This window comes from Schistosoma haematobium, chromosome 1, assembly GCF_000699445.3.
Source record: "Schistosoma haematobium chromosome 1, whole genome shotgun sequence".
Lineage (NCBI taxonomy): Eukaryota > Metazoa > Platyhelminthes > Trematoda > Strigeidida > Schistosomatidae > Schistosoma > Schistosoma haematobium.
Genome location: NC_067196.1, coordinates 92,186,826 through 92,309,487, shown reverse-complemented (window position 1 = coordinate 92,309,487; position 122,662 = coordinate 92,186,826). Strand labels below are relative to the sequence as shown.

General features: G+C 36.8%; 4 protein-coding genes across 5 annotated transcripts; 2 read left to right on the top strand and 2 right to left on the bottom strand.

The window, feature by feature from the left end:
* Positions 1–1,344: 1,344 nt before the first annotated feature.
* Positions 1,345–54,505, top strand: GALNT1 (Polypeptide N-acetylgalactosaminyltransferase 1). The gene is made up of 10 exons (XM_035730302.2): positions 1,345–1,528; positions 7,014–7,239; positions 21,287–21,459; positions 24,045–24,314; positions 28,806–28,969; positions 30,608–30,851; positions 39,426–39,565; positions 45,531–45,773; positions 48,053–48,125; positions 50,141–54,505. The coding sequence occupies exons 1-10, from the start codon at positions 1,414–1,416 to the stop codon at positions 50,212–50,214; spliced, it is 1,722 nt and encodes a 573-aa protein (XP_035586230.2). The 5' UTR covers positions 1,345–1,413; the 3' UTR covers positions 50,215–54,505.
* A 1,437-nt stretch (positions 54,506–55,942) lies between these two features.
* Positions 55,943–64,978, bottom strand: CFDP2_11 (Craniofacial development protein 2). Its single transcript, XM_051210073.1, has 3 exons — positions 64,913–64,978; positions 62,220–62,513; positions 55,943–62,133 (listed from the first exon to the last, which is right to left on the bottom strand). The coding sequence occupies exon 3, from the start codon at positions 58,415–58,417 to the stop codon at positions 57,659–57,661; it is 759 nt and encodes a 252-aa protein (XP_051075566.1). The 5' UTR covers positions 58,418–62,133; positions 62,220–62,513; positions 64,913–64,978; the 3' UTR covers positions 55,943–57,658.
* An 11,733-nt stretch (positions 64,979–76,711) lies between these two features.
* Positions 76,712–94,646, top strand: BAG3_1 (BAG molecular chaperone regulator 3). 2 transcript variants are annotated; one of them, XM_051210071.1, is made up of 5 exons: positions 76,712–78,186; positions 78,330–78,537; positions 78,575–78,671; positions 83,683–83,943; positions 91,440–94,646. In XM_051210071.1, the coding sequence occupies exons 2-4, from the start codon at positions 78,367–78,369 to the stop codon at positions 83,877–83,879; spliced, it is 465 nt and encodes a 154-aa protein (XP_051075564.1). In that variant the 5' UTR covers positions 76,712–78,186; positions 78,330–78,366; the 3' UTR covers positions 83,880–83,943; positions 91,440–94,646. The 2 variants fall into 2 exon arrangements, with proteins under 2 accessions (XP_051075564.1, XP_051075565.1); XM_051210072.1 differs by lacking the exon at positions 91,440–94,646 and having other exon boundaries at positions 78,575–85,354.
* MS3_00010250 (uncharacterized protein) lies at positions 92,630–120,935 on the bottom strand (the record flags this gene model as incomplete). Its single annotated transcript, XM_051218609.1, has 6 exons — positions 92,630–92,857; positions 120,209–120,273; positions 120,431–120,500; positions 120,558–120,647; positions 120,684–120,828; positions 120,928–120,935. 6 exons carry the CDS (start codon positions 120,933–120,935, stop codon positions 92,630–92,632), a joined length of 606 nt encoding a protein of 201 aa, XP_051075563.1.
* Positions 120,936–122,662: the final 1,727 nt, after the last annotated feature.

Here is a 122,662-nt window from a genome sequence, read left to right as displayed (position 1 = left end):
TAAGAAAACCATTGCCAAATCCCGTACCACTTACGAACCACAGTTAGTATATGATAGCCGTACTTGTCCGAAACTATTGTTTTCGTATGTTAAGCGGCAAATGAAACGTAGTGATGGTATTCCCCGTTGCTGTTACACGAAAATTCAGAATTACTAGCTGAATCAGATTGAGCAAAAGCTGAGACTTTTTCAGATTATTTTAGCGAAGTCTTCTCTACGTTTATTGTAACAAATACTTGTCCCACTCACACCGAGATACCAACCATTGAATCTGTACAGGTGACTGAGGAAACTGTCCTTCCGTTGATAACTAACCTCAAACCTGGTAAGATACCGGGCCCTGACGGGTTACATCCACGGTTGCTGTCCTTATTGTATTGAAGGATGCTTTGATGATCCTGGATTCATGAGATTCCCATCCCATATGTATTTTTGGTACGGTAATAGTTACCGTTACACTATTGAGGGTAAACCTCTTCCATGCGTTCAAGAGCATAAGGACTTAAGAGTAGTATTGAGTCATGATTTAAAGACAACTGCGCATTGCAAAGCAGCCGCTGTCAAAGGTTTTCGTGCGTTATGGTCACTTCGCCGAGGGTTCAAATCTTTTGACGAGGACACGTTTCGAATTTTATATCCAATATATGTTGGGCCACATTTAGAGTACTGTATCCAAGCAGCTAGCCCGTGTCTGGTAAAAAATACTAACTACCTTGAGCGTGTCCAGTGTGTGGGAACGAAATTAGTGAAGGGTCTTTCTAGACTCCCTTACGATGAGCGTTGAAAACGCCTAAATCTTTTCCCCTTGTCGTATCGTAGGACACGAGGTGACCTTATACTGGCATTTCGTATCTTTAATTATGATTTGGGTATTAATATGTCTTATCTCTTTGCTCCCTCCAGCACTAATAATCTCCGAGGTCATAGCAAGAAGGTTCATAAACCACGATCTAATAAACTTAAAGTGGGATCCCGTTTTTCTCATGGAGTAGTCAATCATTGGAACGCCTTACCCGAATAAGTGGTATCAGCCCCATCAGTGAATACTTTCAAGGAAAAGCTGGGCCTTCACTGGAAAGCAATGTGTCAGGATTAACACCGGTTCACCAATCTACTATCCTTATTACTGAAGACTAAAGACTGAAGACTTAACGAAAATTGGAAAGATATTGGCCAATGAACATACAGTGCCGTAAGTATTAGTAAAACATCAAAAGAGTGAATAGTAAGTGACAAAAACTGTAGTAGAGATCATTTTTTTAGCTCTCCAAAGCCTATGAATAGTAGAAGGCCTATGTAAGTCGATCGAAAAGCTTGATTTTTTTAAACGCTCACATTTGTGAAATTTGAAGGTCAGGGTCGAGTAGGTGGCTTTTTGGAGGTGTGTTTAGTGAGTCACTTCACTGTTTGGGGATGTTGAGGGATTTAGCTTTCCCAATGAAGTCCTCTACCATCAAACTATTTATCCTGGTTTTTCTTCTCTTACTGGTACTCCAACTCATATTCTTCTACTCCTCAAGCATAGATGGTAAGTTACATGTGGTGTTAATTTATACGTTAGACTGTCTTCACAATTTCATTATATTTACTGTACTATTTTTGTTCAACTTTTTTAAGCATCTTGAAACAACGTTTGTAAGCGTCGTATCCGGGTAGTGCCCTTTATTTGCATAATAAGGAAACGACTCTTACCAATTAAATACTCTAGTACTTTGAATTTTCCCTGATAATTATTGGTTGGAATATGGTAAAGATAAAGTCTGCAGCAGTTTCCGTAGTTTTTCAGTTAATTTCACGTTCATGGAAAATGGCCTTAAGGGTTCCTTTTGCATATAGAAATTGGGTGTCAGGGAGTGACTATCTAATAGGATTTTCTTGGTAGTTCTCAATCGTTTTATCGGAAACTACGTCTAAACATGTGTCACTGAAATTCTCTACTAGGGTACACAGCACCCACAATTGTTGGTCAATTGTTCAACTATCCGCTTTACCGATATTGATGGTTAGTCTAAGCTATCTCTCCCGTTCTTACTATTGTAGAAGTTGAGAACGGTAGTTGAATATCCATTTAAAAGTACGTTATACCCCAGATATAATGTGCTTGCAAGCACATGGATTTGGAAATTCACTTCGAAATCAAGTTTTTGGAAAAGTTCACTCGTATTTAATCCTGAGAAATAATTGTAGATCAGTTCTTTTCTGTTGTGATTAAGTTTACATCCACTAAAATATAATTTTAATTAGACGGATAAATAATATTGTGCGATATTTCAACCTTGAACTATTGTCTGCCGTTCTCAATTTGGAAGGCATGTGGTTCTAAGTATCATTTAACACCCGAACAGACCCCAAGGAGAAGTCTACTTAGTTTTTGAGCCGAATAAATTTTGGAGGAACGCCGGTGCATTCATTTGACCTATATGTAGCAATATTCTTCGCTCATCTAGGATTCGAATTACTACTTTCAGTAGTCAAAAATATTTTTGTCGCAACGCTCCATATCAAAAATCATCACTCTACAACGCAAAGAAACAAGTTATGTAACAACTACCACCGAAATGAGTTTAATTGAGGAAATAAGTAAAGTCGAGATGATGCCCAAGAATTAAGGAAAGAAACATAATCAAGCTGCACTTAAAAGTGTGGATACTGAAGTCACCAGGGGAGTGTAAGACCGGTTACCGTAACTGTTGAAATGCATTGTTCTGATCTACTTTACGGCTGCGAAACGTGGTCATTAAGAGTAGAAGATGCTTGTAAACTACCAGTATTTGACTACAGCTGCCTTAGAATTATTGCTTGTGCCTTCTGAGATCACCGGGTAAGTAATAGTAAGGTTAGACACAGGGTATTACGAAATGATAGTAAATCAGTTGATGAGATTGTGAATGTTCATAGACTGAGATGGTTGGGCCACGTGTTCTTACGTATACCTGGACACCGATTACCATGACGCGCAGTGCTGACTAGTGTTGGAGACAGTTGGAAGAAATTTAGGAGCGGCCAAACTAAAACGTGGCATCAGTCCTTGAAGTCACTAACTTCTAGTCTCAGTCATGTTGATAGATGCAGACCACTTGGTTGTGGTCCGTGTGACTATCATAACCAATGGTTGGAGACTCTGAGTGACATGACACAGAATCGACCACAATGGTGTCGGTGTATATACTTGATAGGATCAAAATTACAAAGTTAAGCATCATTTGCGGCGAAATGAACAGTGGTATCACAAACTGACTGAATGTGTCCAATCACACCACGTTTAAAGCATCTAGAATTACGAAATATACATAAATCAAATGAGTGAAACTTGCCACGGGATAAACATTTGCCAAACTTGTGCTCATCTTCACCCGCTTCTCAACTCCTCAATGAACTGTTATCTGAATAACCTTGAGGATGCATTGGATTGTGATGATGTAGTCCTGATGAACCATTTTCTGAAGTTCTACTCATTTACATCATTCGAAATTTGTACATTTCACATAGTCTAGAAGTGGTTCCTTGAGAGTTGCATAAGGGAGTGAAATCTGCTTTTTTGGAAATGCCAAAGCCTTTATTAAGCTGCATTCTTCTTTTCCGATGAATGTAAGGAAATGAGCCACAATATTAACATCCTCAACATCTTCCTTGGTCATAGTCCAGATTTCGAACTTTTCCATACAATCCTCGAATGATCAAAATCTGAATGTATGTCCAAATGTTTCATCACAGGATCCTGCTCGCGATGCCAGTTTGATGGTTTAAAGTATTTAAATCATTGTACAAACTGGGAATCCCAGAAATAACGTAAATTAACGAAAAAGTAGATGAGCACGAACGAGTGTACTGTATTTGGAATTCGAAATCAGGCAGTCATCAAGTACAAGCCCTCAAATGCCCTCGTACGGCAGACAGTGGGGAGAGTCAGCTCTCCCTCTCGAAATGCTCTCATATGGCCACGCGTATACAGCCACTGTCAGGGAAGTCCTAATCAATGCCCTCTCGTGGCGTGGGTGTTGTTTATGAAATTGAGAGAAAGAAAACCGGATGTCCGGTGTTTTAACCGGGTCGGTGGACACAGAGGGTCCATCTAGGGGAGTTAGAAAACCCTGATTCCAAACCAGTGGTGCACATGCACTCCGGGATCCTGAGGAAACAAATGGCTTATGAACCTATTATTGGTCCCGGCTACCATGGGACTGCATCTCCTTACATTGCTCCACTGCCTTGTGGATCAGACCTTTATGTCAAAGGCTTGTGGTGTAGCCCCCACCAAGACTACACACAAATCAAGTGACTTGTGTAGCACATATGTATTCGGTGCCCCTTAGTACCAATATTTATGTGTTCAAAAAAATAAAGAAATAAAAAACACCAAGTGCAAAGGAATCATTAGTTCATACAAACGCCACAGTGTGACAACTTAATCCGTTGCATTTATCTGCCTGGTCCTACGTTGTAGCTGACTGAATAACTGATCGATCTAATATGAGCTTTTTAATAGCAATGATTTTGGCAAAACACAGTAATTCAGGAAACGTTTGTTTGTTAATTATTCAAAAGTATTTTGTGATGTAAAATTCATTTTCGTTAATCCAGAACATTCCGCAGCGTTTCATAATGCAAGGCCACGATAAATTAGAGTTTCTTCAGTAACTTAAAATGCACTTAGTTTGATCACGGTAATTTCTATGTCAAGACTATTAAGGAGTCCATAGGCTGTATTTTTAATGGCGCATATTTATTTGGTGCCCCCTTGTACCAATATTTATGTGTTCAAATAAATAAATAATGATCAATCGCTATGTATACCCAGCTAGAAAAGTCTGTGAATCTTTAGCTTCTTTGAATTTGTTTCCGGTCAATAATGATGTGTGACTGTCTCCATATAGTCTGTATTGAAATACCACATTATTCTAACTCTCATCTTGTCTAAAAACAAGCGTTTAGGGCTATAGGGAACAACTAAATAGCCTTGTGTCATACTCTCTTCTAAGCTTTGTAAGGTTAGGACGCAGGTATTTCTGGTTCGTTAACATTTAAAGCTAGTTTCGTCAGCATGAAGTGGTTTTAGTTGCTTCTGCACTAATGTTTATCTTTGAATGAGGTTTCAGCTTCGTTGTTAAACTATGTTAGATGGTTTCTTAATCCACTAATGTTTGTATCACTCATGTGTATATTTCTTTGAATTCTCACAATCTGGTATGTACTGGGTTTCTATCTGATTAAACAAATTTATTCAGTGCGCTGCACGTACGATCACTTGAATATATACTTTTTAGGTACTTTGGCTGAATCGGATGCCATTGTTGATAACAAATCTGGGAGGTGAAAAACAACACTTCTTGGTCACTATTACCAAGTACCTGTGTTCAACCAACAATAAGGCTGTTTTTTATTTGTACAGTGGAGCTCCCTGTGATTCATATTTTGTTCCTTTTTCATGTGTTGTACAAGAGCAGATGTTATATTCTCATTGACTAAATTTTGACGAGATAGTCTTCAAGACAGAATATCACCTTACTTAACGAATTTTCCGTACAGTAATCTCTTAAAAGTATGTAGTCTGTTTTACAAGACCAGTTATTCATTAAAAAAAGTTTCAGGTACCTGTTCCTTTGACTCTGAAATCACTTCCAAGTCAACAAAGGCTATCAACATTATTGGTCACGCTAAATTATCTAATGACCCTGAACTGATTTTGTCACTAAGTTGTCTCATGCATTGCATCAGTCAATCGGTCATATTCAGTAGAGTCTAGTATATATGTGCATTGGCCTAATTTGCTACACCATATTAGCATAGTGAGATGCAATTATCAAAACAAATGGTAAATAATAGAATTGATAGTATCAATGATCGTAAAAAATATTATTTGATAAGAGGGAATGAATCAAAAAAGAAAATATACAACATAATCCTAAAACTGCAAATCTAAAACGGACAAAGAGTGAATGCTCCTAAACCACCTCTATCAATTCTGAGTTATGTCGTCAAATGTCCCTAACTATTGGTCTTGATAATTACAAGGACCTCGAAACGATAGTCTATATCTGCAAACATGGTTTGTCGTGTAACATCTTTGTACCGATAAATCCGGAGGTATTTATAACACCACCACTAGTAATGGCTTCTGTCTTCTGGATACAATCTGACAAGCACATGCAATACCATGTCCGGAAAAATTGTGATGATGCTATCAACACATATGGATTTTGGGAGGAAAAATAATGAGCATCGGATGAGTATTTCAGTGGTTTTGTTTCGCAAAAATTGAATAACTTATAGAGCTTCATCGTTTTTTTCAAAAAAAATAACAACACATAGTTTGAATGTCGCTTCCTGTGACCTAGTATGTGGCCTTTTTTGTTGGTTAGGATTTCTCTAATTAACTTGTTCGTTTGACCTCTTTTCAATATATTGAACAAAGTTTATAGGATCTATTCGGTACATATAAACAGTAGAGAAAAAGAAAATGAAGACAGAAATGATAAGATAAATAAGAGGACGTGAGAAATAAGAGTAATAATGAAGTTACAAGACGTTCAAAATTTGAGAAATAAACAAATAGTAAATGGATATATACTGTTATGATAGGCTTTTAACCGTTTTCTCAACACCTAGATTACTTATTTCTATCATTACTTGGGGATTAGACCGAGGACGTTTCAGCTACGATAGTTGGTAATCTTCTAGAATGATTCATTAGGAAATTTCTCCTACAATCACTATCATAATTTGTGATGAGTAACGACTTTACATCTTTAACATAATCCATAAGTTAATGAAAGTAAATGTCCTTTAATTGATGAAAAATAGTTATAACTAATTACTCGACATCCCACTAAAATAAAGTCATGGTGCATAGTAAATTAATCATATAGAATTAGAAATATTTAAATATATAGTTACACAATAAAAAATCAATGTGGCGGTGTTTTTGCTTGTTATCTATCTCCAAATTATCAGGAGTAATTTTCGATTTGTAACATTGTGGTTCTTATACACTTCGTGTTTTTTTTAATTCTTAGTTGTCAATATAGTTGGTCAACTAGGTAATTCGGGATTAGCGGATAGTGGCGGTAGATTTGGCCCACGTGATCAATTGGAGACACTTGGTGATATGGGTCGTCCAGTTGTCTTACCTGAGTTTCTGAAAGCTGAATCTAAGCTCACATTTCATGTAAATGAATTCAATCTTGTTGTTAGTAATTTGATTGGTCTACGTCGTAATTTAGATGATTTTCGTCATCCTAGGTAACGTTTGATACGTAATTGTATGTATGCATCTATTATATATATTCATGTTTTAGTTTGTTTCACATGTTCAGATGCATATATATTACTGAGGATAAGTTGTTTCGTTTAATATTTAAGACAAACTAACAGAAAACTCAAAATCTAGGTTCTGTATATATATATATATATATATATATATTAGGACGGTCTGTGTGTTACTTCCTGTAACTCTAGTTATGCCACTAGATGGTGTGTATTCGCGTTGCGTTGTAAGCATAATTCTCCCTAGAATGATAAATCTCTCTGTCTAGTTTTAAACAAAGTAATATTTAAGTCTAATGGTTCCACGTATTGCACAATCAGTTAATAATATATGATTAGTAATGATTAAGACCTGGTGACTTACCTACGTTTAATCTTTTCGGTGTGTAGCACTGAAATACAAAGGATTTTTCTAGGACCGTTGAAAAAAATTAGTGAAAATCTAATGATGAACATAGACCAAAACGACTGATCTGTAAATAAGTACTGGTTTTGGTTACAATAGAAACTCAACTACGAATGTTGTTTTCTAAGTTACCTCATCTATTGTCAGTCTGAGTTAGAAGATTTATCTGTTTTGATCATTAAAGATAACCATTTGTTTTACTTTTAGCTCTCTGACAGTAAAATATAACTTTATTTATTTGAACACAAATAATGTACAGAGGGGCGCCGAATACATATGTGCCACACAAGTCACTTGATTTGTGTGTAGTCTGTGATACTGCCCGGGTGCCCAGACCGAAGCAGGCGGTTTGCTTGGGGGGACATACCACAAGCCTTTGACATAAAGGTCTGATCCACAAGGCAGTGGAGCAATGTAAGGAGATGCAGTCCCATGGTAGCCGGGACCAATAATAGGTTCATAAGCCATTTGTTTCCTCAGGATCTCGGAGTGCATGTGCACCATCGGTTTGGAGTCAGGGTTTTCTAACTCCCTAGATGGACCCTCTGTGTCCACCGACCCGGTTAAAACACCGGACATCCGGTTTTCTTTCTCTCAATTTCATAAACAACACCCCCGCCACGAGAGGGCATTGAGTAGGACTTCCCTGGCAGAAGCTATATACGCGTGGCCATATGAGAGCATTTCGAGAGGGAGAGCTGACTCTCCCCACTGTCTGCCGTACCAGGGCATTTGGGGGCAATATAACTCTCCTTAATTACTGTATAAAAAGTTCACATATTCTACTGCTTTTTATGCAATTATAAATTAAAATAGTATGTTGCCACTGGATACATTTTTGTTTCTAAATATTCTTTAAATCATAACACTTGTATTTTCAGTGAAGATTCCCTTCATTGAAAAGCAAATCATAAATTATAATCATAACATTGAATAGAAAAGTTTCAAGATGTAGTTGTTAAGTAAAAATATAAAACCTAACCTTAACCTCACGGTAAGCAAAATCAATATTTTTGTAATTTTCCTAAAAGTTAAAATGAAAAGCATTTGATCCATGAATAATAACCAGGGGGTTTTTATGTAGAAATACCTTTTATGATAGTAGAATAACAAGAAAAAGAAAAACATTTTTTGCGAGTATGCGAATAAAATGTAGCGAAGTTAAAACATAATAAGGCGAGGGACTTAACTATTATTATTATTATTATTATCAATGGCTTTATTCAATGTAACTTACTTACTTACGCCTGTTACTCCCAATGGAGCATAGGCCGCTGACCAGCATTCTCCAACCCACTCTATCCTGGGCCTTCTTTTCTAGTTCCATCCAATTCTTGTTCATTTTTCTCATGTCTATCTCCATTTCTCGGCGTAATGTGTTCTTTGGTCTTCCTCTTCTCCTTTGGCCTTGAGGATTCCATGTGAGGGCTTGTCTTGAGACGCAGTTGGGTGCTTTCCTCAATGTGTGTCCTATCCACTTCCAGTGCTTCTTCCTGATTTCTTCCTCCACTGGGATCTGGTTTGTTCTCTCCCACAGTACGTTGTTGCTAATAGTGTCCGGCCAATGGATCTGAAGTATTTTGCGTAGACAATTGTTAATAAACACCTGTATTTTCTGGATGATGGCTTTTGTAGTTCTCCAGGTTTCTGCCCCATACAGGAGAACTGTCTTGACATTTGTATTGAAAATCCTGACCTTGGTGTTGGTTGACAGTTGCTTTGAGTTCCAGATGTTCTGCAGTTGTAAATATGCTGCTCTTGCTTTGCCGATCCGCGCCTTCACATCTGCATCAGATCCACCCTGTTCATCAATGATGCTGCCCAAATATGTAAAGGTTTGTACATCTTCCAAATCTTCTCCGTCAATTGTGATTGGATTGGTGCATTCTGTGTTGTATCGGAGAATCCTGCTTTTCCCTTTGTGTATATTGAGACCTATTGCTGCTGAGGCTGCTGCTACACTGTTTGTCTTCTCCTGCATCTGTTGTTGAGTTTGGGATAGAAGGGCCAGATCGTCTGCGAAGTCTAGATCATCCAACTGCATCTTAGATGTCCATTGTATCCCGCGCTTTCCTTCAGACGTTGACGTCTTCATGATCCAGTCGATCACCAAGAGAAAGAGAAAGAGTGAGAGTAAGCAACCTTGCCTAACACCGGTCTTCACTTTGAACGACTTTGTCAACCGTCCTCCATGCACGATTTTGCAGTGTAATCCATCATATGAGTTCTGTATGATATTGACTATCTTCTGAGGCACGCCGTAGTGTCGAAGAAGTTTCCATAGTGTTGTTCTGTCCACGCTATCAAATGCCTTTTCGTAGTCAATGAAGTTGATGTAGAGTGATGAATTCCATTCAATTGATTGTTCCACAATTATCCGTAGAGTTGCGATTTGGTCTGTACACGATCTATCCTTACGGAATCCTGTCTGTTGGTCACGAAGTTGGGCGTCTACGCAGTCCTTCATCCTGTTTAACAATACCCTGTTGAAGACTTTTCCCGGTATTGAGAGAAGAGTGATGCCTCTGTAGTTATCACACTTGCTGAGATGTAAAGCCATTAACAAATTGTCACACAAGGTTTATCTGAGATTTTGTGTGGTTCGAGCTTATACAATGTAAAATAGATGTATAATGAAGGATGTAATCTATCTACTAGATACATAGTTCTCAAAAAGATACTATTTGTAAACTCTGAATTTAGTAGTGTTGCTGGTAATACCACATGGAAACTGTTTGAAGAGGTCTAGACTGTTTGTTGAGGTATATTCTTTCATACATTATAGAGGATTTCCTAACATGGCTTAGGAAAAGTACAACGTAGGTTAATTACATCTTATCTCTTATGCTTACCTTACATTGTATAAACCATACAACATCTCAGATTAACTTTGTGTGTCCGGTGAAAATTTGTTAGATCTTTCGCCTTATTATGCTTTTAACTTCGCTACGTTGCATTCTCATCCTTACGAAAATATAAATTTTTCTATTTGTTGTTCTATTGTCATAAAAGATGTTTTTAGATAACAGACATACAAGTTGTCTTTAAACTCATATCTTTATCCATAGATACGTAATTGTACAGTTTTGTAAATGAATTTGTTGTGAAGGCTCCTTTCATTGGACTATTATTTCTAATAGCGTAAAAAGGGTCTATACAAATTAGTTCCTCATTATCATCATATTATCATGAGTATTCTCTCTGTAGAACCGTTATTTAACGAATTGAATCCTCAAAAAATCTTTAAATGTTATTTGACAGTTTTTGTATTCCTTTATAAGGGCAAGTTTGATGATTTTAGAAATAAATTCTATTTGGGACTCGTCAGCTGGATGTATCTGCATCTCAGGTTTGATGTTTACTCTGGAACTCGAACACAGTTCCGTTCGCTTCAAACGCCGTCGCGTTATCCACTTCAAGTCCTAGAGCTAACACCAACTTTGAGATGCTGGTACATCCAGCTGATGAGTCTCAAGTAGGACGAAATGCGCGTTCTGGATTCCACTGCTAGCCACTGTCCACCTTTGCATATAATGCTTGTGAATTAAGACTATATCGAGGGAATACGCACAGTATGCACGTATTCCAACAAGAGACAGACTAATTGGAGTCCTGAAAATCAATGGGAAGATTCAAACAAATAATACCAAGTGAAAATAAAACTTTGATATTTATCAGATTATTTTATTTAGTTAAAGAAGTGACTCATCAATTAGTAACTGTGTTCTCACTATCTGTTTTTTTTACCGCTAACCTATCTATTGTTTACTGGTATCATATATTCTCAGTATATAGAGTTCATACGACTGTATCAATCAAACGAATTCTTTTTATTTGAAAAAAAACAACGTCGTCAGTTGACATACAGAATGGTTTTTGTATTAAACATGAACACTGAGAAGTAACTAATGTTCTGTTGTTTAGACTTGAGTGTTGATCGAATCCTCCTAACTAGCTACCTGGATGGCTGCTTTTCAACATAACTATTATATTTGATGATACTAGTTTAAATCATACAAGGATCGTCAATTGCTACATGATCGAACATCCACTTTGCTAGTAAGGTTGTCGAACAACACGAAACAGGTCCATGGGCTCCTGAAAACTGCCTTTAACCACATAACATTAATAATGTCTTAGTGCTAAATAAATATACTCCAAATAAAATTGTAACTTTGAACAATACAGTTCTCACTAGTTAGGAGATATCTTGGAGTTATTATTAGGTGCTCTAATCAGTAACTTTAATGTTTTAGCCCTTCGTTTCGTGGTTTTGACGTGTAGTTTTTATTAATGACCAGTGCATCTATGTCTATCTGTTTTCCTTTAAGTGGTAAACTTTGTATAGGATCTGAGATTATAGAGATTTGTAGCTCAGGATGATGATGTTGGTGGAGTTTCTTTCTCTGAGCTGGAAAATTTCCATCAAAAAAGGTTTTATGAACTCATTTATCAGGTCCAGTTTTGTGTAATTAGTTTTCAGATACACTTTAGTGTGAAGGCTAATAGTACTACTCAGTTGTCCAAACCAATGAAAGGTGAGGGAGAGTTCAAACCTGTGACTTTGGGGTTTAAAGTTGATCACTTTAACCAATGAGCCGCTGTTATCTTAACGTGTATAAGATATTATATAATTAGTGGATTTTTACGTTCTAAGCTTTGCAATTAGTTCAACACCAATATATATTATATAGATACTTGATTCTAGTGAGTAAATAAAAACACAAACACAAAGTTCTTGTGATTTTGAACATTTTAAGCTCACGTCGATCAATTGAAGTAATCTAACCAATTATCTTATGAAGAAGAGTTTTGTGAATTCCTAAATCGTTTAGGGGTGTTAAATAGGTTTTTGTTAAAATGACATGATATGGATATGGAAAGCTTAGTTCATCTAATATAATAAATTGAGAGGACGAAAAGCGAATGTCCGGCGCTTTAACCGGGTTGGTGGACATGGAAAGTCCACCTATGGAAGTTGGAAAACCCTGATTCCAAACCAGTGGTGCACATGGGCTCCAATATCCTGAAGGAACAAATGGCGTATGAACCAATTGTTGGTCGCCGGCAGCCATGGGACTGCATCTCCTTACATTGCTCCACTGTCTTGTGGATCAGACCTTCAGGTCGAAGGCTCCGGGTGTGGCCCCCTAAGGAAACCACCTGTTTCGGTTTGGGCACCTGGACGTATCACAGCCCTCACACAAATCAAATAAGATTTGTGTGGCGCATATGTAACTGGTGCCTCCGTGTACCAATATCTATGTGTCAAAATAAATAAAAATAAATAAGTATCCAAAATATAATTCAACAAGAACTAGTTTCTTTTTCTTATATTCAAGTTATATTGTCAGCTAAATCATGCCATTGCTGATAGAATGAATAATGGAAATTTTTTTGCGTCCATTATAATTCTCTATTTAGTATTTTTTTAACACAATAGCAAAAGATACAATGGCAAAAATGTTAGCGTTTATATCAAATTAACGTAGAAATCTTTCAGTGTTTTTACAATCCATCCACTAATTGTGATTGATTAGGAATTGACCAGTTATCTTCCTGACTTGATATTGATATAAGTATGCAGTAGCCAAGGTTCCATCCTCCTAATTCTTCTCCTTGATCAAATTTATATAAACTATTGTCAGGATCTAATTCCATCAAAGTGATTGGTTGACGCTTCTAATCTAGCCACCTTATTCACAATAAGGATGTATCTCTGTTTATCTGCTCCGAGAAAAGCTTGACTATATTTAGTGGTATCATATGATAGTTCTCGTTGATAGGGATAGTATTCACCTTCATTGCTTTTGTGTCGATAAATTCCTGATTTTAACACACAGTTTATTCTTTGGGTAATACATTAACAATAATTTGCAGGTTATTACTAGTATTGACCAAAGTCGTTGCAGTAGTGAGTGACCATTCATCAATTCTACCCTAAAGGGTATATTTTAATTATTATTGTATTTAAGTGAGACGATGCAAAACGATATTGAAATTAGCTCTTTCTTTGTCAAAGTATTCGACATGCCTCTTAAAACTCTTCTCATTTGCTAAATACAAGTTGATATACCACTTTTCTTGTGAAATATAATAATACTAACCGGTTATTCAAACTAGAAAAGGATGTCGCTTCACAATAGTGGAATTTAAAACAAGATATTTAGTGTTGTACAGATTTCTTCACTGTGTTCAGTATCTGGAAGGAAATAGGAATTATTGGTTAAAAACTTAGCGAATACATGTTTATTCACTCGTATGTTGGCTGCACTAATTTGGTATTCTGACTAGTGATAGAATCTGGCAACTCGAAATAGGTATACTCCGGATTTAAATTTGAGATCCAGCTTTAACTCTCATAGAAGTGGCCTAAGTGGCCTTTTCTAGTTGGCGTTCTATTTATCAAGGTTCTTTTTCACGGTATGGGGTCGTTGACTTTATACTCAACCCTCTCCCTTCACCCGGGCTTAAACCAGTAGTAACCATAGAAAGGCTCCAAATGGAGCTGTTTAATGAAATACCAGTAGGTTTCCTTTCATTGAATTAACAAATTCAATTGTTCGATCACTTGTATGTTGTTTTAGTAAGTTGTCAGTTTAAGAACCACATCACTGTAATTTCATTATGAATCACTTCAATACTCACACACTTAGTGTGTTCCACGTATCGGTCACACACTTATTCAGTGAAAATGACAATAGAAATACTATTTACCTACACGTGTCACTTTTCGTAGACCATAAACCGCTGACCAGGATTCTCCAACAAACTTTGTCCTGCACTCTCCTTTCCAGTCGTTTCTAAGTCCTATTCATTCTTTTGATGTCTGCCTTGAAATCTCGGTGAAGTGTGTACTCTGGTCTACCTCTTTTCCTTTCACATTCAGGATTGGAAGTTAGGGATTTCTTTATAATGGATTTTGGTGATTTCCACGATGTATGTCCTATCCACCTCCAGCGTCTTCTCCCTTGATCTGAAGCTGGTTTGTTCTCTATCATAGTGATTGTTTGCTGATGGTATCCATCCAACGAATATTGAGTATCTTGTGTAGACAACTGTCTATGAGTGCCTGTAAATTTTTGATGATGGTTGTAGTAGTTCTTGAATGTTTTGATCTGTGAAACAGAATTGTGTTAACGTGGATGTAGAAGATTCTGACTTTTTTATTGTGTGACAATTAATTATAGTCCCATGTATTCTTGAATTGTCGCAATATAGACCTTTCTCTGCCAATCTGTGCCTTTATATTTACATCAGATCCTCGTTATTTATCCATGATGCTGACCAGGTACTTGAAACTTTCCAGATCGTCCAGGACCTGTCGATCAATTGTGATTGGGTTTTTGCTCTCTGTGTTGTATGTATTTCAGGAAATTGTTTTCCTCTGAACATGTTGCGATCCACGGGATGTCTGCATCTGTATTCGTTGCTGTTTGTGAGATAGGGGAGCTAAGTCATGCACGAATTCGAAATTTTTCAGCCGTGTCCATGTTATTCATTGTATTTGGTGGTTCTTCTGACCATTCTCACCATTTTCGTTCGTTTCTCCCGATTAGTTCATTTCGTCTCATGTTATCTCCATACCAGATGATGTCCATTCCAACCTTGATGTTTAGTTTTCCCATCAGGATTATTAGGTTGTTTCCTGACCACGTCTGTGCGATTGACTGCAGCTTCTCATGAAACTCATATTTGTTGTGTTTGTTGAAATCGCTGGTGAATGCATTTCACTGGACAAAATTCATTGTGATTCTCTCCTTCTTTGTTGTATTGAAGGATCCTTTGATGATCCTGGATTCATGAGATTCCCATCCCATATGTATTTTTAGTACTTCTTTGAACAGCATGACCACAACTCCTTGTGTATGGGAAGGTTTATCTTCTTCATGACTAGTGTGCAACAGCTTCTCTCTCGAATCTTATCCTTTCTATTCAGCTTGCGTCCAATGAGTTCCACTTCTTCTGAGCATCACCAGGTTATATGTTCTCATTTTCATCGATATTTTACTAGTCCTTTCCGTCTCCCACATTGTGCGAACATCCCACGTATCCATATTTATCGTTGCTCTGTTTGTTAGAAGTGATATCGACCTCGTGACTTCCAAAGAATGTTGGTTTTCACTTCATCATGAGGCCTTATAATTCTTCTTTATGAAAAACCTTCAACTCCTAACGCAGCGTTTAAATCAGTTTCCATAGTTTGCATTTTCCTTAGCATGGTTCTCTACTACGAGATGGTATTGTTAACCTTTTGTCCGACCCTCCTGTTTTATCCGGATTCGGGACTGGCGGTGACCTCGAAAGTCTTCAGGTTAAATAATAACAATATAGAATTGTTATGATTAGTTTCGTAGGATTTCGTTCTTCATTTTTAATACAATTTGATATGTAATCACTACTATGTTATAATGATAAAGACAATAATGATGTACAACGAATACTGCAACCGGATAGTTTAGTTTTGGTTCTTTTATATAAAATTACACATTAACATTACACAGTAACTTTTATTGTCTTCTAGCATGACTTCTCTTCCGGCGTTTAGAAAAAAATTTTTTTTACTCTCGTTAGTTACATTTCAATGTTTGTAAACAAGGAATTGTTTAGTAGACAAGAAAGAGAACTGATTTGTTTTTCGCCTTATCATTGACACATTGAATTATTCATGCTTTGTTTTTGTCATTTTGCGTTTACTCACTTTTAAGGTGTAACACTGAAGTGAATGAGTAGTAGAACCTGTTCAATAATATAAGTATATATGAGATGTGACAACGATTAGTTTTTTTTTCTTTTCAACAAAATCGATAATAGTAGTCACAATTGATTGATCACTGGGTGTCGAGTCACCTAGACTGGTGGCCACATTGCAACATGATCGATAGCATTCGATCTGCACTAATAAGGACTAAAAAAGCATGACATTGATCGCTACCCAGTGATCAATCAATTATGATTACATCTCAGTCCTACAGGAGGTTAGTCACGGCTCGGATAGCTCAATGGTAACGTCTCTGACTGTGAAGCTGGGTGACACGAGATCGAATCCGCCAGGGAGCACCAGTTCGCTCAAGATTACAGGTACACCTTGCTGACGAGTGCCAAGTAGCACGAAACCCGGATCCAAGGTTTCTTGTCGACTACCTCCAACCACCATCTTATCTCAATAGTAGTAGTGTTTACCAATTTATGCCACAAGATTTTTCTATTTATCATACTTCTATCTTATTAAATTTGAATGAGTTCTGTTGTGTTCTATTTTTTCCAAAGATTATTCCTGTATAAGTTGAGGATAATCGACTATTTCTTGTTTAAGTTTATAGATGCACTCACTTAACAGTATTATTATCCAAATAATGTACAGGGTCAACTCATTTGTATTAAGTGTAATCGAGATCACGGTGGTTCACTGGTGAAACAACTCGACTTTCAATCAATAATTTACAGGTTTGAACACAGCTTCACTTATTATGGTTTAGTCAGCGTTCATACATACAGTGTGACTGAAAAGCGAATACACAAATATATATAAGGGAAATTAATATCATCTAGAAATCTCTATTTTCTAGATGGATTCTCATTTCATATTTAAATCTATGATTTGGACATGTTTCATGCATGCTTTTCAAATAACTTCTACGATAATCTTTTTACTGATCCTAGAATCAGTTGAACACAATAGGCGATCATTCATTTTGTGGTATGGTGCTGTGAAGTCAATAAATAGTAAAGATTTGTTGATATAAAAAGAGAGATCCCATTATTCACTGGCTTGGAATCTTATTTAACTCAACTAGTAGTAATGTAAAACACGACAGTAGGCAGGTGGTACGTTTATTTATTGCGAGAAGTTACAAAGTATTTTCATAATACATATACATAGCCTTCAATTGTCCATTTACATCTTCCGGTGTGTTCTGCAATCTGAACTGGCTTCCAAGTGATCTGCCAATGCTGTGCTTTCGACGCACTGAAACTTTCCACTCTGTCCGACAATTGTTACAACCTCGACACCACGTTCCACTAAACACTACTTGCAAACAATCTTGTGAGTAGCAGCCATTATAGTAGTTATTTTGGAGTCTCTTGTCTTCCAAGAAATCGGAGAGATTGTATTAAGCGGTTATGATAAATGTTTCTTTGATTACTTACTTTGTATCTTCTCGATGGTATCATTTATTGAAACCGGGTAAGTAGTAGTGAGGTTAGACACAGGGTATTACAAAATGATAGTAAATCAGTTGATGAGGTTGTGAATGTTCATAGACGGTTGAGCCACGTGTTCTTACGTATACCTGGACACCGATTACCATGAAGCGCAGTGCTGACTAGTGTTGGAGACGGTTGGAAGAAATTTAGGAGCGGCCAAACTAAAACGTGGCATCAATGCTTGAAGTTACTAACTTCTAGTCTCATTCATGTTGATAGATGCAGACCACTTGGTTGTGGTCCGTGTGACTATCATAACCAGTGGTTGGAGACTCTGAGTGACATGACACAGAATCGATCACAGTAGTGTAGGTGTATCCATATTTATCGTTGCTCTGTTTGTTAGAAGTGATATCGACCTCGTGACTTCCAAAGAATGTTGGTTTTCACTTCATCATGAGGCCTTATAATTCTTCTTTATGAAAAACCTTCAACTCCTAATGCAGCGTTTAAATGAGTTTCCATAGTTTGCATTTTCCTTAGCATGGTTCTGTACTACGAGATGGTATTGTTAACCTTTTGTCCGACCCTCCTGTTTTATCCGGATTCGGGACTGGCGGTGACCTCGAAAGTCTTCAGGTTAAACAATAACAATATAGAATTGTTATGATTAGTTTCGTAGGATTTCGTTATTCATTTTTAATACAATTTGATATGTAATCACTACTATGTTATAATGATAAAGACAATAATGGTGTACAACGAATACTGCAACCGGATACTTTAGTTTTGGTTCTTTTATATAAAATTACATTTTGCATACAAAACACAGTAACTTTTATTGTCTTCTAGCATGACTTCTCTTCCGTCGTTTAAAAAAAAATTTTTTACTCTCGTTAGTTACATTTCAGTGTTTGTAAACAAGGAATTGTTTAGTAGACAAGAAAGAGAACTGATTTATTTTTCGCCTTATCATTGACACATTGAATTATTCATGCTTTGTTTTTGTCATTTTGCATTTACTCACTTTTAAGGTGTTACACTGAAGTGAATGAGTAGTAGAACCTGTTCAATAATATAAGTATATATGAGATGTGACAACGAACAGTTTTTTTTTCTTTTCAACAAAATCGATAATAGTAGTCACAATTGATTGATCACTGGGTGTCGAGTCACCTAGACTGGTGGCCACATTGCAACATGATCGATAGCATTCGATCTGCACTAATAAGGACTAGACACGCATGACATTGATCGCCACCCAGTGATCAATCAATTATGATTACATCTCAGTCCTACAGGAGGTTAGTCACGGCTCGGATAGCTCAATGGTAACGTCTCTGACTGTGAAGCTGGGTGACACGAGATCGAATCCGCCAGGGAGCACCAGTTCGCTCAAGATTACAGGTACACCTTGCTGACGAGTGCCAAGTAGCACGAAACCCGGATCCAAGGTTTCTTGTCGACTACCTCCAACCACCATCTTATCTCAATAGTAGTAGTGTTTACCAATTTATGCCACAAGATTTTTCTATTTATCATACTTCTATCTTATTAAATCTGAATGAGTTCTGTTGTGTTCTATTTTTTTCAAAGATTATTCCTGTATAAGTTGAGGATAATCGACTATTTCTTGTTTAGGTTTATAGATGCACTCACTTAACAGTATTATTATCCAAATAATGTACATGGCCAACTCATTTGTATTAAGGTGTAGTCGAGATCACGGTGGTTCAGTGGTGAAACAACTCGACTTTCAATCAATAATTTACAGGTTTGAACACAGCTTCACTTATTATGGTTTAGTCAGCGTTCATACATACAGTGTGACTGAAAAGCGAATACACAAATATATATATAAGGAAAATTAATATCATCTAGAAATCTCTATTTTCTAGATGGATTCTCATTTCATATTTAAATCTATGATTTGGACATGTTTCATGCATGCTTTTCAAATAGCTTCTACGATAATCTTTTTACTGATCCTAGAATCAGTTGAATACAATAGGCGATCATTCATTTTGTGGTCTGGTGCTGTGAAGTCAATAAATAGTAAAGATTTGTTGATATAAAAAGAGAGATCCCATTATTCACTGGCTTGGAATCTTATTTAACTCAACTAGTAGTAATGTAAAACACGACAATAGGCAGGTGGTACGTTTATTTATTGCGAGAAGTTACAAAGTATTTTCATAATACATATACATAGCCTTCAATTGTCCATTTACATCTTCCGGTGTGTTCTGCAATCTGAACTGGCTTCCAAGTGATCTGCCAATGCTGTGCTTTCGACGCACTGAAACTTTCCACTCTGTCCGACAATTGTTACAAACTCGACACCACGTTCCACTAAACACTACTTGCAAACAATCTTGTGAGTAGCAGCCATTATAGTAGTTATTTTGGAGTCTCTTGTCTTCCAAGAAATCGGAGAGATTGTATTAAGCGGTTATGATAAATGTTTCTTTGATTACTTACTTTGTATCTTCTCGATGGTATCATTTATTGAAACCGGGTAAGTAGTAGTGAGGTTAGACACAGGGTATTACAAAATGATAGTAAATCAGTTGATGAGGTTGTGAATGTTCATAGACGGTTGAGCCACGTGTTCTTACGTATACCTGGACACCGATTACCATGAAGCGCAGTGCTGACTAGTGTTGGAGACGGTTGGAAGAAATTTAGGAGCGGCCAAACTAAAACGTGGCATCAATGCTTGAAGTTACTAACTTCTAGTCTCATTCATGTTGATAGATGCAGACCACTTGGTTGTGGTCCGTGTGACTATCATAACCAGTGGTTGCAAATTCTGTGTGACATGGCTCAGAATCGATCACAGTGGTGTAGGTTTATACGCTCTTTGTTTTCCCTTAAACTGTGAGATTAAAACTGCTTTATATCTTTCTTTCTACGAACTAATTCTTTCTTCCTGTATTATATCCATATACGCAATCCTTCTTTTGTATATTACCACCATTGAATTAACTACTTCTATGAATTTGGTGTCCGTCTTGTTGTGTTAATGAGGTATGGCAACTTGAACCGATGCATATATGTGCCTGGTCCTACGTTGTAGCTGGCTGACTAATATCACAATGAAATGTAAAACTGTAATTATCCATGTGAATTTCCAAACTTTATCACTAGCAAAGCACTGAATTGTAACTCATTTACCAAGTATTCGATTCTGCGCTATACTGTTTGTATCCGAGATAATGATATTTTTCGACTACAAAAACTGAAGAAGATGAAAAAAGGTTCGAAATTGAAATTATGTGATTAAAAGTTAAATGTATTTCAATCACTAATTCACCGATCTGCAATTGCTAAGATCAGTGGGCTTAACTTCCAGTTGTTAAGTTTAAGGTTTTGTAATATTTACATTATTAAGAGTGTTCATACGTATATACTTATATATACTGTACTTTGATATACTGTACCATTTATTTATTTTTATACTTTTAGTTGTAGGCAACCAATACCGTTGGATAAATTGATTCCATTCAAAACAAGTGTTATTATTGTATTTCATAATGAAGCTTGGTCAGCTTTATTGCGTACTGTTCATTCGGTTCTTGATCGTACACCAGTACAATTGCTTCATGAAATTATTCTTGTAGATGATGCTAGTACACAATGTAGGTATATTCCATTGTTGTATTGTAAACTAGACGAAATGCGAATTTCATAATTCATTCTTACAAGATCTTAAAAATATCCATAACATATTTTGTTATTCCTTAGTTTTTTTTTGAGTATATGTTCTTATTTATTTATTTATTTATTTGAATACATAAATACTGGTACAAGAGGGCACCAGTTACATATATACCACACAAATCTCATTTGGTATATGTGAGGGCTGTGATACTGCTCGGGTGCCCAAACCGAAACAGGTGGTTTTCTTAGGGGTTAAACCCGGAGCCTTCGACCTAAAAGTCTGATCCATAAGGCAGTGGAGCAATGTCAGAAGATGCAGTCCCATGGTAGCCGGTGACCAACAATTGATTCATACACTGTTTGTTTTCTCAGGGTCCTAGAGTCCATGTACACCGTTGGTTTGGGATCAGGGTTTTCCACCTCCCCTAGGTGGGTCCTCCATATCCACCGACCTGGTGAAAGCGCCATACATTCGCCTTTTGTCCTCTCAATTTCGTAAACAGCAGTAGTGTCACGAGAAGGCGATGAGTAGGACTTCCTTGGCAGAGGCTATATACGCGTGGCTGTGTGATAGCATTTCGAGAGGAAGAGTGGACTCTCCTTACTCTCGGCCGTACCAGGGCATTTCGGGGGCAGTATATGTTCTGGTTGTTATCCACTCGATAATAGCAATCACTGATGGATAGAGACGCTAAGTAAGATTGTTCGTAATCAGTCAAGATCGTACAGATTCTCGATGTTTAGTTTGTCCCATTAAAATTACAGCTACCACTGTTTTCACTTCTTCAGTATTTATATTATTCATCCCATCTCTTTGTGCTAAAATAATAAAGCGATTTGCGATAATATACATTTATGTTGATTAAGATTGAGGGACTTAATATGAATACATATCTACAAAAAATGAAAGACATTAGGTGAGTTTTTCATATCATTCTCAATGTACTTGTCTAATCATAATAGATGACTAAATTTGACATATTTGCCACTAATTTTCAAATTATTATCTTGCTTAATCATCGACCACCTCTCCCTTTCAAAATTGAGCCATATCATATTTGTGGTTTAATCATAATGGTGGTAGTCATATAAGTCATATCTAAAATAGATCATTACAAGATTCTATGTTGGTAATTCAAGTGTGTTTTTGCACATATCTCTTCTTCATTAAATCGATAAACTTAGAAACCTTTTCTTTTTAATTAAGAAGTACACTAATAAGTTTAATATAGACAGTACTTTTAATATGAATTTTAGTGCAAACTTAATAGTCACTGAAGCTCTATATTATCAAACCTTTAAAAATTGATTAGTAATTTCAGTAGTTGAAATCATGAGTCAGTTAAAGCTAGACCACCATGGAAAACTTGGAAGCACTGAACGGCCGTTTCGTCCTAGGTTGGGACTCCTCAGCAGTGCGTACTCACGATCCCGCCATTCGCGGGGTTCGAACCCAGGACCTATCAGTCTCACGCGCAAGCGCTCAACCATTAGACCACTGAGCTGGCATCCAACGATGTTAATGTCTAACTTCAACTAATCCAGGAAATTGCGCCACCGTCACCATCGTCTCCAGTGATCTCATATCTCACAACAGACTTGGTTGAACTTTACTGGTCACGGCTTCTCACTAGAACTCCAGGAGTGTCTCTTGAGGTCAGTCACTAGTGAGCATATGATTATTATCAGAAATGGTGAATATGCATTGCTGAGGAGTCCCATACTAGGAAGAAACGGCAGTCCAGTGCTTCCAGGTTTTCCATGGTGGTCTAGCTTCAATTGACTCATGATTTCAATTATTGAAATTACTAAAATCTCCACAAAACCCTTTCTGATATCAAGGATTAGCCTTGTTATCACTAGCTACTCCTTTCAATGTATTCTTAATAGTTCTAATCACTGGCGTAGTTGATCAGCCAACTCACTATTACGTAACTTGATTCAATTGAGAGCTATCCAATATAAACACAGTTTAGCTTCACAAACAAGTCAGAATTTCAAAAACAAAAATATGTCACATTATGAATAAGTTTTGGTGGGTAATTTCAGACGTATTCGATTTTGTTCTTCTTCGCCACATCATTTATAGTATACCTTTGTCCATCAATTAATTCGAGTTTAGAAAAGTTAAACTTTGGATCAAATGAAGTAGTTATGTTTTTGATGTGCAAAATTGCTACCTGCCTCGACTTTTTTCTCATCTTAATATGAAGCTTGTTTAAGTAGATTTATAATAAACAAAACATCTAGTCAATAGTATTAGAACAGTATTGGAAAATTTTGATAGATTTTTCTTCTCTGAGCTGTATGGTTTGGTCGTGGAATTTTCATCGTTCTTCTGAACGACATCATCAGCTCACAGGACAAAACTCCATCAAAATCATACACCTGAGCTACAAATCTTTTCAACCATATCAACCATATCTGTATATATATATATATATATATATATATATATATATATATATATATATATATATATATATATATCGTTTCGTCTTGTGTAGTTCTGCACTATCCCAGTTTGTTCATATGTATCTATGATAATTTTCATTGTATCCAGCCCATTTAGGTGATCAATTGAAAACTTATGTAAATTCACTAAATAAGCCTGTACGAATTGAACGTATGTCAAATCGAAGTGGTTTAATACGTGCTCGATTACATGGAGCGAAAATTTCCACTGGTAAAACGCTTACATTCTTAGATGCACATTGTGAAGTGACTATTGGTTGGCTAGAAACTCTACTTAGACATATTTCAGAAAATCAAGAACGTATAGTTTGCCCGATCATTGATGTTATTAGTCATGATACGTTTGAATATCTTCTTGGTAAGTTTTCTTTTTTTTCCGATCTATTTTTCTCTCAATTTACACTTTGTCTTTTACTATTCATAAAATTTTGTATTTTTATCGTTGTTGATATTTAAGGTTGGATTTGATCAATCTCTGCTGGTAAAGGAGCTGGTTAGACGGGTGTTAAGATATTTCCTTTGGTGACAAAGCTTTAGTATATTTTGAATGGTGACTAGCAGTGAAATACAAAGGACGTGTTTCGTAGTATTCAGGACTCATCAGTTAGTGAATGTATCTTCATACCAGTGTGTGAGCACTAACACTGTTTGGATGTGCATAAATATTTAATAAATAGATAAAAACCTAAATCTTGGATTTTACTACTAGTGAGTATTGCACTGATGACATTAGAATGAGAATCATTCAATTCTCTAACCAACTGTAGCTGAAAATGTCAACAAAACCCGACTTAGTACATTGATGGTTGTAAAGAGACTGTAAGGTCCTAGGTTCGGTCCTTGTATGCTATTATAAGTGTCCGCCACTGTATAGTCTCATAATCAGATAAAATTACTGTTTACTTTTCAATGAGTTTAGCTGGTCCCTTGGTGTTGTGTTCTCAAAACTATAGTGTATACGAAACGCTTATTTTCGTTCTGGAAAATAACATTAGCCCGTGCTTCTTGTAAAATCGAGCTTTCTAGTTATTCCACAACTGTTAAATCAGTTCATTCTTATGGCATTATTTGTGATTGATTGTCTTTGTGTGTTTCGTTGTCTTCGTTTTTGCTTTCATTCTTGTTGATTGTCTTTTGCTTTTTACCTTTGATCATATAATTGACTAATGCTTTTCGTACCAATTATTATATTCGACCTGTGTTAATGTTTTTTTATTGTTACTAATCGATCTAAACTTCATACTATCAGAAATTTGGTGAAATTCTTAAAATTTTAACACTTACAGTCGTAGTTGTCTGCATATATAGATATGAACGATAACAAATCATTTTACATTGCCATTAATCTTTGTTCATGTATGGCTTGATGTAACCTTGCAGCGATTTATTTTGAGGACAATGTTGCATCTATTTTCATTTGCTGTTGAGTCTTTCGATTTTTATAAATTAGAATAAAGTGATCGCGTTTGTTTACCAGCAACATCGATTCCAAACGGTTTCAGAATTCTCGATAAGACGCATCCATGATCTGTATGTGTAAAGGTTGTAGATGATTTCAAATAATGTGGTAAAGCTGATCGTGTTTTATGTTAAGCAACTTGATAATTTGTAAGTCATTTGTAAATTTACTGACTCATTTACTTGACCCTGAGCAAAACATTTTGTGTAAAGCCTATATATGAATATCAAAGCAGGTGATGGGGTTTGAAACTGAGACTAAGCGGCCCCCAAATGCCATGGTGCGGCCGAGAGTAGGAAAAGTCAGATCTCCCCCCCCAAATACTCTCACATGGCCACACGCACAGAACCACTGTCAGGGAAGTCCTGCTCACTACCTTATCACGGCACTACTGTTGTTTACGAAATTGAGAGGATGAAAAGCAAATGTCCGGCGCTTTCACCAAGTCAGTGGATATGGAGGATTCACCTAGGGGAGGTGGAAAACCCTCATTCCAAACCAACAGTGTACATGAACTCTAGGACCTTGAGGAAACAAATAGCGTATGAACCAATTGTTGGTCACCGGTTACCATGGGACTGCATCTTCTGACATTGCTCTACTGCCTTGTGAATTAGACCTTTAGGTCGACGGCTCTGGGTGTGGCCTCCTAAGGAAACCACCTGTTTCGGTTTGGGTACCCGGGCAGTATCACATCCCACATACAAATCGATAATAACTACTGGAAAAAGTAATCATGTTTTGTTTTTCATTCAGACAAACATAAGATAACATTTGGTTTTTTTTTCTTTTATACCACGTCACTCATATACTTCCCTTTATTCTCTTTTTGCGTATTTTATTTTTCAACTTATACAGCAGCTCGCCTTTGATGTAAACCCTGTCCTATCTAAACGATCTCAAGTCACTGACTGATCGAAGGTTGAATGCTACCACCGACTACGAGTACTGAACCAGTCTTCCTGAAACCACGTATATCATTCAAACTGGCCTCGTTCAACGTTCACATGCGAATGCAACAACAGATAGGGTTGATTGTCTTTAGAAAGTTTTAATATCAGTGCCTGTTGTCTGTCCGAGACTTACATTCAAGAATCTAGTGAAGTATTTCAAATTCGCTGTCTATCTGTCCCGTCGAGAAGTTTGTTTCACGTGCATTTATCCAGGGACTCTTTGGCATCTTCGTCTGGTTTTGCTGGCGTTGGTGTTGAACTAAGCTCTAGAGCTGAGGCAGCACTGATCGATTGGTTCCCCATTAACAGTTGGCTATATGCTTTTAGATTAGAAATTTCCATCAAAGTGCGAAGAAATTGGTGTGAGAAACGATACGTTTTCGTTATCTCCGCCTACACCAGTTAACTCTTCCACAGAAAGTGCATTCAACAGATATTGTATTACTAACCGGAGACTTGAATGCTTAGGTCGGGCGTCTAGGCACAGAAGAGAGTGACTCAGGTGGTCTATGGGGACTTATTGGTCGCAGGTCAAATAACGGTGACTGTCTACAACTCATTTCTAGCTAGCACTAACTATCGATACAGTCATTTCCGGTATGCTACCTGGTATGATCCATCTGCATCTCAAACCTGTATTCAGGTTAATCACATGGCAATCAGCGACCGTTGTTGTGATCGCGAACTAGATTGGCACTAACTTTTGGAGTACCTATCTGGACTCTGATCATGCCCTTGTTTGCGTTAATCTCACCTTACTTTCCAGTAGCCAAATAATTCTTCGTCCTAAAAAGATCGATGTCAGCAAATTGGTTGTAGCTTCTGTTGCAACTAAACATCAAACCGATCTAGGTTCAAGGCTAGCTACCACCCCACCGAGAAATATAGATGAGCATTGGCTGAAGTTGTTTAACACTATGAAAATGGCAAGTCGCTTGCAGCTTCGCGAAACGTCCCGCATATAAATGGTCAGTGTGTGACATGGCGTCGCAGTGTAAAAGAGAGCTATACAATTCTGGTTTCTGCTAGTCGTTCACGACTCCCTGGTTGGGGTCGTAGAGATGGCACAACACAGTGTCTTGAGACGTCATCAGAATTGGCTCAGAATAGAAGCCAGTGGCGATCCTGCTGTAACTTTCTCCATAAAAGTAGACGTAACGTATTTAACTGAAAGAATTCTTTCTGGTTGTGTTTTTACAAACTGAGCTACTTCTCCCATTATTATTATTATTATTATTATTATTATTATTATTTTTTACTCTCATACGCTAATTTCTGTTCGTTGTCGTCTTGTTTTTTTCTTATACACACTTTACATTCTCTATGTCTTCATATCCTGATTGTTATTGTGTGGCGCATAAGTATTTGGTGCCCTTATGTACTAGTATTCATATGTTCCAATAATAATAATAAGTGGTTAAAATTTAAATGCTTATTATGATTATAATGGTTAATTATCGGAAAAGTCTCGGGAACACTGTGATAATGATGTAATGTTCAGCATTCAACAGGTTTACATCTAACCTGAAGGTACGTTTTGTGCTGAGTAAGAGTAAATTTTAAAAACAGTCTGTGCAAGTGAATCTAAAAGAAAGGAGAAATAATGAACCGGTAACTTACTAACCACATACGATTCATTGTTGATAGTGGAAACAATTGATAACAATCATTAATAACAGGTATGAGGTCAAGAAAATCTGGTAATCGAAACTAGAAATTGATAGAGTAACATTTCGAACGTGTTATGATGTAAACATGGAATTGTAGTAACCATACACACATTAATGAGTGATCATCATAATTATATTGTTTGTCACATAAAGTAAACTTAAAAAAGACCCGACTTGAAATAAGATGTATGTTATGGGATTTTATTTAAATAACATAAGTTACAAACTAATAAACACTTGTAGTGTCGGCTACTATGTCAAGCCCATATAGTTTATTCTAGCTTCTGACCAGGCCAGTTTATTCATTCTTTTTGAGTCATGCTTTGACCTTGTTAACTATTCTCTTATCAACCCTGACTGTTTTCATATGTGTGTTTACATCTTATCCTACTCATCACATGTCGTTAGTTTATTTTTGTGTGACTGTAAATATCAATTAGTGCTTAATTAAATCGAGTTGATTCACATGCCTTCACCACCGCACATCATTTCGTTTCTCTTCGTTCCTTTGATCGTCTGCATAGATTAATGATTGTACAAAATACATGTACTCGATGAAACATTTGTCTAATGTATCCTAGTTTTTCTATGGTTATTTAAGATCAGTTCATGTTATAAACGATCAAACTAGGTATGAGTTTAGAGATCATATTATTTCGACTAAATAGCATCTCGTTGTTTCTGAATTTTCTTTTGTATGAAACTATATACACTATACTTATGATAAATAAACATTGTTTTTATTGATGATGTGATTGTCAATTAAGGTTCTGATCGTACATGGGGTACATTCGATTGGCAATTTAATTTCCATTGGGAAAATGTTGTAGATAGAGAAATAGAGCGTATTAATGATGAGCATAATGTCCCGTTACGAACACCTACTATGGCTGGTGGTTTATTCACCATTACTCGTGAATACTTTTATAAGGTAATAGAGTATTTTATGTATGTTCTTCTTTGATTTGTTTTTGAAATTTCGTTTAGAAAGTTGATCACGATCAGTTTGACATTTTCGCAGACAAAATGGTCCATGATTCATATCATTGGTTCCCTTCAAAAATTTCAACAAACCATGAATGATCATAATTGTATTTGTATGTCGTTGCTTTCTCTTCAGGTTCTTTGAAGTTAATTATTCTAAATTGATAACATTGTGAAAATTCCCATTTTGCCATTTGGTAAATAAAGAAGGAACGAATTGAGCGAAGAAATTTCTTTTCAATTAGTTTTTCATCATGGCTCTACACTAATATATATATATATGTTTTACAATAATCATATAATACTCATCGAGTGGATACGTTACGTAATAATTACATAATGACCTTTAAATTAACATTGAGTAATTGGAAGAAAGAGGATTATTAATATTCAAAGTAATCAAGAAGTTGCTATGTTGCGTAATATAAGAAACAAAGAAGGAATAGAATTTTACCGGATGGTCAATAGGATAGTAGTTACGTAAGAATCAAGAGATGAATGTTGAGAAGTTATAAGGCTCAAAAGCGATAGAAACAAAATTACAAAAATTTAAAATTAAAATAAAAAATGGAAGAAGCATGAAAATAGTTCTTCTGACGGAAATTTTATACATTGTGTTAATCTCTCTCTCTGAAGACAAAGATCAGGCTGAAGCTTTCGGTTTGTTATAACTTCTGCGAGTTTCAATAGTGTAGAATAAAACTGTTCATTGATAATGTTGAATGATTTCATTGGATCCACATTATGTTCCATGTTTAGAAGGTGAAATCAACAAAGTACAGTGAATTCATTGTATTATACAAATGTGATCGTTCTTATTCTGTCCATGATTGCCGGAGTTTCAATCTTATGCATGAAATTGCTAATGAAACGACATATTTCTCATGGATCTTAAATTAATGGAGCTCCAGAATATAGTATATTCTTAGAGAATACTTTTTGATGATATTATCGTTCTGACTATTAAACTAACTAGCATATAGCACAGAACCACTAAAATTCGTCTGAGTTGCATATTTATTCTCTAACTGTTGTTTCAATCCATAACTTTTACTACAATTGTGTTTTCCATCCGGGATGCCATACCATACTGTATATTGAACAAAGAGTAGACTGTTGTAGCTTACTCCAGCCTCTTGAAATGAAGTATTCAATAAAACGTACATCATATTGTACATAATTTACCTATTATATAATCGGATGTCTTTGGTACCACCCCATTAATAAACAAGGAAAACATTGCGGACAAATTCAGTCGGTATTTTGGTATTGTAGCTCAAATGACCTCTCTTTCCTAGGATAATTCCTTCTCGCTTCATTCATCTCTCATGCTGTACTGATGTTAGGTATAACAAATTATACCGATGCAAACATTCTTAGTTTTAATTTAATTCAATGATTAAGCAAGGAAGTCACATTATACACTAGGATGAGCTCTAGTTTTACTTGAGTTTGTTTAGAAGTAGAATGTGAAACTACATTTCAGGTCATCAAAACCCCGAGTACTTTATTTAATGAACCATCTAACATGTCCTTGCATAGTATTCTAGGAAAGTGTCATCTACTTCTTACTCTTCATTTCTAGATTGGTGCTTATGACGAAGATATGGAAATATGGGGTGGTGAAAATATTGAATTATCATTTCGTGTTTGGCAATGTGGCGGTGAATTACTAATCGATCCTTGTAGTCGTGTTGGACATGTATTTCGTAAATCTTCACCATATACATGGCCCGGTGGTGTTAGTCATATATTACATAAGAATTTTGTACGTACTGCACTAGTTTGGTTAGATCAGTATAGTCGATTTTATTTTATGCTGAATCCATGTAAGTAATTGGTAAACCATATCATCATCATTATGACTTCAATTACACTTATTTGCTTTTTGTTTCTCAATAAAAATGACACGTCAATCTGTCATATTTCGTCGATTATAACTCAATCCTAACTTGGCTTTTCTTCTCAAAGGATGCTTAAATTACTTATTGTTATGACATCTTATCATGTGTACCTAACCACCGCCTGCCCTAACGCTCGATGTTTGTTGGCGTCGGAATAGGTTTTTTTTTTAAAAAAAAAAAAGATAGGAGACGGCCAAATAACTTGTAACGTGTGATGATAGCTTAAGAAAAAGTGATTATATAACTTAGTCTGTTGCTTATAAGTTCATTATTGTATGATATTACAAATAAGTAAGTTATCGACTAGTCAATACTAAATGCTGCCGCTTTTCAGTGTATACAAATTTGACTATTAATCTGACTGAATAAATTTATTGACCATTTTGATGTACTTTAGGGGTCAAATAATTTCTTGTCTATATTTTTGTGTTCTTACCTGCGTCGTTTGATTCTCAGTCTTCCAGTACCAAGTCTGCTAACCACCCCACAAATGTAACACTTCATATATCTCTTTCCATTCTGTATTCTCGAACCATATTTTCAGTGTTCATTTTTTGTCATTGTTATCGTTAGTACATTACTTTAATTCATTTCCTGTTCATTCTTTTCAAGTTATCTCGATATGTTAATATGGTATGTCGACATATGTCAATACATATATGCCAGACTATACGCTTATTATGGTTGGCTCGCTCTGAATATTGTTAAGACATTAGGAGTCTAACACTATCAAGGATCGTGTTGTAAGGTATCTTCAGAACGGAACAATTCATATTCATGCTCTTAAACTTGTAAATTTGCAATTTTTAACAAGGCTCACAAGTCACACTATTGTTATTGTTGGCTATTTAAACACATAAACATTAGTACAAGGAGGAGCCAAATAGACATGCGTCACATGAATCATTGTACATGTGTGAGGGCTGGGATACTTTCTGGATGCCCGAACCGAAGCAGGTGGTTTCCTTAGGAGGCCACACCCAGAGCCTTCGACCTAAAGTTCTAATCCACATGGCAGTGAAGCAATGTCAGAAGATCCAGTCCCATGGTGACCGGTGACCAACAATTGGTTCATACGCTATTTGTTTTCTCAGGGTCCTTGAGTCCATATACACCGTTGGTTTGGAATGAGGGTTTTCCACCTCGCCTAGGTGGATCCTCCATATCCACCGACCTAGTGAAAGCGCCGGACATTTGCTTTTCGTCCTCTCAATTTCGTAAACAACAGTAGTGCCGCGATAAGGTAGTGAGCAAGAGTTCCCTGACAGTGGTTCTGTACGTGTGGCCATGTGAAAGTATCTGGGGAGATCTGACTCTCCCTACTCTTGGCCGCACCAGGGCATTCGGGGGCCATAAATCACACTTATTGTTTCTTTTTCGAAACACAAGCAGTAGATCCCCGTAGAATTTGATAAAGAGTTGTGATATCGTGTGGAATACGAAGTCTATGAATGTTATCTAGTTGAAAGCGTGTAACTAGGTTTCCTACTGGTTAACACATATCACCAAATAGCAACTTCAACCTTAAGAAATTTCATACTTCCTGTGTGTTCTGGAGTGTATCAATCGGCTTCACAGTCTGAGACGTTAGCACCCAGCCATTCGGGCTGCCATTGATTTTTTAAAACTCAACATCTCAACACAGTGCGCACTATTTCGGATCACTTAGAATAGTATCTTCATTACAACACGATAGAAAGAGTTCAATCAGCACTAAAGGATTAGACAACCATAACACTACTCATTAATCAATCAATTGTAGAAAACTGTAGATACTGAATTTATTATTGTGAGGGATAGTGAGTTTAAACAAGTTAGTATTTCTGAAATAGTATTAGATTGTAATTCTTTATTTTCTGGTTTTCAATTTTTCTTTGGTGAATTTCAGTTCGTGATAAAAATTTCTCTTCAAAGCATTAAAAATCTCCACGAATACACTTTAGTAGACATATATATGTGTTTTGTAGTCCAGACAACTATTGAAAGCCTGAAGGAACTGAATAGCTGTTTTGTCCTAATACCAGAACTCAGCAGTGCAAATCTACTACCCTACCGAGGATCGGACCTCAATTTTTTGGGCATTGGAATGATCACTTAACCCTTAGTAAACGTCCGATGATTTACATTTCCTGTTTTAGTCATCGCATGATACCATACAACCATCTAATGACATTGATAAGCAAATACCTCATATCAGACAATCAAATTCAATTGTCTCCACAACCCCGTTACACTGAACTATATTTACTCTTGGAACATTATTATGATTATATATTTTCGTTAGTAGCTAACCAGTGTATAATCGATGTTTCATGAATCTTTCTTAACTAATCAAGTATATAATTAATTTTTTAAATTATTCTATCGAGGAATTATTACATGCCAACGAACTACCTACCGAAAAATACCGACATTTATAAGTTGGTTCTTTTTTTTTTCTCAGCGATGGGTTAAATTAATTACATCTTTCTAGGGAAAGGGTGGTAGAAGAATAAGCCCACACAAGTACTTTAATTTCATGTTCGTCGAAACTATTTGAACAAGTTGTTTCCAATCGGATAAAATGTCATTTGAATGTTTGTATATATACAAGTATGGGAACATTTAAAATAGTTAAATAGGGTATATAAAAAGATTAAAAAATAATTGATGAAACAACTGTAATTTATTCATAGTTTAATCGTTTACATACTGGAGTGTACTTGAGTTGAAACTGTGGGTTATGGAAACTAGATTGAAGTAGAAAGTGTGCTACATCAATCAATCATAAAAAAATAGACCTGCGCGAAATGTACATCAAATAAAGTTGCAACACATTATCAGAGAAGCACTACTCCCTTGTAGCCCCTTTAGGATTATTGCCAGTCCGAGGTCGGAAAAAGGAGGAGGTTCAGGCGAAAGGTTAACAATACCATCTTATAGCAAAGAACCATGCTAAGGAAAATGCAAACTATGGAAACTGATTTAAACGCTGCGTTAGGAGTTGATGGTTATCCATAAAGAAGAATTATGACGCCTCATGATGAAGTGAAAACCAAAATTCTTTGGAGCTCACGAGGTCGATATCACTTCTAACAAACAGAGCAACGATAAATATGGATACATGGGATGTTCGCACAATGTGGGAGACTGAGAGGACTAGTAAAATATCGATGAAAATGAGAACATATAACCTGGTGATGCTCAGAAGAAGTGGAACTCATTGGACGCAAGCTGAATAGAAAGGATAAGATTCGAGAGAGAAGCTGTTGCACACTAGTCATGAAGAAGATAAACCTTCCCATACACAAGGAGTTGTGGTCATGCTGTTCAAAGAAGTACTAAAAATACATATGGGATGGGAATCTCATGAATCCAGGATCATCAAAGGATCCTTCAATACAACAAAGAAGGAGAGAATCACAATGAATTTTGTCCAGTGAAATGCATTCACCAGCGATTTCAACAAACACAACAAATATGAGTTTCATGAGAAGCTGCAGTCAATCGCACAGACGTGGTCAGGAAACAACCTAATAATCCTGATGGGAAAACTAAACACCAAGGTTGGAATGGACAACACCTGGTATGGAGATAACATGGGCTGACGAAAATGGTGAGAGATTTGCAAATTTGTGTGCCTTCAGCAAAATGGTTATAGATGCGACTATTCTCCCCCTACACACGCATACATAGATCTACATGGGTTTCACTTGACCACACTACACAGAACCAGATTGGTTACATTTGCGTCAATAAGAAATTAAGTAGGTCCATGGAAGACGTGGGCAAAATGATTAAAACTTACATAGCTTCAGATCACCATCTACCTGGTGGTTGCTAGGATGAAACTGAAGCTAAAGAAGGTTCAATGTAGCCTTCCTTCGGGGTCTCAACATATTCAGAGGAAAAGAAAGATGCCAAAATACAACACAGTGAGCATTAATATAATCACCCTTGATGAAGAAGTTATAGAAGCAGACGAAACTTTCACGTACCTGATCAGCATAATCGATAAACATGGAGAATCTGATGCAGATGTGGAGACAAATATTGACAGAGAAAGGGATATACATCTACAATTGTAGAGCACGTGGAAATCGAAACACCTGTCCACCAACATCATAGTCAAAATTTTCAATGCGAAAGCCAAAACATTTCGATTGTACGGAGCTAAAACGCGGACAGCAACTACAGTCATTATCGAAAATGTACAGGTATTTATTAACAGTTGCCTAATGTCATAAGCGACAACCTACTGTGACAGAAAATATATCAGCTTGTAGTTGGAGATGAAAATAGGAAAAGAACCTGGAGGCGGATAGACTATACATTGTGGAAATCATCAGACTGCATTACGAAGAAATCCCTAACTTGGAATCCTGAATGTCAAACCAAGGAACACATTGCACCGGAAATCAGAATTTAGGAACCCATATTATCTATATTCGATAACGAGCTACATTCCCATTGTGTGTGTAGAAGTACATGCTCTTCCTGGTATAAATTTGTTTGTTCAGTAGTTACAAATCCTAAATAATATGATTTCCCAATATTTACACTTCATACTTCAATGTATTATTTCTAGTCTAGTTATGTAATACCAAATTTAATGTATATGAATTTCTATGCAATGATAATGATCAACATAGACAGAAGACCACTGAGTCGGCATCTAACGGTGTTAATGTTTAACTTCAACCATTACAGTGGAGTTCAACCAGGTCTGTTTCGAGATATCAGCTCACTGAAGACAATGGTGACGGTGGCGCAATTTCGTGGATTGGTTGGAGTTAGACATGAACACCGTTGGGTGCTAACTCAATGGTTTAATAGTTAAGCGCTCGCACGCGTGACTGATAGGTCGAAGGTTCGAATCTCGCGGGGGGCGGGATCGTGGATGCGCACTGCTAAAGAGTCCCGTACTAGGACGAAACGGCCGTCCACTGCTTTCACGTTTTCCATGGTGGTCTAGCTTCAAGTGTCTCATGATTTCAACTATTGAACTTACTAAAATCTCCACAAAACCCCTTCTGATAATAGACAGAAGAGTTAAACGACAGACATTCTTTAATAAAAAAAACCCTCCAGCTTCTGATAAGTAGACTGACATTATCTTTTCTTTTTTCCTTGAACTATTGACCTAATTCCTTATCAAATCTCAATCTGATCTTTTCCAATAATGCTTGTTATGCAACCGGTTGCTTTCGTACAAGTCAAACTGAATTCAATAAGTTTAATTGAAATGTTCATGATCTAACAATTGTATAAATACTATTAAACCAGATAAAAATAGGCATCAATCTAAATTCATTACCAAGACAAGATAAAATATACGTGTATAACATGAAGAAAGAAAAAATTAACTGATATGTTACTTAATCCGTTTTTTTTTTCGATTCAACAAGTTTTAACAACATTATTCTTAACCAGGTTGTAATTTTTCATTCATTCATGCTTAAACTTGAAGAGTACTATATCATATTCAATCACGAAATAAGTTTACTTCTATTTCTATTTCATTGACTTTCAATCGGTCGAACTTTTATTTATCCTATAATTGAATTCAAGACAATCGGAGACTATCTTCACTTCATACAGTAAGTCAGTCAGAAAACAACGTAGAACATCGTACATACATACATCAGTTCGACTTGCCATACCACATTAACACACAGAAACAAATGTCAATTCAAAACCCATAGTGGTAGAGGTAGTAAAAGTATAAGTAGTGATCGGAAAGATTAGGGCTTGAAGATGCTATTCAAGGAGTATAATACAGTGAAATAAATTTGGAAAGAGAAAAAGAAAAGGGATATGAATAATCCAGACGACTAGAATTTGTGAGAACACAAAGAGTGGATGCACCTGATCCATTGCAAACGATGTTTAGTTATGTCATTCAACGTCTCTAACCATCAGTTGCTATCATCTCGAAGATCCCAACCACCTAGTCTACAATTACCAACATGGCTCACTCAGTCCACTTATCAGTGACTTCATGGATTTGTGCCATGTTTTGGTCTAGCCGCCTATAGATTACTTCAAACCTAATCCTACACCATGAAACATCGCACGTCGGGGCAGTCGAGGGTTGGTCATACGTAACACATGTCCCAGCCATCTTAACTGATGAAGTTCCATTACTTCATCAATTGATTTGTCATCCTTATCTAATACCCGTTTCCTAACAAGTGGATTACTTACTCGGTGGTGGTAGGATGATATATGAGTAATACTTCGAAGACATCTATGATCAAATACTAGTAAACTACGATTATCCTCTACTCTTTCTGGATATTCGTACTTTACTAGTATTCGATACAATAAGTATAGCTCAAAGGTTAAATATTCTTTATTTGTTTTTTTCTTGAAGTGAATTCTATTCAAATTATTCTGTTCACCAACGTTGAATTAGTTCCATTAGTTTGATCACATTGTTATATGAATGTAAATTCTAATAATACAAGAATAAATATATTTCCTTGAAAAAACTTGAACCAAGTTGCCCGGTGAAACGTTGAATTTACTTTGAATCCTTTCGCTGAGATTTTACAAATACCATATTCTTCCTCTTTAAGAGTAAATATTGTTTAAGAATTTAAGTCTATATCTATACATGTACACTCATTTTTACTATTAATATAATTGAAATGAACATTTCTTTCTTTCAATTTCATCATTTGAATATCTACTTATGTTTACTTGGTAACATAATATAATGTGGTTTATTGATGTTACTATAGATATTTATACATAAACATCTCAAAGTGCTTTATTTGTTTTCTGTATTTCCTGAAACACTTGTCTTATATATCTGTTTGCTGATTGTTACACACACACACACATTATTTATTTATTTTAACACATACGTATTGGTACAAGGAGGCACCAAATACATATGCGCTACACAAACCTCGTTTGATTTGTGTGTGGACTGTGATACTACCTGGGTGCCCAAACCGGAACAGGTGGTTTTCTTAGGAGGCCACACCCGGAGCCTTCAACCTGAAGGTCTGATCCATAAGTCAGTGGAGCAATGTAAGGAGATGCAGTCCCATGGTAGCCGGTGACTAACGATTGGTCCATACGCCATTTGTTCCTTCAGGATACTGGATCCCATGTGGAGCATTGGTTTGGAATCAGGGTTTTCCAACTCCCCTAAGTGGACTTTCCATTTCCACCAACCTGGTTAAAGCGCCAGACATTCGATTTTCGTCCTCTCAATTTCGTAAACAACACCGTCGCCACGAGAAGACAATGAGTACCAAGATATTTGGGGGCGTTACACACACATATGTTTATTTAGTTTAGTTAGAAATCAAAGGTAGAAGAAAAATAAATAAAAGAAAAAAAAATGAAAACTAGTTCAGTCGTTGGTTATAAATTCTTTAACCAAGTAAAGGACATGTGTATTACAGGTTTTGTTAAACACAAAAGCTAAGATTTTTAACTCGAATTCTTTAATATGTGATGGATAAGATCAAACCCGATTGGAAATTATTAAAAGTACACAATCAATTGCTTTTGATTTTAAAAAAACTGACTACTATCGAATAAATCTGATTAATGATAGTCTTAAACGCTCTGTAATTAGTATATTTATTAGTTAGAATGCTTTATACACCTGATAATAAATGATAAACTAGTTGTTAAATGATTAGAATATCTATTTGTAGGTTGGTCTAAGCTATACTCCATCCACTTCGTTATGGATAGTAATAGTATATTGCAGAAGTATCCCTAGTCTTCATACATAATACTTACGCCTGTTACTTCCAATGGACCATAGGTCGCCGAATAGGGAGGTTGATTATGAATACAGTGATCTTGAGTGCTGTTAGAGGTATGAGGGTGGTTATCACTTTCCAGTTGCCCACACCGTGGGAGGGTTCTTCTGGATGTACCTGAGAAGGAAATCGGATTAGAGATGGTCTTAGTGACCTGGGACCGTGACCGCAGTGCCAAAGGGACAACTGCTTGAGGCCGATCACACACGGCCATTTTATGAGTAATTTGTGTTAGCTCCGTACTTGTTTAGACGTTACGCCGGAAGCGGATATCCGTGAGGTAAGGCGAGGTGTGCATTTTTAGGGTCGACCTTTTCTAACCCCACCCCTCCTTGTGGGAAGGTAGCATCGCTGTCATGCTGGCTGTGAAGGAAACACCTTACTGCTGTCGCACCTCTGTACAGTCAGCAGTACGACTTCGCCTTCGGACCTTGGGTTTATTGCTTTTAGTCTTACCGACCTGTCTGACATGGTAAGACCTTGAGGAACGGTTGTTCCAGCAGGTGTAGCTCGGTTGCTTCATCACGATAGGCAAGCCCGACCACCACGTCAAGATAGCAACAACGGTCGTGTAGGCCGCTGATCAGCATTAAATGAGTTATAATACATATTGTACACTATTGTTGTAATAATAATCATTATATCTGTTACATTATGCAATATTCTAATTTGTTTTTATAATTGTTATACATACATATATATATATATCTTTTCACTTACACTAATAAAGCTGCTTTATCAGTTGACTATGGAGATATTTCTAAACGTAAAAAACTTCGTCAACAATTAAATTGTAAAAGTTTTCGTTGGTATTTAGAGAAAATTTATCCTGAATCATCTATTCCAATTGATGTGATAAGATTAGGTGAAGTAAGTGTTTCGTTTTTACATAATGCATAATGATAATCTTGCTATTACATCATCATGTCGATTATGCGTTTTGTCAAATTATTTGCTTGTTTATCTAAAGGATAGATGTACATATATATACACCAATGAGTTGTGTACCCTTTCATTCGGTTTGTCAATTACAACTTCCTAGTCATTCTTAGTATTCTTATTGACGTATCAATTTAGGGTCACGTATGTATATATATCAATATCTAAATCAGTTGACAGGACAACGTAACAGTTCCCCTAAATAACAAATAGACTATCGACTCCAAATTCGATTTTCGCTCTCCAATTTCATTTCAACAACCAGTTATACTTATAACGACTTTGTTTTAATTCAAATTACGGGCTGAAACATCGAATAAATATTTACATTTATTTGTTCCGTCGAATATTCGAAGAAATATTCACTGTTTTTTTTCTCAAAGTATGTTTGGTACATTGTCAATTTCTTAGTGTTCTCAATCTGTTCCTCCTATCAATTTTTAACATATTTTCTTGCTTCAAATATAAGGACAATCATAGGTGTATGGTTTTTTTTATCAGATTTACATCTTAATCACTTAGTCAGTGAATTCATAAGTTTATCATTATGTATCCGTTTTCTAAAATGCTGGAATTCGACACAGAATCTGTTCAAATCCTTATGGTTGTGAATAAAGAAAAAGCAACAATGTGTGTCCCTATCCTTCCGAGTTCTTATGAAGCCGTTTCGCTGAACAGCACATAGACGACTGTTAACGGGGATCCATTCTAATAGTGCTTGTTCTACCTTCGTACTTAGTGCTATGCCTACACCCACCAGTTCACGGGAACTAGCCATCGGGTCGCCAGATACACGGATGGTTGTATGTCGTTGACTCTCCGTTTCGACGAATTGAGGTTAAGTGTGTGATAACCACACTAGGATCTTGTATACGTGTTTCAAAGTCACAGCATACATTAGTCGTACGAGATTCTAGGGTTTTAGCCAACGAGGTCTGCTGGCCGATTGGACACAGGGTGCGTATGTTGAAGACTCTAATAGGTCGTTTGAAGCGAGGTTTTTAGTAGACCTGGGACAATGTTTCGCACACTTGAGATTATGAATTTGTTTTTTGTTTTTTGTGTTATTCTGGTAATGACTTAGACTGAATACAAATATTATCTCTACTTATTAGCCTTATATATACAAATATCCATGTGAAGTAGTAGTGTTTCTTTTTATTGGGTTATTTTCATTTCTTTTTTTTATTGATCAATCCCCATATTTGGAAAAAGAAAAAGAAAACAACAACATTCATTGAAAGATCGAATTAGTAATTGAACATTAGTCACAATTTTATGTCTTTTTGTTTATTTTTATATCAAGTTTAATGGAAAATTGAAACATTCAAATTAATTGGCTACGCCTAGAATCCATGCTACTCTTATTCATAATCATAATCACAATAATTACTATTGCCTATTATTCTGTTGTCATCAGGGTTTTGCTTTTCTTCTTCTTCGTCTTCTTCTTCGTCAACTGATCAATCATTAAGACACAAACCTGTTCTGATGTTAAGAAAGAACATTGTTTTTGTTATTGTTTACCATTTCATAGTTTATGGAAATATGTCCTTTTCAATACTCGTTCAAATGTCATTTTGTTTATTTGCTAAACAGAATACACCTATTAAGACATTAAATAAAAAAAAGATTAATTCAGTTAAAGAGTTGTCCTTTCGATGAATTTCAACTCTTATCCTCATTCACATGAAATGAATCACTTTTCAGTAATATAGAAATATGTAGACAAAAGTCTTGGACATGAAAAGATTTCAAGTTTTAAGTGACTTAGATTTTGTTATGGTTAATGGATCAATGGTTTTGTTTGTCCTCCTCTCTGTCAATTTATGGCAGTGAAACATAGCCAATAAGAGTAGAGGATATTCGTACGTTACTAGTAATTCATCATAGATGTCTCCGAAGTATTACTCGTCTATCCTACCACCACCGAGTAAGTAATCCACTTGTTAGGAAACGGGTATTAGATAAGGATGACAAATCAATTGATGAAGTAATGGAACTTCATCAGTTAAGATGGCTTGGACATGTGTTACGTATGACCAACCACAGACTGCCCTGACGTGCGATGTTTCATGGTGTAGGATTAGGATGAAAGAAAGCTAGAAGTGGCCAGACCAAATCATGGCACAAATCCATGAAGTCACTGATAAGTAGACTGAGTGAGCCATGTTGGTAAGTGTAGACTAGGTGGTTGGGATCTTCGAGATGATAGCAACTGATGGTTAAGAGACCTTGAATGACATAGCCTAAATTTGTTTGCAACGTGCGGGCGTTAAAACTATCACGAGTTCACTTAATCGGTGAACGAGAAACAAGACTCGGTGACCAAAGACCAATAAGCTAGCTATTGATGCGTCCCAGCCCCGCTAACTAGAGGGAGAAGAACAAGCTTGAAGTGGGGAGTATATTCTGCAAACAGCCAGAAACGAGCGATAACAGCAAACACAATTCAAAACGCATATACAGTACAAAACGTCCTTGAGAAGAGTTACCAAATGGCATAAAAAAGACGCAGCAGACCAATGGGATGTAAGATATTTCCCAGTGGGAAATACGACATGAAGGTGACAAGAGAGCCTTTGGCGCGAAAACAAAGAAATCCAAATTTTCTAAATACAATTACAAAATTAGGTCCTTTCTCAAGTGAGTTCTGGGGATCTAACGTCCCCAACTCTACGGAGCAGGTGCACCCACAGTTTGACTTCTCCCAAATTCTAGTCTTCTGATTTCTACATGTCCCTTTCTTTTTTCTCTTTCGAAATTTATTTCACTGAATTATACTCATTGAATAACATCTTCAAGCCCTAATCTTTCCGATCACTCCTTATACTTTTACTACCTCTACCACTAAGGGTTTTGAATTGACATTTGTTTCTGTGTGTTAATGTGGTATGGCAAGTCGAACTGATGTATGTATGTACGAAGTTCTACGTTGTTTTCCGACTAGCTGGCTGATTTCTATTAATTGTTTATACCTTCTGGTATATCAATGATTTTACCGTTCATTTCACTTCTTTTATTGATTACGTTAATATATTCCTTAAGTCCGTCACAGAATAATAAATTCGTCAAAACGAGTTTATTTCCGAAACAAATCTGAAAACAATGTATATGTATTTTATGCAATGATTTGTGATCAAGAAATAAGGTTTATCATCTCACCTAAATATTTATAGAAGAGGGAACTTATTAAATGTTAGAAAATGTATGATCAAAGTGTAACAGAATTAGGATCATGTTATAGAAAGTAATTCAATTGACTGTTTTTGTACACACAAATCTAATGTTGAAACTCGGTGGACCAAATTTCTTTAATAGATTATAGTTTTAAGTGTAGGTCCCTCTTATCGTTTGCCTAGATCTTCTAAACTATCTCAAAAGAAAGGACTTAAAACTAGATGTCCAAAATCTACTACACGATGGAGAATGGAGAACTGAATTTATATAAGTTAACCGTTGTCAAATCATATAGGGGAAAACCCTATTGAATGTTTTGAAGAATATGATCTCAACAGATGACCTACATTTCTTACTTCACTAAAGTATATATACATTGAATTAGTCAGTCATGGTTACTTATCTTTTATACATAGGTATTTAGGTATGTTGGAAGATTCTATTTAGTTAATTTTTATATCGATCATAACTCATCATAATAATACTCTAACAAACATACATAAATTATTTTATTGATAAAGCATAAACATTCTTGCGATACATTCTATTACTTATTTACTCCTGTTACTCCCAACAGAGCTCCTCTGGGTCTACTACCGGTCACAAGCCCGGATAAAGGAGGAGGGCTTGCCATGGGGTTAACGATCCCATCCCGTTGGAAACTAACACGCTAACCATAAAAAATTATACATTCTAGTGTCATGTAATTAATCTAAACTATTTCTTTTTATGAAGGTCTTCTGAATTTTAAGATTATAATCTTCTATTATTGTGTCAACACATATACACTTAGAATATTTGAAACTCATTCACTATACTTCATTGATTATGTATTATTTTCCAAGTATTACATAAATTCCCATGACAGGCCTATGCTCCCTCATGAGGTGTAATAGGCGTAAGTAAAGTAAAAAATCTCACAAATTATATTTTTACTACTAATACAGATCAGACAAGTAGTAAGAAAGAAGAAAATGATTATCATTGAGAACAATAAAAGACTGACAATATTTTCCTATTGGATACATAAATTTCTTTATTTCACTAATTATTCTCTATTATTCGATTACCACGACGTGCAATGCTAACCGGTGTTGAAGATTAATGGAAGAAAGTGGCATCAGTACTTGAAGACACTAACTTTCAGTCTGAACCATGCTGGTAGATGCAGACTATTTGGTTGGGGTCCATGTGACTATCGTAACCAATGGTTGGAGACTCTGTGTGACGTGACTCAGAATCGATCACAATGGTGTAGGTGTATACACTCCCTGTCTTCCCTTAAACTATGAGATTAAATTCACTTCATATCTTTCTTTCTACGAACTAATTCTTTCTTCCTATACTATATCCTTATATGCAATCTTTCTTTTATATATTACCACCATTGACTTAACCACTCTTATGAATTCGGTGTTCATCTTGCTGTGCTAATGAGGTATGGCAACTTGAACCGATGTATATATGTGCGTGGTCCTACGTTGTAGCTGACTGATTGATGCTCTATTATTATATGGATCATTTGAACATGATCATTTGATACACTATCAGACAAATTAGTAAACTTGACTATATTGATAATGGTTATTTATATTTAACAGTTTTTTTATTGGATAATAAGTTGGTATCTGAAGTAATAGTTGTTGGGATAGTTGTATATTTAGTCCCTAATGGGATAAAATACACGTCCTATCCAATCATTTGATATGAATAATAACCGTAATAAAACAATATGAATTCATTAACTTTTCGATAGATTCTCTTGAGCACATTACAACTTATAGAACATCCTTTATCAATTATACAAAAATAATGAATGTATCACATATTTTCAATACAATTTGAAGTATTAATTGAGACTGAAACATAACCTAAAGGTGGATTAAATCAAGTCAGTTAATATGAAATTTCAATAGTTGAGATCATGAGTCATTTAAAGCTAGACAAGTATGGAAAACCTGGAAGCACTGGACGGCCGTTTCGTCCTATTGTGGGACTCCTCAACAATGTGCATCCACGATCCCACCTCGTGAGATTCGAACCTAGGACCTATCGGTCTCGTGCATGAACGTTAAACCTATAGACCACTAAGCCAGCATTCAATGGTGTTAATGTCTAACTCCAATAATCCACGAAAATGAGCGACACATCCACATGAAATCGTTTGTAATGTTTTCAAATAGGTTTTTCTCAATAGAATAATATAAAATCAAGTGTTGCTCTACTTGTAACACTGTCGAAAGAATTAATTTTAAAGTTAAAACTATACAAAAAAGGAGTAATCATAGTACCCACATGTTTGATACTAAACAAAATGCCTATTAAATTAATTAAAATAAACCCCTGTATTATCTTCCATTATTCATTAATTCATACGTATATCACAAGAAATATGTTAGAAAATAAGAAGGAAGGGATTTTGTTCCCATACCCAGACACATCTCACTGAGTTAGACTAAAAAAGCTCAAAAGTGTGTAACGTACTTGATAAAGAACATAGCATTCGCATTTTAACATTATTTAAATGAAATCAAATCAACAAACCATTACGAACTCGTTGTTTTCAAATCGTGTAAACTCGACTTATGGCTTCAAAACGGTATTGTTCTTCATCATTCCACTACTGTGATAATTGGATTGATGTTTGTATTTTATTGTTTCTATTCTATTAATTTTATGATCTAATTCAATTCTACACACATTATCTATCGATTAGGTTCGTCATAAATCTGGTCAATGCCTTGATTCTCTTGGGCATAAAATTGGTGAAACTGTCGGTGTTACACATTGTCATGGACAAGGTGGTAATCAAGTATTTGCAATAACTGAAAGTGGTACAATTCGTGTTCATGCAGGATGCATAGATGGTGGAGATAGTCGAAGTATTGGAACTGGAATATTAACTTTAAAAAAGTGTAAAAAGGATAGTATCAGTCAAAAATTTGAATTTATCGGGAATGTAAGTTGTTGCCATGATTGTTTTTTTTTTGTAATGATAATAAGATTCTGTTAGTAAATTTATTATGTAATAGTGAATAGAAATAAATAATGTCAAATTCTATGATGAAGAAATTTTAGCATTTTATTGTGAATCGCAGGGTGGCTACTCTAATTTCTACCGACTGACCAACTTCAGATATCTCAGTACGACCCTAATACTGTTCCCCAATCTTCAATATATCAGAACACGAACCGTAGATGAAAATTGTTTATGGGATCAGCAGAAGAAGAATAAGAATTTACAGACAAATGCATACAGTTAGGACTACCGTGAATATTGAACAACAAGAAAATGACATGTCAAATAGGTATTGACCAATAAGAAAGTGACACCATTTCACGTTCGAAGACAGCATTAAACTTAACAGGATAATTTTTTTTGGATATTTTCCTGAATATCCCAACACATTTGTAATTCCTCTACAGAAATTACTATCTGATTAGACTCATGGATTGACTACTAAAGAATCTAGATACTTATGAATGACTGAACTACTTATTGAGTAAATTGTGGAACTAATCAATTTTAATTACCTATTTATTTACGCCTATTACTCCCAATGGAGCTAGGCCACGGACTACCATTCTTCAACTCACTCTGTCCTGGGACATCCGTTTTAGTACTATCCAATTGTTGTTCATTTTTCTCATGTCTGTATCCATTTCTCGATGCAATGTGTTCTTTGGTCTCCCTCTTCTGTTCATTTGACCTTGAAGATCCCATATGAGGGCTTGTTTTGTGACACAGTTGGGTGCTTTCTTCAATATGTGTCCTATCCACTTCCAGCACTTCTTCTTGATTTCTTCCTCCGTTAGGATCTGGTTTGTTCTCTCCCACAGTAGGTTGTTGCTAATAGTGTCTGGCCAACAGACCTAAAGTATTTTGCATAGACAACTGTTATTAAACACTTGTAACACCTTGGGACTTCAGAAAAATCTGACCTTTCATCATGAGGCATCATAATTCTTCTAAATGTAGATCCTTTCAACTCCTAATGCAGAGTTTATATGGTTTATTCTGATTAGTGTTTTTTTTAATAGCAAGATTGTCTTTTATGTGATGAAGTTGCTGACTCCATGCTTAACCCTCTTTCAGTAAAACAGTTTCTATCTATAATTTATTTCAATTATTTTCATCATTTATATCTATTACGTCATATCATATTATTATACCTCAGTGTTACATTTTAGTATGGATACGATTATAAAAGTAAAATTCACTTGGTATTGTTTGTTTGAATCTTTCCATTGATGTTTAGGACTGCAATGGATCAGTCTCTTATTGGTATATGTGCATCCTGTGGGGACTGCCTCGATATTGCCTTAGGTTAGAAGCATTATATGCATAGATGAATAGTGACTAGCAGTAGAATCCAGTTTAATGTGTGATTCGTCCTATTTAGAACTCGTCAGCTGCATATACTTGCACCTCAGAATTGATGTTCACTCTCGGACTCGAACTTAGTACCGTTTGCTTCAAGCGCCATCGTAGTATCCACTTAGCTACTAATTCCTGATAACCACTTGTTTGTGTAATGGGATGAAGTTTAAACTTACCTGATATTGTTTGTTTGAATCATCCCATTGATCAATTGCAGTCCTAAGCATCCATCTTCGATTATAAAAATCCTGACCGTAGCTGCTACCTTGACGCGTTGGTCGGGCTTGCCTATCGTGATGACCCAACCGAGCTATATTGGCTGGAACATATGTTCCTGTAGGTTCTACCATGCCAAGCAGGTCGATTTGAGAACGGTAAGACTAAAAGCAGCAACTCAAGGTCTGAGGGCGAAGTCGTACTGTTGACTGTAGAGGGTGTGACAGCAGTAAGGTGTTTCCCTTGGACAACCAGCATCTGCAGCGATGCTGCCTCCCCACAAGGTGGGATGGGGTTAGAAAAGGTCGACTCTAAAAATGTCACATCTCACCTTACCTCACGTATTTTTGTCTCCGGCGGTAAGGCCCTTTGAAGAACGGAGCTAACATTAAAAACCGTCCACGAAAAGGCCATGCGCGTCCGGCCTCAATAGTTGGATAGAAACTACAAAAATATATATATAATCATGAATTCATATTATTTTTACTTTAGCTTAGTTAACATTGGAATAGTTGTATTCATTGTATAGCAATTTTTGAATTTTTAATCTCCTTGACCTCTTTTGTTTGTTTTATTATTTACATTTATTGTTTTCTTTCTTTTTTCTAATTTTTTTTGTTTTTGTATTTTATATTATAAAGCAAATAATTCATAAAGCAACAAAATTGTGCCTTGTAATTATATCAATTGGTAAAGGTGTACGACTCTCATTAAGTAAGTAGTTCCTTCTTTATCTCTCTCTCTCTGTGTATATAAATGTATAATTTTATTAAAAGATTAGTAATTAATATTGTGTAAGTTTATTTGTTTAATGTGATGATATAAAAGACTCATAAGTGTATTTAACTTTGAAGATAGTTTCAATAATGCAATGTGAGAAGAAGAAGGTTATCAGAATTATGTGATATATATTCGTGTAATACATTGCGAACAATCTGATCACACATAATGTGCTTAGTAAGACATTTTTAAGTGAAAACTAAAAGATCAACTAGACAGATTAAAGCTAAACCATAGCAAAGAAAAGGAGTCTCACTATAGCGAAACGGTTGTCCAGTGCTTCTAGGTTTTCCATGGTGGTCTAGCGTTAATCGACTCGTGAATTCAACTATTGAATTATTACAATCTTCACAAAACCCCTTTTCTAGTAAAAATAAAGTACACAAAAACAATGTGATAACAGCTCTGGATAATAAATCAGTATCACCAGGGTAGATTAAGTGTAAGAACAAATTGTTTTTGAACACATAAAGAGGGCTTTAGTTTCCGTATAGCCAAGGCCGTAATAAACCTTAGTATACGCCCTTGAAGGCTTTTGCACAAGACTACAAATGCTGACTTGATATCGATCTTATAATCAGTTTCAAACAAATGTTTATCAATGGAGGAAGTTGTCTGTCTATCCTGTGATCTTATTTGACCATTGAAATTCATTTGTTTCTGCAGTTATTTGGGTATATGTTTCGTCCCCTTTACTTTACAGATCACGATTGCTCCTCCCTATTTACGTGTCGATAGACACAATGGGATATGATATATTCGCTTATGTGCTGTTTGGGTTTTTGGTGAAACATAGACTTTGCCTTTTCAATAATAACAAGTTGGGCTGCGTAAAATTTCTTGTTGATGGCTAATTTAACTCTCCGTTTCAACATGAGACTATTTGAGTCACCTCTAAATGGTAACATAATGTAAATTCGCTTTTTAGGTGCCAGAAGCGTGATAAGTCCAATCGTATTGTGACCCTTCTAACAGTTTATAAACTTCAATGAATAATCATTATTCATTAATGTTTCAGTTAAGAGTTTCATTTCGACTTCAATAGTATCGCTAGTAGAAATATGATTGATTGTATTCATCACATTTATCAGTGATTTCATAAATTAATACCACTCTTTAATCTAATCATTCTACTCTTGTGCTTACAAACATTATTGTCTCAAAAGTTGATATACCGGTGGATATCAGGACATACCTTTAATAAAAAAGAGGTTAGCATGTTATACAGAGTACGTTTAATGAAAATTATGTATAAATATGTAAATTTTTTTATGATGAACAAGGCTATCATAGTCACATTATCTCTCTTTAGGAACTTTAATAAAGCAACAACATTCCTACATAATAACCGCAATTAGTGAATAGAGGCATTGAATTACATGGTTCAGAACCGATCACAGTGGGAAGAGTAATAATCACTTTTCCCTACTTCAGTATACCTTCATATATCAAATTAATAATACTGCGTAAAATTGACATGGAGTAAGATAAAAACGTTTATATCTTCTCAATATATTCCTATTATTAATCTGTCTATAATTGGAATGATATATCCACTGGATTCGGTAGACACGATGAGCCCATCTAGGGGAGTTGGAAAACCCTGATTCCAAACTAAAAGTGCACATAGGATCCAGTACCTAAGAGAACAAATGGTGTATGAACCAATCATTGGTCACTGACTATCATGGAACTGCATCTTCTGACATTACTCTACAACCTTGTGGATCAGACCATTAGATCAAAGGCTCTGAGTGTAGCCCCCCTAAGAAAATAATCTGTTTTGATCTGGGCATCCGAGTACTATTCCAGCCCTTATAAAAAAAAATCGAATGATTTATGTGGTACATATCTATTCAGTGCATTCTTGTATCAATATTTATATTGTTTAAATAAATTAATCCACTAGATAATTTCATTTGTTTACTTATCTATCTATTATATTTTAGGAGTGTGCACGGATACAAATGATTCCTATTGGACTCTTCCTCCATTATTTAATGATACATCAGTTTTATTGTAAAAAGAATAATGTTTTCTACGCCCATTTATCTTTTCAGATGTGGTATATATATATATATATATATAGTATTGCTTTAATTCTTTTATGTATACTTTCCACCCAATATCTTCTTCCAAAATGATGTTACATCATCAATTGAATGAACTTTTTTTTTCAATGAAAAGTCAAGTTTCTTCTGTTATTCAATTTATTTTTTAATTAACATTAGATTTGAGATAATTGATTGTTTTATCTAATATACATATAATATGTGTATATGGTCTTAGCAGGTAATTTTTTGTTAATTTCATATGTATATTACTTATAAGTAGTAATGAATTTCATCAAATTAATTTGTTGCTTCAAAATTGACTTGACAACTTTCTATGTTTGTTTATAAAATCGATATTGATACAAAAAGCCATGTAAATTACAACAATAACAACAAGTCAACTAGGAATATTTAGTTAAGTGTTTATTTTTATTCTTTCAACTATCAATCTACCTATCGGAGTGTTTAAATGGTGGTTGGTAATAATCACTACTTTTGTATAAAATAAATTAAGTATGATCAAATCGGCTTTTTTTTCTTTTACAAATGTAACAGTCAATACAACTGTGTAACTGCGTACATGGGGTCTAACTAACTCATTCCATTGATTAAATGTCTACATTCAATTCTCGGCGCAATTTTTTTTATTTGATCTGATTTTTCCCGCCTACCGTGTGAACTCGAAATTAAAACTCGCTATGTGATTCAGTTTGATGATTTTCGCAATAGGTTTGTTCTACCCGCCTCCAATGTTTTTTTTTTACTATTTTCATCTTCAGTTAGAAGCTGACTAGTTCTCTGCCACAGAAGGTCGTTGCTTATGGTATCCGGCTAAACAATATTTAGTATCTTATATAGACAACTGTTTATAAATACCTGTACATTTTCTATGATGATTGGAGTTGTTGTCCGCCTTTTACCTCCATACAGTGGAAATGTCTTGGCGTCCATATTGAAAGTCCTGACTATGTTGTTGGTGGACAGATGTTTCGATTACCAGGTGTCTTTCAATTGTAGATATGCATCCCTTTTACTGTCAATAGTTGTCTCCACATCTTTATCAGGTCCTCCTTGTTTATCGGTCATGGCAGTCAGGTACGTGAAAGTCTCGTCCGCTCCCAGGGCTACTCCATGGAGTGTGGTTTTATTGGTGTTCTCTGTTGTATTTTAGTATCTTTCTCTTCCTATTTTAGTGGCCCATGGATCTGACTCCAAGATCGTACGAATGATTGTTATCGCCTATTCTCGTATATCATCGTCGACTTAAATCGCGTTAGTCAATAACGGTACGTCGAGTCGTATTCCTTTTTGGTCGTTAGGCCCAGAGTGGTTTGTGTGGTTTGAGGGAGATGCGCTCGACCTCGTTTGTTACAAAACCGTACCAAGGCATGACAAAAATACCAATACATATGATTAGCGATGGCAACGTATGAGACTGACTTGAATGTGACGAACTTGAGTGTATCTTTGAGAGACTAGCTCTAAACTCTATGTTCTGATATACTGTGCGATGGGTATAGAATAATAGTTGCAGTACTCGAATAGCGTTTTTGAGTGATAAAGGATGCAACATGCAATTATGCACGTGGAATAATAGACGAAATGAAGGTAATGGATACTATTCAGCTAGTTAGAAGCATCCACAAACATAATAGGAGGCGATTTCGAAGTGAAAAATGTATATTGTGATAACATAAAATAATGACCTCGACTAAGCGAATGAATTTAATATTAAATCAAAATGACATGGAAAAATTGGAACGAACTCACTTAAAGCAGGGAAATTTCACGTTTTTGAATAATCTAAATATCCCAATGAGTTCTGGATGTAATTACGTCGAGTGGAATTTTCATAAAATGATAATTAGTTCGGTGAGTGATATGATTGCGAAAATGTCATAATTTAATGACAGCACCAACAAGATTAATAATTCCACATTCGGTCATGATATTGACAATAATGTAATAATAAGCATATAATGATAATTTGAATCCGACAAATGTATCATTGAGGATAATTGACATGAGGACAAAGTAACAATAAGATTTGTGCATGTCCATGTCGTGCTGCACAGGCTTTGATGAGTGCGTCGGATTAGAGATTGAGCTGGACCCGTTGGGTTTGTTCGTCGAATGTATCAAGTGCAGAAATCTCTTCATCGACGTAGCTTGCTGCCTTGGATTCGTCGTCGGCGGGCTTACCATTTTAGTGAGGCCCTTTTATTTGCCATCATTTTGATCGAACGGTTTTCGTTGAAGGGCTCACCAATTTAGTGTCCCGTTGATCTGACTTCAAGATCGTACGAATGATTGTTCTCGCCTATTCTCGTATATCATCGTCGACTTAAATCGCGATAGTCAATAACGGAATTAAATAAGTCAAATAACGAGAATTGACTTGTGAATACATATATTTTGTATGTGAAGCGAATGAAACAGAGCAAAGCAAAATGACACGCATGGAAGATGGCTGGGAAGCCAACTCCATTTTAGTCAAGCGTTACTCAATATTTATAGTCAGACAAAAATAAGCTACAGACATGTGATTAATGGGATAAGAAGGGCACACACATATGCGCTTATATAAAAACAGTCTAGATTGATAAGCGAATAAATAACAAGGTCAAAGTATGGCTCAAGTGGAATTAATAGAATGGGATGTCCGAAAGCTAGAATAAGATACAGTATGGGCTTAAAATATTGACTGACACTGCACTCTGAATATGTTGAGGCCTATAGCTGCCACACCGACTGTCTTCATTTAGATTTCTCAAATAACCTATCTCTTTCATTTCATAGACTGACGAAATATTTAGCTGTATCCCAGCTATCGATTGTATTCGGTGTTGCATCTGAGATGTGGAGGTCTTCATAATACAGTCAAGGAAGTTTGCAGATGCTATTTTGGTGTCCGATAAGTTCAGTGGGACTGGTCAATTCAAGATCACTTCAAGGTGTTTCACTTACCTTTATATGTGATTTCAATGTTTCAGCTGGCATGTTGTCAGAACCTGTTCGCTATCCGCTCATCACTCGTCTGATGGCCATCTCGATTTCCTCGATCATTGGTGGAGTAGCAGCTATATGATGGTTTGTGAATGCTACTTCGATGTCCAGTTAGGCTGGTCTATTCAATAGTTCCTCAAAGTGTCCTGCCCACATGTTCCTCTTCCTGGATCTCAGTGCATGTATTGCCTTTGTTCTTGATTGGTTACCATGCTTTACCATATTTCCCTGCTAGTTTTTTCTTTCAATAATATATTTGACTCGCATCTCCTTCTCTTCCAGCTTCTTGCGCTATCATTAATAGGTCTCCCGTGTATTTTCACTCATTAGCCTTAATGTATCGCATCACTCGTTTGTTTGCTCCTGTGTATTCTGTATGTGCCTTGGCTTTTGCAGTTCGTGTTCGTCTGCTTCTGAGTGCTATCTTCTTGTATCTTGACAAGTTCCCGATAGTGATCCACTCTTTATGATGTTGCTTTCGCCGCTCACGACCCTCTGGCACATTGTTGGGAATGCTTCTTTGATCCCTATCAACTTATTGTCCATATTAGTTTTCTCTTCTTTGAGTAGGTCTTCTGGGGCTTGCAACCTGTTGTTGACAGCTATCTCGCATTCCTCATGTATTTCAGTATCCCGAAGTAAGCTTTTATTGAAACTTTGGAATACTGTATCCTTAGTTGTTCAGTGCTTCTCTAGCTTCAGTTTCCTCCTGCCAACCGCCAGGTAGATGGTGGTCTGGAAGTGTAAGTTTCGATCTTTGTGCTCCTTAGTATCTTATTGATGCAAATGTGGCCGATCTGTTTCCGCTTTATGTGATCCGATGAAACCCATGTAGATATGTGTACAAGTTTGTAGGGGGGGGTATAGTGCCATCTATAACCATTTTGTTGAAGGCATAAATATAATGGATATGAATATTACAGTTCGAATGTATTTTAAAGCAAAACTATCGCAGAATTACATAATTGGTGGTGGCCTGCTCGAATATCTGGGCTATTTGTTTCTGCCATCTAATTATTTCAACAATTTATCCAGTTTTTTATTTTGTTTTAACTTCTCATTATGTTCTTCAATCGCATAACCTATACAAGCGCTTTTATGAAAAACCTACGACCTTTCGCTATACAAGTTCAAATGGTTGTGGACGGAATAGAAGAACCTTTCGCTTAACAGGCTTCCGTGTCTAGTAGCAGGGGATCACCAAATCCCCTAGGCAGGAACCTAGGTAATGTTAACAATAAAAGAGGAAAAAGAAGTTGGTAAATCATAACAAAATGTTATCTTTAGTCCTTAAGAATAGGTCAAGTTGCCTCTTGAAGGACTCCTGGGAATTTGCTTGTACTAGCTCGGCCGGCAGCAAGTTCCAGCATTTGACAACTGTTAAGCAGTAGAAGTTATGTCCACAGTCCGTTTTGCTGTTGTGTCTCCAGTTTCCGGGTGTTACCCCTTAGGTTAGTGTTCGAACTAAGTTTAAGTAGGTGTTTAAGAGGATGTCCAGAAGTGCTAAGGATACTGTAAGCCATTAAAATGCCACCTCAAAACGCCTATATTCTAATGGGTAAAGGTCTAGTAACAAAAAGTACTATAAAAGACTAACTGTTATCGATCTTCGTTTGTGTGTTTTAAGTTTTCAAACGACATTATCCACTGTCTAACTCTAAGATGTCGTCCAAAACATCTGAATAAGTACAGATATGTTATGTTACCAATATCTACGTGGTTCCAGACTGCACATCATCTGCGCTATCTGATTTTGCTGATGAATTCACTGAGTTCGCTGTTACTGCCTTCAGTGATTCACTTTCAGTTGTATGTGGTGATTTCAATCCACATGGCTGTAGCTTTCTTACGTCACTAGGTCACCAAAATGTAGTGGATTTTCCTACCCATTTGGATGCTCATTTAGACTTCGTCTTCATTAATGATGTGGGTATATAGGCGACTCGTAAACGTGCTCCATTGTCTAGCTCGGATCACTGTATAACTCGTATTCTACCTAAAGTATATGGAAAGCATGGGAAGAGTACACTCTCACATCAAACCAAGAAAGTCAAATATAGGAATTACTCAGAAGAAAATATCCGAAATCTGAAAAACATGTTTCATACGACTAACTGGGAATTATTTACAGATGACTCACTGGAAAACACAACTGATGTTATCACTTGTTACCTTGAATTCTATTTTGATATTTGTTGTCCCACTGAAACCATTTTTGTAAGTTTTGATCGACTTATATTTTCACATCTGAAACGACTACGGTGGTTGCAAGAAAAATTGTACAATGAGAAAAACTCTAATGTAGTTCGTAAGCTAAATGGTCTGATAAACCTAGAGATTAGACGTCTCAACTCTATGTTTACTGAAAAACTCTTGTCTTTCAAAAACTCTCCAAGTATGTGGAAACTCTTTAAAGAACTTACAGGTGACAGACAGATTAGGAGCGATAACCAGCTGAATGTTTGTGACGTAAATAAGTCTTTTGTACGTCAGTCATTTGATGTGTTGCTCCCTCTATCCACGGGTTTAAAAAATAGCTGTGTTCCTTTCACTGAAACTGATGTACGAGGATGTCTCCAGTCGCTTAATTCATCTCGATGTTTGGGACCTGATGGTATCCCAAACCTCCATTTTAAAAAATGTGCTGACGTTCTATGTTATCCATTCACGACTGTCTTTAACAGATCCTTCTCATCTAATCTCATACAAAAGTGTGGAGAAAGATAAAGATAATCCCTGTACCCAACAAAGTATCTGGTGATAAGAATGTAAAATGTAGACCTATTGCAGTAACTTCACCCTTCATCAAAACAATCGAAAAATTATTAATACTTCCACTTCAGCCTGCGATAAAAGAGCATAATGATCCGTATCAGTTTGCTTACAGGTGCAAAAGAAGCACTTCAGATGCTGTTGCTGTTCTGCATCACAATATAGTGTTCAACTTAGAAAAAGGTAAGAAGTATGTTCGATGCGCTTTTCTTGACTATACTTCAGTTTTTGATTCTATACCAAGACAACGTCTAATTAACAAGTTAATCAGCGTCAACACTGACAGCTGGATAACCAACTGGCTATGTCTCTACCTCTCTGGAAGGGAACAGTACACTGTATTTGGAGGAAAGTGTCCAGAGTCTCTAATGTCTCATGAAGGTGCACCACAAGGAGTTGTTCTCTCACCTCTTCTTTTCTCTTTTTTCTGCCATCTTCCACAGAAAACACTTTTGTGAAATATGCGGATGATCTCACTGTATGTATACCTATCTCTTCCTCTTTACATCCCATAGAAATGAATGAGTTTTTGTCTTGTATTGATTGTTGGTCTGTTGGTAATGGTCTCATACTTAATCCGTCTAAATGTCAAGCTGTTAACTTTAGCATGAGACATGAACGGAATCTAAACACCATTTTGAGATCCCATAATCCTTGTACCATCGGAGACTCTTTGATAAACACAGTGTCGAAGGTCAATTATCTTAGTGTCGCCTTTTTCTCTGATCTCTCTTGCTCTTCTCACGTTTTATTATTATCGAAGGTTTCCCGTCTGACTTACTACATAAAGACTGCATGCTCTTGGGATTACTCGTCATTTACTCTTACAATTTGTCAATTCTTGCATATTACCTATTATTCTTTACTGTTCTCCATTATTCTTTCACGGGCTTTTGAGAAAAGACTTTGCTGAAGGCAGTTAGCAAAGTGTGTGGTGAATCGTTCGAGGTCATAATTAATATGATTGTGGATAGACATTTAAAGTCATGCAAACTCCTGGCAGGTGTCATTTTATCAGATACTAACCATCCCCTTCACTCTTATCTTTCTCCTTATATATCTTCTGGTAGAACGAGACGTCAAAACATTAAAATCCATGCACGCAAGCAAAAGTATAGAAGTTCTATAATACCTTACCTAGCAAATATACTCTGTGACGAACAGGTTGTTAGAGTTAACCTAGTCAATAACCTGCATTCTTAACATGTTTCTAATTTGAAAAGTTGTACAGTTCTTCAGATTTTCTCAAAACCTTTTTTCGTTTTTGTTTGTCTTTTGTGCGCAAGAAACTTGATGAAATACCCTGTGCTGAGTATTTGTATATTGAACCAAAATATAATATTGAATAAAGCTATTAGTAATAACGATAATTCTTCACCCCTATCTGTAGTACATCCAGTAAGTGAAAATAGCTTTCTCTTTAATTGTGAAACATAATCATGTGTAGCACTAACGAACTGTTAAGTTCAATCTGCGCTGTTTTTTATTTATTTACGAAAGGCACATACGTAGAATTCTGGTTGTCCATAACTTATAGTCTCACTGTGTAATTTAATGTTTCATTCTTGAATTTCAAGATTTAGGGACTATTCACCATAGAACGCAGTGGGTTCCACAATTACTTACTTACGCCTGTTACTCCCAATGGAGCATAGGCCGCCGACCACCATTCTCCAACTCACTCTGTCCTGGGCCTTCTTTTCTAGTTCCATCCAATTCTTGTCCACTTTTCTCATGTCTATCTCCATTTCTCGGCGTAATATGTTCTTTGGTCTTTCTCTTCTCTTCACTTGACCTTGAGGATTCCATGTGAGGGCTTAGCTTGTGATGCAGTTGGGTGCTTTCCTCAATGTGTGTCCGCCCCATTGTCCAGTGCTTCTTGAGTTTCAATTTCATCTTGGCGACCAGCAAGTGATGATCTGATGCTATATCAGCTCCTCTCTTGGTTCTCACGTCCTCTATAGTCCTCCTGAACGTTTTGTTGATGTAAATATGGTCGATTTGGTTTTGTGTATAGTGATCCGGTGAAGTCCATGTGGTTTTGTGTATGCGTTTATATGGGAATATGGTGCCGCCTATGACCAGCTTATTGAAGGCACATAGATTTGCAAATCTCTCACCATTTTCGTTTCTTTCTCCCGGTCCTTGTCGTCCCATGATGTCTTCATATCCAGTGTTGTCTGTTCCAACCTTGGCGTTGAAATCTCCCATCAGAATGGTCAGGTCCTTTGTTGGGCACGTCTCGATGATTGACTGCAGCCTATTGTAGAATTGATCTTTAGCGTCTTCATTGTAGTCGTTGGTAGGCGCATAGCATTGGATGACGTTCATTGAAATGCCCTCTTTCTTTGTTTGGAAGGAGGCTTTGATGATCGTTGGTCCATGAGATCCCATCCTATAAGTGCATTTTGTACTTGTTTGGACAGCAATAATGAAACTTTTTGTGTATGTGGGGCATTTTCTTCTTCATGGCCGGAGTATAACAGAAGCTCCCATGAAGCTAGTCTTTGTTGTCCGACTTTCGTCCAATAAATTTTTCTGGTCCCAAACACCTCTAGGTTGTATCTCCTCATTTCTGCAGCAATTTGGAAGACTCCCCCAGTCTCCTACATTGTACGAGCATTCCATGTACCTAAATAAATGGTCGCTCTGGTTGTCAGGAGGGGCATCGGCCTCGTAACTTCCGAAGGAATTCGGCTTTCATCATGAGGCGTCATAGTTCTTCTAAATGAAGACCTTCTGGCTCCCAGGGCAGTTTGAATAATTTTGTTTGGTTAGCGTTTTTTAGCGATTTAGTTTCCTACGGGATGGGGTCGCTAACCCACTACCCAACCCTCCTCCTTTATTCGGGCTTGGGACCGGCAGTAGCCCTCAGAGGGACTACAAGAGGAGTTGGGTTCCATAGTAGATATAGCTTTTGAATTCCAACTCTTGAGCTTAGATGCAGAGTGTTATGCAGGAAAAAGACAAACCAGTTAGTGGCCGTGGATTTTTATAGACTGGGATGGTTAGATTGCACATACCCGCCAACCACTTTACTCGACGTGCGATGTTTGCTTGTGTGTAAAGGCATAGAAGACCTACGGGACAGGAAGTCAGAAAGTAGAAACGGTTCGTAAATTCACTCACTGTTGGCAGTTTCAGATCACTTGGTTGGGGCTTCGCGCGACTAATGAAATTAACGATCCGAAACTTTGGATAACATGGCTCGGAATAAGTCGGGTTAATTTAAATCCATTTGCTATCTTTCCTTGAGAATATTCCATACCCTTTATTTTGTTCGAATCATATTCCCTAAGCTTAATGTGATTACTATTACCGATACTACAACTTTTCATACATATTTTAGTACTTTAAAGTACTAAAGACTAATCGGTCTTGTTATACCGATGTGCTAGTTATGAAATTATGCAGCCTACATAAATCTCCAAGCACATTTATTCAGAAATTTTTCACGGACCGAGCCTCCGTACTTCCCAGCTTCTTCGCCACTAAAAGCCAAGGTTCCATACAGTTTACTCCAATGTACAAGTACCATTTCCTTACTGATTGACAAACTGACGAGGATCTAATGGAAAATAACATTGTTCGCTCATATATGTTGTTCTTATCATAATATGAGGACTTTCTGAATTTTAATACAGATATTTGAAGTGCTAATCTTGCTAGGTTAACTGAGATTTGTATGGATTCATAAAACCTAATCAATATTGCCTTTGCTTCCTGAACAAAGTCATGTTAAACGAATACAAGGGCTGTTTGCAATAACTATTAACTGATTATTTAGCTATTTGTCGGTAACATTTTCTAATATTACGTCATATAGATTTACATGATAACTGTATAACTAGTTAATGATACAATACTTAGAAGGCAAACACTTTCATCGTTTGAAAATCAACAAAGAAAACTAGTAAATGGATTTGAATGTCAAAACTAAATCTTATCCTTATGAATAATCTAATATTTGTGTTATCACTGTAACCTTCAGTCTTCTTCAGAAAACGGGTTTTAATGCTGTTGGGGTGGTCCAGAAAACTTCTTGCAAAAGCTAAGAAGGGCTCAGGAAATACTAACAAGCACTTTATCCAATCAGCGTCCTCTATAATTTTAGCCAGAAACATCAAGAAAGTGAAAAGTCACGTGTACAGTTTCTGATTGGCTGACTACTATACTGCTACTATGTCTAGTAGCATTTCAGAATTTTCGGGAAACCCAAGGACATCTAAAATAATATAAAAACCCTACGTTTTCTGTACTGGAACGAACCTTTGGAGTAAAGTGCTTTTCGCATATTTTGCACCTTTTCTATAGTGTTCAGGTCGCTGTGTAGTCCTAGCTTGGGGGTTACGAGAATAGCTTAGGAACCGAATATAGCGTTCAATCAGCAAGACTTATCAAATGGACAATCAGGTTGATAGTAATTGGGTAATTATGGACACACGTACGCGGGTAGCTGACTGGATTCAAACATTAAAAAAGCCCTTAATTTCGAAAAATGATCACTTAATTGATCGAACATTCCAGAGTTAACTCATGCATCTTGTGGTTTACGAGGTGTCAGTTGGCTCAGAAGTTTGAGTACGTCATGCTAACCAATTGAAAGCAACTTCGATAGCCAGCAACAAGATTCAATATCGATTACCTCTTGATGCTCTGCTAGACACCTTTGAAATCAAAACGCCGGGAATGGACACGTCAGTTTCTGTGCAAGAAAAGAGTGATACTTCTCTATTGCCTAAACGATGGACTAATCGAAAGCACAAGCCAGTCACTCAGTTGCAGTTGGACCCTAGCACCAGATCCTACGAATCTGCTCAAAGGGGAGGTGTTAGCGGGACATAGACTAGATTAAAGCATGCTCAATGCATGATTGCTTTGGTGCACGCTGATTGGCTAATTCTTATCTAATCAGCACTAGCCGATAGTTGGAGAACACTCTGGAATCTTCTTATGTAAAAACTATAAATATACTGACGTTTTCCCTATTGTGTTTCTGACTTGCTATTTGGAATATAATCTCTTTCCTGTTCAACCGTGTTCTGATTTGGGGACTTGTCGAGTGAATCGGTGTCCGAGAATACTAAGCAATAGGAATAGCTGGGTCATTACCGTAAGAAAAGAGCGATTTATAACACATCTATATCCAGATGACGCTTAATAAAACGAAACTTAGAACTGGATGAGTTAAATATAGTTTTAAAGTAAAAGAACGTCAGCCAATACCGTTGGTAGTACAATTGTGAACGAATGACACAGATTATTTGTCTAAGAACGCCCGAAAGAAAACTATCTTTGGAACAAATCACTGATGCAAGTTAAAGGGGATGTATAACTATAAACATCCGATTACAAAAAGCATGATATAACGTTCCCACGCACCGAATGAAGCAAACTCACTAGTCATTTAGGGAAAAAAGGTTTCATGATACAAGTACATCCAAAGTAAATCCGCTAGTTTACTAAAAAATTACCACCGATAGTCTATAGGGAAGCGTCGACATTGTGAAACCCATAAATTAATTATGAACACAACACGATTTAATTAGCTTCAGCCCAAGTTGGTACATTACCTTAGTTAATTTATAGCTTCGTTTGTTTATGATACTAACGAAACAAGATGACAACGCGTGACAAGACTGAACATTTTTACTAATAGTACTTATATATACATGTTTGGGTTCTTTAAAATTGAATGTTTCACCATCCAGACATAGACGAATGTACTAGGACTGGTATTAGTCCAAAATGAGAAACACGTTCGTCTTCATTATCGATAATTTATTCCAACCACAAACTTAAAACAGAAAGCATTCTCGTATATATTTTTATCGTCCACCTTTCTTTTTGTAAGCCCGACTAGCACGACGACCTCTAGATTTCTCGAACTTACGACCCTTTGAAATAGTGTAGGGTCGCGTATGGCTTGATGGTACTCCAGGTGCAGGGCCGAAGTGTTTGACAGCAGTTCTTCCTTTTCTCGGTCCCTGAATAAGCACTGTATTTTTTCCCAGAGGACTGAGAATTGCCAAACGGTCGAAAGTGATTATTTCACCACCAGCATGTAAAATCCGTTCACGGGCAGCCGCGGTTACTCGAAGAGCACACACCTGTTAAATACGTATAATCATTAAAATACATTACATCGGAAGAGCGAGTCCGCAAAAGAATTCTGAAAACTTCTCAAGTTACTCACTTTCATTTTTGGGAACTCTCGTATTCTCGTATCATTAGTGATGGTTCCAACACAAACAGCGATTTTATTTTCACGCCCACTTTTCTTCATTACCCGCATCAAGCGTGCCAGAGACAGGGCTGGTTTGTTGATTTTGCTCATAAAAAGTCTCCTCATTATTATTTTGTTGAATTTTGAACCGGTTCTACGTGCCAAAAATTTGTACGCTTTAACAAGCAGGCGAAGATACACATCATCGCTTTTTGGATTTTTCCTCTTTACCTTTCTATCGTATCTATGACAGATATCAATACCCTGGAAAAAACAATATCAAAAAATAAGCATCTAGGAAATAAAGATCGAATCAAATAATTGATGCCAATTTACACTAGAAAAAAACATTTGCTAGGTGCAACATGAACCAAAACATGTTACATATGTTTTCACAAACTCAGCACTTACAGAAAAACCTTTGATAAAACAGTAGTGTGGAACATTGTCTCAAGGTAAGATGGAATCTGAGGGTTGATGTTGGATATAATCGACGTGAAGCGTGAAACCATGAAAGCATGGTATCTATGCTAGATGTTTACTTTCCATTAATATCAGTCGAAGTGACAGAATCTGCTCGTTGGCTGCAGTCAAACAAGATGGGACTGCGACAACTCATTTTGAAACTCCCGAAATCGAGTCGATACTTGCTTAAATCAGAGTAGGTGGAGCAGAAACACTTTGTCTTACACGAAATCTCGAGTTATGATAAGAATAATTGTCAAGATATCAATCTGGAATTACGTTACATTTGTTTAGGAACATTGTGAACAGAAAACCAAGTTAACATACATTTATGAAGGCAGTTACGTAAGACCTGGACATGTGCACTAATTTAGTATTATCTACCAGATTACCTGCGAGATTATAATTCATGTACGAACCAATCACATTTAGGATAACAGGTCTTGGGTTTTGGCGCGAAATATATTCATCCACTTGGTTGAGGAGCGTATCGAAATTTTAGATTGTCAGTTCGTGATGAAAACCCTAAACATAATTCCTAACCCTAACCATCAACGGAAAATCCTGATCCTTATTCTTCACAGGTGAATAACCCCCATTTAGCCCTAGCAAGTAGGTGGACATTCTCAAGGCCACTTTGACGTCGCTCAAAGTACGGTCGGGAGTGGGACCAGTGAGCTCTCTCCAAATGCTCTCACATGGCCACACGTACAGAACCAGCCAGGGAAGTACTGCTCACTGCCTTATCACGGCACTTCTGTTATTTACGAAATTGAGAGGACAAAAGGCGAATGTCTGGCGCTTTCACCAGGTCGGTGGATATGGAGGATCCACCTAGGGGAGGTGGAAAGCCCTGATTCCAAACCAACAGTGTACATGAACTCTGGGACCCTGAGGAAACAAATAGCATATGAACCAATTGTTGGTCACCGGCTACCATGGGACTACATCTTCTGACATTGCTCGACTGCCTTGTGGATTAGACCTTTAGGTCGAAGGCTCTGAGTGTGGCCTCCTAAGGAAACCACCTCCTTCCGTTTGGGCACGCGGGAAGTATCCCGGCCCTCACACAAGTAGAATGATTCATGTGGCGCATATCTATTTGGTGCCTTTTCAGACCAATGTGTCTAAATATTTAAAAAACAAACGTCGTCCATATATTCGCGCCGATTACCCAATAGCAAAAAGAACAGAACTTGGAAAGTATGGGACAAACGAACTCAAAACTTCATATGGGAAACTTTTACTGTATTCACTACATAATTTGAAGTTAGTTTAAACCTAATTCAGTAGTGCGCGTTAGTTATGTTTCGACCTCCCGATCTTTATATTCCCAACACTTGATGATGCTGCAGACCAAGAATGTTTCGAAATGTTACTTGGAAGGTCCTCACCAACCTTTACAACTTTTACTCGATTCAATAAAGCTACTATATGGGTTTTGTCTTGTAAGAGAAAATCCGTGTACTACTTTTATACTGACGATCCTAGTACATGCTTACGGCTATCGGGAAATATCTTTTTGGCAGTCTACCTGAATAGCAGAGTTCTTTGAGAGTGAACTGCATAACATCTTTTGTATCCGACAAGGCAGCTATGACAAACCCTGACTCCTTAGTTATGAGGTTGACGTAAATAATCTAGAGATCACCTCACAAATTTTTCGAAAGCAGTGGTAAGTAGTAACCAGTACGAAAATTACAACAGCGCATTATAAGCTAAATAGAAAGACCTAAATCACAACAGGTCTCGAGCTACATGTAGACGACTGTCTGATGGGTCGGCATTCCTTGACGAACAATAGAAATCGTCGGTTCATAATTCTTATTGGTTTCAGGGTATTTCTTTTGAATTGTACTACCATAAGACTAATCAGCCGAAATTGTACATTGCACGCCGATGATATAGCTCGACAGACAAAATCACTCAAAGTTTGATTAGAGCAGTTTGAGGCCTTTAAGTACCCAAGAGATGTCTTCTTACCTATATTCTTACAGCTAAACGTTCCAAAATCCAAATACTCTAAGAGACCTGGAGCATGGAATTACAGAAGCATTTGAACTATTAGTTGCATTTCATTATTTGTCATTATCCCTCGATAGTATCATGGAAGTTCGCCTGAATAATAACAACTTGTAAGGTTATACGAAATAACACGGTAGGCATAATAACCTCAAAACAGACGAGACACAACTTACCATTCTTGGCGTGCACCACGACTGCCTGGCGCTGTGACCTACAAGCGAGATTAAAACACCGTCAACTTGGAAATATAGAACTGCTAGAACAACATATATATGTGAAGAATTGAAGACAATATTGTTCGATTATACATGTTTTTCCAATTCACAATATAAGGATTTTCAAAGTTATAAATTTATTGCTTGAAATTGGAAAAGTATTCATAAGCATAGAACATAACGTATGCTTTACTGACAGTTAATATCATCTTGACGTAACTGGAGTTCCTCAAACTTCTACAGTGTCCATATGCAAAAGAAGTACCATTTCTGTTTCAAAGAACAGTTAGTGAACCTGAGCGCTGGCATGGTGAGTCTAAAACCGCAGTATCTGAACAAGGACATATCTGCTGGCCCGGAAATGGTCCATTCTGCCATACTAAGAGAAGCGGCTTCAGTCTTGATTATACCATTTGGTGCAATTTCCCCACATTCGCTAAGCTGAGGCACGGTCCTAAACAATAAGAGGCTAGCGCACATTAAACCAATTCCCAAAAGTGGCCGACTCAGAGAACCTTCGAGCTACCGGCCGGTGGCACTTCATTAAAAATATTCAGAAACTATGGAGCCCTTCATATGACGGTCTATGTGACTACTTACTATCCAAAAGCTTCTTTTCACCCCAGCAACACGTTTTCAGGAAAGTTTGGATAACCCACCTGCTGACCTCGGTGAACAGATGGACAACCATCCGTAATAACGAGAGGAAGGTTTCTGTTATAAACTTAGACTTCTCAAAAGTTTTCGATGGAACCAGTGATACATGTCTCATCAATAAGCTCAAAATGTTAGGTATCAAATCACCAGCAATTGATTTGCCTACATTATATCTAAATAATCAACTTTTTTGAAGTCATAGCACCACTTTTTCCTCAGGCTTCGGGGTGTCCTGGTGGGGTCCCCAGTGGTTCGGCACTAGGACCTCTTCTTTCCCTAATTCGCACAGGCAGTCTTTCACGGCAGGTATCTTCCGTTTTATTACTTTTCACCGATGATAAGAAACCCAGGAGAGGAGTACGTACTTCAGGAGGATCTTATTTCGCTCAAAAGTTGGGAGAGGCAACAACGGACTTAACTTTAACACATCATTGTGTAAAGTAGTCCATCTGAGACGATTGAACGATTTGGGGCCCTCATTGTAGGACTAGAATTTGAGTCCTCGAACAGATTTTTATATCCCACCGTTGGATACTTTCTGGTATGTCGAATAAAATGGTTGAAGGTTAGGTGAACAGTTCTCCCATCGAATTGACCAAAAATGCACTTCAAAATCTCCAGCGAGAGGCTCGTCTGAAGATCATTTTTGTCGCGGTTTGTGAAAGACTTTAGATCATGGGGTGCCGACAGAAGAGTTTCTTAAGTTATATCTTGTAGGATTTATAATGTGTTGGAATAAAGCTAATCCAATTGAGGTTTATAACAGTTTGCAATCGAACGACGTTATCGATGACCCTACTTTTAAGTTAACCCAGTTTATATATGGTGCATTAAAGTCGCCTACTACAAGGATTTTACCCTTGTCACACCAGGACTTAAGTTTACTTAGGAGAAAATCATCTGCTACACATTCTGGACTACGATATACTGCAACCAATTCGATATCTTGCCGTCTACATTTCAGCATGCATAGCACCAGTTCATAAGTCCCTGAAACATGTGCCACTGTTTCAAGTGCTCTTATGGTTAAGTTAATTTTCATGCACAGGGTAATCCCGCCCCCCCTATGGTTTAATCTATGAGCCCTACTCGATATAAAACCAGACAACTGAATTTTATTATCTAATACTTTGAGGTTAGCTAGGTTTCTGAGACAGCAATAACATCCGATTTTTCTTTATCGACCCAGTGACTTGAGCCCCTCCATTTTATTTAGTAGGCTGCGAGCATTTGTGTAGCATATCTTTAAGTCTGTGGAGAACTTTTTCTAACCACCAAGAATGGTTTGGGGATCGTTTTACTCCGAACTTTTACAATTTGAAAACCCTTAAGAACGAAATTTCTTTCGCCGTTTTGGCGGCGCTCGTTTATTTCCACTTCTGCAGATCATCTCTTAATAGGACTGTAGAGGTAAATAAATCCCCAAAATAAATAGCTCTGTAAGTTTTCGACATTGGATGCTGACTGCATTAGTTTTAATGGACTCACCTAGCTGAAGGCTCCCGGTCATGCATCCGCACCAGATCACGAGTGGGAGGGCCGTGCTCAAAATCCTCTGCATTTGCTAGCCAGATTAGATCAGATGATCCTCGATATATTGATAGCCTATCAAATATATCTTCGAACCTCCTCGCTTCTGTCTTTTGATTTCGCTCGGTGAGTACGATTCACATTAGAAGGTATTACTGGTTAAAGCGTTGTCAAACTCCGAATACCTGTGGCATCTTCACGATCAGCTAGGCTGAGATCCTCACGGACATATATTCCGGATCCACTCAGTTTACTTGAATTATCTAGAATCAGGTTACTTTCTTCAACCGTGGTGAGTGTAGCCTTCAAGAGGCGGTCTTTCTGAGGACTTTCAGAATCCTCGTTTTTGCCCTATTCTATAGGACTTGCAGATGCTAACCGCCGAACCTGTTTCTGGGAGTAGCTTGCTTATTAAGGACTTAACATGACTGAGGTTGTGCTCATATCTAGCCTTTGGTTCCTCATGGGAAGATTCTCTTAACTTATGAAAAATGACTAAACTCTCAGCGAGGTCTGTCTTGACACGCTATGGAATTCTAGTTCCTGAAACCGTCTTTTCCGCTCACTCTGATTTCCACTCAGTGTCAAATGCAGAGGTTACGTTCTGTTATCTTACTTTTCTTTTCCTAGGTGTGATTATGAGCCACTCATTTACCCTATTTTGTCTAATGACCACTTCCTCTACACTGCTCAGACTTGGCTTCCCTATAGTTTGTATTACACTGGTATGTTATTGCGGGACTGAACCCACAGACTGACATGCCTCAGTACTGTTTATAGGTAGTTTCTTCTTCTCAGCATGCTTCTTCATTCTTCTTGTAGCAATGTCTACATCCATATGCTTATCTGTTTCCGTGATGAGGTTCACCTTTATGGTCTCATTCAACTCTAGACCTGGGCTCATAATAACGCTCTCGATTTCCCCGAAAGCAGAGTTCTGATCATCTGCTACTGCCTCTTTATCAGAGGGCAATTTCTTAGCTAAGTTTAGCAGCTCGATCGCCTCCAGAATCATCAGAGACTTAGTAGAACAACATGCATTACACAACCAACGTGATAATGACTTACAGCACCATTATATGCAGCCGGAGTGAGTCCGGTGAACACATTGTGATACCACTTATCGCATCTCTCACACTGCATCTCTTCATCGACCGGGAAATAGCACACTGGTCTACCACAACGATGTTTGAATTGCGCCATATATTTGTTTTGTGTTTCTATATAAATAAAACAAAGAAACAGTAAAAAAATTTGACTTTAGTAGCTACAAAAAGATCCTAACACCTATGGATGCAAAATATGCTTAAAGATGTATTCAACGACGAAGGCTAAGTACCAGTTCCTTTAGTTTTATTTATCTGTATTCGTTATGTACAGTTTTTACTTACGCCTGCTACTCTTCGTGAATGAACATAGGCCGCTCACCAGCATTCTCCATCCAACCCTGTCCTGGGCAATCAGTTCCAGCCCCTTCCAGTTCCTATTGATGCTTTTCATATCTGCTTCTATTTCTCGACGTAATGTGTACTTTGGCCCTGCTCTTTTACACTTCCCTTCAGGATTCCAAGTTAGGGCTTGCCTCATGATGCAGTTTGATGGTTCGCGTAATGTATATCCTATAAATTTCCATCGTCTTTTCCTAATTTCCTCTTCAGCTGGAGGCTGGTTCGTTCTCTACCACAGAAGAATGTTGTTGATGGTATCCGGCCAATGGATGTTGAGTATCCTGTGTAGACAACTATTTATAATTACTTCCACCTTCTTGATGATAGATGTAGTAGTTCCCGAAGTTTCAGCTGCGTGCAGTAGAACTGCCTTGACGTTCGTATGGAAGACTGTGTATTTGATATTAACTGATGGACAGTTGTTTTGAGTTCCATATGTTCTTCAGTTGTATAAATGCGGCCCTTGTTCTGTCAATCCTCGCTTTTACGTCTGCATCTGAACCTCCTTGTTCATTGATGATGCTTCTCAGCTACATGAAAGATTCCACATCTTAGAGAAAGTCTTCACGAAGTATGATTGAGTGGTTGTCCTCGGTGTTGCATTTGACGATGTTGGATTTTTCCTTGTGTATGCTGAGATCTACTGATGCCGAGACTGCCGCTAGACTGGCTGTCTTTATCTGTATTTGTTCTTATGTATATGATAGGAGTTGTAGGTGATCTGCGAAGTGCAAATCGTCTAATTGATTCTGAGCTGTTCATTCCATGCCATGTTTTCCCTCAGATGTCGAGGTCTTCATAATCCAGTCGACCATCAGAAGAATGAGGAAGGGAGAGAGTGAACAGCCTTGTCTGACTCCGGTCCTTACTTGGAATGCATCTGTCAGCTGTCCTCCATGCACCAATTTGCACTGTAGTCCGACGAATGGGTTCCGGATAATATTGATAATCTTCTCAGGAACTCCGTAGTGTCGAAGAAGTTTCCATAAAGTCCTCTTATCCACACTATCAAATGCCTTTTCATAATCAATGAAGTTGATGTACAGTGAAGCGTTTCACTCAACTGATTGTTCGACGATAATCCGTAGTGTCTCAATTTGGTCTGTGCGCGATCGATCCTTACGGAATCCAGCTTGTTGATCTCGAGGTTGGGCGTCTACTGCGTCTTTCATCCGGTTCAGCAACACTCTGTTAAAGACTTTCCCTGGTACTGACAGTAGTGTGATGCATATGTAGTCCTCTTATTTGCTCACATCTCCTTTCTTTCGTATCTTGATGAGTTACCTTTCTTTTCAGTCCGTCGGTATTTCGTCGTCCACCCAATTCTTCTTCAATAGAAGATGGAGCATATTCGCAGTTACTTCAATGTATGACTTCAATTGTTCAGCTAGTATATTGTCAGGCCCTGCTGCTTTCCCGCTCATGATTTGTCTCATAGCCATTCTGGTTTCTTCGATTGTTCGTGGAGTGACATCTATAGGTAGGTCTGTGTGTGCTGCTTCGATGTCCGTTGGATTCGCTGGAGCCGGCCTATTTAGGAGTTTCTCAAAGTACTCTCAATCTGTTCCGCTGTTGTTAAATTTCAGTGATTGATTGCCTTCTTTGTCTTTGGCCGGTCTCTGTAGTTAAGTACATTTCCCAGCTAGTTTCTTCGTTGTATCGAATAGTTGTTTCATATTTCCTTCTCTTGCAGCTCTCTCCCATGTCGTTGCTAGTTCTTCCTAGTATTTCTGCTTGTCGACTTTAATGCTCTTCTTCACTTGCTTGTTTGCTTCTGTGTACTCAACTTGTGTCTTGACTATCTCTGCTCGTGTTCAGCTGTTATTAGTTGCCGTGTTCTTGTTCTTCCTTCATCCATTCTTGTCCAGTGTTTTTATAGAGATTCATTCTCTATAATGACGCTTGTTGTCGCCTCCTGACACCTCTTAACTTGTTGACGCTAGTGCTTCTTTGATACCTTTCCAGTTGTCCTCCATAGTAGTTTCTTCTTGCTTCGGTGAATCCTGTAGGGCAAGGAACCTGTTGTTCAGAGCTAGTTTGAATTCGTTGGATTTGTCAGTATCTGGAAGGAAGGCCGTATCATACTTTTTTAGTGCTATTTGTCCAGTTCTCCAGTTCTTCTTTAGCTTCAAGTTTAAATTGGCGACAACTATGTGGTATGGTGATCTGAAGCTCTGTCATCTCCTCTCCTGCTTCTCACTTCTTCAATTGTCCATGAGAGTTTTCGTTGATGCGAATATGATCTATCTGGTTCTCTGTGGTGTGGTGCGGTGAGATCCATGTAGCCTTGTGTATACAATTGTGTGTAAATATTGTGCCTCCTATGACCAATTTGTTGAATGCACACAGATTTGCAAATCTTTCTCCAGTTTCGTTTCTCTCTCCCAGTCAATCCATGTCGTCTCGTGATATTTTCATTTCGGGTGTTGTCTATTCCGACTTTGGCATTTAAATCTCCCATCAGAATGTTGAGGTCCTTTTGGGCATTTCTCTATGATTGACTGCAGCCGCTCGTAGAATTGATCTTTAATGTCGTCGTTGCTATCATTGGTGGCTGCATAACATTGGATAATATTCATTGTGATCCCCTCCTTCTTTGTTTTGAATGATGCTTTGATTATTCTGGATCCGTGATATTCCCATCCTACAAGTGCATTTCGTGCTGCTTTGAACAGCATTAGAGCAACTCACTGAGTGTGTGGAACATTTTCTTCTTCGTGGCCGGAGTATAGCAGCATCTCTCCCGTAGCTAACCTTTTCTGTCCAGCTTGTGTCCAGAGGGTTTCGCTAATTCCCAGTACTGCCAAGTTGTATCTCCTCATTTCCGTTGCTATTCGACTGGTTTTCCCAGTCTCCCAAATTGTCCAGATGTTCCATGTATTTGTAAAAATTGTTGCTCTGGTTGTTAGAAGAGGCATCGGACTCAAGGTTTCCTAAGGAACTCGGCTTTCATCATGAGGTGTCATAATTCTCCTAAATCAAAACTTTCTAACTCCCAGGGCAGAGTTAAAATGGTTTGAATTATATTTTCTGGTTAGCGTTTTTTTAGCGAGTTAGTTTTCTACGGGATGGGGACGCTAACCTCATGCCAAACCCTCCTCCTTTACCCGGGCTTGGGACCGGCAGTAACTCTAGAAGTGCTACAGGCGGAGTTGTACTCGTTGAGTACAGATGATAACTTCTCTAGAGAAAAGGCTGAACCCTTGTGGATTACTTTACCCAAAAAAATCATTTAAAGCAAAAACAGTTGTCTGGATGCATAATTTAACGATCAATATTCTAAAAATTACTCAGAGGAAAAATACCAGTCCTTTTTGAATATCGCGCTTCAACAAGAAGGTTTTCGATAGAACAATAAGAAGACGGAGTTGATCTGAAAATTGTTCTATCGAAATTTATAAAAGGGACTAATTGCTTTAAAGAAGGTTTTCGATAATGATATTAGAAGACGAAGGTTATCAGAACTATATGATATACATTTCGAACAATCTGGCCACACATATACTTGTTAAGAGCATGATGGTTTTCATTAACAACTATCTGACCGCGCAAATGTGCATTAATACAGGTTCACCAACCTACTATCCTTGTTACTGAAGATTGAACTGACTGAAAGCCAGGTGTTTGTGGAAATAAACCAGTCAGAATGCAATAGAGACCTGGTGCCAATACTCAACTGAGGGTTGCCTGAGGTTTTCGGCAGCGCTGCAGGGGTATCGCGACACTTTTTGCGCTACTTTTTCATTTCTGCTTTGTGCACAGCTAAAATTCGAAATTAATCATGAATAAATTTGTAAGTCTATTTTCGGTTTTCATAATTAGGTAAAAAGGGGTTTTTCCATTTTGCGTTGCATGGTATCGCGAAGTCCTTGAAAATTCTTTATTCAGGTGCTTCTATAATAGTTTTTTCGTATTTGCATGGCAGACTAGCAATTATTTCTACATAGTATACACTGATGGTAGACAAATCATTTATTTTTATATGAAATAGCATGATCCAAGCATATCTCGTCATAAAAATTGTATTGTCGTCAAGGCTACCAAAACTGCGTTACAAGTGACGATACCATGGTAAAATTTATCGTTTTTCCCTTCTTTATCACAATTTTGGCTGATTTTTACTGTTTTGTTCTACTTTTATAGCAGAAATAGGTTGATAGTGAAAACATTAGGTGTCCCGAGTGTTGTAAATATTATGAATATGCTATAGATGATGAAGTATGACACAGGTATTCAGTGTTTGACAACGCTTTTACCAGCGACACTTTCGAATATAATTCGTACCCACCAAGAGAAATCGAAAAACAGAGTCGAGGAGATCGGAAGAGTGTATTTGGCATAACCAGTATGTCGGAATTCTCTGATCTAATCTGGTTAGCGATTGCGGTAGATGTTGAGCACGGCGTTCCCACACGTGATCTGGTGCGGATGCCTGACGGGGCGCCTTCAGCTAGATGAGTGCACTAAAACATTTGGTCAGCATCCAATGTCGAAAACTTACAGAGCTATCTATTTTGGGGATTTATTTACCGCTACAATCATAATAACACATACCATAATGTCGATATCACCTTCTACAGTTAGATATATTAGCCACCGAATTATTATATTGCAGGAAATAAATCATAACCATGCGGAAGAGGTGTAATTATGTGAAGATTTTACCAGAGATCGATCTAAGGTAGCTTTACTACATCTTGTGCAGAGTTACAGTGTTTTGGCTGCCGGTCCCAAGCTCCTAATCTTGTGTATAATTTGGCTCATTTTGGGGAAGCCGCTATGGGAAATGGCACGAAAACCCCGAAATTTCCCCAAACTTTGGGGAAGGCTATTTAACTTTGGGGATTTCCCCAAAGTTGGGAGTTTGGGGTATTCTTGCAAAGATACCTAATAGCAGAAATAAGTACTATTATAAAGTGGTTACGAAAAAGAATTGAAAAGCACGGTTCGATAATCAAGATATCTTGATCTCATGTGACCAGACTGTCTGAAGCCGTATGTGATGATCTTCGAAAATCAACCAAGGGCTGTTTAGCTTACGTGCTGATGCCGGAAATGACGATTACTTATACCTTACGTGGGACTGAAAAAAATGGGCATCAGCAATTATAGATTGCACAGGACGATTCGAATTTCATATAGTAGTCTTTATATATGTTCACTGTTTAGGTTTCCGATGTGCAACCTGTCCAAAGAACTAAATAATGCAAGCTATGTATGTTGTGATCCAGGCTTTCGTAAGTAGCGCAAGAGATAAAGCCAATAGGCGCGGTTGACTATCCAAAGAATGGATGTGCTAAATGCACTTTTGATTTGTAATTGAATACCGGTTTCTGTTTTTATACTAGTTTCTGGTAAACATACTGCAATAACTATTTCCTGTTCATCTTATTTCCAGCTGGCTTCGCAAGTGTTCACAGACCTAACTGGGACAATTCCTAAGAAATAGAAGTTATTTATTAATGGATCGTTTGTGCTAGATTTAAACTTTAATAAATGTTTTCATTTATAACGCATCAGTCTTTTAATTACGGAAATGCTTATCTATCGTGACAGGTCGAAATTCGAACTACTAGTATGGTACACCATGTTCAAAGTTGCAGTATTTAGTAAACGGTGTGCGCCAAACTGATAATTATTACACAAGAACGCGAAACAACATCCCTGTCTCACAGCCATATAATACTGCACAGTACACTCTCCCTGCCGTTTCGCTATAAGAATAAGTTAATGACCATATAAATGAATTTATGTAAAACTAAAAAGATTACGATATTAGAACTTCTTGTTATCAAGAAGCATAGCTATGGTCTGTGTTAACAATGGACTCTGACGTTGTAGCTTCATCATTAGCACCGATCGAACTCATCACTTGTGCGCATGTGTCTTCCGATGCTTCGAGGCATGAACGGATGAGTTTACTTGCCAAAGGTTCACTAAGAGCATGGATTGAGTGGTAGTTGTTAGTGAACTTCTCTAGCAGATCATCACTCCCTGTAGAGATTGACATGTCGTTCAGCGCACGAAGAACCAGGTCCATTATGTATTTCCTAGTCCACCGGTTGCTATGTCGAAATACGTCTTCACAAGCTGCTCCAAGCACTTGCGTACATCAGGATTTCGGAACTACAGAAAATAATTTGCACAGCTAACACACACCTTCCTGAGAAATGCTCTTAAGACATGGAATGAACAAAGTATTATGTTAGAATGACTGTGCGTAGACTGCACAGCTGAAATTTCGGTCGCTGCCGAATCCATAATGAAAGTGAGTGTATCACAAGTACCGCACATTATCTCTTTAAAGCATTCCAATACTTTTTCGACATCGCGTCGTTTTTGACTGCAAAGAGCATACATAACAGTGTGCCCTTGCCCAAGACTATCAGTCACCACTAGCTGGAACAGTGGAAAACTTTAAGATAAATTTATTACTAATCGTTACTTACCCAACTTTGTTGGTCTGATAAGTCGAATCAGTACATATTACCTCCGAGAACGTGTGGTAAGCAGCTATTTGCTCTCTGCGGCTGAAGCAAATCATAGATATGTTCTCATTTTCATTGAATACGTGTTCGCTTGAACACGCTGTAAGATGTCATGGATATTTTTAGTGTCTAAAATAAGTAAATTACAATGTGAGTTCAACAACCTGGGTATAACTGTGAACGGATTTTGGTGATATCGTTCTTGGTAAGCTGTTTATGGAACTTCCAAGAAACCATATGCCGTAAGCTACGAGTTGGTGTATTACTCAGTAGAAACTTTCTTAAATACAAGCGTTCACTTGACGTCAACTGTCGTCTCGATGGATCGATAGAAATATATCCTTCTGTGCAAGGATGGTCATGCAAGGTTTTAATAGACGTGACTTCCAGCTCACCATTTACTGCCCGGACCCAAAATCCAGATTGACAATGGCAATATTTCGACCTGAAGGATAAATTCATTTGAAGTAAGGCATACGTAGATGACCGAAGTCGTCTCCTTTGTCTAAGTTGGCGAGTTAGGAGTTGTACGCCCTTCAGAAGAATGATTATTTCTATCATCATCTACATCCTGAAGGCAAGCATCTGACTCTGACGAACTGCGTGTACGTCCATATGTAAAGACATATCTCATGAAAAAGTACTTTAGAGTTGAATCATCACTGTTCTTCTTGCATACTGACATAACGTATTTAGTATGCGTATACTAAAAAAATAATTATTAACCACAGAAGTCATATTACCTTGTGTACTTCTTTCAAACACGTCTCAAAATTGTCCCAACTTGTAAATCTTCGAGATAACATAATATGTGGTGGTTCCCAAACAAAAGGAGCTTACACAAAATATATTGATACACTAGGTTAACAATGATATACCAAAACAAATTCATGGCAAAGAAACCTAGATGTCTGTCCGTTAGTAAAAACAAAGGTAATAAAATACCGTTAGCAATACAAAAGGTATATTAAACAAACAGACGCTAACAGTTACTATAGAATGAATGTTACTTGTTAACTGCCACGTGAGAACAACGACCACAAACTGAGTTCACTTGATTGACAGGTGTTCCTCTGCAAGTGACTGCACCAATGACGTAATGAGGAAGACGGAATCCAATAGTATTATACAATAGTAAACTGCGCCAAAAGTCCAACGTTGAGTCGGAAGGCCTATAATGATGTTATAATACTATTATAGTCTTCAATCAAAACAGTGGCCAATAAAACAGAAGAACAATGGCGTAGATAGTGTTCTATATTTTAAACAACGCGGTAGTAGTATCGTATATCATTCATCGAAACAAAAATTATCGTCTTTTTTAACAAGTGATACAGCAAAACAACAGATATTGAATAAAAATGTGGTTACAAATAAGGTGTGACAAATTGGAGAAAAAATGTGGTTTTTATTTTTGTTGTTACAAAAATCACTGGATATATGTCACCATAAATATCATTGAAGATTCGTCCTATATCATGCATCATCACGATGGCATGTCTTCGTTACTTGAAGAACGAACGTTATCAGACATGGTGTGGCTGAACTCAATTCAAATCTAAAGATGTCTTGATTTGACCGCTTCTGAAAATTTCCACGAATTGTCGATGTGACGCACCAATCATTTTGCGACAGTTTGACCTTCGAGTGCTCGCAACCTCCGTTAGTGAACGATACCCCTGAGGCGTTGCCGAGGTTTTTTTGGCTCTGACGAGCATAATATTTGGATATCAGATTCAATTCAGTCTTACACCTTTGAATTCCCAGTAATTTTACGCTTAGTATCTGTTTCTTTTTGGTATTTTGTTCAGCTATATGGGTATTTTTTTTAGCTGTTTTCGGGTCTTTGTTGGTACATGTACCAACGTGCACGTTGGTGTTTCTACCTGGGAATTTGTTGTCATAGTCTTAATAAGAAAGAAAAACTGAGTATCATATAATATAACGTGGTAGTGTAAAAGCCACTGCTCTTCACATTTACATAAACGACCTGCCCCACCATATCTAGTCATATGGCCAGAGTCGATAGAATTTTCTCCACCATCGAGAAATTGGGATTAGAACTGTAGGTCAAACTGCTTGGTAAATATGTCTTGCTAAACACTCATCATTTAGCTTCATTATTTTCTCCATGCCCAACTTGTTTACTCTCGCCTTTAAATTTCGACTCCAAGACTTTCTTGACTATCAGATGTGTTAAGAAGTCCCTTTGTTGACGATGCGGAATTGAAAAGTGTAAGGTATTCCATGTATAATTTTGCAGGTATCTAAAGTGAATTTTGAGTCACCTTACAAGGACTTTGTGGGTAATCTGGATATCAAACCCTTGTGATGCCAAGGGCTAACATGTGATTATGAGGATTTAGAACGTCATGTTCCCACTAGGTTTTAGCGTTATGAATGCCCTTGGGTATCCTGTGAAACACCTACCGATATCTAGTCTAAACGTCAAACTCATGAAAAACGCACTAGGTAAAAGTCAGATTTGATAGATCAGAATCCAGGGATACCAATTACTACCAATTTTTCAAACAATTTTTTTGCAGTACAATGATTCAACTAAATGTTTCTCTAAGGAACTGACTTGGTAGATGTTTGTCCAAGTTATCACATTTTTAATTAAGATAGACAGTAAACTGGTAAGATTAAAAGCAAGGGAATGACCACAACAGTAGTATTATTTATAATATATGAAACAGGGAATATAGTTTAAAAGACTAGTGTTAGTCTTTTAATATGATGAGGATCTTTAAATGAATATAGTTTAATAAGAATGTCATATTGCAGAGTAGGAAGTGTAAATTAGTATTATGACTCGATACTTAGGAGAGGAAAAATGACTTCATTTTCACCACCTCAGCTGTTGGTGTCATCAACCATATATTTTGCTCATCACGAGGGCTCCGAACAAGAAGTCCGCGCCTCCTCAAATGTATCAGGTCAGAAGTAAGTGTCTTCACAGACTGATGTCATATCTTCGTCTAGTCACCTATTGGTTTTTATTCTGGTCATCTTTGGACGTCAGGATAGAAAGCTACGGGGACCACGTAACAGTTCTCAACTACTTCGCTCGATGAAGTTTCGTCAACCTATTAGACGTTGTTATATGGTAAGGTGTACATAAAACCATCACTACTCACTCTGTATTCCCACTATCGTCATGCTTGCGTATCTTTGAAGGATTAATCCAAACCCTTACCTACAATACCAAATGATATACTTTTTAAAACCTTGTTCACTCTCCAAATATAGGTAAATTTGCAGTTTAGTGGGTTCACTAAGTCCAAAAATGAATCCCAAAGAACCTCTACCTCCTGGTTGGGAAATGAGACTTGATGAAAAATCAGGAAACTTTTATTTTGTGGATCATAACACTCGGTCTACGCAGTGGAACCATCCTGTAACAAATCAAGAATATTCATCAATAAACGGAACGAATCCGTCAAATTTTTCGGAACAAGTTGGTTACACGCAATATTAATAGTCTCTACGTTAAGAATTCTTCTGATGCATGTGGCTCTAACTGTGAAAAAAAAATCGCAGATGTAATGTCAAGGGCACGCTCATTACAGCCAAAAATTGATTATTTTGATGGTGAGTGTACTTATTTAGCACTTCACTTTCACATGAAGGTTCAAATTACATAAAAGTATTGTATTAAGTGTATCAGGTAAGTGAATGTGGCATTTTTACTCTTCCCACTCCTTTCACTATACACTTCCATGTTGGTTATTACCGACTGACCGAGGCATTTCTGTCAGTATGCTTTTTTCGGTGACTACATTCTTTACTTATGATCTAAGAAACATCGAAAATCATTACCAATCACTTCAGTTCTTAAATTTGTAGAAGATATAACGCGGTGGTTATTATCGTATGTAATTAATCTTCGAAATGTGGACGATTTAGCTGAAATCGGGCGCTAAGTATATGGAAGACATTACATTTGAAATAATTTCAGCAATTAACATCTAAGTAAATCCAATATTTCGTTGGTCTAACTGACCCAAACTCAAGGAAATAAAGAAATTCACGATTACAAAATCATTTAAATCTCAACTGTTGAGGCGATGCATATATGTGCCTGGTCCTACGTTTTAGCTGACTGACAACTGATATTATTTCACATGTAATTTTTACATTCAATTAGTTTTACTAATTTATATGCACTTGGGTTAACTGACTAAGTGATGAGTTGGTAATCGTAAATTATGATTGGAGACGTTGAACGATAACACTAAAAAGCGGATACAATTGTGTACTTTCATTAACTCTTTATTCTCTAGGTTCAGAACTTAATTCTAATTTTAAAGATGCCACAAATACTCAGGGTTTGCTAACGCTTTTGTCTGTAACATCTTTATAATATAAGGATACTAACCCTGTCAAATTAGAAGTCAAGGATGAATAAATATATATTTGGAAGGTTGTGGACATGTTTAGAAGCGTTTGATCTGAGCTGACTAGTAGTTACAAGGGAAATGTAGCATAGTGTACTCACTTGTGATATAGTGCGGTTACGTGACCGAGCGTCTTCAGCCAGGATGTGTCCAGTAAAACTTATGAGGTCGGCAGAAATGTCGGAAACATACAGAACTATTTATTCTGAGGACTTATTTTTTGCTACGCTTTTCTTCCATCTGGTTGATTTCTGTCGAGCCGTATTTATTGTAAATAATTCTTCGTTTCATTTGATATCATTTCTTTCCATATTCTTCTTATCTCACTTATTTTCTTTCTCCTTTTTTATTTGACGAGACGCGCGTAACTGGATGACACCTATCTTAATTGCATTCTTATTTTAATTGTTCTTGTTTCTATGTCATAATTTTTGGTTCATCTCCATAATATTGTTACTTCTTATATAATCCATTCCTTGATACCCATTTGTAATTTTTCGCAATTATGTTACTGATTAGCTTAATCTCTTGAACTGGCCTGTCTGGCGCATATCAGTGACTTCTCATTAAGAAGGCCCATTAGAGTTTAACTCAGTGACGGGAAAGCCAAAAGTAGATTCCAGGAACAACTGAGGTCACACTCTGGTAGTTCTGAAAACGAGACTGACCCAGATGTTGCTTGGAAAGATATACAAACAGCTGTGGAAACAGCAGTGACATCCATTAGTGATTTAAACCAAAATGTTACGGAAAAACCAGTTGGTTTTTACTTAGTCTATTGCACTGATAGACTCTCATAAACCCATACGATCAGGATCCGAACAAGATAAAGAGCAGAAACAAATCAGATCTAGGTTAACCAAAAGTCTAAGGAACGACTGTGAGCAGTGGTGGGTAACGAAAGCAAAAGAGATGGAAAAGGCAGCGTCTGTAGGTAACATCGGACAGCTTTTCAGACTAATAAAAGAAACTGGAATTAAGAAGTTAAGTGTAAGTGATACGCCCTCAGAAAAAGACGTTACTTATTTGCTCTCAGCTCAAAGCTTTAGAACGATAAGCGGAACACTTTAGAGAGCAGTTTAGCTGGCCTTCAGCTACTCTACAACTACCCACCATTGTTAAACAGTTTGAATGGGAAATTAAAGTTCAAAAAGCTATGACTAATCTGAAACGAGGAAGGGCAGCTGGTCCAGATGTATTGGCTTCAGAGGTCTTTAAGGATGGTGGTCCAGTTTTGGCGATTAGGTTGAATAATATTTTTAAACTCAAATCTGGGAGTTGGACGTAATCTGTTGAGGCTAATGTCCTCAATATCTGACTCCAATAAATAATATCCCATAAACTGAGTATTTAAGGTAGGCTTAATCTCCCAGTAGAATTACAGATTTACTCGAGATTATTCAGAAGCCTGAACACCAGTTATAGAGATAATTTATTGTTAATTATTAAAAATCCGCAAGCGAACAGCAAGCAAGCACACGGTGAAGCCAAGTAAAAATGATGCGCAGTGGAGATGGCTGGTAAGCCAACTCATTTTTAGTCAGGCGTTAATCAATATTTATAGGCAGACAAAAATAAGCTACAGACATGTGATGAATGGGATGGGAAGTGTACACATATGCACTCATATAAAAACAGTGAAGAGTGATAAGCGAATAATTAACAAGGTCAGAATGTGACTCGAGTAGAATGAATAGATTGGTTTGTTCGAAAACTAGAATAAGGTATATGGGCTTAAAATAATGACTGATACTACAAATCCCATCTGACTGTTCGCAGTCACTGATTGTTCCAATTTATAAGAAAGGATTAAAATCATCCTGTGATAACCATAGAGGGGTTCGTTTGACTATTGTAGCCTCTAAAATGCCAGCCTCAATAATTATCGGGCGCCTAACAGAGACGCGTGAACTGCAAACACGAGGAAATCAGGCTCGCTTCAGACTTGATCGTGGCTGCATCGATCACATATTCACCATTCGTGAGGTTTTGGAACACAGACATGCTTATCTTGACTTAAAGGCAGCATTCGACTCTGCAGACCAAGAGGTTCTGTGGCAGCGTTCGTCATTAAAAGGAGTACCTCAGAAGTACATAAACTTTGTGAAGGCTTATTGCTCGATGACTACCAGTCGAGTCAGAGCTTATGACGAACTGTCATCTGGTTTTACAACCTCAAGTGGTGTCTGGCAAGGCTGTCCACTATCGCCATTTTTGTTCAACTTCATCATAGATCTACTGATGCAAATAACGTTCTCGTCGACTGAGTTTTGACGAATTGATCTATTTCCGGGAGATCCACTTATCGACTTAGAATATGCAGATGGCATATTCCTGTTTGGTGAAGACGCTGATAAAATGCAGTCTTTTGGTTGCACTGAGCAACAATGTCAGGATGTTTGGGATGTGTTTCTCCCACTCTAAATGCAAGTTGTTGCTTCAGGACCGACCTGCGTCAACACCTGAACTATAGATAGGAAGTGAAGTAGTCAAACGTGTCGACAACTCCACTTATCCTGGAAGTCTGATCAGCCCTAATGCGTTGGTGTCTGACGAAATCTCTAAACAGATTCAAAAAGCTCATTTAGCTTTTGCCAACGTACGTCACCTATGGCGAAGGTGAGATATCAGTCTATCAATTAAGAGACAAGTATACTGCGCAGCAGTTCGTTCTGTCCTACTTCACGGCTGTAAAACGTGGCCATTAAGAGTAGAAGATACTCGTAAGCTATTAGCATTTGATCGTAGATGTCTAAGAAATATTGCTTGTATCTGCTAGGATCACCGTGTAATTAATGGTGAGGTTAGATGCATGATATTAGGGAATGATGGTAAATCAGTTGAGGTTGTAAATCTTCATCGACCGAGATGGTTGGGCCACGTGTTACGCGTGCCTGAACACTGATTACCACGACGTGCAATACTGACTAGTGTTGGAGACGGATGGAAGACGTCGGGGATGGCCAAACCAAAACGTCCTGTTTCGGTTTGGGCATCCGGGCAGTATCAAAGCCCTCACACATATCAAATGAGATCTGTGTGGCGCATATGTATTTGGTGCCTCCTTGTACCAATATCTATGCGTTAAAATAAATCAAAACGTGACATCAGTCCTTGAAGTCAATAACCTCTGGTTTGAGCCGCGTTAGTAGATGCAGACTACTTGGTTGGGGTCTACGTGACTAAGATTGGAGACTGTGTGACTGACATGTCTCAGAATCTATCACAATGGTGTGGGTGCGTACACACTTTGTCTTTCCTTAAACTGTCAGATTAAATTTGCTTTATACCTTTCTTTATACGAACTAATTCTTTCTTCTTGTATTATATCGTTATACACAGTCTCTTTTATATATTACTACCACTGAAGTGACTACTATGAATTTGGTGTTCATCTTGTTGTGCTAATCATTTGTGGTAACCTTGACAGATGCATATATGTGCCTGGTCCTACATTGTAGCTGACTGACTGATCATAACCAGTGGTTAGAGACTTTGAATGACGTTACTCAAACTGGCTTACCGTAGTGCAAGTGCATCCATTCCTTGTCTCCCTCTAGATCCGAGGTTTCCAAATTCCTCATGATTTTTTATTTCACAAATTATACTTTCTTGAATCGTTTTTTTGGTACCTAATCTTTTATATTGCCACTAATACTGTTGCTCCATCTAATAATCTGAAATTCGCTCTAAAAATTTCATCTGGTTGTGCTAATCCGGTATGGAGACTTGAATCGATGTACACGCGTACCAGATCGTACGTTGCGTTTAACTCACTGATACTACCCACTCTAATGGGGTGTATCAGCTTCAGAGGATTGTTCTTTGTCGTGTTCTATGGGCACACACTCAAGTAGAAAAAAACCCGCCACCAATCTAATTTCCATTCTAGGTTTTTTAAGAAAAAGTATTTCATGATGTGAGCAACTGAAAGGTAAAAACTCTACACATACCTCTAATAGTACTTGAGATAACCTTGACTGACTGGCTCCACGTATTCCTATTTAATCGGTTGGTCTGTACCATAAACTCTTAAAACAGCGTGTTACTCAGTATCAACTATGAAAATCCGTACTTGGTTACTGAGTTAAATTAAGTTAAAATCAACCCCTAATATCGGACGCTTTATAAAAGTTAAATGTTACAAATTTCTTCAACATTCCTGAAGATTTCTGCTTTCATTTATACCATTCGTTAATTCAAAGGTGCACCTCAGAGTAAGGAATACAAACATCTTATGGAAAACTTGGAACAGTTGATACTAAGTTTGGATACCTTAAAAAGTGATGGAAATGAAGATGTTAGAGCCATGCGGCGAGATGCTGTCAAAGAAATCCAACAATTAATAGAAATGTTAGACTATCGTTCCTTAATTTCCAGTCAAAATGATGAAAAGTCTTAGATGATTAATATCTGGTTCAAATGTTCCGGCGTTCTGAGCTATGATTACCCCCGCTACTTTTATAGTAAGTTAATACAATTTTATCTTTGTTTGGTTAACATTTTGAGAAGTATTAGAAAATAAATTTTTTACAAATTCAATAAGTTGCTAGTATAATCGTTAGGTACTTCTAGGGCTTTAGCTGCTCTGAATATATATATATATATATCCGTTGGTCAGACACTTCAGTAAAAATCTACTGTGGGAGAGAACGAAACATATCCCAGCGGAGGAAGTAATCAAGAAGAAGCTCTGGAAATGGATAGGACACATATTGAGGAAAACACTCAACTACGTCACAAGGCAAGCCCTCACTTGGAGTCCTCAGTGCCAAAGGAGGATGGGAAGACCAAATAACACATCACTCCGAGAAATGGAGGCAGACATGAGAAGAATGAACAACAATTGTATAGAACTAGAAAGGAAGGCTGAGGACAGAGTGGGTTGGAGAATGCTGGTCGTCGGCCTATGCTCCATTGGGAGTAACAGGCGTAAGTAAGTAAGTATTGTTATAACCTGTGACCTGTGTGCCCTGTTAATGGGTAAGTAATGATATTGCCAATTAGGGAGCAGTGACTTATCAATCGAATCAATGATGCGTAAAACCCGTACGAGCAGCCCAGAGTCCTGATTGGTCCTGTTTTCCGCTTAGCCCAGACAATTAAGTCCAGAACACCAATCCTAGCCTCTGCGATATGAATCATTATATTTCAAACATACTGAGTTTATATACTAATCAAACAGACCACAACGTGGCATAAAATAGAAAATAACATTTGTACAAAATTTGGCCAAACGTCACTGTGAATATGGGAGGCAGTGACTAATAGACAGGGCATAATTCAAGAATGGTAAAACTTATAATAATGGTTCATAGGCCAAAATAAAGCTTATAATAAGAGGAATGTGAATATGAATAGTCTAGTTATTCAACAATTATACAATAAAAATATACGTTTACTATTGGTTCATAAATAGATCCCAAAATTACCATTCATTATGCTTATCGGAACGTAACAAGTACATATATAGTGGTTGATAATGAATAATATAAAAGAATTGCTAAGAACTGAGAATGGACCAACAGAAGAATGAAGAGTCATGTGTGGTTCATTTGATTTTCTTGTGTGTGATATAGTTGAAGGAGCACGATGAAGCAGAAATATAGTACCGTTATCATCTAATACTTTCGACATCCTATTTTTTTATAGTTGAATTCATGAGTCAATTAAAGCTAGATCGTCGAAAATCTGGAAGCACTGGACGGCTGCTTCGTTCTATTACGGGACTCCTTAGCAGTGCGCATCCATAATTCCTCCCGTGGGAGTTGAACCCAGGATCTATCGGTCTCGCGCGTGAACGCTTAACCTCTAGAGTATTAAGCCAGCATCCAACCCTTTCTGATAATAATCGTCATGTGCTCACTAGTGACTGGCTTCAAGAGGTATTTCCTAGAGTGCTAGTAAGAAGCCAAGACCAGTGGTGTCTAACCAGGTCTGTTGTGAAATAGTAACTCACTGAAAACAATGGTGGACGGTGACACAATTTCGTGAATTGGTTGAGGCTATATACTAATAAGGAACGAATTGAGCGAAGAAATTTCTTTTCAATTAGTTTTTCATCATGGCTCTACACTAATATATATACGTTTTACAATAATCATATAATACTCATCGAGTGGATACGTTACGTAATAATTACATAATGACCTTTAAATTAACATTCAGTAATTGGAAGAGAGAGGATTATTAATATTCAAAGTAATCAAGAAGTTGCTATGTTGCGTAATATAAGAAACAAAGAAGGAATAGAATTTTACCGGATGGCCAATAGGATAGTAGTTACGTAAGAATCAAGAGATGAATGTTGAGAAGTTATAAGGCTCAAAAGCGATAGAAACAAAATTACAAAAAATTTTAAAATAAAAATAAAAATGGAAGAAGTATGAAAAATAGTTCTTCTGACGGAAATATTATACTGAAGGCCAGGGTAGAGAAAGTGGTTGTACGAATTTCTTTTGGATGCAAAGGTCAGGTTTGTGAACATGGATTGCGATGGCTTCCGCAATATGCAAAAGGCGCACTCGTAAACCATGTGGTAGATTTGATGGAATATTGTAGATAACCTTAAAAGCTTTATTCACTTCGACTTGATGACCTGTGTCAACCAAGTGAGAGAGAATAGAACTTTTAATCACTTTCACCTGTCCTTTGCTTAGCCATGTTGGATGATGTTCTGTAATGCGCTGACGGACCTGTCGAATTGTACGCCCAATATAACTGGCTCCACAGGAGCAGTTGAAACGATAGATACACATAGATTTGGCGAATTCAGGCAGTCTGTCTTTAATGGATGTTCTTATTTTTGGGTGGTTGTAGAAGATGACATTTAATTTGGCAGCATTGAATGTTTTTTGTACCGCTCTTCTTAGTTTCTGAGTCATGACTTCTTCAATGGTGTCATTTATGAATTGAAGTTTTATGAATAATACCTTCTTGGGGACAGTGGGTGTTTTTATCTTTGTTTTCTTCTCCGTCATATGTTTTTCGATGAATTTCATTGGGTACCCATTCAGACTGAGTAGGTTCCGAATATTGTTCAATTCATCTTCAATAATGTCTTCAGAACAGATCATTCTAGCACGATGTGTCAAGATCTTTATCAAGTTCCTTTTGTATCTAATTGGAACTGCACTGTGGAAATGAGTGTATTGACCAGCTGCTGACTTTCTGTGTACTCTTCTTTTTATAGTTCCGTCTGTTCTTCTAGTTAGTTGGACATCTAGAAAAGATATGCTATTATTTTGTTCATCTTCTGATGTAAAGTTAATTGATGGGTGAACGTTATTAAATATATTAAGTAAATTATGCTTATCATTTTCTTTTTCTAATACTATGAAGGTATCATCTATATAGCGATAGTAAGTTGGTAAATGGGTAATTGTACTTTTAAGTGGTCCATTTTCCAGTTTTGCAAGGAAAATATTGGCCAGTAGAGGGCCCAATGGTGATCCCATGGCGACTCCATCTAGTTGTCTGTAGTATTCATTGTCAAATCTGAATTGGACGTTCATAGTGCATCTAAGAATTAACTGTTTTATCGCGCATGCGGGAATCGGGGTTTCTATGCGTCTCGCCGTTAGTTCATTGCAAATAAATTCAACCGTTTCGAGTAGTGGAATATTAGTGAATAATGATGATACGTCAAGTGATATCATGAATTTATTCTTGACTGATAGATTTTTTATGTTCTCCACAAATTCAAAGGAATCTTTGACACTATGTCTGACAATTTCTTTGTGTAATGGTTGAAGAATTTGCACCAACCATTTTGCTAAATTATGATAGGCTGAGTTATTCATATCTAATACTGGTCTAAGGGGCAAGCCACTTTTGTGTATGTTCGGTAGGCCATATAGTCTTGGTGTAATTGTTCCTGTAGGTTTCAACATTTCGAACACCTTTTCTGAAATAAAACCTCGTTGTTTAATTTCTTTCAATGAATCAGTTAGTTGTTTTTCGATCTTGTCTGCTATGTCGTTTTTCACCGCCAGTTTCTGAAATTTGCTTTTATCATTTAGAAGGGCTTTCATTTTGTTTATGTAGTCATTTTTATCCATGAGTACTATCCCATGTCCTTTGTCCGGTTTCGTGATTAATAAATCGTCATTAGTTTTAAGTTTTCTTAGAGCTTCTGTATGTTTTTTCGTCAAAATCCCTTTCGTGTTATGTCTATGATTTACGTATTTAAAACAACAGTCGACTAGTGTTGATTTAAATCTTTCGACACTATCTTTTGATGAAGTTACTAGTTCTGACGTTTGAGCATAAAGATTTTCGAATTGAATTTCAACGTCCATTTTATTTACTGTTTTCTTAAAGTCACAAAACTTAGGGCCTAGTGATAACGCTTCTAACGCAGTTTTGTCCAGCATAACACTAGAGAAATTGTGTACGTACTGTTCTGGATTAGATGGAAATTTCATTTCTGGAATTTGTTTGTCTAGATTTTTCTTGAGTTTCATTCTTTTCTTTTCTTTTCTTGAGTTAACAACCATCTCAACATATTCCAGATATTGTTCCCTTAATTTATCAGGGAGGTCTTCTACAGCGTAAATTCTCTCATTGATATTTTTTACCATCTCGGTAATGTATGAGTTTAGAGAATCGATTTGGTTAAGAGCGAAGCGTTTGAGAGTCCTTCCATTTGGTCGAACACGAGAGCGACGTAAAGATTTCCAATATAATTTTGGATACAAGTTGGTTTCTATACATTCCTTTATAAAATCAACATTTGTCATCGCCTCACTGAGCCTTGCGCTATACTTTAGATACTCATTGAGAACCTTTAACGCAAATGTTTGCTCAGAACGTTTCAATATAGTGAAAATTCCCATTTTGCCATTTGGTAAATTAAGAAGGGACGAATTGAGCGAAGAAATTTCTTTTCAATTAGTTTTTCATCATGGCTCTACACTAATATATATACGTTTTACAATAATCATATAATACTCATCGAGTGGATACGTTACGTAATAATTACATAATGACCTTTAAATTAACATTCAGTAATTGGAAGAGAGAGGATTATTAATATTCAAAGTAATCAAGAAGTTGCTATGTTGCGTAATGTAAGAAACAAAGAAGGAACAGAATTTTACCGGATGGTCAATAGGATAGTAGTTACGTAAGAATCAAGAGATGAATGTTGAGAAGTTATTAAGTTCATAAGCAACAGAAATAAAAAAAAATGGAAGAAGTATGAAAAATAGTTCTTTTGAAGGAAATCTTAAACTGATGGCCAGGGCAGGGAAAGTGGTTGTACGAATCTCTTTTGAATGCAAAGGTCAGGTTTGTGAACATGGATTGCGATGGCTTCCGCAATGTGCAAGATGCGCACTCGTAAACCATGTGGCAAATTAGATGGGATATTGTAGATAACCTTAAAAGCTTTATTCAATTCGACTTGATGACCTGTGTCAACCAAGTGAGAGAGAATAGAACTTTTAATCACTTTTACCTGTCCTTTGTTTAACCACGACGGATGATGTTCAGTAATGCGATGACGGACTTGCCGAATTGTACGCCCAATATAACTGGCTCCACAAGAGCAGTTGAAACGATAGATACACATCGACAAACATATGATGGAGAAGAAAACAAGGACAAAGATACCCACCGTCCATAAGAAGGTACTATTCATAAAATTACAATTCATAAATGACACCATTGAAGAAATCTTGACTCAGAAACTAAGAAGAGCGGTACAAAAAACATTTAATGCTGCCAAATTAAATGTCATCTTCTACAACCACCCAAAAATAAGAACATCCATTAAAGACAGACTGCCAGAATTCGCCAAATCTATGTGTATCTATCGTTTCAACTGCTCCTGTGGAGCCAGTTATATTGGGCGTACAATTCGACAGGTCCGTCAGCGCATTACAGAACATCATCCAACATGGCTAAGCAAAGGACAGGTGAAAGTGATTAAAAGTTCTATTCTCTCTCACTTGGTTGACACAGGTCATCAAGTCGAAGTGAATAAAGCTTTTAAGGTTATCTACAATATTCCATCAAATCTACCACATGGTTTACGAGTGCGCCTTTTGCATATTGCGGAAGCCATCGCAATCCATGTTCACAAACCTGACCTTTGCATCCAAAAGAAATTCGTACAACCACTTTCTCTACCCTGGCCTTCAGTATAATATTTCCGTCAGAAGAACTATTTTTCATACTTCTTCCATTTTTATTTTTATTTTAAAATTTTTGTAATTTTGTTTCTATCGCTTTTGAGCCTTATAACTTCTCAACATTCATCTCTTGATTCTTACGTAACTACTATCCTATTGACCATCCGGTAAAATTCTATTCCTTCTTTGTTTCTTATATTACGCAACATAGCAACTTCTTGATTACTTTGAATATTAATAATCCTCTCTCTTCCAATTGCTGAATGTTAATTTAAAGGTCATTATGTAATTATTACGTAACGTGTCCACTCGATGAGTATTATATGATTATTGTAAAACGTATATATATTAGTGTAGAGCCATGATGAAAAACTAATTGAAAAGAAATTTCTTCGCTCAATTCGTTCCTTCTTAATTTACCAAATGGCAAAATGGGAATTTTCACTATATACTAATATCTTTGGATGCCGTTTCATTAGTTTAGAGTTTAAGCGTTCGCGCGCGAGACCGATAGATCCTGGGTTCGACTCCCACGAGCGGAATCGTGGATGCGCATCGCTGAGGAGTCCTGTGCTAGAACGAAACGGTCTTCTAGTGCTTCCAGGTTTTCCATGATCTAGCTTTAATTGACTCATGAAGTCAACTATAAAAGTACTAAAAATTTCCACAAAACCCGCTTTTAATAATTCTATTTTTCGTATGCATATATCCCTCTGTTGATATATAAGACGTAGATTTCAGTGTAAAAAAGTTTTAATTCAATTACTTACACTATTTGTTTACTGTTATGTGTTATTCTTCCGTCTTTGTGATATTTCAAGTTTATTATTTCCATTGATTTATTTTAGTATACGTGAATATACTGATATGGGTGATTCAATATATCACTTTGTCAATACCATCTACATGCATCTATATCCATGTATATAAATATATATTTACTATTGTTATCTTCCTTTTTATTACTTATCGGATATTTATTCACTGTACTTGTTGACTCCATTTTTCATTGTTTCTTAAGAATGAATCAGAAAGCCAAGTTTAATCGCCTATCTCTCTTTCTGTTGTATGGACTATTTTCCATTTATGTACTTTAAATTTGTATCTACTATTATTATTGTTATTGCTGTACACGTGTAAGACGTTTGGTTCGTGTTAAACGAGTGACCTTCTCGTGTCTATATATATATATATATATATATATATATATATATATATATATATATATATATATATATATATATATATATAGAGAGAGAGAGAGAGAGAGAGATGGTCCTTACTACTATTCTGTAATTGACTGTTCACTTTACATTTCGATTTCTATCACTCTTCTAAATTCATATTTCATTTGCCTGAATTATCATAAGCATTTGGTGTTTTGTCAATTTTTTTTTCTTGTATTTATTGAATTTCTTATATGCAAAGCGTCTTTCAGTGAGCGCGGGTTATTCAAAGAAAAGGAAGAAGAATCAAATGTTCTGATTTTATCGTTTTGTTTTTCTCTTTCTTTCATGCTGATCAATTGAATCAATAAAATTTCAATGTATATTGTCATATTTTCTGTTTTATATCAATATTTTGGTGTGTGTTTCCCTTCATACATAACCCGCATAGTTTCAAATCCTTCTTGTTGTCTTTTTCAAAGTTTACTCAAGTTATTATGTTTGTTTTACTCGTGTTTAATTCTACCATACTTCCATATTCAGTGATAATCATTTGCACCTACCTCTTATCTCTTCTATTTTTTGTATCTTTGGAATTGTTCATTTTATGTATATCCAGTTTTGTTGCTTCTAATTTTTCCCATTTGTTTATATTTATAGAAAGAATGTTCCATCTGGATCAAATCTGGGCTTGTTTTCATTATTATACAAGGTATTTATTCTACGAATTGATAGGTCATACTTTGATTCTATAAGCTTGTGTTGTGTTCTAAAATATTGGATTTCGTAGTTCAAAAAGACAAACAAACAAAAAACAACGCTCTTTAATTGTGACATTTTGCTATGTGGTTATAACTTCATTCAGAGATTCATGTAAAAAAGTGAAACTATAACACTTTATGTGGTTTAAAAATTTTGCCTTTCAATCCCTTGATCACTGGTTTGAATCATCAACTCTATCTGAGCTCCCGAACAGTGTTGCTAGTTATTTCGGTTCAAGTGTGCATCAAAGCTGAATATGCCAATCTGTACTTGATTAACGTGTCACAAATAATTAAATAAAAACGAACCATATATGTATCAAGGCGCTTCAGTTAAATTTTATGATTACATCGATTTTTAGACATAGGCAACATAGGACCTGAAACAAATGAATATCATTCTGACTTCCTGCACTGATTAATATAACTTATTTATGAAGTAAGTGTTTATGTAGTTGATTGGTGACATTAAAATGACAAGTGAAGTCGCTTTCAGTCTGGCAAAACGTCCTGTAAAATTAGTAGCATAGTGTGACTAGGTGGAAAAAGAAAAGTGGTCTGCTTATGATAGGATTTCGTGGTATAGAATATAACTGTATAGAACTGATATCTGTTATCCGGTCACTCCTCTCCGATGCAGGTCGATTTTACGTTTTATGATTCTTCAGCTACTGCAGATAAGAACATCTAAATAATTAAACTTCCAATCGACTTAAACTTATGTAATACTCGTAGTTCTTGCATTTCGCTCCGCATAAGGCTTTATTCCAGTTGGCCTCAATATCATCTCCCGTGGTTTTTGGCAAGATATTCAGTGATGTCACTAGATATTTGCTAATAAGTACATATAGTTACAAATATCCAACGTTTCCAGCACGTCATAAAATCAGAACTCTTTGAGACAAAGTTAAAAATAATTCATTTCTCATGATTAATACTGTCGTTTTTGGATTGATCATAATCTAGATAGATAGGTGGGTTAAATTAAAGAAATTCAAAGAAAAAACCCGGTTGTAATCGCTTTCATCTGTCTATTTTGTGTTCCATTGATCTGTTTACGTCAGGTATTTCCGAAGAGACCATAGAATTTCACTTTCTAGGTCTTTGAATTGCCTTAATAATTGCTTCATCCACTGGTTTTCGACTTGTTGGCGATGTATTAGCTTTATTGATGTTTACAGGGGATAGACTTTCTTCATTCAATAATAACTGTATATCATCATTGCCATTAGTGTGTTTGTTTTTCCAACTATCATTATTTGAAGGTTTGGTTTTCTCTTGCTCTAATCGATCAATTTTTATTTTTTGTTCAGCGATCTGAAATTGAGTATTTGTATAGAGAAATAATTGAATTCGGTCTTAACACCGTTTAATGTGCTTATTATATGTCAAACGGGTTGTTGTTTAAACTGTGTGTGTGTGTTGCTCAATGTATATGTGATGAACTTTATTACACATACTAATTGCTGTCAAATAGAATTGAAAGAAATATACAACACTATGAGGTAACATGTCATGACCTTATTTGAATTGTTAATACTACTGTTTCCTGTATTTCTAGTTAATATAACATTTACTAGATAAAGATGATTGTTGTTACGATATTGTCTTGTATTTATTGTACCTATTCAGCCCATGTGATAGTCGACTTGATATGTACTGGTTGATACTAACCCTACCTATTCACCCCCGATATTACTTTTGAGAATAACTTTTGTCACAGACTGAGTGAGGCTAAGGAAACATCGAGAAACAGGGAGTACTGCACGGTTTTTGTTTTTGTTAGGGTCTCCTAGACAGTAACTGTCTGAAGATCTTCGTGTACGGAGATGAATAGCAATCCACTGGTTTGAATTCTCCATCTCCACCCAATTCGTAATACACTGTTTATCAGGAGATTTCGTCGATACAAGAGACCGAAAGGTCTGTGTCCGGATAATAGATATATGTCATGACGTACTTCATCTGAATTTGTTTTCGGGATATTGACGACAGAAAACTTAAAGAGGAATATAGAAACCGGACGAAACTGGCAGTTATAAACAATGCAGAATTATCTTCTTATGACCTTAATGGGGTGATTAGCCACTTCTCTACCCAGTGTTCGAAACATATTTGTAAAATGATGATCGACACGTCATGAACCTGACGTTGTGTCACTAGACCAATGGTTTCCTTCTGCTAATAACTTGAATAAATTAGGGTGATTCCCAGTAGCCGTCTCTTAAAGTTGGTACTTCAGTCGTTACAATGCTCTCTGATCACTCGGCTTTGTTGTCCTTATGTAGACTTGGTAGACTTTTCGTCCTTGGTCCGATCGACAATTCACTGCCCTCTAATCGGCGGTCACAAGTTATAACAGCCCTAAATACATCCATGTCGTCGATAGTTAATGTCAAGCTTCGTCTGGAAAGGGAGAACACCAAATATATCACATGGAAGATGGATATGGCTGTTGACACTGACCAAGAATATTTTGAGACTAGTGCATAGCTGTTGAATTTGTTCATTCTGGTTGGTGTTTTTTAGCAATGTTTTCTGCGGAATGGGGTTACTGACCCCATACCCAACCTCCCTTCTGAACCTGGAGTTGGGACCGGCAGTAAACCTAAAAGAGATACAGGCTACATAACAGCTACAAGGCTGCTTACTCCCTTCCCTTTCTTCTGGGGGTTGACTGGATTGTGAAGACCTCCACATCTCAAGGGAGGCACATAATACAGTGGACAGCTTGGATGCAACTAGACGATTTGGACTTCACAGGCGACGTAGCTCTTCTACACCATACACACCAAAAAATGCAGGTCAAGACAACTAGTGTATCAGCAGCAGCCTCTGCAGCGATAGGCTTCAACATTTGTAAGGGAAAAACCAACATCCTCAAATAAAACACGGAGAACAGCAACCAACTCAGTCACACTTGATGGAGAAACCCTACAACAGGTGGAAACGTCCATGTATATGACATGGTGAGTGTCTTTGATGAACAACGAGAATTCGATACAGATGTAAAGTTAGGGATTGGCAAATTAAAGGTGGTATTCACATATATGAAGAACGACTGTCAACCAATATCAAAGTCACAATCTTCAATACGAACGCCAAGACAGTTCAATTGTACAGAGCTGGAACATGGAGAACTATTACAACCATCATCCAACATGTACAAGTATTCATAAACAATCGTCTACGTAAGGTACCCAGTGTCTGTTGACCGGATACCATAAACAACAGTGTACTGTAGTAGGGAACAAACAAACAAATAGGAAATTAGGGAAGGACATTAGAAGTGGGTAGAACACACATTGAGGAAATTACCAAGCTGCATCATGAGGCAACCCTCACTTGGGATCCTGAAGGAAAACAGAAAGGAGGAAGGTCAAAGAACACACTGTGTCGAGAATCGGAAGCACAGATGAAAAGAAACAACTGGAAAGGATTGTCCAGGACAGAGTTGCATGGAGAAAACTGGTGGGCGGCCTATGCTCCTCCATGAGTGATAACAGGTGATAATAATTAAGTAAGTGATCTATCGTCTAGGTGTTTCATACGTTAGTGTAATTAGCAAATATGATTTAAACATTAAAATTAAAACACGAATTTCAGCGAAGGGATCTCTTTTCAACGAATTTATTCTCAAGCTGTACAATCGTATATATATGAAAATTTTGCAAAAGTACTAATTCCGTGAGGAAATGTGAACACAGTTAATATAAAGGTTATAATACTAGATTACGTAATATGAATAATAACAATAACAATAGATTTAGTGATTATAATAAGATGATTAAAATGTTTTTGTTATGATAATAATTAAAGGTCATAGAGGTGTACAAAAATAAACTGATATGATGAGCGTTCATGAATAAAACAATGAGAATATAAAACATAAGTAAAGGGGGAATGCAGTAATAATAATAATAATAACATTAATAGTAGGATAATCAAACTAATTAAGGCTAAGGTAACGATAACGATAAGACGTACTTGTTTTGTACGCATAGTTCTGGTTTAAGCTCCTGGATGGCAAGAGCTTCGGCTATTTTTAAAAGTTGGATACGAAGAAATCTGGGTAGATTTGAACGAATCATATAAACAACCTTAAAGTCAATTTGTGGATCGGTTGAATGGTTATAGTCGATTAGGTGTTCAAGTATAGAACTCCTAACTGCTTTCCTTTCACCCTTATAGAACCAGGCTGGGATATGTTCTCGTATCCAAGTTGAAAGCGAGCGCTGGCTACGGCCAATGTACCTTGCTCCACAAGAGCAGGTGAACTGGTAGATGCACATGGAGGCGACCAGACTCGGAAGCTTATCTTTTATGGATACAGAAAATAAGTTTCTACTAGTGAAGGATATTCGCAGTTTTGCCGCGTTAAATGTTCTTCTAATAGTTGTTGTTAGACGGTTTTTGATTACGTCCGATGTTCGGTCACCTTTAAATTCCAGACGTATATAAAGGTTTTTCTTTGGAACGGAACAACTAGAATTCTTCTCGCGACTACTTTTATTCATGTTCTTTTCTATGAACCGTTCTGGGTAACCATTTTCCGTCAAAGTCTTCTTCAGGAATGCGAGTTCTTCGTTAATGCATTCCGTACTGCATATGTGATGTATGCGATGGCATAAAGAATGGATAAGTTTTCTCTTCCTACTTAACGGAACCCAGCTATAGAAGTTGGTTAGCTGGCCATTCCATGTTTGTTTTCTAAAGATGGATCTTTTTAAAGAACCATTGCTCTTTCTCGTCAGACGTACATCGAGAAAAGGAATTGATTGGTCTTGTTCCCTTTCTAACGTGAAGTCTATGGAAGGGTGGCACGAGTTAAAGGTGTGTAGAATATAATCTAAATCAATATTATTGTCACAAACAACAAACGTGTCGTCCATGTATCTCACGTATAGGTGGAATCGATTGATCATTAAACGGAGTTGGTCGTTTTCTACTTTTGCCATGAAACAGTCTGCTAAAATTGGACCCAATGGAGACCCCATTGCGATCCCATCCCTTTGTCTATATATTTCATTATTGAAACTGAACTGGACATTAAAAGTACAGCGTAACAATAATTCTTTCAAGTGTTCAGTTGGCAAACCTAGATCTATATTGTTAGAATCAATATACTCACATATATAACATATTGTTTCAGTTAAAGGTACGCTAGTAAACAAAGAATTAACGTCAAGCGAGAACATGTGTTTTTCGGAAGTATTAACGTCCTTAATACGATCAATAAATTGAAAAGTATCATGAATAGAATGTTTACATACTTGCCTTCTGACCGGTCTCAATTTTTCCGCTAACCATTTGGCGATTCTGTGGTATGGTGAATCCGACATATCCAAAATAGGTCGTAACGGTAAACCCGGCTTATGTATTTTCGGTAGTCCATATAAGCGCGGGATGACTGAACCCATGGGACGCATGTGATTATATAAATCTTGGGTTATTAACCCCTTATTCTTAAGATTTTTAACATCTGTTAGCTGTTTTTCGATTTGTAATGTTTTATCAACTTCTTTAGGTTTGGAGAATTTAGTACCATCCTCTAGAATTAGCTTCATTTTATCCAAATATTCTTTGCGGTCAAGTAGTACTACACCAGCTCCTTTGTCAGGTTTACTTAGGATTAAATCCTTATTTCTTTTCAACAGTATTAGCTGATCCAAGTGGTTCTTAGTTAATAGGTTATTCTTACTGCAATGTGTATTAACGAATCCATGACTGCAGTCCAGTAATGTGGACTTATTGTTATTGTTATTATTCATATTACGTAATCTAGTATTATAACCTTTATATTAACTGTGTTCACATTTCCTCACGGAATTAGTACTTTTGCAAAATTTTCATATATATACGATTGTACAGCTTGAGAATAAATTCGTTGAAAAGAGATCCCTTCGCTGAAATTCGTGTTTTAATTTTAAATATGATTTAACTCACTCATTCTCAAATAATGTATGGTAGTCATTAAGTTAGATAGTTTGAGCATATTATTCAATAAATTTAGTGTTGAAAGACTTAAATTATTTGATAGAAATCAGCATCATCACTGATCAATTGACTCCAGCTGTCATCCTCTTAATAACCACGTTTTTCAAGTAATTCCATCAAGAGTGGCTGAAAATATTGAAAAATGTAGAAAAGTATTAGTGACATGTTTTTGAGAACAGTTGGTCAGACATCACGTTACATACGAAGGTATAAAAATAATACGATTCCCAGTAATCAGCTTTAAATTGTATTATTACGAGTATTCTGTTATGTAATGTGTTGTGATAATATAATATAGTATTAATGATAATACTACTTATCATTATTATTAGTAGTATATAAGAAAATGATTAATTTCCAGAAGTGGTCTCACATGAACAGTTCATTTGAAGACAATCTAATTAGAATTGAGAATAAAGAAATGAATGATCAAGATGAAAGATAATACAATTTCATTGAAATAAAACTGGCGATCATGTGTATTTGAAGTGTTAAATATAAATTTTATAATGGAATGGAACAATTGATAGGTTCAATTTACCACGACGGGGTGAAATTAATGATTCTTTTAGTTTCACTCTAAGTTTGAAAGGACAGGAGGTGTGATGGCCTGTTTTCGTCCTGGCGATTATGATATCTCAGTTGATCTAACTTTCTTTTGAATGAGTCGATAGATGAAGCTTCCATTAAGTGTTGAGGTAATGAATTCCACTGAGTTATGTTTCGAAGGGAATATTGACAGTCAGCTGACAAGTAATTTATTCTGGGCTTGTGAACATTTTGGAGTGTCCTCGTAAATTCTCTGTTGTTGGAAGACAAAAAATGAGGGCATAACAAGTGCAAATTTACCACTAAGCAATTTGAAATCTGTAATTAAGTCACCTCTGGTTCTTCGGTATGACAAGGGGAATATGTTTAGTTTAGCCAGTGGAGCGTCATACGGGAGCTTCACTGTTCCGAAAATCAGCTTAGTTGTTGTTCTCCGAACCTTTTCCAAAATCTAACTGCCTTTTTTCAAGCAGGGGCTAGTCGCTTGTATGCAGTACTCAAGTTTATGTCTCACGAATACTGTTTACAAAGTAAAGAAGTTTTAGCGTTGACATGACTAAAAGCCCTACGTATTGACCTTAGGGTTGTAAAACTTTGACGGCTATTGCATGGTAGCGTGCAGTAGTTTTTATTTTTGGTCAGCAATGACACCCAAGTCAATGTATATCTGGGTATATATAGAACTTGATGTTTTCAGTTACAGTTGTTACGTAATACTCCAATGTGCATCTATGAATTTACTTGCTCATATGGGACAAATCACATTGGCCGCACCAAGCGATCACTTTCCATTTAGTGTTAGAACTAAGAAAGCAATTAAGGATGGATGGTGTAATGGTTTAATGGAGTTATACATTGTGTGATAATTTTAGAGGTAGTGAAGGATTCATGGAAATAAGCAGTGATAAAACAGATTACGTAATAATTGAATAGAGTTTGAAGAGTTAACCAAAATTCAAGAGGATGAGTGGGCGGAAATGTGTGAATAAAAAGTTGGTTTACGAGTTCGGTAATGGGGGAGGAGGGGAATATAACACAAAAATAAATGTTTTAAAAATAATTAAGATTACGCAAACTGCGTCTCAGTGTCTATTCTGTTACATTTCTTTGGTCCCAAATTGAATGCACCAAGGAACTTATCTCTAAACTTAAAAGTAATGACTCCACTAGATTCGTCATCAATAATACCCAAAAAGACCTAACAGATGCGACAGAGAAGCGTCTTATAAAAAAGTCGAGAGAACTCTTAAAAAAATCTAATAGATTATCATACATATAACGAACTCAAACCAAAACGATCACAATTACCATACTTATATGGCCTACGCAAAACACATAAACCCGACATCCGGATAAGACCAATATTATCTATGACCAAATCACCCTTTCAAAAACTTGCCAGCTGGCTGACTAGATGCTTAGAACTAATCCGCAAAAAACTAGCAACCTACAGTTTGAAAGATAGCTTCGAATTTGTACAAAAACTTGATAACCTTAATGTTTCTGATAAATTAATGGTTTCATTTGACGTCTCATCGTTCTTCACAAATATCCCCTTGGAAGAAACGGCAGAGATCATATGTGAATATCCGGAACTCCTGCCTTTACCAATCCATTAATTTAAACAGCTCCTTTTTTTGTGCACAAAAAACATACAATTTAAATTCAACAATGTTCTATACCGCCAGATTGATGGAGTAGCAATGGGCAGCACTTTGGGCCCAATTCTGGCCGACATATTTATGGGAGACCTGGAACAAAAGCACACAATCGATAGTACCACACTCTATTGTAGATATATTGATGACACGTTCCTTGTCTGCAACGATCACAAACACTATCAACTTACTCAGTCTATTTAATAAAGCACACAAAGATATAAAATTTACTATGGAACATGAGGTCGACGATAAATTCCTTTTCCTAGATAATGGAATTAGACGAACATCAGATGGTACATTACAAAGACACATTCATCGTAAAAATACCTGGAGTGGAGTTTATCTCAATTATAACAGCTTCTGTCCTATAAGTTATAAAAAGGGTATTGTACGATACCTTTTTGACCGCGCACGCAAAATCTGCTCAAAGGAATGCCTTGAAGAAGAAATTGCTATAATCACCAACTGCCTACGTGAAAATGCATGTCCGGAGAAATTCATCAACAAATATGCAAATACCAACCCTCCTGTTAAGCATGATACGGTTGAAAACAAAAACTGCTTCCTACACTTGCGCTTCAAAGGAGATGAAGTCACCGGAATAATCAATCGCAGAATAAATTCCGCATTGAAAGTGGCCTATCCAGCAGCTAAACTGACGACGTTATGGGAAACGAACTGCTCTCTCAAATAAACTAAAATCGACAAGTCCTCTTTTCTCAGTAGCTCCAATTGCATTTACCAATTTACATGTACGTGCCATAGCATATACATTGGAAGAACTGAGAGAAGAGTACATGTTCGCATTTCTAAGCATATTCCAAAATACTTGAGGCTGAAAGGGACTAGGGCTCTCAATAGTGCAATAGCTCGGCATTTACTTGACACCGAGTATACCACCAATATTCCGCACACTTTTAAAATTATCAGTACGATTGCTCTCCGTTTTTCCGAAGCGATCGCGATAAGGAAACTTAAACCGGATTTATGTATTCAGAAAGAGACAGTAGTTAACTTATTATTACCCTGGTAATCCATTTTATTTTATATTTTATTTGTTGACTATTTGCATAATTTTAATTATTTTTAAAACATTTATTTTTGTGTTATATTCCCCTCCTCCCCCATTACCGAACTCGTAAACCAACTTTTTATTCACACATTTCCGCCCACTCATCCTCTTGAATTTTGGTTAACTCTTCAAACTCTATTCAATTATTACGTAATCTGTTTTATCACTGCTTATTTCCATGAATCCTTCACTACCTCTAAAATTATCACACAATGTATAACTCCATTAAACCATTACACCATCCATCCTTAATTGCTTTCTTAGTTCTAACACTAAATAACCTCTGACCTTTTCTTGCATATATTACTTACTTACTTACTTACGCCTGTTACTCCTAATGGAGCATAGGCCGCTGACCAGCATTCTCCAACCCACTCTGTCCTGGGCCTTCTTTTCTAGTTCAATCCAATTCTTGTTCATTTTTCTCATGTCCATCTCCATTTCTCGGCGTAATGTGTTCTTTGGTCTTCCTCTTTTCCTTTAGCCTTGAGGATTTGTTGTAACGGGTGTGGACTGCAGGTTTTTGATAAGCAGCGTTTATATCGATCGCTTCGGTGACAGTGGACACGTAAACACAGACGGACGACCTAGAGCCCTGATTGGTCCCGCTTCGCAGTCTGTCCCAGTCAGTTGAGTCAGGAAAACAAGTCACAGCCTCTGAGTTATGAATCATTATATTTCAAACATACTCTATTTATATACCAAACAAACAAACCACATCGTACCATAAAACAGAGAACAACATTTACAAAATATTTAACAAGTGAAATGAACATCAACCAATAAGAAATGTACATTTAAGGTCCAAGGCCACCATAGACTTAACACGATAATTATTGGTATATTTTTCCGACTATCCTAACAGGATTCAATGTGAGGGCTTGTCTTGTGATGCAGTTGGGTGCTTTCCTTAATGTGTGTCCTATCCACTTCCATCACTTCTTCCTGATTTCTTCCTCCGCTGGAATCTGGTTTGTTCTCTCCCACAGTAGGTTGTTGCTAATAGTGTCCGGCCAACGGATCTGAAGTATTTTGCGTAGACAACTGTTAATAAACACCTGTATTTTCTGGATGATGGCTTTCGTAGTTCTCCAGGTTTCCGCCCCATACAGTGGAACTGTCTTGACATTTGTATTGAAAATTGTGACTTTGGTGTTTGTTGAGAGTTGTTTTGAGTTCCAGATGTTCTTCAGTTGTAGATGTGCTGCTCTTGTTTTTCCGATCCGGGCCTTCACATCTGCATCAGATCTACCGTGTTCATCAATGATGCTGCCCAAATATGTAAAGGTTTTTACATCTTCCTCCTCTTCTCCATCAACTGTGAGTGGATTGGTGCATGCTGTGTTGTATCGGAGAATCTTGCTTTTCCCTTTGTGTATATTGAGACCTACTGCTGCCACACTGGTCGTTTTCTCCTGCATTCGTTGTTGCGTTTGGGATAGAAGGGCCAGATCATCTGCGAAGTCCAGATCGTCCAACTGCATCCTAGATGTCCATTGTATCCCGTGCTTCCCTTCAGATGTTGACGTCTTCATGATCCAGCTGATCACCAGGGGAAAGAGAAAGGGTGAGAGTAAGCAACCTTGCCTGACACCGGTCTTCAAACAACTCTTGCATATATATATATATATATATATATATATATATATATATATATATATATATATATATATGGTTATTCTTGTAAACCTTTGTCATTCCAACCATTTACATTCATTTATGTCAATTGTTTCATACTATTTCTTATCTCCATGTGAAATTCTAATACAAATTTGGTTGTAAGCAGCTGGCGAGAAACCTCGAAATATTATGAATACATACTATTGTGCATCAATAACTGTTCATACTTTATTTAAATTCACAAAGAGAATTAATTGCGTTGAATTCGATCGAATGGTGGTTGGGTCGTAATCTTAGGCACTGGCAATCCACCAATTGAAGTCCAAAGTTTGCGTGCAAAAACGATTCGTCCACCCTCCCATACTTCCTTGTCCCTAATTCCCTTTATTGATATTTTTGAGTTTTCTCCTTTTTTTCTTCATCTCTATTTGATTATTATTGATTTATCTGAATTAGTGTTTTTGTAATTTTAAACTGTAATCAAGATGAAACGCGCATGATGATCAAGTAGACTTAATGATTGATATCGTGCATAATGATCAGATGAGTTCTGTGAATGACCAACACAAATTCATGTTTAACCTAATTAGTCTTTCAGTAGAAGAGGTTTATTTATATCTTATCGATATAACTATTAGTGTAAGTAGTTGAGTTGTTAGTTGGTTGGACTTGGTAAATAGAAAACCGTTCTTGACGCAAGTTTCATGCTGGCTAGCATTCGTCATGAAAGCCTACTCGTAATCTTTAGTGGTACTGATGCTCTCATTAACATTCAGCTTCATATGTTCAGATTTTATTATTGAGATATTTAGGTCACGAGTGATCTTCTGTGAAACTAAGATATTCGAACTGATTAACGTCCAACATGATTCCTATCTATTCTTTCAAGTATTGACGACGAACGATAAACATTTAGAGCACTTTGTTGGCATTCATTGATTTACACATCTAACTTCAGTGAACATTTCGTTTCAGGATGAACATTTCAGATTGACATCCATGAATTCGTAGGTTCTTTACATGCTTCATCTTGGGATTAGGAAGATAATTCTTTAATAAACATTTCGGCGGGGAACATGTAACCAAAACTGACCTCGTGTTTAGCAAAAGTGTCGTTGACAAACTCACATTCTTCGGAAAGCATATGTTTTTTCTAAACAACGTATCCTGATGAACGAGAGCAAGTAAGCTGATCGATTCAGCTTGAGAGAAATCAAAGTATCAGTTTATACCCGAAATATCCAAGAATCAGATATGCAACAGAAAACAAAATCTCGAGTTTCTTCAAATAAATGCTGTTTACAGAAATCTCAACATTTGGCTTTTAAGGATCTCTGGAGATATATCCCGTTTAGATTGAAATTTCATGAACAGAATCTTCTCTAGAACATCAGAGGTATTCGTTTAAATGGCTTCTTTTGAATTCTCGGCCCCGCTTGCGAGTAGGAAGGGAAGTTTAAATATATTTTACGACTAATATTAATAATAATTGGCTAAGGACATGGTAAGATGAAGATAATATACACTTCAGTTCATGAATAGTAAAAAACCTAAACATGAATAAATCTTGATAGATTTGAACGAATTCTATAAACTTTCTTAAAATCAACAAGTGGATTCATGAAGTCGGTCGTGTCGACTAAATGTTCGAAGATAGAACTCCTAATTGCATCGTATAAATTGGTTGGAAATAGATCTTCTCACTGAATTTACTGTTTTCAATGTTTGAATCGGTGATTATATACTGCTGTTTGGTCACTGGATTGCCTGATATGACTTCTTTATCCGGTTTGTATATGTGCAACTCACCAGTTGTTGGTAAGTGGGCACAATAGTTTAAATTCAGTCACAATTCTGGCTTGTTTTTAAAGTAGATCATGGAATATTAAGATTGAGAACTTTTAATCAGAAAACCTTCTCTTTTACAACGAGTTATAGGGTACCATTTATTCTTCAATAAATGATAAAACTTTAGTTCGAAAAGTTAGTGATGACTATTCACTGACTAGTTTGTATCACAAGCTAATTTCAGTTCAACAGCATTGGACTGTTATTTCATCTAAGTATGCAATAGGTCAGGAGTGCGTCATCATGACCTTGGCAATGGTCATCTGTGGCAATGAACGACAACTGCGTAATACCGCCATTACACTGAATTTACGAATATAAATCACAAGGTATCAAATTACTGGTCTTAAGATCGACTCCTGCTGAAGTCATAGTTGTTCATTCGTTAAGAGTTCCATATCACCACCAAACATCTGTCTAATACTTCATACTTTTCAATAGTTGTTTAACTGAAAGTCAATTCATGATGTGAGCTAAAACTAAACTTCGTTCAAGTGGATAACTTAATTAAGATATTCAACTGTTTCAGAACACAATTCTGTCTTTGAACAATTTATTACTTCCATTTCTTGTTAATATCCACTTGGGAATTCATTTCTCATTACCAAATCGTCTATCCATTTGCAGTCATTTCTAAAGACTGAATAAACCGTTTTATGAGTAAACTTGTTTCATAACTAACTACCTAACTAAACACATGTAACAATTTGAATTGCGCTGATATACATAAGAATCAACATAGACACTGTTTAATGAGTTTTAGTGCAATTGTCTTATTGGCAAACAATGAAACTATTTCTTCTCTACTTCTGTGATATTGAACAATGATCTCCTCCTTCAAATATTCATTCGTCCCAACTCACAGTGATCTTTTCTTGAAATAAGTGGATTACAGATTGTTTATTTCAATATTCCAGGTTGAATGTACATTATTCAATCATTTGTCTTATTATTATTATTATTCTTGTTCATTTTGTATTGTTCGTTTGAGTGTTCCCATCGATGTTTAATACTGCAAGTGATCAGTTTCTTATTGAGAAGATTAAGACAAACAATAGAAAAGAGAGTGTAAACTTCACCTGATTGTACAAGCAAGTGACTATCAGATGTTGTTAGCTAAGTGGATAATACGATGGAGTTTGACGCAAGTCCCAGAGTGAACAGTCAATATGAGATGCAGTTACATCCAGCTGACGAGTTCCAAATAGGATAAAACGTGCGTCAAACAGGATCCCACTGCTAGCCACTATCTATCTTTGCCTATGAAGATTGAGACGTTTTAGATAATTCAACTTAGTCATCAACAATAGAATGATGTTGAGTGACAGATTGTTCGAAACTATGGGAAATATAGGAATAACGTTAATCGGTGGTCATCTATTGGCTAGTGAAAAGTCTGTTAACATAACCATAGTCCATACATGACAGCTTATCATCCACTTGATGATTCTGATGGATGGATTGAACACATGAATAAATAGTTATAACTACATAGATAGTGAGCATCCAAATTTATGAATGCGTTATTATTACTGTTTTTAAGGTGATTGTTTATCAAATCACTTTAATCGTATTCTATGTAAAAGGACAGTAGGTAGTTAATGACCAGCCTCTCTAGACCAATTATGAAAACAGCTGCACACTTTCTAACAAGATGATGTATTGCGATTGATCGATTTTCTTGAATTCGCTTGATAATACAAAGGCCTTTAAATAGCTTGCGTTTAGGAATAAGATTTGATAAACTGCGAATTCTGTCCGATTTACCTGATTGAATACCCACAAAACACCAACGTCTATCATTTCTGTTACTTGATATACAATTTTCAAAGTAAAATTTACTATTTTCTATTCTCAGTGTAAATTATTTGAGCATTTAGTTGATGAGCATATTTCTGTTGAACTCAAGTGTCTACAGAAACATCATTGATTATAGTTTGTTGTTGTCTACCATTTCATTTCATCTCGTTATTCAAACAATATGGTATTCTCTTTATTGTATGCTGTATAGTGGGCGTAATATGAATCTTAATTAGAATAGAACTTATCGCATTCCAATGATGTGCTTATGTGACTGACCTTCACCTACATACATTCACGGAAGTAAAATGAGTGAATTTCTCATCTCACAAAACATTGATACTTTTCTAAATATAAAATGACGTGAAAACAATTCATTTGACTGTCAATTCATAGAAAGTCTCACTCTAACTATGAACACTATGAACACTGTGACCATTCGCCATCTAATTTCGAGTGAGTTGAGTGGTCGTTAACTCATAGAATCATTTGGTTTTCACCTTCTTTAAAATTAAGAGAATGAAATATTAAGAGTATTGACTGAAATCAAAGTGGTGAATAACTATTGTATGATGGTAAATAATTTGATCAGTTGAAAAGTTATAAGTGTGGAGCTATGGAGATTGTCATATTTTTGATTGAGATCAGGAATCGATGAATGTCAGACCACCATTGAGAACCTGGAAGGGTCAATCGGTCGTCTCGTCACAGTACGGAACTCACCAGCAGTGAGATTCGAATGCAGCATCATCGGTCTAATTTCAATTAATCCACGGTATTGTGCGACTGTCCACTATTGCCTTCAGTGAGTAAGTGCATTACAACACACATAGATGAAATCCACTGATCACGGCTTCTAACTAGAATTCCATGGAATCCATTTTGAAGCCAGTCCCTAGTCATCACATGAAGTGTATTTCAGCGGTTAAGATAGCAATAATTTCATCATAGAATATCAATGTTTGGAGAGTATTTGACAGTCAGAGGAAACTTATGCTTGATATTATCTGTCCACTATTCCGTACACAAATATTTTTACCGCATATGTGTCCGTAACAGTCTGTTATCGATTATTCTGTGTACATTCACAGTATGTATGCACAGTCCATAGTACATATCTCAAGTCTCGAAGTAGTGAGATTTTACGATAAAGAAAATCGGATATAAGAAGTGAACAGCAACGAGAAGCACCTAGTAGTGTGCGCAATTGTGTGGGATATTTTGGGGATGGGTAAACTGTAAGTTAAACTTGTCGCCTCATATTTTGTCTATAACCATTGACATCAGCCTAATATCCAAGACGCTCAATACCAGATATATGAAATGAACAATACTTTGAATAAACGGCAAATGCTTTTTCAAGCAGACGACGTAAGGAAATAGTAAGTCACTGATCATGATACATTTTATGAGAACCGAAAATATTGAAATCAATTGAAAAAATGTCAACACATTTTACATCACTGACTACATCACAGATCACTTCATGGAACATGGCTGGAGAACAACTTAAACCGAAAAGAGGGAATTAGTATGTGGATTGGCCACAATGAACGGCAAATTAACTACGCCTCGTACTCCTCGAGGAGGAGTATAGGCCGCTCACCAGCACACTCCTTCTAAACCTGTCGTCAGCAATCCTTTCCACATCTTTCCAGTTGTTATTCATCCTTTTCATATGTGCTTATATTTCACAACGTAATGTGTTCTTTGGACTCCCGCTGTTCCGTTTCCCTTCAGGATTCCAAGTTAGGGATTGCCTCGTGATGCAGTTTGATGATTTGCGTAATGTATGTCCTATCCATTTACATAGTCGTTTCCTAATTTCCTCTTCAGCTGGAGGCTGGTTTATTCTCTACCACAGAAGGCTGTTGCTGATGGTATCCGGCCAATGGATGTTGAGTATCCTGCGTAGACAACTATTTATAATTACTTCTACTTTCTTGATGATAGTTGTAGTAGTTCTCGAAGTTTCAGCTGCGTACAGTAGAACTGCCTTGACGTTCGTATTGAGGATTGTGAATTTAATATTAACTGATGGACAGTTGTTTTGAGTTCCATATGTTGTTCAATTGGAGGAATTCTGTTCTTGCTTGACCAATCCTCGCCTTTACGTCTGCATCTGACCCTCCTTGTTCATCGATGATGCTTCTCAGCTACATGAAAGATTCCACATCTTAGAGAAAGTCTTCACGAAGTATGATTGAGTGGTTGTCCTCGGTGTTGCATTTGACGATGTTGGATTTTTCCTTGTGTATGCTGAGATCTACTGATGCCGAGACTGCCGCTAGACTGGCTGTCTTTATCTGTATTTGTTCTTGTGTATGTGATAGGAGTTCTAGGTGATCTGCGAAGTGCAAATCGTCTAATTTATTCTGAGCTGTTCATTCCATGCCATGTTTTCCCTCAGATGTCGAGGTCTTCATAATCCAGTCGACCATCAGAAGAATGAGGAAGGGAGAGAGTGAACAGCCTTGTCTGACTCCGGTCCTTACTTGGAATGCATCTGTCAGCTGTCTTCTATGCACGATCTTGCACTGTAGTCCGTCTGGTGAGTTCCGCATAATGTTGACAATCTTCTCAGGAACTCAGGAGTGTCGACGAAGTTTCCATATTGTCCTCTTATCCACACTATCAAATGCCTTTTCATAATCAATGAAGTTGATGTACAGTGACGAGTTTCACTCAACTGATTGTTCGACGATAATCCGTAGTGTCTCAATTTGGTGTGTGCACGATCGATCCTTACGGAATCCAGCTTGTTGATCTCGAAGTTGGGCGTCTACTGCGTCTTTCATCCGGTTCAGAAGCACTCTGTTAGAGACTTTCCCTGGTACTGACAGTAGTGTAATACCTCCATAGTTTTCAAATTTGCTCACATCTCCTTTCATTGGAACCTTGATGGGGTGTCCTACTTTTCAGTCCATCGACCTTTGTTCCTCCTCCCAAATCTTTTTGAATAGAAGGTGAGACATGTTTGTAGTTAGTTCGATGTGTCAGTTCAGTGCTTCAGCTGGTATATTGGCGGAATTACAAATAATGGTAATCGTTGTTAAATCTGATGGAGGTTTATCCGAATGAATCTGAAGACAGATCTCCTATAAGTCGGCTTCTCCGAACACTTTAGAACAATTAACGTGACTCGGAATATCTTCGGCTTCAACTGTGGTGCGTGTGTGCCTCAACAAACGGGGATTCAATGTAAAAGACTGAATTCTTATCCCATCATAGCGCTTAACACAGGAGGCTATGAAGGTTTTAATCAAAGCATCAGAATCTTATTTGAAAGCTAGTGAGAGCAAGTGAAGTTAGTGCCCCTCTAAGTACATAGTTCGAATGAAGTGATTGACGGTATACTGCCTGTGTCAACAATGGAATTACGGAATGAACAAAAAGAGATATTTAATTGCTCTCACATATGTAAAGCGCATTCAAAATCGTGGATAGAAGCGAAATATGATCTTAAGAGGCTCCAATCTTATTGGAATTTAATAACGTCGACTGGTATCGTCAATAGCAAAATGAACATAAGTCTAATGTACCGACATAATGTATCCAGTTTTGTCACAATTTAAGCATTCAGGATCATGAAGAAGATATGAGTTCCGAGAATGCAGTTTGCGACAGGATAAACATTTATTAATCCGTGTTCATCTAATTATGGTGTATTGGAACTGTGTGTAGAAGTTAGTGGTTATCCATGCTGAGTAGCTTAGGGGATGACGCGACGATTTTCGAAGTAAACAATACTGAGTCCGAGTACCACAGTGACACATCAACTCTGTGATACAGGTGCAGCCAGCTGACGAGTCACAAATGGGATGAAGAGACACGCGTCCTGGATTCCACTAATGGCCGCCATCCAACTCTGCTTATATTATTTGCAAACTAATAGCAATAAAGAGGTTACTCGCACGCGATGCACATATAACATGAAAAGACTGATCATTTTTCAGTCACTTACATTAATGAGAACATTATGACAACCAATACAATCTTTGTAGAATGTGTTACCATATTTCCATGAGATTAGGATCGATTATTTACATTACAGTGTGCTTTTTTTAGAATCTTTCATCTTATTTAGCAATGCTACGACAGGACTGTTACTAATTTATTGAAGCTATATCTTTCCTCATTATTACTTGAGTATCAGTTGAACCCTCTAGAATTATTTCATAATCAGCATTCATAACACCTAATTAGCAATAGTCTGTCATCAAGCTTTTACTAAACAGTGAATAATCGAATAACGGAGGAATGAGGTGCATCGTTAAATGTTGATGCGGTATTCTCACATTTCAGTTTCAAACAACAAACATTGACAGTTTCAAATGATATTTTTCAGTGGTGAGACTTCATCAAACTGGACATTCACAACGGATTCATTGTTGATTACAATTGTCACATAATCACGTATACATGATACTGTTAATTCACAAATGGAATGCTGTAAACTCTTGTAAAACTAATCAGTTTGCACCGAATGAAAACAATCACGTCAATACAGAAAACCATATTTTATATTCTATAAACAATCATGAATGTTGTGTGTATTTCCATGAAACAACCTCCAATTTATTGAAATGATTAACATAATCGAAGGCGTTTTCAATAGAATGAAAAAGGAAAATAACAGAGTCAGCTTGATGAAAAAAACAAATAAGAAGGCGTTTGTGCGAATCATGGCATACTTCTCTTCTTTCTGTAAAACCATAACCCTATGACACATCCAATGCATACGACAATGAATGTGACAACAACCGGTACGATAATATACGAGTAATTGCGAGACTTCTTTTGCTCTTCATCCTCTGTCGTATCTGTAGTCACATTCTGAAATAGCAAAACAGTACAATAATTACTCAATATCGAATATTTACCAAATGAGTTTCGGTGTTATTAGTAGTCTGCCTCAATTCATTTCTTAAGTCAGCTTCATTTATTGTTGGAGTTGTTTCTTCTTTTTCTCCGATAAGTGCTGGTTCTCCAGAAACGTCGACAATCGAGCTCTTCAGAAGAATGAAGTAGTGGCAATATAACCAAATACTAAATATTTCATCATTCAATATACAGTATTTTAAGTATTGTTGACAGAAGTGAATTCAACTAATAGTTACATAATTTAATTCTGTACTGTGTGATCAATGAGTAATGATTTAAGATATCTGCTACCGATTTGACAGTCAATATGATTAGTACACATTATCCTACAATCAATAAACGACTAATATTTGTGTGATGAAATTTGTTTCCTGGATGTCATATCTTATCACAATCTAAATATTAATCAACAGACTTACAACTGTCGGTTTTATTGATGCAGTCCATACAGGATACACATTTCTCAACAAGGAATCAGAAATACTTATACTGAACTTGAATTATAAGAGTTTTGGGAACTTGAACTAATCACTCAATCATGCTACACAATTTTCAAAAGACTACGCTTGATCATTCAAACTGTTTTCATCGGTATGTTTCAATAGTTTCCGTAGATTTATGGTTTCATATTGGACATCGGAAATCTGGTCACATTCTATGAGCTGAAAAATTGATATGTTTCCAGGCATTAATGTTAAACAATGCAGTGAACTGTTCTTCCGAGTAAATAGATTTACAAATATGCGGATACTGAATACAACCTGTGAAGCCTACCGATTACTTACTTTATTCCGGCAACCATTGACTTTGAAGTTGTAAGTATCCTTATCATTACTGGTAATGCACATATTGGCATGTTCACACCAAATACACGTTGTGTTCAGTGTCGTTGCGCCTTTACATAATTTAATCGACTTGTGTTCTGGACAATCTTTGGTGAAAATAATAAGGTGACTGCATTTCAATTTATCAAGCAAAACATCTGTGAACTACAAAACATGTAACTATAACTCAATGATATTATGGTAATTTCGCATTTGAGTGACTGTTTCATTCACTGTGAGTTTGTCATCATATTGCGCAATGCAAAATTCAGTGCACTTTCAATGTCATTCACATTTCACAACATGATGTTGATGTTGAACAAAACTACGTTCAATAATGAACGATGAGTTTCGGCGAGCAAATTTCGTGGATTTCATTTACTGCGAACTTTCAGGAATGTACATACTGTGCTGTCACAGCGTTCAGCAAGGCGCATAGCACATGATGTTTGTGGAATTTCATTCCATGATGTTAGTTTTATGACTGAATGATGGCTTGTATACCACTCCTAAATACGAAAAGTGGTCAATAAAGTTGAAAACTCACTCACACTGACTACTTGGAAATCGGTGCAAGAAAGTCAGTTGTTCAAAGACAGAAAATACACTTTCAGTAACGTGAATTCAATCGAACAAAAAAGAGGAAAGTAACATTGTTTATCAATTCGTCGTTGACGATTTTCTTGAACAGACTTCAGTCAATCTACCGTGGTGGAAAGTTTCAAACTATATGGCCATACTATATATCCTGTGTGCTTTCAGATAGCACGTCAGTCTAGTTAGATCATGAAAATTCATCCATAATAGATAATACTTTATTCAACGAATATTGACGTCGATCTGAACAATAGATTATGGAATGATTCTCTCAGTTGTCGAAATGTTATTTCAACAGTCTAACACATGATGAACTGGACAGTGTTTATGGTTATTCACTGTAAGTACTCACGAAAAAGAAAACGTATTCATTCCATGAAAATCGTTAGTATATTTGATACTGTATTAATATCTCCTCACAGTGATAAATTAAAGTCTGACAAGTAACTTGTATATACCTTCAATTTACCGGTCGAGTAGGATAAAGTGAGGATTTTGGAAATTGTGATATTGTATTCAACATATTTAAAATTCCATAGCGTCTCCGCGATTCCGACACCTCGTGGAAATTCACTATCGTTTGGTCCAAATGAAAAAAATAAATGACACTGTCAAGTCAATCCAAAATTAACTGACTGGCTTATATCATCAGATCTATGGTTTTGTGGCATTTTATCTAAGTAAATTTCATCAAAGTGATGACTTTCATCGTGGTTCAAAATGTGTCTCTAATCATTTTAAATATTCAACAGTGAATAGACGTTTGATGTGACGAGAGTTGAGACTGATGGTTAAATATCATTGAATAACTGACCAAAATTATACATGAACTCTTCAATTTTATGAAACAGAAATTGTGCAACCAAGTGTGAGAATAGTCAACTGTGATAAAATAATATTGAACATACCGCCGGCAACTTCATACTCGACCAAAGTTTTAGTTTTGATCCAATTTTGAGGAATAGTAATATCAGCGGATATGTGTACTTGTTCAAATAAGGTTTACAGAAAAATACACTTGAGATATTGATTTCCATTTTATGTATAACAACGTGTTTGCTCGTATAAGGAGTAATCAAAATAAGAAACAGTTTAATATCTTATCATGAATACAATGATGGTCAAACAGCATCCTCACGAAATATGCTTTAAATCACTTTTGGTTTCGAAAGTGATCATCGTCTAACCAGTAAATGAAAAATGATGTCGTTAAATTTCTGATTTGTGTTATAAGCGTGTCAGTGCAACATCTTTAAAAAATATGTTTAACTCGTTAGAAATAATTTCACAAATTATAAACATTGAGGTTTACTGTGAAACGACTCAGCAACACATTGCAACAGATCATCAGGTACCTCTTGACCAAATGTTTAATGCACTTTCTCATACTCAATCGTTAAAGACTGCATCCAACCTAATCACTTACACTAAACTCTTGCCTCGGAACTCAGCTTCATCTTTCAACAACATACGACCATTTCAGTGTAGCGTGTGGTTTCAGCATTGTGTAGAACAACTATGAGTCCTTTTTGACAAAATATGCTTCCTTTTGTATTGGGTAGTATAAGAATAAGGACTACAGGTTTGACGAATTGGATAGTGAGTGAGTGAGTGAACAAAATAATGGCTGTATCATCTACCTAATTTGGTCGTTCATATATCCCTGTCTGGATCAGTCAATCGGTAAACATATGCGAAATATTCCTCTAAATATCCAATGACTCTTTATCTCATGTGACATGACATGTGTTGATATACAGAAAATAAGTTACAAAAAGAGAGCGACATTAGTCTAACAGATGGTTGTTCATGTATTTCAGTGTAAATCAGAATATAAATGACATTTATTACCTCCTACTTGACACAGGAATTGACCGCTAACGACCGATCCCAATTCATTTTCCCCGATTTCCTCAGGAACCTGAAAGATGTAATGGATGTCTGAGTCAAGATCTGTCTACACACTAACACCTATCACAAAATCAACCAACCATTGAAGTAATGTGTCGTCATTCACATTATCTTATACACAGACAAATTATCATACTCACAGTAAGCATGCTGATCGTCTCAGTTTCCTTAGAACTATGTTCCATCTAGTCTACAAACATATTCTGACTCACCTCATTTGTCAATTTCAGAGAAGTTAGATGAACGATCTATCTATCTATCTATCATGGAATGAGGTGATATACTGTGAGATGAATATCCACGTCGGTTGATGGAAATGTGCTTGTGAATAACTGAAATGTTACTGCACGTGAATGTGTAGTCATGTGGTGTGGTAGTGTTGATGTGCTCACTTCCATCCATTAGTGTTTGTTTCACAAGAGAATGCTTTCCATAATGTGTTCTGATTACCCCGAAACAATAAAAACTGATTCAGTTCAACACACATGACACCTTTCATCTTAAAAGCCCATCCTGGCTGCCTGTATTCCGAATGGGTGAATTAATAAATTCTGACATTAGAAAAGTTACACACATTCAAGAGTGAACTCGTCAAACATCTGATCTTCAGACGACGTAATGAAACTTGACAATATATAATTGTTACTTTGTAGTGTGGTGTGGGCTACTTATATCCATATAAGAAGTATATGACGTTAGGCAGGAACAGAATGTCTGGCACCAGAGAGACAAGAGGATTGAGCAGTAAAGATTGAAAACAGAATGCAATTTGTATGAAGATGCAAGAACAATGCAGTCTGAGTTATTTTAAGACAATTGGTGGACATTTTGCAAATTAAGCATTTACTATATGATTGTTAGATTTTATTAACAAGTTCTGTAATTTCCTATCAAATATATTCGATTGCTCTCACTCATGTTCTTGTTCATAACAGTAGTACCCTGACGTACACTGTTTGTACTTAGTCGGCGCGAAGACACCAGAATTTCTTCAGTTGACTCCTTACCATTCACTCTTTTATAAAAGTGCTAGAATAAAGTGTGTCACAAAAGGATTGTTAATGGTTTCATATAGTCTGTATGCACATGAACAAATGTTGATCTCTTTCTGTCGTCTTCAATGTATCTTGATGCATTCGACTGTATTGAATTGCATTAAATAGTGGAATAATCAAAAGGACTTGAAACAAAACAACTGTACTATTCAATTGTGCGACTTACGTTCTCGTAATAAACAGATATCTTCCCGCTCGGATGTATGAGATTTAACACCTTCAATTCAACATCTGCAACAAGAAGACCGTCGTTATTTAAAATTTCAGGAATTCATGATTAGCATGTTATTGTCAGATGTGACATTGTATGTGTCTACCCACACAGTGATCAGATTTAGGCAGATATTTACCGCGTTATCTCAAATGATTTCTTTAGTTGAGTTCGAAGTAAATATAATCTGCTGGACGCCATGCAACTCCGCCTGTAGCTCTCCTAGAATTACTTAGGCTCCCAAGATCGGGTAAAGAAGGAGTGTTGAGCATGAGGTCGACAATCCCATACGGTAGAAAAAATCTTGTTAAAAACGCCAACCAGATTAAACAAAGTTAACCACTTAAACTCTGCCCTAAGAGCTGAAGGAAGAATTACGACGCCTCAGCATGAAAACCGAGATTCATCGGTAGTCACAAGACCGATGTCCATTGTAACAACCAGAGCAACATTCAATATAATTACATGGAATGTCCGGAGAATGTGGGATACAGGGAGGACTAATCAAGTAGCTACTGAGATAGGGAGAAACACCTTGACGGTGCTCAGAATAAGTGAAACCTATTGGATCAAATCTAGTCACGAACAGGAAAACGCTTCACACACTCAGGGAGTTGCTCTATGGAGGACAACTGGAAAGGTAGTAAAGAAGCATTGGCGTCAACGTGTTAAGCTGTGTCAGGAGGCGGCAACAAGCATCATTATAGAGAATGGATCTCTATAGAAACACTGGACAAGATTGAAGGAAGGAAGAACAAGAACACAGCAACTAATAACAGCCGAACACGAGCAGAGATAGTCAAGACACAAGTTGAGTACACAGAAGCAAACAAGCAAGTGAAGAAGAGCATTAAAGCCGACAAGTAGAAATACTAGGAAGAGCTAGCAACGACAGGGGAGAGAGCTGCAAGAGAAGGAAATATGAAACAACTACTCGATACAACGAAGAAACTAGCAGGGAAATATACTAAACCAAAGAGACCGGACAAACAAGAAAAGACAATCATCAAGATTCAGGAATCGAGGAATAGATAGGTAGAGTACTTTGAGGAACTGTTGAATAGACCAGCTATATTGAATCCAACCACCTATAGATGTCACTCCACCAACGATCGAAGAAACTAGAATGGCTATCAGACAAATCAAGAGTTGGAAAGCAGCAGGACCTGACAATATACCAGCTGAACAATTGAAGTCATACATTGAAGTAACTGCGAATATGCTCCAACTTCTATTGAAGAAGAATTGGGTGGACGACGAAATACCGACGGACTGAAAAGAAAGATATCTCATCAAGATACGAAAGAAAGATGTGAGCAAATGTGAGGACTACATATGCATCACACTACTGTCAGTACCAAAGAAAGTCTCTAACAGAGTGCTTCTGAACCGGATGAAAGACGCAGTAGACGCCCAACTTCGAGATCAACAAGCTGGATTCCGTAAGGATCGATCGTGCACAGACCAAATTGAGACACTACGGATTATCGTCGAACAATCAGTTGAGTGAAACGCTTCACTGTACATCAACTTCATTGATTATGAAAAGGCATTTGATAGTGTGGATAAGAGGACTTTATGGAAACTTCTTCGACACTACGGAGTTCCTGAGAAGATTATCAATATTATCCGGAACCCATTCGTCGGACTACAGTGCAAATTGGTGCATGGAGGACAGCTGACAGATGCATTCCAAGTAAGGACCGGAGTCAGACAAGGCTGTTCACTCTCTCCCTTCCTCATTCTTCTGATGGTCGACTGGATTATGAAGACCTCGACATCTGAGGGAAAACATGGCATGGAATGAACAGCTCAGAATAAATTAGACGATTTGCACTTCGCAGATCACCTAGAACTCCTATCACATACACAAGAACAAATACAGATAAAGACAGCCAGTCTAGCGGCAGTCTCGGCATCAGTAGATCTCAGCATACACAAGGAAAAATCCAACATCGTCAAATGCAACACCGAGGACAACCACTCAATCATACTTCGTGAAGACTTTCTCTAAGATGTGGAATCTTTCATGTAGCTGAGAAGCATCATCGATGAACAAGGAGGGTCAGATGCAGACGTAAAGGCGAGGATTGGTCAAGCAAGAACAGAATTCCTCCAATTGAACAACATATGGAACTCAAAACAACTGTCCATCAGTTAATATTAAATTCACAATCCTCAATACGAACGTCAAGGCAGTTCTACTGTACGCAGCTGAAACTTCGAGAACTACTACAACTATCATCAAGAAAGTAGAAGTAATTATAAATAGTTGTCTACGCAGGATACTCAACATCCATTGGCCGGATACCATCAGAAACAATCTTCTGTGGTAGAGAACAAACCAGCCTCCAGCTGAAGGGGAAATTAGGAAACGACTATGTAAATGGATAGGACATACATTACGCAAATCATCAAACTGCATCACGAGGCAATCCCTAACTTGGAATCCTGAAGGGAAACGGAACAGCGGGAGTCCAAAGAACACATTACGTTGTGAAATATAAGCACATATGAAAAGGATGAATAACAACTGGAAAGATGTGGAAAGGATTGCTGACGACAGGTTTAGATGGAGTGTGCTTGTGAGCGACCTGTGCTCTCGACGAGGAGTAAGAGGTGTAGATAAATAAGTAAGAGGATTATGTAAATGAAACAAGAATGCATCTTTCAAGATGAATGTCAGATGCTTATTTGTCGAGGGTATGCTACACGCTTATTTTCATATTGAAACAATAAATCTTCAAGCTTCTAATTAGATCTGATACTTGTGGATATATATTCTCATTGACGCAATATTATCTATGATTACTCATGAAACAATCGACTTCAAGTACACATGACGTGAGCCGTGGACTGTTTGTTTACAAAGAGAACTTGGCAATTTATTTGTTTGTGTAACACATTGGTAAATCAGTCGATCAGATGACTCTGATCACAATATTTGTTAAAGATGAGAATTGAATAGCCTTATATATATCGTCTTAACAATCTCATAATTTGAAAGAATAATATATAAGAATGACTGTGTAATGAGTAAATGTTTAAATGAATGTGATGTTCACAGAAATGGCTTTGCAATGCACACAGATGTACCTATTTTTATAAACAGACTTCTCATCATGTTTACTTAAAGCATGTCGACGAAGATGAATCTCTGTATTCGTCTGTCCACAAGTGGAATGAGACTGTGACCTGATTTATCCACAATAATCTATCTGTTACTCGTCAAATCTAGTATGTTCGTGCTGATTTCAACTGTTCTTTATGTCCCAATCAATGTGTTCAAACAATCCGTGGATTCCATATAGAGTTTCCGTCTAATTTTTCATAATGTTCACGCTTTATTACTTCAGTCAATTTTTGAAAAGAATTCAGTTACTCGTGCCGAATGGAGAACGTAAGAGTAATTACAAGGAATGATGGTGTAAGTGTTAATATGTCACATGTGTTCAAACAATCATTTAATGGATACATACTTTTACCATCAACGTTTCGGTGCAAAATCATTCGGACAGCTAATAATTCCTCTGAAATAATGAAAGGAAAAAGAAGTTGTGTTTATGTATCTGCATTCTGAATGCCTGCCCCTTTTAATAAAACATGCATTTCAACACAGAATGAGTTTGGACACCAGCTATCATCTTCTTTTCAACATTTAAATAAACCGATTCAAGTAAATGGGAGTTTGAAGGATCTTTGTCATTATTATTATTATTTCAACGACGAGATGAACATTTCAGTGCTAACAACTAAGAAGAATATTTTACTCCTAAAACGTCGGTTCTTACACATTTTGCTTAACTAAGATACCGTTGATATCCTACCGACAATGCACATACGAAATAATTTTCTGAGATCCTGTTATTCCAATGAATCAGTGTTTCCTCTATTTACCTAGCTATTATGCGGAGATGCTACTCCAATGTTGTTAATCCTGATAACTGAGCGAGTGAATTAAGTTCATTTTTATGTTCTATGTGTTCTGGTTCGAATCAATCATGTTGTACTAGCAGGTTGTCAATGGTTGTTCGTTGACTAGACGTTTAAGAAAGCGCATGAGTTCTAACTTCATGATCATACGAATATGATAATCAAGAAAATGTGACGAGAGACACTAAACGTTTAAGAACTAAGTAAGTGACAGAAAAGATTTAGAGGACATCGCACATAACATGACAGTTCACGTGCTTCAATAATGCAAACTGATTTCCCACACAACATTGCTTATTGTTGTAGCTGTAGTTAGATTCAATTCATTGAATCTACCACGAAGTGTCACAGTAGTGCGATACCTGTTTTATGGTAGTTTGAACAGACAGTAGAGCAGTTGGTTTTCACTTGAGTGACTGCATCATTAGATCTGTTATCTATGCTCAATCAATTAGTGCCTATTTCGAAAGTAAATCACTGTTTTATTTAACGTTTTCATTGGACAATAATACGTGCTGTGAACACATTTTAGGCTACCGAATCACAGAAACAAAGTAATCACTGTATACTGCTGAGTTTTCATGAAATAACCAAGTTAAGTAATGAATCGTTTACGCAAAAAAGAAAGTGAGAAATAAACAACAAGACAAAATATCACTGAATGATATAATAACTCACTCTTATTCGAAATCTGATATTCAGACACCTCACTCTTTTGTAATTCAGTGTAAATCGTTCCTGATCCATTTTTTCCTTTCACTTCTATTGTACCTGTGTTTATTGAATGAAAATATGTAATTTGTTTGAAAATCTGTAGTGAATGAAGAAAACACTTTGAAATAAACTGGAGACTAAAATGAATTGTATGAACCGTGTGAACAAGCAAAACTCAGTAACAATTTTTGTTCGAAGAAAATCATTCTCTTACCATAAGTGTACATCTTTAGTTCACTGACGTCTGTGCCATAGAATTTAAACGGGAATTTCAGAGGGACTTCCTGAAAATATACAAACAGATGAGTTAATGCCTTCATTACAAACTGAGGTCAACTCACCTCGCCAGCAGCCAATTTTACAAAATTTTCATCTACAACTGGAGAAGGCTGATTACGGCGGATTGTCTGGAAATAGTAATAATAGTGAGACTGAATATGTGTATTAGAACCTGACTGATTACTTACGTATTCATGTGAGTCGTCTCCAAAAATTAATTTGCTATATTCCAATAGTCCAGGATTCTTACAAATTTCATGACAATCAAAAAATGTTGAAATTATTACGATGACGGAACTGAGCAGTATGAACTGGCCAGATGAAAAAGTATATCTGAAAGAGTTCAGATGAGCAAAACAATGTTATCTCATTAGATCACATTGAAATTCATATAACACGCTCATTTGTCTCAACTGTACAGTCAACGCTCACCTCATCATATTGTCCAAAACGATAATAGTTGTTGTTAGATCTTATTGAGTTTATATAGAGTTTTAAGTGTTAGTTTGTTTCTTTCTAATTGCATGGTTCAAAGTGTGATCATTTAGACGATCAAAATTCATAAATCCATACGACCACTGTTAACCAATCATCATGTTGGTAGATGAACACATCGTTAAGCGATATTCTTCTAGCTAGCTATTGACGCATATAAGCTGACATTTTTCCACTGTTGGTTAAAATTCTTCACCCCTATTGATGATAACCATTTTTGGATGTCACTAGTATTACTTTACTTCATTAAGTGACTAGTGAACTTTTAGTTCAAAATGTGTGCTCATAAATTCACGAACAAACATTTTGTTGCTTTTAATAATCATCTATGAACTAATTGTCAATGATTCATTGTTTCTATATATATTTCTAAATATATTTAGTCAATGTTAAACATAATGAATTAATTAGATGGTGATTGGAGGTATTCGACAGGAAACCTTGGACCCGGGTTTCGTGCTACTTAGCACTCGTCAGCAAGGTGTACCTGTAATCTTGAGGAAACTGGTGCTTCCTGGCGGATTCGATCTCGTGTCACCCAGCTTCACAGTCAGAGACGTTACCACTGAGCTATCCGAGCGGCGACCAACCTCCTGTAAGACTGAAATGTGATCACAATTGATTGATCAATGGGTGTTGACCAATGTCATGTGCGTCAAGTCCTTATCATTAGTGCAGATCGAATGCTATCGACCATGATACTATGTGGCCACCAATCTTTGTGACTCGACACTGTGTGCACTATTGTGAGACTAGATGGTGGTTGGAGGTAGTCGACATTCGACTGGTGGCCACATGGCAGCATAGTCAATAGCATTCGACCTGCACCAATAATAAGGACTGGACACACATGACATTGATCACCACCCAGTGATCAATCAATTGTGATAATGAATTAATTATTGATGAATGAATAACAGTCTACACTTTCGTAAATGAATAGTAATTTCAGTGCAAGAAGCCAAGACTATTTATGTTTTGATTATATTTGCAAAGAGTAATCCTTCGTATTGTGAAGGTGAATTATGCACTTCAAAATGTTGTCGACAATCAATAACATTTTACATCCTCGTGTATCACAATATGTAGTTGAATGAACGGTTGATCAGCATTAGAATTATCTTCATTTGTATATGAAATTGTACCACTAATATGTGGTCTGTTATCGAATGACTATTGGCTCTTCTTATGAGTACTATCATCAGTGTAAGTAGTAGAAGGCTTATGTAATCATATAACTTATTCACTAAGGCTTGATAAGAATTTACCTGAATGTTAGATCAGACATTGATATCCATGGAAATCCTGTGGATTGGAATAGTGAACTAATCTCATAGGATCATTATCAATTTCTCTTCATAGGATAAGTCCGCATTAATGTCGATTGAAACTTGATGTTTTTCATATGATGATCAGGTTTAATAAACATTTCAAGTTTATAAATTATTTTATTCAGTATTCATTGAATTCCATTGACTATGAAGAGATGTCATGTTCAGTAATAAAAACTATATATCGATGACATGATTCCATTCACTAAGATAACATATAATGCACATCAGTGAATGCAAAAATATATTAGTGTACCGGCGAATACACAAGGGTCAGTAATGACAGAGCTGAACTTATTATTCACTTTTTCACTCATCACCAGAGTACAACAGCGAATTTC

Bases quoted from the DNA above. Each gene is read 5' to 3' on its own strand.
- GALNT1 (XM_035730302.2), top strand. From the start codon at position 1,414: ATGTTGAGGGATTTAGCTTTCCCAATGAAGTCCTCTACCATCAAACTA. The intron at 21,460-24,044 runs GTAGGTATATTC...CATTGTATCCAG, and splicing joins AGATGATGCTAGTACACAAT to CCCATTTAGGTGATCAATTG. The intron at 39,566-45,530 runs GTAAGTGTTTCG...TCTATCGATTAG, and splicing joins ATGTGATAAGATTAGGTGAA to GTTCGTCATAAATCTGGTCA.
- CFDP2_11 (XM_051210073.1), bottom strand. From the start codon at position 58,417: ATGGGATCTCATGGACCAACGATCATCAAAGCCTCCTTCCAAACAAAG.
- BAG3_1 (XM_051210071.1), top strand. From the start codon at position 78,367: ATGAATCCCAAAGAACCTCTACCTCCTGGTTGGGAAATGAGACTTGAT. The intron at 78,538-78,574 runs GTTGGTTACACG...CTCTACGTTAAG, and splicing joins CGTCAAATTTTTCGGAACAA to AATTCTTCTGATGCATGTGG. The intron at 78,672-83,682 runs GTGAGTGTACTT...GTTAATTCAAAG, and splicing joins AAAAATTGATTATTTTGATG to GTGCACCTCAGAGTAAGGAA.